We start from the raw sequence: 144,179 nt of genomic DNA on the forward strand, positions 1-144,179 counted from the left end.
CATTCCTCGTCTTGTGTTGTTCTTGACACGAATATTCTGTGAATCTGGACAACATTGCTTACGCTGATATTTACTACTCAGCACTTTCATTTGGATCGTATTGGGGTTCCCATAGTAATATAAAGCTGCTTCAGAGGTGTTATATTATTGCTTATTATAACATCTTGTGGAGGGTTACCAACGTGCACAGTCTAGCAGGAGCGCACATGTGTTCTATTGCCACATGTCCTGTGCAGGGTGCGCGTGCGCTGACTCATTGGAGCACACACCACCTCTATCTCTAGGGCCTACATGCACATGCTCATACTAGCTAGAATGCATGCCATCATCATCTCACATGCGTTCTATTGTTGCATGTCCCATGGAGGGTGCGCGTGCACTGTCTCATTGGAGCACACGCTTCTATCTCTAGGGCCTACATACACATGCTCATACTAGCTAGAACGCACACCATCATCATCATCTCACATGCCTTCCATTGTCACATGTCCTGTGGAAGGTGCGCATGCGCTGACTCATTGGAGCACACACCACCTCTATCTCTAGGGCCTACATGCACGTGCTCATACTAGCTAGAACGCACGCCATCATCATCTCACATGCATTCCAGTGCTTCATCATTTCCAAAATGAGGGGTATTGTAACAACCCTGCTGGCATCGCTGCATGGCCTCCCATCCCCCTCCTGCATTACACACAAACTCAATTACTTCTCTGGGCCATGTTGTGAGTTCTCACTGCTGCCAGCTCCATGCTGTGTGCCTCATGTCTGCTGCTTGCTCTGTGCATGCTCACTGTGTGCATAGGGGGGCGGCACCAGCAGTTCCTGTGTCTTATTGAGACTGTGTGCACCTTGCTAAGGTGTCCCCGGCCAATTGCCATGAGGCCTCCTGTATTTAAGACTTCCCCAACCATTGATGGGGGCCTGTAAGACTTTCTCCCTCAGTCAGTGCCTAGCTGCTGAGGTGCCAGGTCCTGTCTCTATTACTCCTGTGTCTGCCACCCAGTGAGGCGTTGTACCCTGGCCTGTGCCTTGAGTCTGCCACCCAGTGGGGCATTGTACCCTGGCTTGTGTCTGTGCGTTGTCCCGTTCCTGACTCCGTCTTAGTCTAGTCCTGTTCCTGTGTCCGTTTATATCCCTGTCTTGGCTTGCTCTGCACTCTGTGTCTTGCTTTGCTCTGCTCTCGGCTCTGCACTCTGTGTCTTGGCTTGCTCTGCTCTTGGCTCTGCACCCTGTGTCTTGCTTTGCTCTGCTCTCGGCTCTGCACCCTGTGTCTTGCTTTGCTTTGCTCTCGGCTCTGCACCCTGTATCTTGCTTTGCTCTGCACTTGGCTCTGCACTCTGTGTCTTGCTTTGCTCTGCACTTGGCTCTGCACTCTGTGTCTTGCTTTGCTCTGCACTTGGATCTGCACTCTGTGTCTTGCTTTGCTCTGCTCTTGGCTCTGCCTACTGTGTCTTGCTTTGCTCCGCTCTTTGCTCTGCACTCTGTGGCTTTGCCCTTCTCTTGTCTCTGCTCTCTGTGACTTTGCTCTGCTGCTCCGCTCCTTGCGGTTCTACCTTGCTCCATTTCTATGTCTCCTGCTCTTGGCTCTGCCTCCTGCGTTTCTGTACTTGGCTCTGCCTCCTGCTATTGGCTCCGCCTTTTGCATTACTGTTCTTGGCTCCTCCTCCTGCTTTTGGCTCCACCTCCTGCATTTCTGTACTTGGCTCTGCCTCCTGCTATTGGCTCCGCCTCTTGCATTTCTGTTCTTGGCTCCTCCTCCTGCTCTTTGCTCCTCCTCCTGTGCTTCTGCTTTGCTCTGCTCCTTGCGGTCTTTCTCTACCAGTTCTCCTATAGCCTCCTGTCTGAACAGGTTCCTACCTGTTCTCACATATCTGCCTGTATACCAGTCCCTACTGGTCCTGCCAGTGTACCAGTTCAGTCCTCTTGTCCTGCCAGAGCATCAACCATGCCCGCCTGCCTGCCAGTGGCACAGCCGTGCCCACCTGTCTGCCAGAGTGCCAGCCAGAGTGCCAGCCATGCCCGCTTGCCTGTCTGTTCCATTTCCCCTGGTGGGATCAGCAGCCACAGCCAGACACCACCCAGGAGTGGTACCTGGTAGCTTCCTGCCGTACAAGCCTGACCTCACCATCAGAGGCTCCAGCGAATACTAAGGAACCTACTTAGTTATGCCCCTTCCAGGGTAGTCTGGTCTGTGGCACAGTGGGTCCACAAACCCCCTGGCTAATGCCCACCAGTCAGGGCGTGAGTGTGACAGTTTGCACAGGCCATGGTTCCCGCTGAGTCCCATGTCCTTTCGCTCTCGGAGCAAGATGCACCAATCATTGTCTATGATGCTACCCATAATCTACTTCTGGCCTTCAAAAAGCAAGCTCCTGCGGATGCACCAAGGTACTGTGGGGATCCAAAACTGTGAAGTGTGTTCCTGGAGCAGTGTATGCTGAACTTTGAATGGTATACTTCTGATTTCCCCTCTGATCTTTTCAAGGTGGGATGCATAATTTCCTACCTAGCAGGAGATGCTTTGGAATGGATCAACCCCCACTTTGAAGCAGGGGATCCCATCATCACGGACTTGGAGGCCTTCCTGGTGGCCTTCCGTAAAGTCTTCAATGTGCCTACTTTTGTGTCCCCTGAAAAGTCTTTCCCTCCAAGCTCACAGAGATGGTCCAGACGAAAGAAACCTGTGGGTAAACCGTCAGTTCCATCCATGTCCATCCAAGACTCACCTGTTCCACAACCTGCTGAAGCAGCCACCCAAGCAAGATCCAAAAGGTCTAATAAGAGGGGGCTGGCAAATCTGCAGCCTGAATCTTGTACAATCTCTCCACACATCTCCAGCAACTATACCAGCAATCTGTTCCCAGGAACATCCCCGCCGCTTGGACGATTTCTTCTGGATAATGGGCAGAAGATGGTTCCTATGTGGACACCTTCAGCGTCCTTGTGGCCGGTTGGTGAAACAGAAATTTACTCACCTCAGCTTCCCTCTGACCCGTGGAGGTGACATTCCCTTCACTCAACTCCAGTGTTTTTCCTTGTGAACAGTACCCAGGAACATCTCTGTTACTTGAAATTTTTTTACTGGATAACAGGCAGAAGAGGAATCCGGTCAGAGTTCCCTCAGCTTCCATGTGGCCGGCTGGTGAAGATTTCAAAACAGAAGTTTATTCACCTTAATTTTACCCTGACCTGGTTGACGTGTTGTTCTCCACACTCATCTCCAATGACTTTTCCTGTGTTCAGTATCTAAGAACATCTCTGCTACCTGTCGGACAAAAGTTGAACCCCGTGGGAGGGTTTTCAGTTTCCAAGTGTCCGGCTGGTGAAGATGTCAAGACAGCAGCATTCAAGTCCCTGTTACCTATCTACCTGGAGGAGGTGGTCCAGCTCATTGTGGAAGCTAACCCTGTTGAGCATCAAGAGACTTTTTCTGAGATTCCTGGTGACCCGCATGCCTTATTCTACCTTGAAGATTTCATGATGGCCTGGTCTATGTGCGGACCTATTCTTCTTCTGCAAATTATCCTGGCGAGCTTAAAGAAGAGGGGCCGTAAAGAGGGAGGGGTAACTGTAACAACCCGGCTGGCATCGCTGCATGGCCTCCCATCCCCCACCTGCATTACACACAAACTCACTTACTTCTCTGGGCCATGTTGTGAGTTCTCACTGCTGCTAGCTCCATGCTGTGTGCCTCATGTCTGCTGCTTGCTCTATGCATGCTCACTGTGTGCATAGGGGGCGGCGCCGACAGTTCCTGTGTCTTATTGAGACTGTGTGCACCTTGCTAAGGTGTCCCTGGCCAATTTCCACGAGGCCTCCTGTATTTAAGACTTCCCCACTCATTGATGGGGGCCTGTGCAACTTTTTCCCTCAGTCAGTGCCTAGCTGCTGAGGTGCCAGGTCCTGTCTCTATTACTCCTGTGTCTGCCACCCAGTGAGGTGTTGTACCCTGGCCTGTGCCTTGAGTCTGCCACCCAGTGGGGCATCGTACCCTGGCTTGTGTCCTTGTCTGCCTCCCAGTGGGGCATTGTACCCTGGCTTGTGTCCTTGTGTCCGTGCGTTGTCCCGTTCCTGACTCCGTCTTAGTCTAGTCCTGTTCCTGTGTTCGTTTATATCCCTGTCTTGGTTTGCTCTGCACTCTGTGTCTTGCTTTGCTCTGCTCTTGGCTCTGCACCATGTGTCTTGCTTTGCTCTGCTCTTGGCTCTGCACTCTGTGTCTTGCTTTGCTCTGCTTTCGGCTCTGCACTCTGTGTCTTGCTTCGCTCCGCTCTTGGCTCTGCACTCTGTGTCTTGCTTTGCTCTGCTCTCGGCTCTGCACTCTGTGTCTTGGCTTGCTCTGCTCTTGTCTGTGCACTCTGTGGCGTTGCCCTGCTCTTGCCTCTGCTCTCTGTGACTTTGCTCTGTGGCTCCGCTCCTTGCGGTTCTACCTTGCTCTGTTTCTAAGTCTCCTTCTCTTGGCTCTGCCTCCTGCTTTTCTGTACTTGACTCCGCCTCCTGCTCTTGGCTCCTCCTCCTGTGCTTCTGCTTTGCTCTGCTCCTTGCGGTCCTTCTCTACCGGTTCTCATATACCCTCCTGTGTGCACAGGTTCCTACCTGTTCTCACATATCTGCCTGTGAACCGGTCCCTACCGGTCCTGCCAGAGTACTAGTTCAGTCCTCTTGTCCTGTCAGAGCATCAACCGTGCCCACTTGCCTGTCTATGTTCCGTTTCCCCCGGTGGGATCAGCAGCCACAGCCAGACACTACCCTGGAGTGGTACCTGGTAGCATCCTGCCGCACAAGCCTGACCTCACCATCAGAGGCTCCAGCGAATATACCAAGTAAGCTACTTAGTCATGCCCCTTCCAGGGTAGTCTGGTCTGTGGCACAATGGGTCCACAAACCCCTTGGCTCATGCCCACCAGTCAAGGCGTGAGTGTCACAGGTATTTCTGGGGCCATGCGGCTAATTGGAAGCACGCTATCTACAGGGACATCACTCTCACACGTGCACTGGAGCGCGTAATTACACTTTACTCATTAGACGGAGACTTGATTATTTTTTAATATTATCTCTGAGTATCTACTCCCGATGAACCTGTTTAGGAGAAACTCATTGAGTATGACATGCTGCATACTTGTGGCTAATTGATTTTGATATGCTGTATACCTATGACAAACTGGACACTGTGATGTTTCATTCCTACTGACCTATGTCCGTACTTCTCATCTATGGACGGTTATTGCTTTCTGTTCTTGTGATATATTCAATATATTTGGCAGATTTATCTGGATTAACCAAATGGAATCATGTTGCAGTAATTAGACTGTATAAAAAAAATTAATTTTGCATTGTTTGTAGTGTCATAGATGTCATTGTAAAATCTACAAAGCCATCGCTGGAGAGTCGACTTTTCACCTTCATATTAAACATATTGGATTAATTGTAACCTGGGAACTGAAAAAAAACTCACACTTCTTTCCAGTCCCTTTTGAACTAGGATCTCCTGCAGTGAACCACTAATTAAAGTGCAATGTCGGCTGAGGTGGAGAAACCAAGTCTGGCCTCAGTATATTCAATAGGCTGCCAGTATTTCACCTCTAGAGATAACATTTTTTTCCCCAAGTACCACTGGACAATTCCAGCCAGACACACTGACTCCAGTGTCCTGTATTGAATATTGTTTTTGTGTGTGGCATGCACAGGTCCTATTTAGTGTTGTAAAGAAGTGGCAAATCTAACACATTTACTTCAGATTATGCCCAAAGTAATATCAAACAGATGGTTATATATGCCGTGTTTCCTATCTATGAAAAAGTGAAGTCATGATAGGAAATAGAGCATTAATATCTCCTGCCTGGGATGTCCAGGCAGCAGGGCTGCCAAAAGGAATTTTGGGGCACCATACTGGCAAAATTTTTGGGCCCTTTTGAGACTCCACCCAGGCTCCATCCCAGCTACGCCTCCACCCTTCGAACCTTCCGCAGTCCCACTGCTCACTCTTGGAAAAACTCAACTTCTCCACCATGTTCTCACCAATCAGATATTAAGCGTTCCCATCAAACACTAGATCACATTCACAATTAGCATCTTTGTTCTGGACAAAAGATTTTTAAGCAGCCACCATTACACGGGCCCTACTCTGCTCTAACCTTTTAAATATAGATATATTTATATGTATTTTTCTTCAAGGGAATGAGTAACATCCTTTTTTTTAAATGACCATTAATACCACATACAAGGGACAATACCATTACACCATGACCAGACCACATATTACCAACCACAGAGTGACCAAATATTACCTCATACAAGGAACAAATACTACCATACTATGACCAGATCACATTTTCCCACCACATAGTGTTTGAACACTACAATACTGATTAATTTTAAAAAAACAAAAACACAATACTAAGTGACATTATACACAGGAGCTCTGTATTTACTGTCAGTGTACAGGTAATGGAGCGCCCCCAGACACAGGGCCGTGGGGTACTCGGTACCTGGCCTCTCTGTCTCGGTCCTGGGGATGTCACAGTGGCTAGACCCGGTCCGTGACCCTGCTAAGGGGCGTCCAATTAAAGGTGGTGGTGCGTGGTGCGATGAAATAACGAGGACACAGGGTTGCAGTCTCTTTACCTCTTTACTGAAGGCTTCGGGATCCGCAATCCAGAGCACTGCTAACAGGGCTGTCCGAGACCGGCCGGTCCGAAGGCACATCCAGAGTCCCCTTTGCAGGTGGAAATCAGTGCCTTCCTACTAGCGCCTGGGTGTTGTAGTACTTCCCTGCTGAGCACCACGGGATAGTCCTCACAACTGTCGTGTATGTTTCTGATGTTCTTTCTCTCTCCGTCCCCCAGATGATATGGATAGGATGCACCCGTATGACGGGGTAGGCCTGGAGTTATTTTATAGGGACCCTAGAGACGCCCCTCTCCCACAATTGCCTCCATTGTCTTCATTAGGTGAATTAGGTGAGACAGCCAACCTATAATCAACTGTCCTGCCGCTGTTTGAAGTAATGCTTAGAGCCCAATTCTTCCTCGGCGTTCCGGCCACTGGCTACGCACCTCAGTAGGATGTTGCCACGATCTTAGGGCACGACTCCTACTGGTTCTCTCGCCTTTGTGCTGTGATCTCGTTTCTCACTTCTCCACAATATTCTTCGCTTCGTATCCTCTCTTAAGATGCCGCCGCAAGGTAGTGCAGGCGCGGCTCCATAACGATCTGTCCTATTCGCTAGGCCACTGTCAGGATCCCACCCCTGACAGGGACCCCCCTGAATCTTCCCAAGCAACGCTCTTCTCTCACTAGATGTTACCTGGGCAAAACCCAGTCAGCTTCTCTCTCACTTCCTATCCAGCCCCCAGTTTTACCCAAGTGTGAGGAGTGGGCTAATACATAGAACCCTTTGCTCCCCCTTGGTGGCCGGAGTGTGAAGTGTAATGTGTGACTGTGATACCTGGTCAGGTGAACTCCTTTAGTGCAATCAGACGTACCATCACTCCCCTTAGTGGCAGGGCGACGTTACTGCAACGACCAGGTCTCTGGGGCGCTGCACTCCCCCCCGGTTAAATCCAGTACTCCCGGACTGGGAAGAAGAACAACAATACATGTTAGCAAAAGACATACAACATTTTGAAATGCAATGAACAAGTAAATTTAACAGTGCTTCCCTTTATGGGAGGTGAGGACACTTGAACGTTACAAACGGAAACATATTTACACTGTGCAAAAGACATCTCGATAACAATTATTAAATAACTAGCTATAAATAACCATCTTTACCCAGCCGGGTATTCTATCTACGAAGTGAAAATTTTGAACAATAATTTAACTTTTCCTTTAAGGGCGTATAGGCTGAACCCACTAAAGGCCTACTATAAAACTCTAAAATATAAATTAACTTTGTCTTTATTTCTCTTTACTTCGCACATGCAGGACCGACTGGCTACTCGTCCGGGCCTACTGCCTCTTTTCTTCTATAAGTTTGATTTTTATTCACAGTATAAGATCAACCATCTCTCTATGGTTCTCAGGAGGACTCACCAACCCCTACGGGTTCACTTTATTGAGATTCGACTTTCAACTTTTTCCTGTCCTCAATCTCTAGTAACATCATTAAACATTCCCTATTATTTCTTAAATAACTACACGCTATCCAGTACTATTCAACGTTCTTAAAGTAACATTATACTTAAGTGCAACATATGAACATTTCCTTTAAGAGGGAACCAAGTCTCTTTGAGGTAGTGCAGATTCTCCATCTGCAAGTCCGTTTAAGGCAAGAACTTCTGCGCTGTATTAAGGAACAGTCTCTTCAAAAAGTTCTTCTTCTTGTAAAACCAGTAGAGGGCACCTTTAAGAAGGTGCGAACTATTTACAACACAGTTTGTGAACCATTCACCGTCCATGATTCGGCAGTCTTTGTAAACGATGATGAACAAAAGCAAAAGCAAAACTAAAACAAAAGCGATAGGGATCCCGGGTAAACGAAGGGATCCCTTTAAGGATAACCCTGGTCGGGTATTGGCAGCAACACAGCAGGAAGACAAACAGTTAAATGAACTATATACATTCTCATGGCATCGAGGTTTAGTTGGACGGCTTCCAGGGCTGCACCTGGCACCTGATGCTTCAAGTTTGGATGGCAAGGAAGCTAAATAAAAAAAGAAGTGATGAATAAGAAAACCTTCTCAAACCATCAGGAGTGTGTTGGCGAATCTATCTTGGGCCCAGTCTGTTTCTGTCTCTGATGTTCCAGCAGTTAGCGTTATTGTGAAAAACAACAGCCGACAGGAGTCATTTGAGCCATCTGAAAAGAATGAAAATCTCTATGGTCCCACTGTGCTACTGAATGGTTTTCATGGCTCTAAAGTGGGCCCTGATCCCCATGCTGTTAGACCAGGCTATGGAAAATTTGAACCAGGATTCATCAATGGGAACAACTCATGGAGCTACACAGAAAGAATAGAATCGTACATTGCAGAACTTTTGACAACTTTAATCCAGTTTAGCCCTATTTCTAGCCCTGAGGCAGAAGATTCAAAAGATATTGTTCTTAACAGACAGAAGGCAGCAGAGTCTCCGTACTTTCCACAGCCTTCCAAGCACAATCTGTCATGTCGGACGCTGTTCAGACCGGGTCGTTCGACAGACAGCGGTAATTCCACTTTTGACCACTATTTGCTCATTGGCGTCGGCTAGATTCTATCTAGCTGTTCCGGGGTTAATTTACCTGATCCTCGGATTGGAAGCTGGGCCATGCCCATTGCCTTTAAATAGTTCTCCTGATCATTGGGCGTGGCCGATTATAGCTTCTGTCTTGTGCGTTGTTATCTCGGTCTGGAGCGGAGAGCTGGTTGTTGGAGATTCGTTGCTGGTGGTGTATTTTCCTTTGTCTTATTTACTCCTTCCTATATTTGTATTTATTTTGCCCTGCACATTTATAGTGTATTCCTGAGTGACTGCGGCATGGTGAATATTTTCCTTTATTCTTGTCTGTGCTAACTGTGGGTAGAGGTGTATTACCAACACTGGGTGGTGGGCAGATGTTTCAGCCTAGGGTTGAAACAGGAGACAGGGTGAGGTTCGAGGCCTGGACATGCACACATCAGTGTAAACTCCAGGTAGAGGGTCAGTCAGGATTTCCCTAGTCTGAGGGAAATTGCAGGGGCCCGGATTATTAGCTCTCGCTCACCTAGTCTCCCCGTGCCGTGACATTATAATCGGCCCAACAACAACAAAAAAAGGGGTTTCTTTTTTTTGTTTTGTCATGGATCCCATGACTTCCATAACCTGCCAGTTGAGGGCGCTGTTCCTACAGGTCACTGAGTTGAGGGGGGCAGTGCAGCAACAGGGACTAGCAGTATCTAATGTGCAAGCTGGAGCGACAGGAAGAGTTGCTGAGCCTAAATTTCCTTTGCCTGAAAAATTTGCTGGGGAACGCAGTAAATTTGTTTCTTTTCGAGAAGCTTGCAAACTATATTTCCGCATGCGCCCGATCTCCTCAGGTAATGAGGCTCAGCGTGTGAGCCTGGTGTTGTCATTGTTAAGCGGGGATCCCCAAGCATGGGCGTTTTCTTTGCCATCTGATTCTGCTGCATTTGACTCTGTGGAGAGTTTTTTTTCCTCTCTGGGAAAAATCTACGATGAACCTGACAGAATGGCTTTAGCAGAATCTAAGATACGCACTATTCGCCAGGGGGAGCGAGTTGCAGAGGATTACTGTTCTGAATTTCGTCGCTGGGCGATCGATACACAATGGAATGATCCAGCATTGCGGAGTCAGTTTATTCATGGGGTTTCTGGAAGGGTTAAAAAAGCCCTTCTGATGTACGAGACTCCTACTTCTCTAGATTCCGCTATGAGTCTGGTGGTTCGCATTGATCGCCGTCTGCGTCAGGGGGAGCATGAGACACCGCCTATGGGAGAGGGTTTAGGTTCATGTGAGGTTGCTGCAGGTGAGCCCACGGAGCCTATGCAAATCGCAGGGGTGTCACATGTGAAGCATCGAGCCCCTGAACTCAGGAAGCAGGAAGCCTGTTTTTACTGTGGTAAAACTGGTCATTTTATTAACATCTGTCCTCTGCTGTCTAAGAAAAACGCAACGGCGGAAAACTTCTAAGCTCAGAGGGTGTGGAGGAGACCAATCTGAGCTTATGTATATCCTCCATGGTGGTTTCTCAATGCATGCTTCCTGCTAAGGTTTTTATCGCTGGCAGTAAGCTGCCAATTACTGTTTTTGTGGATAGTGGTTCAGCCACAAATCTCATTGATGAGGAGTTTGCACGCACAGCAGGTTTTAGGATTGAAAAACTGTCTCATCCTATCCGCGTGGTCACCATCAATGCTGCTCCTCTCTCTCAGGGGGAGATTACTGAATTTGTGGCTGAGGTGAAACTCCACATTGGGGTTCTACATTCGGAGCGGGTTACAAGTAAGGTGCTCAGGAATCTTCCTGCTCAGGTGGTTTTGGGTTTTCCTTGGTTGTCCATGCACAACCCGGTAATTGACTGGAAAACTCAGGACATAATTCAGTGGAGCGAGTTCTGCCAGGAGAATTGCCTGGCCACATGTGTGGCTGTGGTGACTTCAAGCGTTCCTGAGTCACTTCTGGATTTTGTGGATGTGTTCTCTGAAAAGGGTTGTTCAGAATTGCCGCCACATCGTCCCTATGACTGTTCTATCAGGTTTAAACCAGGGGCCAAGTTGCCGAAAGCAAGGATGTTTAACATCTCCGGTCCAGAGAGACAAGTGTTAAAAGATTATATTGCTGAAAGCTTGAGCAAAGGGCACATCAGGCCGTCATTAGTGTTGAGCGATACCTTCCGATATCGGAAAGTATCGGTATCGGAAAGTATCGGCCGATACCGTCAAAATATCGGATCTAATTCGATACCGATACCCGATACCAATGCAAGTCAATGGGACGAAAATATCGGAATTAAAATAAACCCTTTATAAATTTGTAGGTTCATTCTACATGAAGGAAAACAACTAAGAATAATGTAGGATGTATTGGGGGACGTGGCGGAGACATTAAATGCACAGAGGTTTAGCCCAATGTAATAGAATAGCAGGATTTTTTTTTTTTTTATGACGTTCGGCGTTAGAAAGATTTTGACTATGTTAATTTTTTTTTTTTTTGTCAGATATTGATGTTTCACTACTTCCACGCCCTTCACCTTCTTTTTTACTTCTCCCACACTTTCTTCTTCATTATCCTCATCATCAGCTTCTTTGACATCAACTTCTTCACCTTATTCATCTTCTTCTTCATCTTCTACCTATTATTTTTTTGGTTACATTGTTCATATTCTTTTTATTTTACTATTATCTTCATCATATTCTACTTCTTCATCATATTCTTATTTGTGACAGGCATTCCCGTAGTTGTTATCTATAAAAGTTTGAAGATTACACCTTCCGTTCTGCCTGTCACAAAAGAGTTACATTTGTCCGCGTTCAGTTTGGCCTGCAGCATCAGGCTTTATCCAGGGGCACCACGAGGAGGAACTGACTCACCCCCATACACTGCTTAGTCTTCTTCTGCTTATAATTTAGATAATATTTTTTGCTCTGATATTTAGTGTTATGCTCAATGTTCTTCTGCTCTTTGTTCTGCAGCCTCTTGTTCTTCTGCTTCTCGGTCTTCCAGGTCGTCGTCGTCTCCAGGGTCGTCGTCTCCGGGGTCGTCGTCATCGGGGTGGTCTTCAGGGTCGTCGTCTCCAGGGTCGTCGTCATCGGGGTGGTCTTCAGGGTCATCGTCTCCAGGGTCGTCGTCATCACGGTGGTTGTCGTCTCTGGTGTCGTCGTCATCTTAGGGGTGGTCTTCCGGGTCATCGTGTTTAGTCTCTTGAACTTGGAAATGTAGCAGAAGGTACAAGAAGGCTGAGAAAATGCCGAGAACCAGCTGATGGAACTGGAACTCGGATGGCTACCCGAAGGTCCAAGAGCCAATGGAACTACCGAGGACCAGCTGACGTTACTGGAACCCGGTTACTAAGCAGGAGGTACCCGTGCCTGAAAGCACTACCAAGGACCACCTGACATTGGTGGAACTCGGATACCCAGAGGGAGGCACCTAAGCCAAAGGCTCTGCCCGGAACCAGCTGATGGTACTGGAACCAGGATAGGGAGCAGAAGGTACAAGAGCAAAAGACAGTGCCGAGAACCAGCTGACGGTGCTGGAACCCGGATGGGTAGCCGAAGGTCCAAGAGCCAATGGAACTACCGAGGACCAGCTGACGTTACTGGAACCCGGTTACTAAGCAGGAGGTACCCGTGCCTGAAAGCACTACCAAGGACCACCTGACGTTGGTGGAACTCGGATACCCAGAGGGAGGCACCTAAGCCAAAAGCTCTGCCCGGAACCAGCTGACGGTACTGGAACCAGGATGGGGAGCAGAAGGTACAAGAGTAAGTGTCTGCGTGGCTTTTGCAGGACACGATGCCGGCTGCACAGCAGGGGAACAGCTGGCGGTGCTGAACCCCACTGACACATTGGCTGGTGTTTTTCTCTGTGCAGCTAGCAGTACCGGGCCTGTTATGACCCCAATGGCGAGGGTCTCAGAGGAACGTGGAAGTCTGCAGAGTACAAAAATCCAGCTCATAGGGCAGTGGTAACTGGGTTGACCATATATCTACTCCTAACGCCAACACTAGAAGTAGCCGGGGATCATTCCTATGTTGATTCTAGATGACACGCGCCAGCCGGAGAATCTAGCTACCCCTAGTAGAGGAAAACAAAGACCTTTCTTGCCTCCAGAGAAGGGGACCCCAAAGCTGGATAGAAGCCCCCCACAAATAATGACGGTTAGGTAAGAGGAAATGACAAACACAGAAATGAACCAGGTTTAGCACAGAGAGGCCCGCTTACTGATAGCAGAATAAAGAAAGGTAACTTATATGGTCAACAAAAACCCTATCAAAATCCACACTGGAAATTCAAGAACCCCCGAACCGTCTAACGGTCCGGGGGGAGAACACCAGCCCCCCTAGAGCTTCCAGCAAAGGTCAGGATATAGATTTGGAACAAGCTGGACAAAAATACAAAACCAAAACAAATAGCAAAAAGCAAAAGGCAGACTTAGCTGATATAACTGGAACCAGGATCAGTAGACAAGAGCACAGCAGACTAGCTCTGATAACTACGTTGCCAGGCATTGAACTGAAGGTCCAGGGAGCTTATATAGCAACACCCCTAACTAACGACCCAGGTGCGGATAAAAGGAATGACAGAAAAACCAGAGTCAAAAAACTAGTAACCACTAGAGGGAGTAAAAAGCAAATTCACAACAGTACCCCCCCCTTAGTGAGGGGTCACCGAACCCTCACCACGACCACCAGGGCGATCAGGATGAGCGGCATGAAAGGCACGAACTAAATCGGCCGCATGAACATCAGAGGCGACCACCCAGGAATTATCCTCCTGACCATAGCCCTTCCACTTGACCAGGTACTGAAGCCTCCGCCTGGAGAGGCGAGAATCCAAGATCTTCTCCACCACGTACTCCAACTCGCCCTCAACCAACACCGGAGCAGGAGGCTCAGCAGAAGGAACTACAGGCACAATGTACCGCCGCAACAAGGACCTATGAAATACATTGTGAATAGCAAACGACACAGGAAGATCCAGACGAAAAGATACAGGATTAAGGATTTCCAATATCTTGTAAGGCCCAATAAAACGAGGTTTAAATTTGGGAGAGGAGACCTTCATAGGAACAAAGCGGGAAGAAAGCCATACCAAATCCCCAACGCGTAGTCGGGGACCCACACCGCGGCGGCGGTTGGCAAAGCGCTGAGCCTTCTCCTGTGACAACTTCAAGTTGTCCACCACATGATTCCAGATCTGCTGCAACCTATCCACCACAGAATCCACCCCAGGACAGTCAGAAGGCTCCACATGACCCGAAGAAAAGCGAGGATGGAAACCAGAGTTGCAGAAAAAAGGCGAAACCAAGGTGGCGGAACTAGCCCGATTATTAAGGGCAAACTCAGCCAACGGCAAGAATGTCACCCAATCGTCCTGATCAGCAGAGACAAAACACCTCAAATAAGCCTCCAAAGTCTGATTGGTTCGCTCCGTCTGTCCATTAGTCTGAGGATGGAAAGCAGACGAAAACGACAAATCAATGCCCATCCTACTACAAAAGGATCGCCAGAACCTGGAAACGAACTGGGATCCTCTGTCTGACACAATATTCTCAGGGATGCCGTGCAAACGAACCACGTTCTGGAAAAACACAGGAACCAGATCGGAAGAGGAAGGCAGCTTAGGCAAAGGAACCAAATGGACCATCTTGGAGAAGCGATCACATATCACCCAGATAACGGACATGCCCTGAGATAGCGGAAGATCAGAAATGAAATCCATGGAGATATGTGTCCAAGGTCTCTTCGGGACAGGCAAGGGCAAGAGCAAACCGCTGGCACGAGAACAGCAAGGCTTAGCTCGAGCACAAGTCCCACAGGACTGCACAAATGACCGCACATCCCTTGACAAGGAAGGCCACCAAAAGGACCTGGCCACCAGATCTCTGGTGCCAAAAATTCCCGGGTGACCTGCCAACACCGAGGAATGAACCTCGGAAATGACTCTGCTGGTCCACTTATCCGGGACAAACAGTCTGTCAGGAGGACAAGACTCAGGCCTATCAGCCTGAAATCTCTGCAACACACGTCGCAGATCCGGAGAAATAGCTGACAAGATAACTCCATCTTTAAGAATACCAACAGGATCAGCGACTCCAGGAGCATCAGGCACAAAGCTCCTAGAAAGAGCATCGGCCTTCACATTCTTTGAACCTGGTAAATACGAGACAACAAAATCAAAGCGGGAGAAAAACAATGACCAGCGGGCCTGTCTCGGATTAAGGCGTTTAGCAGACTCGAGATACATCAGATTTTTGTGATCAGTCAAGACCACCACACGATGCTTAGCACCCTCGAGCCAATGACGCCACTCCTCAAATGCCCATTTCATGGCCAACAACTCCCGATTGCCCACATCATAATTTCGCTCGGCAGGCGAAAACTTCCTAGAGAAAAAGGCACAAGGTTTCATAACAGAGCAACCAGGGCCTCTCTGCGACAAAACGGCCCCTGCCCCAATCTCCGAAGCATCCACCTCAACCTGAAAGGGAAGTGAGACGTCAGGCTGGCACAAAACAGGCGCCGAAGTAAACCGGCGTTTCAACTCCTGGAAAGCCTCCACGGCAGCAGGAGCCCAGTTAGCTACATCGGAGCCCTTCTTGGTCATATCCGTCAAAGGTTTCACAATGCTAGAAAAATTAGCGATAAAACGACGGTAGAAGTTAGCGAAGCCCAAGAACTTCTGAAGACTCTTAACTGACGAGGGCTGAGTCCAATCAAGAATAGCTCGGACCTTGACTGGGTCCATCTCCACAGCAGAAGGGGAAAAAATGAACCCCAAAAAGGGAACCTTCTGTACACCAAAGAGACACTTTGAGCCCTTGACAAACAAAGAATTTTCACGCAAAATTTTAAAGACCAACCTGACCTGCTCCACATGCGAATCCCAATTATCAGAAAAAACCAAAATATCATCCAGATAAACAATCAAAAATTTATCCAGATACTTCCGGAAAATGTCATGCATAAAGGACTGAAAAACTGAAGGCGCATTGGAGAGCCCAAAAGGCATCACCAAGTACTCAAAATGACCTTCGGGCGTATTGAATGCGGTTTTCCATTCATCACCTTGCTTAATGCGCACAAGGTTGTACGCACCACGAAGGTCTATCTTGGTGAACCACTTGGCACCCTTAATCCGGGCAAACAAGTCAGACAACAGCGGTAAAGGATACTGAAATTTGACAGTGATCTTATTTAAAAGCCGATAATCAATACAAGGTCTCAAAGATCCGTCCTTTTTTGCCACAAAAAAGAATCCCGCACCAAGAGGGGAAGAAGACGGACGAATATGTCCTTTCTCCAGAGACTCCTTGATATATGAACGCATAGCGGTATGTTCAGGTACCGACAGATTAAACAGTCTTCCCTTAGGAAATTTACTGCCTGGGATCAAATCTATAGCACAGTCACAGTCCTGTCATGATCTCAATGGCAAGAGATCATAGCATCAGCATATAAAGGAACTAGCTCTTGGAAGATGGGAACTGAGCTGACCATGAACTAAACCTAACGCACAACTAGCAGTGGCCGGGTAGCATGCCTACGTTGATTCTAGATGCCCAGCACCAGCCGGAGGACTAAATAATGCTAGCAGAGGAAAATATTAGTCCTAGCTCACCTCTAGAGAAATACCCCGAAAGGAGACAGAGGCCCCCCACATGTATTGGCGGTGAATTAAGATGAAATAACAAACGTAGTATGAAAATAGGTTTAGCAAATTTGAGGTCCACTTACTACATAGCAGAAGACAGAAAGGACACTTTCATGGTCAGCTGAAAACCCTATCAAAACACCATCCAGAAATTACTTTAAAACTCTGGCATTAACTCATAACACCAGAGTGGCAATTCCTGTTCACAAGAGCTTTCCAGACACAGTAACGAAACTACAGCTGTGAACTGGAACAAAAATGCAAAAACAAACATGGACAAGAGTCCAACTTATCTAGTAGTTGTCTAGGAGCAGGAACAAGCACAGAGAGGCTTCTGATAACATTGTTGACCGGCAAGCAACTAACAGAGCAGCAAGGTTATATAGCGACTCCCACATCTTGATGGGAACAGGTGAACAGAGAAGATGAAGACACCAGTTCAATTCCACCAGTAGCCACCGGGGGAGCCCAGAATCCAAATTCACAACAGTACCCCCCCCTCAAGGAGGGGGCACCGAACCCTCACCAGAACCACCAGGGCGATCAGGATGGGCCCTATGAAAGGCACGAACCAGATCAGAGGCATGAACATCAGATGCATTCACCCAAGAATTATCCTCCTGGCCGTATCCCTTCCACTTGACCAGATACTGGAGTCTCCGTCTGGAAACACGAGAGTCTAAGATTTTCTCCACAACGTACTCCAACTCACCCTCAACCAACACCGGAGCAGGAGGCTCAACGGAAGGCACAACCGGTACCTCATACCTGCGCAATAATGACCGATGAAAAACGTTATGAATAGAAAAGGATGCAGGGAGGTCCAAACGGAAGGAAACAGGGTTAAGAATCTCCAATATCTTATACGGGCCGATGAACCGAGGCTTAAACTTAGGAGAAGAGACCCTCATAGGGACAAAACGAGAAGACAACCACACCAAATCCCCAACACAAAGCCGAGGATCAACACGACGGTGGCGGTTGGCAAAAAGCTGAGTCTTCTCCTGGGACAACCTCAAATTGTCCACCACCTGCCCCCAGATCTGATGCAATCTCTCCACCACAGCATCCACTCCAGGACAATCCGAAGATTCCACCTGACCAGAGGAAAATCGAGGATGAAACCCCGAATTACAGAAAAACGGGGACACCAAAGTGGCAGAGCTGGCCCGATTATTGAGAGCGAACTCCGCCAATGGCAAAAAAGCAACCCAATCATCCTGGTCAGCAGACACAAAACACCTCAGATATGTCTCCAGGGTCTGATTAATCCGCTCGGTCTGGCCATTCGTCTGAGGATGGAAAGCGGACGAAAAAGATAAATCTATGCCCATCCTAGCACAGAATGCCCGCCAAAATCTAGACACGAATTGGGTCCCTCTGTCAGAAACGATATTCTCAGGAATACCATGCAAACGAACAACATTTTGAAAAAACAGAGGAACCAACTCGGAAGAAGAAGGCAACTTGGGCAGAGGAACCAAATGGACCATCTTAGAGAAACGGTCACACACCACCCAGATGACAGACATCTTCTGAGAAACAGGCAGATCTGAAATAAAATCCATCGAGATGTGCGTCCAAGGCCTCTTAGGAATAGGCAAGGGCAATAACAATCCACTAGCCCGAGAACAACAAGGCTTGGCCCGAGCACAAACGTCACAAGACTGCACAAAGCCTCGCACATCTCGTGACAGGGAAGGCCACCAGAAGGACCTTGCCACCAAATCCCTGGTACCAAAAATGCCAGGATGACCTGCCAACGCAGAAGAATGAACCTCAGAGATGACTCTACTGGTCCAATCATCAGGAACAAATAGTTTATCAGGTGGGCAACGATCAGGTCTATCCGCCTGAAACTCCTGCAAGGCCCGCCGCAGGTCTGGAGAAACGGCTGACAATACCACTCCATCCTTAAGGATACCTGTGGGCTCAGAGTTACCAGGCGAGTCAGGCTCAAAACTCCTAGAAAGGGCATCCGCCTTAACATTCTTAGAACCCGGTAGGTATGACACCACAAAATTAAACCGAGAGAAAAATAATGACCAGCGCGCCTGTCTAGGATTCAGGCGCCTGGCGGTCTCAAGATAAATCAAATTTTTGTGGTCAGTCAATACCACCACCTGATGTCTGGCCCCCTCAAGCCAATGGCGCCACTCCTCAAAAGCCCACTTCATGGCCAAAAGCTCCCGATTCCCAACATCATAATTCCGCTCAGCGGGCGAAAATTTACGGGAAAAGAAGGCACAAGGCCTCATCACGGAGCAGTCAGAACTTTTCTGCGACAACACTGCCCCAGCTCCGATCTCAGAAGCGTCGACCTCAACCTGAAAAGGTAGAGCAACATCAGGCTGACGCAACACAGGGGCAGAGGAAAAACGGCGCTTGAGCTCCCGAAAGGCCTCCACAGCATCAGGGGACCAATCGGCAACATCAGCACCCTTCTTAGTCAAATCGGTCAATGGCTTAGCAATATCCGAAAAACCAGCAATAAATCGACGATAAAAGTTAGCAAAGCCCAAAAATTTCTGAAGACTCTTAAGAGAAGAGGGCTGCGTCCAATCACAAATAGCTTGTACCTTGACAGGATCCATTTCAATGGAAGAGGGGGAAAAAATATATCCCAAAAAGGAAATCCTCTGTACCCCAAAAACACACTTAGAACCCTTCACACACAAAGAATTAGACCGCAAAACCTGAAAAACCCTCTTGACTTGCTGGACATGAGAGTCCCAGTCATCCGAAAAAATCAGAATATCATCCAGATACACAATCATAAATTTATCCAAATAATCGCGAAAAATATCATGCATAAAGGACTGGAAAACTGACGGAGCATTTGAAAGACCAAAAGGCATCACTAAATACTCAAAATGGCCCTCGGGCGTATTAAATGCGGTTTTCCACTCATCCCCCTGCCTGATTCGCACCAAATTATACGCCCCACGAAGGTCAATCTTAGAGAACCACTTGGCCCCCTTTATGCGAGCAAACAAATCAGTCAGCAACGGCAATGGGTATTGATATTTAACAGTGATTTTATTCAAAAGCCGATAATCAATACATGGTCTCAAAGAGCCGTCTTTTTTTGACACAAAGAAAAAACCGGCTCCTAAGGGAGATGACGATGGACGAATATGTCCCTTTTCCAAGGACTCCTTTATATATTCTCGCATAGCAGCATGTTCAGGCACAGACAGATTAAATAAACGACCCTTTGGGTATTTACTACCCGGGATTAAATCTATGGCACAATCGCACTCTCGGTGCGGAGGTAACGAACCAAGCTTGGATTCTTCAAAGACGTCACGATAGTCAGACAGGAACTCAGGAATTTCAGAGGGAATAGATGATGAAATGGAAACCACAGGTACATCCCCATGAGCCCCCTTACATCCCCAGCTCAACACAGACATAGCTCTCCAGTCGAGGACTGGGTTGTGAGATTGCAGCCAAGGCAATCCTAGCACCAAATCATCATGTAGATTACACAGCACCAGAAAGCGAATAATCTCCTGGTGATCCGGATTAATACGCATAGTTACTTGTGTCCAGTATTGTGGTTTATTATTAGCCAATGGGGTGGAGTCAATCCCCTTCAGAGGAATAGGAGTCTCCAAAGGCTCTAAATCATACCCACAGCGTTTGGCAAAGGACCAATCCATAAGACTCAACGCGGCGCCAGAGTCGACATAGGCGTCCGTGGTAATAGATGACAAAGAGCAAATCAGGGTCACAGATAGAATAAACTTAGACGGTAAGGTGCAAATGGAAACAGATTTACCAAGCTTTTTAGTGCGCTTAGAGCATGCTGATATAACATGAGTAGAATCACCACAATAGAAACACAACCCATTTTTCCGTCTAAAATTCTGCCGCTCGCTTCGGGACAGAATTCTATCACACTGCATACTCTCTGGCGATTTCTCAGTGGACACCGCCAGATGGTGCACTGGTTTGCGCTCCCGCAAACGCCTATCGATCTGAATAGCCATTGTCATGGACTCATTCAGACCCGCAGGCACAGGGAACCCCACCATAACATCCTTAATGGCATCAGAGAGACCCTCTCTGAAAGTCGCCGCCAGGGCGCACTCATTCCACTGAGTAAGCACAGACCATTTACGGAATCTTTGGCAGTAAATTTCCGCTTCATCTTGCCCCTGAGATAGGGACATCAAAGTTTTTTCTGCCTGAAGCTCCAAATGAGGTTCGTCATAAAGCAACCCCAAGGCCAGAAAAAACGCATCCACATTGAGCAACGCAGGATCCCCTGGTGTCAATGAAAAAGCCCAGTCTTGAGGGTCGCCCCGGAGCAAGGAAATCACAATCCTGACCTGCTGTGCAGGGTCTCCGGCAGAGCGAGATTTCAGGGACAAAAATAATTTGCAATTATTTCGAAAATTCTGAAACCCAGATCTATTCCCCGAGAAAAATTCCGGCAAAGGAATTCTCGGCTCAGATACAGGTGCATGACAAACAAAATCTTGCAAATTTTGTACCTTCGTGGCGAGATTATTCAAACCTGCAGTTACACTCTGAAGATCCATTACAAACAGGTGGACACAGAACCATTCAAAGATTAGAAGGAGAGAGAAAAAAAAAAAAAAAATTTCAGCAGACTACTTATTTCTCTCCTTTCTCAGCCAAGGATTTTAACCCTTTAGTGGGCCGGTCAAACTGTCATGATCTCAATGGCAAGAGATCATAGCATCAGCATATAAAGGAACTAGCTCTTGGAAGATGGGAACTGAGCTGACCATGAACTAAACCTAACGCACAACTAGCAGTGGCCGGGTAGCATGCCTACGTTGATTCTAGATGCCCAGCACCAGCCGGAGGACTAAATAATGCTAGCAGAGGAAAATATTAGTCCTAGCTCACCTCTAGAGAAATACCCCGAAAGGAGACAGAGGCCCCCCACATGTATTGGCGGTGAATTAAGATGAAATAACAAACGTAGTATGAAAATAGGTTTAGCAAATTTGAGGTCCACTTACTACATAGCAGAAGACAGAAAGGACACTTTCATGGTCAGCTGAAAACCCTATCAAAACACCATCCAGAAATTACTTTAAAACTCTGGCATTAACTCATAACACCAGAGTGGCAATTCCTGTTCACAAGAGCTTTCCAGACACAGTAACGAAACTACAGCTGTGAACTGGAACAAAAATGCAAAAACAAACATGGACAAGAGTCCAAGTTATCTAGTAGTTGTCTAGGAGCAGGAACAAGCACAGAGAGGCTTCTGATAACATTGTTGACCGGCAAGCAACTAACAGAGCAGCAAGGTTATATAGCGACTCCCACATCTTGATGGGAACAGGTGAACAGAGAAGATGAAGACACCAGTTCAATTCCACCAGTAGCCACCGGGGGAGCCCAGAATCCAAATTCACAACACAGTCCCTATGAGGAGGCAGTGCACTGGACTCAGACTCACTGAAGACATCCTGATAATCAGACAAATACTCCGGAACTTCCGAAGGCGTAGAAGAAGCAATAGACACAGGCAGGGAATCCCCATGAATACCACGACAGCCCCAACTTGAGACTGACATAGCCTTCCAGTCCAGGACTGGATTATGGGTCTGTAACCATGGCAGCCCCAAAACAACCAAATCATGCATTTTATGTAAAACCAGGAAACGTATCACCTCGCGGTGTTCAGGAGTCATGCACATGGTAACCTGTGTCCAATACTGCGGTTTATTTGCTGCCAATGGTGTAGCATCAATACCCCTAAGAGGAATAGGATTTTCTAATGGTTCAAGAGTAAAACCACAGCGCTTAGCAAATGAGAGATCCATGAGACTCAGGGCAGCACCTGAATCTACAAACGCCATGACAGGATAAGATGACAGTGAGCAAATCAAAGTTACAGACAGAATAAATTTAGGTTGCAAATTACCAACGGTGACAGGACTAACAACCTTAGCTATACGTTTAGAGCATGCTGAGATAACATGTATAGAATCACCACAGTAGTAGCACAAGCCATTCCGGCGTCTATGAATTTTCCGCTCATTTCTAGTCAGGATTCTATCACATTGCATTAAATCAGGTGTCTGTTCAGACAACACCATGAGGGAATTTGCGGTTTTTCTATCACATTGCACCGAATTAGGTGTCTGTTCAGACAACACCATGAGGGAATTTGCGGTTTTGCGCTCCCGCAACCGCCGGTCAATTTGAATAGCCAGTGCCATAGTATCATTCAGACCTGTGGGAATGGGAAAACCCACCATAACATTCTTAATGGCTTCAGAAAGGCCATTTCTAAAATTAGCGGCCAGTGCACACTCGTTCCAATGTGTCAGCACGGACCATTTCCGAAATTTTTGGCAATACACTTCAGCCTCGTCCTGCCCCTGAGACATAGCCAGCAAGGCCTTTTCTGCCTGAATCTCAAGATTGGGTTCCTCATAAAGTAAACCGAGCGCCAGAAAAAACGCATCAAGATCAGCCAATGCCGGATCTCCTGGCGCCAGCGAAAAAGCCCAATCCTGAGGGTCGCCCCGTAAGAACGAAATAACAATTTTTACTTGCTGAGCAGAATCTCCAGATGAACAGGGTCTCAGGGACAAAAACAATTTACAATTATTCACGAAATTCCTAAACTTAAACCTGTCTCCGGAAAACAGTTCAGGAATCGGTATTTTAGATTCTGACCTAGGATTTCTGATAACATAGTCTTGTATGCCCTGCACACGAGTAGCCAGCTGGTCCACACTTGTAATCAAGGTCTGGACATTCATGTCTGCAGCAAGCATAGCCACTCTGAGGTAAAGGGGAAGAAGAAAAAAAAAAAAAAAAAACTCAGAATCTTCTTTCTTATAATCCCTCTTCTGCAATGCATTAAACATTTAATACTGGCCTGGCAAACTGTTGTGACCCCAATGGCGAGGGTCTCAGAGGAACGTGGAAGTCTGCAGAGTACAAAAATCCAGCTCATAGGGCAGTGGTAACTGGGTTGACCATATATCTACTCCTAACGCCAACACTAGAAGTAGCCGGGGATCATTCCTACGTTGATTCTAGATGACACGCGCCAGCCGGAGAATCTAGCTACCCCTAGTAGAGGAAAACAAAGACCTTTCTTGCCTCCAGAGAAGGGGACCCCAAAGCTGGATAGAAGCCCCCCACAAATAATGACGGTTAGGTAAGAGGAAATGACAAACACAGAAATGAACCAGGTTTAGCACAGAGAGGCCCGCTTACTGATAGCAGAATAAAGAAAGGTAACTTATATGGTCAACAAAAACCCTATCAAAATCCACACTGGAAATTCAAGAACCCCCGAACCGTCTAACGGTCCGGGGGGAGAACACCAGCCCCCCTAGAGCTTCCAGCAAAGGTCAGGATATAGATTTGGAACAAGCTGGACAAAAATACAAAACCAAAACAAATAGCAAAAAGCAAAAGGCAGACTTAGCTGATATAACTGGAACCAGGATCAGTAGACAAGAGCACAGCAGACTAGCTCTGATAACTACGTCGCCAGGCATTGAACTGAAGGTCCAGGGAGCTTATATAGCAACACCCCTAACTAACGACCCAGGTGCGGATAAAAGGAATGACAGAAAAACCAGAGTCAAAAAACTAGTAACCACTAGAGGGAGTAAAAAGCAAATTCACAACACGGGCCCCAACTGGCGGTGTTAGAGCCCGGGGTCAGCAGGAGGAGGAGATGGAGCAGAGTGTAGGCCGAAGCCTGCACTGGCGGCAGCTTTGGGTCTGTTGTGCCTGCGTGGCAGTTGCAGGACACGTTGCCGGCTGCACAGCAGGGGAACAGCTGGCGGTGCTGAACCCCACTGACACATTGGCTGGTGTTTTTCTCTGTGCAGCTAGCAGTACCGGGCCCCAACTGGCGGTGTTGGAGCCCGGGCTCTGCAGGGGGAGCAGAGTGTAGGCCGAAGCCTAATTGAACCAATTTCAAAGGTAACCTTTAACCCCCCTCAGGGGTTACAAAGTAGAAGAGCCACAGCTTATGCAGCAGTAGTGCTGCACAAGTCAAAGGTTGCTCTTTTAATTTTGCTCCTTGCACACGCTGAATGAAACACGTATAACATTTAGCCCTTTATACAGTCAAACTGTGTTGCAGGCGCGAGTTCCCTTTGTAATGAGACGCAGCACAGATGTCAAGAATCCCACCTTGGTGCTGGGTGCAGCCTCCTGAGCGTTGTTATTTGCTGTACAGGAGTCTGCGCTGTCGTGTTATCCCCTGGCCTAGCGCTGTTAGCGCTGCCCATCTTCTGACATCATTTAATGTCGGCCGGTGCGGTTCGCGATGACCATGAATCCCAGCCCCGCAGTGTCTTAACATTGTTAAAACACTGCAGGGCTGGGATTCAGGGCCTGGCGCAGCACATATGTTCGCCTCTCACACTTGGGTCCTTACACCCGCTTCAGACTGTGCGGCGTCATCTGATCCCTTATCGCATGCCACGGCCATGAAGCCGCACAGTCTGAAGAAGGCGGAAGGAGATGAGGGACAGGCGAACTGATGCACTGATCATGCCCATCAATCACACCCTCGCAGTCCCAATAAATAAGACACCGAGGGGCGTTGTGTGGGTCAGGGCGGCCGCAGAGGCGCAGGCAGCCAAACAATGATGCCAGAAGAAGGGCAGCGCTACCAAGGGGGTTGCAGCGTGTCATTACAAAGGAAAGTCACACCACCGGGACGGTTAAATGGTCACACAGAGGACACATTTTAGACGTGTTTTCAGTTCCACATGTGCGAGGAGAATACGTTTATGAGCCACCTTGCACACATGCAGCATTACTGCTGTACAAGGTGGCTGTACAACGTACAAACGCCTGGGGGAGGGGGGACAGGTTCCCTTCAATTTCAGTTCTGGTGTCTGTGTGGCTTTTGCAGGACACGATGCCGGCTGCACAGCAGGGGAACAGCTGGCGGTGCTGAACCCCACTGACACATTGGCTGGTGTTTTTCTCTGTGCAGCTAGCAGTACCGGGCCCCAACTGGCGGTGTTAGAGCCCGGGGTCAGCAGGAGGAGGAGATGGAGCAGAGTGTAGGCCGAAGCCTGCACTGGCGGCAGCTTTGGGTCTGTTGTGCCTGCGTGGCAGTTGCAGGACACGTTGCCGGCTGCACAGCAGGGGAACAGCTGGCGGTGCTGAACCCCACTGACACATTGGTGAGGTGTTTGGCTCTGTGCAGCCAGCACTTCCGGACAGCAACTAACGGTGTTGGAGCCCGGGCTCTGCAGGCGGAGCAGAGTGTAGGCCGAAGCCTAATTGAACCGATTTTAAAAGTAACCTTTAACCCCCCCTCAGGGGTTACAAAGTAGATGAGCCACAGCTTATGCAGCAGAAGTGCTGCACAAGTCAAAGGTTGCTCTTTTAATTTTGCTCCTTGCACACGCTGAAAGGAACACGTACAACATTTAGGCCCTTACACAGTCAAACTGTTTTGGAGGCGTGAGTTCCCCTCGTAAGGAGACGCAGCACAGCTTGCAAAAATGCCACCTTGGTGCTTTGCGCGGCCTCCTGAGCATCGTTATTTGTTGCACAGGAGTCTGCGCTGTCGTGTTATCCCTTGGCCTTGCGATGTTAGTGCTGCCCGTCCTCTGACATCATTTGATGTCGGCCGGTGCGGTTCGCGATGCCCATGAATCCCAGCCCCGCAGTGTCTTGAAAAAATTAAAACACTGCGGGGCTGGGATTAATGGCCTGGCGCAGCACATTTGTTCGCCTCTCACACTCGGGTCCTTACACCTGCTTCAGACTATGCGGCGTCAGCTGATCCCTTATCGCATGCCACGGCCATGAAGCCGCACAGTCCGAAGAAGGCGGAAGGAGATGAGAGACAGGCGAAGAAATGCACCGTTCATGCCCGTCAATCACACCCTCGCAGTCAAAATAAATAAGACACCGAGGGGCGTTGTGTGGGGCAAGGCGGCCGCAGAGGCGCACCCAGCCAAACAATGATGCCAGAAGACGGGCAGCGTTACCAAGGAGCTTGTTGCGTGTCAATACAAAGGAAAATCACACCTGAGGGACGTTGTAATGGTCACAGAGGACACATTTTAGACGTGTTCAGTTCCACGAGTGCAAGGAGAATAAGTTTCTGAGCCACCTTGCACACATGCAGCATTACTGCTGTACAAGGTGGCTGTAAAACATAGAAACACCAGGGGGAGGGGGGACAGGTTCCCTTCAATTTCAGTTCTTGTGTCTGCGTGGCGGTCGCAGGACACGTTGCCGGCTACACAGCAGGGGAACAGCTGGCGGTGCTGAACCCCACTGACACATTGGCTGGTGTTTTTCTCTGTGCAGCTAGCACATCTGGGCCAAAACTGGCGGTGTTAGAGCCCAGGGTCAGCAGGAGGAGCAGGGGGAGCGGAGTGTAGGCCGAAGCCTGCACTGGAGCAAGTTGAAAGGAAACCATTAACCCCCCCCCCCCCAGGCATTTGTAGCTGAAAGAGCCATTGTGTACAGCACTAATGCTGGAAAAGGTAAACTTAGCTCTTTTAATTATGGTCCTTGCACATGCTGAACCTAACACTTATGAAATGTGTCCCCTCACAGCGTTAAACCGTCCGGTAGGTGGAACTTTGCTTTGTCGTGTGACGCAGCACAGCCATCATTTTTACCCCCTTGGCGCCGTGCGCCGCCTCCTCAGCGTTGTTTGAATCTGTCCCGGAGCCTGCGCTGTTAGGTTAGCCCTTGGCTATGCACACATGTTGCGCTGCCTGTCTTCTGACATCATTTGGTGTCAGGCTGGCTGCGCCTGTGCGGGTGCGCTGGCCGAGATCCCGCCTCGCAGTGTCATCTAATGTAATCCCACCGCGGGCCTGGGATCCGTGGCCATGCGCAGTGCATATCCTCGCCTCTCACTCCCCTCTCTACGGCTTCTTCAGACTGTGCGGTGTCACGGCCGTGGCATGCTATTAGGGATCAGCTGACACCGCACAGTCTGAAGAAGCCGTAGGGAGGGGAGTGAGAGGCGAGGATATGCACTGCGCATGGCCACGGATCCCAGGCCCGCGGTGGGATTACATTAGACGACACTGCGAGGCGGGATCTCGGCCAGCGCACCCGCACAGGCGCAGCCAGCCTGACACCAAATGATGTCAGAAGACGGGCAGCGCAACATGTGTGCATGGCCAAGGGCTAACCTAACAGCGCAGGCTCCGGGACAGATTCAAACAACGCTGAGGAGGCGGCGCACGGCGCCAAGGGGGTAAAAATGATGGCTGTGCTGCGTCACACGACAAAGGAAAGTTCCACCTACCGGACGGTTTAACGGTGTGTGGGGACACATTTCATAAGTGTTAGGTTCAGCATGTGCAAGGAGCACCACGAAAAGAGGCACTTTTTCCCTTTGCATCATTACTGCTGCACAAGTGGCTCCTTCAGTAACAAACGCCTGGGGGGGGGGAACAGGTTCCCTTAAATTTAACTTGTTGTGCCTGTGTGGCGGTCGCAGTACACGTTGCCGTATACACAGCAGGGGAACAGCTGGCGGTGATGAACCCCACTAACACATTGGCGAGGTGTTTGGCTCTGTGCGTACAGCACTTCTGGACGGCAACTAGCGGTGTTGGAGCCCAGGGACAGGTGGAGGAGGAGGAGGTGGAGGAGGTAGGAGGGATTGCCACACACACAGCTGGGGAACAGCTGACGTTACTGAACCCCAATAACAGAGGAGGGACTGTTGGGACTGTGCGGACAGCACTTCTGGATGGCAACTAGCGGTGTTGGAGCCCAGGGACAGGTGGAGGAGGAGGAGGTGGAGGAGGTAGGAGGGATTGCCACACACACAGCTGGGGAACAGCTGACGTTACTGAACCCCAATAACAGAGGAGGGACTGTTGGGACTGTGCGGACAGCACTTCTGGACGGCAACTAGCGGTGTTGGAGCCCAGGGACAGGTGGAGGAGGAGGAGGTGGAGGAGGTAGGAGGGATTGCCACACACACAGCTGGGGAACAGCTGACGTTACTGAACCCCAATAACAGAGGAGGGACTGTTAGGACTGTGCGGACAGCACTTCTGGACGGCAACTAGCGGTGTTGGAGCCCAGGGACAGGTGGAGGAGGAGGAGGTGGAGGAGGTAGGAGGGATTGCCACACACACAGCTGGGGAACAGCTGACATTACTGAACCCCAATAACAGAGGAGGGACTGTTGGGACTGTGCAGACAGCACTTCTGGACGGCAACTAGCGGTGTTGGAGCCCAGGGACAGGTGGAGGAGGAGGAGGTGGAGGAGGTAGGAGGGATTGCCACACACACAGCAGGGGAACAGCTGACGTTACTGAACCCCAATAACAGAGGAGGGACTGTTGGGACTGTGCGGACAGCACTTCTGGACGGCAACTAGCGGTGTTGGAGCCCAGGGACAGGTGGAGGAGGAGGAGGTGGAGGAGGTAGGAGGGATTGCCACACACACAGCTGGGGAACAGCTGACGTTACTGAACCCCAATAACAGAGGAGGGACTGTTGGGACTGTGCGGACAGCACTTCTGGACAGCAACTAGCGGTGTTGGAGCCCAGGGACAGGTGGAGGAGGAGGAGGTGGAGGAGGTAGGAGGGATTGCCACACACACAGCTGGGGAACAGCTGACGTTACTGAACCCCAATAACATAGGAGGGACTGTTGGGACTGTGCGGACAGCACTTCTGGACGGCAACTAGCGGTGTTGGAGCCCAGGGACAGGTGGAGGAGGAGGAGGTGAAGGAGGTAGGAGGGATTGCCACACACACAGCTGGGGAACAGCTGACGTTACTGAACCCCAATAACAGAGGAGCGACTGTTGGGACTGTGCGGACAGCACTTCTGGACGGCAACTAGCGGTGTTGGAGCCCAGGGACAGGTGGAAAAGCAGAGGAACACAATGTAGGCCGAAGCCTGAGAAAGTCGAAAGGGAACCTTTAACCCCCCCCCCCCAAGGCGTTTGTAGCTGAAAGAGCCAGCTTGTGCAGCACAAAAGATGCAAAAGGAAAAGGTGGATCTTTTCATCATGCTCCTTGCAAACACAGAACTAAACACTTATAAAATGTGTCCCCTGAAACCGTGAAACCGTCCCGGAGGTGGGACTTTCCTTCGTAATATGACGCAGCACAGCCGTCATTCCTACCCCCCAGGTGCCGCGCCCCGGCTCCTCAGCGTTGTTTGATTCCGTCCCGGAGCCTGCGCTGTTATGTTATCCCGTGGCCAGGCACACTTAGCGCTGCCCATCTTCTGACATCATTTGGTGTCAGGCTGGCTGCGCCTGTGCGGCCGCGCTGGCCGAGAGCCCGCCTCGCAGTGTCTTCTGATTTAATCCCACTGGGGGCCTGGGATCCATGGCCATGCGCAGTGCATATCCTCGCCTCTCACTCCCCTCCCTACGGCTTCTTAAGACTGTGCGGTGTCACGGCCGTGGCATGCTATTAGGGACCAGCTGACACCGAACAGTCTGAAGAAGCCATAGGGAGATGAGTGAGAGGTGGAGGTTCAGATATGCACTGCGCATGTCCATGGATCCCAGGCCCCCAGTGGGATTAAATCAGAAGACACTGCGAGGCGGGCTCTCGGCCAGCGCTGCCGCACAGGCGCAGCCATCCTGACACCAAATGATGCCAGAAGACGGGCAGCGCTAAGTGTGCCTGGCCACGGGATAACATAACAGCGCAGGCTCCGGGACGGAATCAAACAACGCTGAGGAGCCGGGGCACGGCGCCGGGGGGGTAGGAATGACGGCTGTGCTGCGTCATATTACGAAGGAAAGTCCCACCTCCGGGACGGTTTTACGGTATCAGTGGACACATTTTATAAGTGTTAAGTTCTGCGTGTGCAAGGAGCTAAACAAAAATAGCTACCTTTTCCTTGTGCAGCATTACTGCTGCACAAGGTGGCTCTTTCAGTAACAAACGCCTTGGGGGGGGGGACAGATTCCCTTACATTTCAGTTGTTGTGTCAGCGTGGCGGTCGCAGGACACATTGCCGGCTACACAGCTGGGGATCAGCTGACGTTACTGAAACCCAATAACACTGGGTCGTATGTTTTGACTGTGCAGACGGCACTTCTGAGCCTCAACTGGCGGTGTTGGAGCCCAGGAATTTAAGTTCAGGTGTTAGAAAGATGAACACAACAGGAGACCTGGATAACGTATACAATGACCTAATTATTTAATCAGGAAGAGGAGTGGCAAATTCCTGCGAGATCCAGGCCTTGTTCATTTTCAGGAAAGTAAGCCGGTCAACGTTATCGGAGGATAGTCGCATGCGACGGTCAGTTAGTACACCACCTGCAGCACTAAAGACACGTTCCGATAATACACTGGCCGCAGGGCAAGACAGCACCTCCAATGCATACTGGCTTAGCTCTGGCCATGTATCCAGCTTTGAGACCCAAAACTTGAAAGGGGAAGAGCCGTCTGGGAGTACAGCAAGAGGGCAAGACATGTAGTCTGTCACCATCTGACGGAACCGTTGCCTCCTGCTGACTGGAGCCGTCTGTGATGGTGTAGACTTTTGTGGGGGGCACAGAAAACTGTGCCACAGTTGGGCCATACTGGTCTTGCCTTGGGCAGAGGCATTGCTTCTGCTCCCTCTTTGTGCAGAGCCTCCACCACTGCCTGGACGCACTGAGCTGCTTTGGAATGCACTAGCAGCACTTCTCTCAGTTGGAATGGAGAAGATGATGGAATTGACCAGTGTGTCTTGGTACTCCCGCATTTTTCGCTCCCGGTTCAACGGTGTGATGAGGCTTTCTACGTTGTCCCGGTAGCGAGGATCGAGGAGGGTGAACACCCAATAATCAGACATGTTGAGAATGTGGGCGATGCGGTGGTCGTTTCTCAGGCACTGCAGCATGTAATCCACCATGTGCTGCAGACTGCCAACTGCCCAAGAAACGCTGTCCCCTGCTGGAGGCGTGATCTCTGCCCGCTCGTCATCACCCCACCCTCGCTGTACACACTGAGTACTGGACAATTGTGTAACTCCCTCCTCTGGACGGATGTCTTCCTCCTCCATTGACTCTTCCTCATCCTCCTCACAAACTGTCCCCTGCCTACGCGTTTGTGAGGAACCACGTGGCGCTGACTGTCCAGAAGATGATGGAAATGGTGAATCCTCATCCTCCACCTCTTCCACAACATCATCCCTTAGCGCTTGCAGTGATTTTTCAAGCAGGCAGATAAGGGGGACAGTCATGCTGACTAGTGCATCATCTGCACTCGCCATCCGCGTGGAATAATCAAAGGGACGCAAAACCTGGCAGACGTCATTCATAGTGGCCCACTCTGTGGTTGTGAAGTCTGTACGGCGCTGACTGCGACTTCTTTGCGCCTGAAGCAGCTGGTACTCCATTACAGCTTGCTGCTGCTCACACAACCGCTCCAACATATGTAACGTGGAATTCCACCTGGTAGGTAGGTCACATATGATGCGATGTTCCGGCAGGCGGTGTCGGCGCTGCAGAGCCGCAATGCGCGCTTTTGCCGTGCTGGAACGTCGCAAGTGAGCACACTCTAGGCGGACCTTGTGCAGCAGTGCATCAAGATCCGGATAGTCCCTCAAAAAGCTCTGCACGACCAAATTGAGCACATGTGCCAGACATGGGATGTGAGTGAGGTTGCCGAGGCCCAGAGCTGCCACCAGATTTCGGCCATTATCACACACTACCATGCCTGGCTGGAGATTCGCTGGCACAAACCACACATCGCTCTCCTGCTTGATGGCATTCCAGAGCTCCTGCGCTGTGTGGCTACGATTCCCCAAAAAAATTAATTTCAAGACGGCCTGTTGACGTTTGGCCACGGCTGTGCTCATGTCGGTCGTAACAGGTACACGTTCATCACGGGTCCATGTGGAGGTGGACTGTGACGGCTCCTGCAGCGATGATTCTGAGGAACTGGTGTAAGAGGAGGAGTCAATGCGTACAGAATGGATTCCTGCAATCCTTGGAGTGGGCAGGACACGTCCTGCGCCACTCGCACGGTCTGTACCCGGCTCAACGACATTAACCCAATGGGCAGTGAGGGAAAGGTATCACCCCTGTCCATGTTGACTGGTCCACGCATCGGTGGTGAGGTGGACCTTGCTACTGACGGCGTTCAGTAGCGCGTGTTTTATGTGTCCCTCCACATGCTTGTGCAGGGCAGGGACGGCTTGCCTGCTGAAGTAAAAGCGGCTGGGTACATTGTACTGTGGGACTGCCAATGACATCAAGTCACGGAAGCTGTCAGTCTCCACCAGCCTGAATGACAGCATTTCCAGTGACAGAAGTTTGGCAATGCCTGCAGTCAGAGCCTGTGCTCGTGGGTGGTTTGACGAGAAAGGCCGCCTTTTCTCCCATGCCTGTACTACCGATGGCTGTAGACTGGGCTGGGAGTGTGTGGATGACTGGGAAAGTGGTGCTGCGGGTGGAATTACAGCGGGTCTCTGGACAACAGGGCCAGAGGTTCTTCCACGGCGATCCTGGGAGGAAGCCGAACCAGCTGCGTGTGAGCTGGAGGAAGAGGCAACACGAGCTGAAGAGGTGGTAGCTGCCGCTGTTGGTTGGCCTAGCTCTTCAGTGTGTTTTTCTAACTCCGCCGGGTGCCTGGTGCGCACATGTTTCCACATGTTGGAGGTATTGAGGTTGCTGACATTTCGACCTCTTTTGACTTTTTGATGACACACCTTGCATCTGACATAGCAAATGTCATCTGCAACTGTGTCAAAAAAGGACCAGGCACTGCAAGTCTTGGGAGCGCCCTTTTTGGCTTTTGGAAGAGACATGCTCCTAACGGGTGCCAAAGCGGAGGCTGCAGGATCCGCAGTCTTCCCCCCCCCTCTCCCTCTTTGGGCCGTACGGGGAATCTCTTCCTCAGAGCTGCTCCCACCACCTTCCTGTCCCTCACGCCGAGATGGGTCAAGGACCTCATCATCTACACTACCCTCTGCCCCCAACTGCTCCTCCTGGGTAGTCTCAGCAGCAGAGCACGCACCAGTAAGTGGCACCTGAGTGTCATCATCAGCTGATGCGGCCTGCGATGTGGTGAACGGAGCCACTGGCCCACCCGCCTCTTCAGAGGAAGAGGGAAAAAGCTGTTGGGCATCACTGCACCCTGCCTCTTCTTCCATTTCTCCAATGCTGCTTGGCTGGCCCCCTGTTTCCAAGCCAAGAGATTCAGAGAACAGAAGTAGAGATGGCTCCTGTCCTGGGCTCTCTGTCTGCCTGGGCAATTTGGCAGGTGGTGAAGAGACAGATGGCTGCTCTCCAGTGCTCTGTGTCTGAGAGGATGTGGCACTAATTGAAGTTGATGCATTAGCTGCCATCCATCCAACAACGGCTTCAATTTGTTCTTCACGCAGCAGCGGTGTACGGCGCTCTGACACAAAGCTGCGCATGAATGACTGTTGCCTGGTGAAAGTGGGTGCTGATGAGTCACCGGTGCCCGCAGCAGGCACAGAATCCCCACGTCCCCTCCCTGCTCCGCGCCCACGCCCACGCCCACGTGCCTTACTCACTGCCTTCTTCATCTTGGTTGACTGATAAAGATAAGCAGAAAAGTACTAACGGATTTGTGTGCTTATTCCTGAGCAACTCCTCCTAACAGGTATAAGAAACACTAATTTTCTAAAGTGTGGACTAGACTTTAATATGAGCTAATGTGGCCTACACAAATGTAAAGTGGTGTAACTGGTGTGTTTGGTGAACTTTATTATTTATTTATTTTTTGGGGGCTGAACTGACAACAGATAGAGCTGCAGTCACACGGAGACCGTGCAGACAGACGTAAACGGCGCTGCAAGGCCCAAAAACCGTCCTCTACGTTATCCTATGTAGTGTTTTTCCACAAGTTAGCTGGAGACGGGTGGAAAGACACTAATAGGATTTTTTTGAAAAAATGTGCAGCAGCCTGCACTACTTAAAACAAAATGAAAATTGATTTGGCGGTATGACGCAGTGAAGAACCCTGAGCTGGAGACAACCAGGCTATGGCTGCTCACAGACTACAGGGCGAGCTGCAGTCACACGGAGACCGTGCAGACAGCCGTAAACGGCGCTGCAAGGCCCAAAAACCCTCCTCTACGTTATCCTATTTAGTGTTTTTCCACAAGTTAGCTGGAGACGGGTGGAAAGACACTAATAGGAATTTTTTGAAAAAATGTGCAGCAGCCTGCACTACTTAAAACAAAATGAAAATTGATTTGGCGGTATGACGCAGTGAAGAACCCTGAGCTGGAGACAACCAGGCTATGGCTGCTCACAGACTACAGGGCGAGCTGCAGTCACACGGAGACCGTGCAGACAGCCGTAAACGGCGCTGCAAGGCCCAAAAACCCTCCTCTACGTTATCCTATGTAGTGTTTTTCCACAAATTAGCTGGAGACGGGTGGAAAGACACTAATAGGAATTTTTTGAAAAAATGTGCAGCAGCCTGCACTACTTAAAACAAAATGAAAATTGATTTGGCGGTATGATGCAGTGAAGAACCCTGAGCTGGAGACAACCAGGCTATGGCTGCTCACAGACTACAGGGCGAGCTGCAGTCACACGGAGACCGTGCAGACAGCCGTAAACGGCGCTGCAAGGCCCAAAAACCCTCCTCTACGTTATCCTATGTAGTGTTTTTCCACAAATTAGCTGGAGACGGGTGGAAAGACACTAATAGGATTTTTTTTAATAAATTAGCAGCAGACTACACTACTTGGAAAAAAAAAAAAAAAAAGAACAGTATGAGGCAATGAACCACCCTCCCTGAACTGAATACAACCAGCTATGGATGGCCTATGGCTGCACTCAGACTAGAGAGTGGGCTGCACTCACACACACACACAGACCTTGCAGATCGCTGTGAAAACAGCGCTACAAGGCAAAAGCAAGGTGAATAGTAGGTGAACACAGCGGTTGCTAAATTAGCCTTTGGAAAGCACAAAGAAGCAAATCGCTATCTCTAAACTGTCCCTCAGTCAGCAAACAGCGTCCTGTCACTAACTGAATTCACAGCAGAGTGATCGCAAAATGGCGCCAGCGACTTTTAAACTGCATCATGACATCATTTCAGCAGCCAATCACAGCCTTGCCAGTAGTTTCATGCCCTCCATGCTAAACAGGATGTGCCTACACTTGGAATCATTCTCATTGGCTGAATTTGTGCATTTTGAATCTGGGAACTTCCGATTCCGGTATCCGATACGCGGCAAGTATCGGAATCCCGGTATCGGAATTCCGATACCGCAAGTATCGGCCGATACCCGATACTTGCGGTATCGGAATGCTCAACACTAGCCGTCATCCTCGCCGGTGGCAGCAGGGTTCTTCTTCGTGAAGAGGAAAGATGGCGGATTACGCCCGTGTTTGGATTTCAGGGAGTTGAACCAGATTACGGTTCGTGATCCATACCCGATACCACTGATACCAGATTTGTTCAACCAGGTGGCGGGTGCTAAGTGGTTTACCAAGCTTGACCTCAGGGGGGCGTACAACCTCATAAGAGTCCATCAAGGTGATGAGTGGAAGACGGCTTTTAATACCCCTGAGGGTCATTTTGAAAATTTGGTGATGCCTTTTGGGTTGCAAGCGTTAAAAGATTATATTGCTGAAAGCTTGAGCAAAGGGCACATCAGGCCGTCATCCTCGCTGGTGGCAGCAGGGTTCTTCTTCGTGAAGAGGAAAGATAGCGGATTACGCCCGTGTTTGGATTTCAGGGAGTTGAACCAGATTACGGTTCGTGATCCATACCCGATACCACTGATACCAGATTTGTTCAACCAGGTGGCGGGTGCTAAGTGGTTTACCAAGCTTGAACTCAGGGGGGCGTACAACCTCATAAGAGTCCGTCAAGGTGATGAGTGGAAGACGGCTTTTAATACCCCTGAGGGTCATTTTGAAAATTTGGTGATGCCTTTTGGGTTGACTAACGCACCTGCAGTGTTCCAACATTTCATCAATGATGTGTTCTCGCATGTTTTGGGGAAATTCGTTATCGTGTACCTAGATGACATCCTCATATATTCTTGCGACCGTGATGCTCATTTAAATCATGTCAGGCAGGTGTTACAGCTTCTCAGAGAGAATAAGCTGTATGCTAAACTTGAGAAATGTGTATTTTCTGTTCAAGAGTTGCCTTTCTTGGGTTATATTGTGTCTGCTTCTCGTTGTAAAATGGACGCCGCTAAGGTGCAAGCGGTGCTGCATTGGGAACGTCCTGATAACCTGAAAGCACTTCAGCGGTTCCTTGGGTTTTCTAACTACTATAGGAAATTTATCAAGGATTTTTCCATCATTGCTAAACCGCTAACCGACATGAATAAAAAGGGTACCAATTTCTCCGTTTGGCCTGAGGCTGCTGTGCGTGCATTTGAATTTCTTAAGAACAGTTTTGTTTCAGCCCCCATTCTTGTGCAGCCAGACGTATCAAAACCCTTTGTTGTGGAAGTCGATGCGTCTGAGGTTGGTGTGGGGGCGGTACTATCTCAAGGCTCATCTTTGAGTGGTTTGCGTCCGTGCGCCTATTTCTCCAAGAAACTGTCATCCGCTGAACGTAACTACGATATCGGCAACAGGGAGTTGTTGGCAATCAAGTTGGCCTTTGAGGAATGGCGACACTTCTTGGAGGGGTCGGTACATCAGGTTACTGTTATTACCGATCATAAGAATCTGCTGTATTTGGAGTCAGCCAAGCGTCTGTCCCCCAGGCAGGCTCGCTGGGCATTGTTTTTCACGCGGTTCAATTTTGTTGTCACTTACAGACTGGGGTCTAAAAACACTAAGGCGGATGCTCTGTCCAGGTGTTTTCCGGAGGGTGAACCTCGGGAAGATCCAGTACCCATCCTCCAAAAGGGTGTGGTGGTTTCGGCTCTCACTACCGAGGTTGAGGCTGAGATTGCCGAGGCTCAGGAGGAGGTACCATCTGAACTTCCCATCAACAAATCTTTTGTACTGCTTCATCTCCGCTTAAAGGTTTTGGCGGAGCATCATGATGCTGTCCTGGCTGGTCACCCAGGGGTTAGAGGTACTTTGGAGTTGGTGTCACGTAGGTTTTGGTGGCCCAAGATCCGACAGGACGTGGTCTCATACGTGTCAGCTTGTACCACATGCGCTAGGGCTAACATGCCCCGCTCCCGTCCTGTTGGCACATTACTTCCTCTTGAAGTTCCTAGTAAGCCGTGGACGGAAATCTCCATGGATTTCATCACTGATTTGCCCTCATCAGCTGGGAACACGGTCATCTTGGTGATTGTTGATCGGTTTTCTAAAATGTTGCACTTTGTGTCTTTGCCTTCGTTGCCTAACGCTAAGACTCTGGCTCAGGTATTTGTGCAGGAGGTGGTCAGACTTCATGGGGTTCCGTCTGACATCGTTTCTGATAGGGGGTCTCAGTTTGTGGCAAAATTTTGGAAAGCATTTTGCTCGCGGCTGGGTATCAAGTTGTCTCATTCTTCGGCGTTCCATCCTCAGTCAAATGGTCAGACTGAGCGTATGAACCAAAATTTGGAACAGTACCTACGCTGCTTTGTCTCTGATAACCAGGAGGAGTGGTCTACCTTTCTTCCTTTGGCGGAGTTTGCCATCAATAATCACCGCCAGGAGTCGTCTGGGGAGTCTCCATTTTTTTGTGTTTACGGGCTACATCCTCAATTTTGTACCCTGAGTCAGAGGGGCTCTTCCGGCATTCCAGAAGAGGATCAGTTAGGAGCACAATTGTCATCAGTCTGGAGGAGAGTTAAACAGTGCCTGTTGAGTGTGGGTGCTAGGTACAAACGTGTGGCTGACAGTAGGTGTGTGCCAGGTCCGGACCTGAGTGTGATTGACTGGGTGTGGTTATCCACAAAAAACATAAGACTCAAAATACCGTCCCTTAAATTGGGTCCACGGTTTATTGGTCCATTTAGGGTCACCGCCATCATTAACCCAGTAGCGTACCGATTGGAGCTCCCTACGGTGTATAAGATACACAACGTGTTCCACAGGTCTCTTCTAAAGAAGGTGGTGGGTTCTGTGGACGCGGCGCCTATGCCACCTCCAGTCTTAGTGGATGGTAATTTGGAGTTTGAAGTCTCCAAGGTGGTTGACTCTCGTATAGTGCGTCACACTTTACAGTACTTGGTACACTGGCGTGGTTATGGGCCTGAGGAGAGGTCCTGGGTACCAGCCTCGGATATTCATGCGGATCGGCTGGTCAGGTTTTTTCATCATCGCCATCCAGACAAGCCGGGTCCTATAAGCCGTGAGGGCCTTGGGGTCCCTCGTAGAAGGCGGGGTACTGTCATGTCGGACGCTGTTCAGACCAGGTCGTTCGACAGACAGCGGTAATTCCGCTTTTGACCACTATTTGCTCATTGGCGTCGGCTAGATTCTATCTAGCTGTTCCGGGGTTAATTTACCTGATCCTCGGATTGGAAGATGGGCCATGCCCATTGCCTTAAAATAGTTCTCCTGATCATTGGGCATCGCCGATTATAGCTTCTGTCTTGTGCGTTGTTATCTTGGTCTGGAGTGGAGAGCTGGTTGTTAGAGATTCGTTGCTGGTGGTGTATTTTCCTTTGTCTTATTTACTCCTTCCTATATTTATATTTATTTTGCCCTGCACATTTATAGTGTATTCCTGAGTGACTGCGGCGTGGTGAATATTTTCCTTTATCCTTGTCTGTGCTAACTGTGGATAGAGGTGTATTACCAACACTGGGTGGTGGGCAGAGGTTTCAGCCTAGGGTTGAAACAGGAGACAGGGTGAGGTTCGAGGCCTGGACATGCACACCATCAGTGTAAACTCCAGGTAGAGGGTCAGTCAGGATTTCCCTAGTCTGAAGGAAATTGCAGGGGCCCGGGTTATTAGCTCTCGCTCACCTAGTCTCCCCGTGACACAATCCTGAAGAAGAATGTATGGTCGATTCTCTTAGAAAGCCCTCACAACCAGAGATGAGTATGTTTGATGAACACTGTAAAAAAGAGCAGAAATCTGACTGCATGGAAGCAGAAAAGGCTAGATCTGAGCAAACCCGAGGTATTGACAAAAACAGCAGCTTGCTTGGTTTGTCTATGCCTTTTAGGGATGCTCAGGACAGGGGCAATTCTCAGGATAAAATATTTTCCGGTACACGGGACTCTTTTGGTGATTTAGCAGGTACATTAACTCTGTCTTCATCTGTGCCACCTAGGCAGCGGATTAAACCTGCTCATTCTAAATTGTCATCTTGTGTAGCTGCTTTGGTGGCCGTGCAGGCTAATAAAGTTGCTGTGGTCCCTAAAGAGGAATCTTTAAATCCTTCTAAAGACGTTGATCTTTCTTTTAAGGAGGGGTTTGGGATGAAGAAACACCAAATATATGTCCCAGAATCCAGTGGCGTAACTACAAAGCTATGGGCCCCGGTGCGAACTTCCAAATGGGAAGAACCTCACCAAGATTTATGCTTCCTAAAGGTGATGACGTTTTATGAAAATGTGGATGAAAACATCTCAAAAGCAGCTTTACAGAAGTTTTGCCAGCATTAATGGTATTTAACTGACAAAGTAGCTGTCTTGTCATTGTTTGACAATGAAGGTGACCAAGAAACAAAAGCAAAAATGGTGACAAAAGAACGAATATATGTCGGCCCATGGGAAACGATACATGCCATCGAAGGAAGAACTTTGCTGCTCATTGTGTGGTCAGTTTCTTTATTCCATTACTACTTTTATGCTAACCAGATTTTCTTTTATTTCTGAGAAAAACATTGATGATTTTATATCAATCAAAAGCAAAGATTTGTTCTCTCGTCTCAAGATTGATGATAATTTTCTTCCAGAGGATCCGTCTTTATGGGAGACTAATTCCTCACTTTCCGAGGCCAAAAATCGTGTATTATCCCTTATAGCAGTGAATGATACAGCTGAGAGGGCCGTAAAGTTAATGCAGGACTTCCATGGTCTAATTACTGCAGAGGAGGAACAGAAACTATTTTTGATACATTGTGTACAAGAACACAGAATGTTGGACCAGGACTGCAAGAAAGAAACTTTAAAAAGAAACTATCCTATTTAAATATTACGAGCGTATTAAGATATTATCTTTTTAAAGTATTTATTACTCTTTTTTAATGAAAAATAATAAATAATGAAAGACTTCAATAATTTCTTGCTTTTTTCCTTCACTACATGAAAAGTGAAATCACAGCTTAGTGACTTAATACTACAGAAGTTTCCATGTATTAACTTTGTCATCATGTGTCGAAACATGTCGTCCATAAGGGATTGAATGTATGCAATACTGTCATTGAAGAAATCTTGAACTTTTTAATGGATAAATAAAAGGTCTATTTCTCTAGTCACCTTCCACGACAGTCACCTTGGAGGATGTCTCCCCACCCTAATAGGGGACAGGAACACAAAGAGGTTAAATAACCCTCCCCTTCCTGCTAACTCCAGTGTTTTTCCTGTCCCCCAGTGGGGCATGAAGAGGTCTTTTGGGTGCTGTCGTGGCCGGTGAACGGAGCACCTGCAATCTCTTACCGCCGGGCAGCCGAGGTCAGGCGGTGATCTTCTCCTCCTCCATGTGCTGTGCTCTGTCTCCATCCTGGTGGTGGACTCGGGCCCTCCTTCCCGCCCCTCCCGCGCCTCTGTCTGGGGCAAAGCGGGGTGATGACGTGCTGCCGGGGTCCTCGCTGAGCTCCCCGGCATCCTCCCTCTCCAGCGTCTGTGTGGAGTTCTGGGTTCGCGCGGCCGGATGTGACGTCACTGTACTTCCGGTTCGCGGCCTGGGGCTCTGCAATGGAGCGCACGCTGGAATGCACGCTGTGCCTGGCGTTCCACAAGGTCGTTGGCCACCGGGGGGAATCGCCGACCGGATAGGGTCATTCAAGCCTCCCTATGGACCGAAGGGGGAGGAGCACACGATATCGCTGGGAGACCACGGTACCTATATATCCTGGTCTGAGCCTCCAGGTAAGCGCTGTCCCCCTGTCTCTCTGTGACTGTATACAGCTGACCATGGACGGCGACAAACCCTCTGCTTCATCTGCAGATCCCAGCGTTCACCCTCCTGCCGTGAGTAGCTGGGCTGGTCCTTTTACTGTTCTGACATGTTTGAAGGGTCATTTAGTATACCTCTCTCTCTTTTAGGGAGAAAAGGTGTCTGCCCCAAAGAATAAACCTAGCCGCAAGTGTGGTGTTTGTGGCTCCCTCTACCCTCCGCCTATAAGAAGACCCTATGTCAACCCTGTACGGATGACATAATACGTGCTGAACAGCCCTCCCTCCTGGACAGCATAAAAAGCCTGATTAAACAGGAGGTACAATCCTCCATGGTGGCCTTCTCCCAACCTCAAGTATCGCATCACCCCCCCCCCTAAAAAGAGGAAGATGGCCCCAGTTAATACTGATTCTGACTCGGGTGAGGTTCATTCTTCTGAGTCAGGAGATGATTGGAAGAATGAGGGCTCCACATCCACCCCTACGGCAGATGGGAAAAAATACTACTTTTCTTCGGAAGATATGGATGAGCTAGTCTCCATAGTAAGGAGCACCATGGGGGTTGAGGAAATAGAAGAAAAAGATTCCGTACAGGACATAATGTTTGGGGGTCTGAAGCCCAAGCCTACAAAAGGGTTCCCTATACACGAGAATGTTCAAAATCTCATTCTCCAACAGTGGGCTTCCCCAGAGAAAGGCCTTAGTGTCCCTTCTGATTTTAAAAACCGGTTTCCCTTGGAGGGTGATAATTCTATTTGGGAGGTTCCCAAAGTGGACGTTCAGGTCTCTAAGGTCACCAAAAAAAGTCCCTCCCTTTTGAGGACTCTTCTTAATTAAAAGATCCGATGGATCGAAAGATTGAGAGTCACCTAAAGAAATCCTGGGAGTCCTCTACGAATCTTCTCAAGGCAATATTGCTTCTACTTGTGTCGCCAGGGCTCTGGTTCTCTGGCATCACAAATTAGAGGATCATCTCTCCCAGGGTACTTCCAGAGAGGAAATCCTGGATTCCCTTCCCCTTCTACAGAAGGCTTCGGGATTCTTAGCGGATGCTTCGGGACAGTCCGTTCGTGTTGCCGCACGGTCCCTAGTCCTCTCAAATTCAGCCAGGAGAGCTCTCTGGCTGAAATCTTGGGGAGGCGATATTACCTCTAAGACAAAACTCTGCTCCATCCCCTTTCAGGGACACCATGTGTTCGGGCCAATACTGGATGATATCCTGGATAAGGCTTCTGATAGGAAGAAATCACTTCCTGAACAAAAAGTTACAAGGAAGCGGTTTTTTCGTTCCCCCCGGGACCAGTCCTCTCAGAAGGATTTCAGGGGAAAAGGAAAAATGGGTAGTTGGAGCTACCCAAAAGGGGGTAGAGGCAGGAACATCCTCGTGCCTCAGCAGCAACAGACTCAGGACAAACAGTGACTCTTCTGTCGGGGGCCGGCTCTCATGGTTTATCACCCAATGGCGGTCCATATCCACGAACCAGTGGATCCTTCACACGATACAATTTGGACTAAAATTGGAATTCGAGAGCCCCCCCCATTGCCTGAGAATTACCCCGGAACAAACCCCAGACCATGTCAACTCTTTTCTCCTTCAAATCCAGGATCTTTTGCGAGAGAAAGTGATCTCCCATGTACCCCAACAGGATTTAGGCAGAGGTCATTACTCTCGCCTTTTCCTCATAAGGAAACTCTCTGGGAAATGCAGGCTGATCATTAATCTGAAACCCTTGAACCAGGTCATCAAGAATCGGAGGTTCAAGATGGAGTCAGTCAAAACCGCAATCCCGCTAATTGGACAAGACTGGGTGATGGCAATGATAGACCTGAGGGACGCCTATTATCACATTCCAATCCATCCAGATCACAGGAAGTTCCTCAGGTTCGCAATCTCCCACAACCGCGAGATCTCTCACTACCAGTTCAACGTCCTTCCCTTCGGAGTATCCTCGGCCCCGAGAGTATTCTCAAAAATCATGAGGGAAACAGTCGTTTTCCTCGTCATCAGGGAATCTGCCTTGTCCCTTACCTAGACGATCTTCTTATCAGGCTCCTTCAACATCGCAGCTGAATCAGGACGTACTAAAAACTCTGGATATTCTCGAGTCCCTGGGCTGGATCCCGAATCTCCTAAAGTCGGACCTACAGCCTTCCACGAGGAACAAATTCCTTAGGATTCTCCTGGATTCAGAGAGAAGGATGTCCTTCCTTCCCAAAGATCATCAGCACGACCTTTGCCAAAGAATCTCAAGATTCAAGCAACAAAGATCCCCAACCCTGAGGGAATCCATGTCTACTCTAGGGTCCCTAACTTCATGCATTCAAGCAGTATCCTGGGCCCAGGCACACACTCGGACCCTCCAGACTCACGTTCTCCTACATTCTTGGAGGTATCAAAACACCCTGTCCAAGAGAATCCCTCTTCCCGGACATGTGAAAGCAGCACTGTAATGGTGGCTAAAAGGCCGGAACCTTCGGTGAGGGGTAAGCTGGGATCAGCTCCCTCTGAAAGTGCTCCACACAGATGCCAGCCGAAGAGGTTGGGGGGCTGTGGTGGATCAAACATATTTTCAGGGCCTATGGCTCACAGACATAAGTTCCAGATCCTCCAATCTGAGGGAACTAAAGGCAGTAGAAGAAGTGCTGCTAGCTGCCTCACCTCTAATCCAAGGCCATCATATTCGTGTCTACTCTGACAATGTGACGACTGTGGCCTATCTTCATCACCAGGGGGGCACAAAGTATACCAGTCTGAAACTAGTGGCAGCTCGGATATTTCTCTGGGCGGAGAAACACCTCCTTTCAATCTCCACGCTTCATCTGAAGGGTTCAGACAACACCAAAGCGGATTTCCTCAGCAGGAAAGACGTGCATCCTGGAGAATGGTGCCTGAATCAGGAGGTTTTCCTATCCTTAACCTCGAGATGGGGAACCCCGGAAATCGACTTGTTTGCGAATTCCCAAAACGCAAAGTCAGAAACATATTTCTCCCTCAGCCCTGTGCAGGGTGCTCTGGGAATGGATGCTCTCATTCATCCATGGACCTTCAACTTGGCTTACGCCTTTCCGCCAATTCCAATGTTGTCAAAGACACTGCAGAAAATCCAGTCAGACAGAGTCACAACAATCCTGATCGCCCCATTGTGGCCAGGACTGAGCTGGTACAGCACCTTGAGGGGAATGACAAAGGAAGGTCCCATTCTTCTTCCTCAAAGATCCAATCTCCTCTTCCAAGGTCCCCTCCTTTATCCGGATCTCAAAAAATTGAATCTCGCTGCCTGGCTACTGAAACCAACATTTTAAGAGCCCGAGGTCTCTCAGATAGGGTTATCCAAACTCTCCAAAAGAGTAGGAAAGCGGTGACTAACGCCATCTATAACAAAGTATGGAAGAAATTCTCTTCCTGGTGTCTACCCATTGTCCCGGATCCCTTCCACCCCAGCATCTCTCAAATCCTGGACTTCCTCCAGAAGGGTTTAGATCTTGGACTTTCCTCGAGTACTCTGAAAGTTCAGGTATCAACCCTCAGCTCCTTTTTTGACCAAGATCTGGCTGGCCACCGCTGGATCAAGCGTTTTATAACCTCAGCTAGTAGACTACGTCCTAGTCTCCCTAATCGGATCCTTCCTTGGGATCTAAATTTAGTACTCAATAGTTTAACTCAACCACCCTTTGAGCCCTTGTCTTCTCTACCCCTTAAAATCCTAACACTAAAAACGGTGTTCCTAGTTGCTATTACCACAGCTAGGCGCGTAGGAGAATTGCAGGCCTTGTCAATTCAAGAACCGTTTCTATAGATAAATTCTGACAGCATAATCCTACGTCTAGACCCAGCCTTTATTCCTAAAGTCATTTCTGATTTTCATAGGGGTCAGGATGTGGTTTTGCCCTCATTTTGTCCAAACCCTTCCAACGAGATGAGGAAAACTTCCATACCCTGGATGTCCGCAGGGTAGTTCTCCATTACCTGGAGCAGTCCAAATCCTGGAGGGTCAACCAGAATCTTTTTATCTAATTCTCAGGACAAAATAAAGGGAAGAAGGCGGCTAAAAGCACGATTGCAAGCTGGATAAAACAAGCCATCTGCCTTGCATATTCGGCTAAAGATCTCCCTCCGCCGGTCTCTCTGAAGACCCATTCTACCCGGTCGGTATCCACGTCATGAGCAGCAAGAAGAAACACCTCTTCAGAACAGATATGGAGAGCCGCCACATGGTCTTCTGTTCATACCTTCACCAGACACTACAGGCTGAATTTCGACAGGGATCTGACCTTCGGCAGACGTGTTCTACATGCTGTGGTCCCTCCCTAAAGAAATTAATGTTGGTATATCTCCAAGGTGACTGTCGTGGAAGGTGACTAGAGAAAATAGAATTAATATTACCGGTAATTCGGTTTCTAGGAACCTTCCACGACAGCACTAATTTCCCTCCCTATCTGATATTTCTCTGGATGATTCCTGCACTTTAGTGGTAACTATGGCCAGAAAAAACACTGGAGTTAGCAGGAAGGGGAGGGTTATTTAACCTCTTTGTGTTGCTGTCCCCCATTAGGGTGGAGAGACATCCTCCAAGGTGACTGTCGTGGAAGGTTCCTAGAAACCGAATTACCAGTAAGATTAATTCTATTTTTACTCTACCATTGGACTGATCGCTGGAGAAACAAAACGTTTTTTCTTAACATGTGTGGATTTATCCCAATCTGTTTTCTGTGCGAACTGTAACCACAGGTTGGATGTATTCTTGTTTCTTCAAAGTACTGAGCTGGCTTTGCCAAAAACTCTGCCACAATTCATCAGACCCTCCTGCTAAGTGCAAACAATTATAAATTACAGAATAATTGTTCTTTATATCATTTATTTAGTTGTTATTGAAACATCCGGATATATTAGTTTATACATATTTTATTCATATAACTTTAATAGTTTTCTTAATTCTTATACAAGTATCTGCACTTTCAGTACATTATGAAAAAAGGGAACATGTTTATTTTATTGTTAATTTTAACCCCTTAACGACCGCCAATGTGCATTAAACTGACGTCCTTTAAAGGGTCTTATTGCCTCATCGCTGTTTTGAGACGGGAATAAATAAAGAGCTGACCCCCTTGCAGCCAAAATTCCTGCAAATAAGAGGTGTATGTGACAGTTGACACCTAATTTTATTGACCCCGACCAGTTTACAACCGATCAAGTCCGATTAAATCCTTAAATATAGTTGTCAATCGTGACAGCGGCATTTAAGTGGTATAAAAGAGTTAAAGATTTCCTCTGACACAATCAGACCCAACGATCGTAAAAACGAGTGCCAATCGTTGTCATGATTCCCTAAGGTCATCTTATGACCCCAGGGTTCGGTGGCCTGTAAGATCCTTCTGTTAACAGGATCTAACAGGCTGAGTCAGTGAGACACAGACAGGTCTCAGGCACTGCACTACAAGAATACTGCAGTGCATGAGACCATCGATCAAGGTAAAAAAAATATTCCACAGTTGGACTAAATGAAAAATCAAAAAAGTTATATTAAATATGTAAAAAAGATTAAAAAAACACTAAATCCATACAAAAATCATGAAAAGCCGTTTTGCCACTGAAAACCCAGCCTGTGTGCTGAAACAAAAATAAAGAAAAAAGTATACATAATTGGTATCGCCGTGTCCAGAACAACCTGATTTATAATTCTGTCAAGTTATTTATTCTGTATGGTGAATACGGAAAAAAATAAATTAAAAAAATGCCAAAAATTTTGCTTTTTCATCATACTGACTCACAAAAAAGTGAAAAAAAAAGGTGATCAGAGAGTCATATATAAAAAATATGGTAGAAATGAAAACTCCAAACTGTCCATCAAAAAACAACTCATTCGGCACAAAAAATTAAAAAAGTTACAGTCTCAGAATGTGAGAGCCGCAAAGCATAAAAAATAATATAAAACTGGTCAAATCCTATGTACACAAAGAAGTGTTTTAGCTAAAATCAATACTAAATGTATAATTTTTATTGCACATCACATAATAACATAAATAACATTAAAAGGAGATGTAAAAACAGTGGAAGACTCCAAACTCAAACCCCTCAAAAGTACAGTATGTATGCCTCCAAATCCCATACATAAAAGTCATATATGGTACCAGGGTCGGACAGGCATGGCGGGGAATTGGGAAATCCCCGGTGGGCCCTTGCGGTGGACCAGGGAGATGGCGATGGGAAGGAGAGAAGAAAAAAAAGTCTGGCTTTTAGGAGCGCGGGTCATTTAAAAGCGCAGGCACAGTCTGCAGGAGCACGCACATGCAGCATTCATTAACTGAACCGCCGCGGTGCACGTCCCAATCAACACTGACTAGTGGGCGCCTGTTGTCACCGGCATATGACGTCACACCATCGGCCCCTGGTAGGTCAGCGGCCATCTTAATTCGAAAACACCGGACCTGCAGAGGAAGAGGATGCCACCCGATGCTGGGAGCACAGGCAGGTAAGAGGAATCTTTTTTTTTTTTTTTTTTTCTTCTTCTGTCCAAGCAGCCAGCATAAAAAGCCAGAATGGATATATGGGGAGAGCAGCACAAGGGATTAGGATGGATATAATGGGGGGAGCAGCACAAAAACACAGGATGGATATATGGGGGTGGCAGAACAAGGGGCCAGGATGGATATATGGGGGGCTGGCAGCACCAGGGACCAGAATGGATGTATGTGGGGAGCAGCACAAGGGGCCAGGATGGATATATGGGGGAATGGCAGCGCAAAAGACCAGAATGGATATATGGGGAGGAGCAGCACAAGGGCCCATGATTGATATATGGGGGGAGCAGCACAAGTGACCTGTTTGGATATATGGGGGGAAGCAGCACAAAAGGCCAGGATGGATATATTGGGTGGGGGTGAGCATCACATGGGCCCTTGATTGTTACATGGGGGGAGCAGCACATGGGGCCATGATTGATATATGAGGGGGAGCAGCACAAGGGACCAGGATAGATATATGGGGGGAGCAACACAAGGGACCAGGATGTATGTATGGGGGGAGCAGCACAAGGGACCAGGATGGATATATGGGGGGAGCAGCACATGGGGCCATGATTGATATATGAGGGGGAGCAGCACAAGGGACCAGGATAGATATATGGGGGGAGCAGCACAAGGGACCAGGATGGATATATGGGGGGAGCAGCACATGGGGCCATGATTGATATGTAAGCCATGACAAGGGACCATGTTGGATATATGGGGGGTCAGGATAGATATATGGGGGAGCAGGACAAGCGACATATGTGGGAGGGTATGGATAGCTGAGGAGCAGGATGGATATCTGGGGTCCAAGCTGCAGATATTGGTGCCAGGCTAGACAAGGAACATGGGGAGCCAGGATGGGGCATATTGTAAAATAAAGGGTGCCAGGCTGGGCGAGATTATTAAATAAAGAGGGCCAGGGGGAGGGACTTAATTACTGTTTGAGGGCCAGAATGAGGAACATGCTGCATTAGTTTATGGTGACAAGTGGAGAACATAATTTCTTTAGAATCTAATTAGGGATATTATTACTACCGTCATATAATTTACTTTTTAGGAAACTTTTATCCATGGAGTGAGCAAAATGGGGGTCCTGTTACTGTGCAGTGCAGCACTATGTCACTTTTTTCTTCATCTGACATAGTGTAGAAGTCGGGGAAAAAAGTGGGGAAAGTGCTCTGGAAGCAATCAGCTATTGATGACTCTGTGTTATATTTTGCAGAGACAAGCCCTGGCTGCAAGAAGTGATGGCGGTCTGTGCTGGATGAAGAAGAAAAGCGAAGACGAAGGACTTCAACTACAGATGTCACTGGTGAGTCAGTGTATTATGTGTACACACACTATACACTATATGCAGAACTCCTGTGTATAATGTCATTGGTGAACATTGTATTACCTGTACACTGACACTATACACAGAGCTTCTGTGTAATAAGGTCATTGGTGATCACTGTATTACCTGTACACTGACTCTATATACAGAGTTCCTGTGTATATTGTCTGGTGATCACTGTATTACCTGTACACTAACATTATACAGAGCTTCTGTGTATAATGTCACCTGCGATCACCGTAATAACAGTACACTATACACTATATACAGAGCTCCTGTGTATAATGTCACTGGTGATCACTATATTACATGTATGCTATACACTATATACAGAGCTCCTGTGTACAATGTCACCTGTGATCACTGTATTACCTGTAAACTATTCATTATATACAGACCTCCTGTGTATAATGTCACTGGTGATCCCTGTATTACCTATACACTATACACAGAGCTCCTGTGTACAATGTCACCTGTTATGATCCTTAGTGGTTGAGGATCACAAATTACTCCAGCTAAGTAACAAACATAGGACAAGCTCTAGGGAGGTGGCAAACTGGACTAACCGCAAATCTGAACCTATCCAAACACACTAGAAGTAGACGGTGAACGTGCCTAAAAATTCCTAGACGTCTCGAGCCAGCCTGAGGAACTAACTACCCCTAGAGAGAAAGAAAGACCTCTCTTGCCTCCAGAGAAATAATCCCCAAAGATATAGAAGCCCCCAACAAATAATAACGGTGAGGTAAGAGGAAGGCACATACACAGGGGTGAAAACAGATTCAGCAAATGAGGCCCACTAATACTAGATAGCAGAAAATAGTAAGGGGTCTGTGCGGTCAGTAAAAAACCCTAACAAAATATCCACACTGAGATTTCAAGAACCCCCGCACCAACTAACGGTGTGGGGGGAGAAACTCAGTCCCCTAGAGCAACCAGCAAGCGAGGAGATCACATCTTAGCAAGCTGGACAAGAAACATGATGAATGCTGATAATCAAAAAATGAACGGACAAAAACTTAGCTTGTCTTGGAGAGGCTGGGAGCAAGGTAATCACAAGGAATCTGAAGAGCACTGAATACATTGATAGCAGGCAAGGAACTGAGTATCCACGTGAGTTAAATAGGAAACGAACCAAGGATAACGAACCAGCTGATGCAGCCAACCTGCAGAAGACAACACTACACAGTACCGCTTGTGACCACTAGAGGGAGACTAAAAATAGAGTTCACAACAGTACCCCCCCCTTGAGGAGGGGTCACCGAACCCTCATCAAGACCCCCAGGGCGATCAGGATGAGCCGCGTGGAAGGCACGAACCAAATCGGCCGCATGAACATCAGAGGCGACAACCCAGGAATTATCCTCCTGACCATAGCCCTTCCACTTCACCAAATACTGAAGCTTCCGTCTAGAGATACGAGAATCCAAAATCTTCTCCACCACGTACTTCAATTCACCCTCGACCAGCACCGGAGCAGGAGGGTCAACAGAAGGAACCACAGGTACCACATACCTCCGCAACAAAGACCTATGGAACACATTATGAATGGCAAACGATGCTGGGAGATCCAAACGAAAAGACACCGGGTTAAGGATTTCCAAGACCTTATAAGGACCGATGAAGCGAGGCTTGAATTTAGGAGAGGAGACCTTCATAGGAACATACCGAGAAGACAGCCACACCAAATCCCCAACACGAAGTCGGGGACCCACACCGTGGCGGCGGTTGGCAAAGCGCTGAGCCTTCTCCTGTGACAACCTCAAATTGTCCACCACATGGTTCCAAATCTGCTGCAACCTATCCACCACAGAATCCACCCCAGGACAGTCGGAAGACTCAACCTGACCCGAGGAAAAACGAGGATGGAAACCAGAATTGCAGAAAAAAGGCGAAACCAAAGTAGCAGAACTAGCCCGATTATTAAGGGCAAACTCGGCCAATGGCAAAAAAGTCACCCAATCATCCTGATCAGCAGAAACAAAACATCTCAAATAAGTTTCCAACGTCTGATTAGTTCGCTCGGTTTGGCCATTAGTCTGAGGATGGAAGGCCGACGAAAAAGATAAATCAATGCCCATCTTAGCACAAAAAGTCCGCCAAAACCTGGACACAAACTGGGATCCTCTATCAGACACAATATTTTCAGGAATGCCGTGCAAGCGAACCACATTCTGATAAAATAGAGGAACCAAATCGGAGGAGGAAGGCAACTTAGGCAAGGGCACCAAATGAACCATCTTGGAAAAATGATCACACACCACCCAGATGACAGACATTTTCTGAGATACTGGAAGGTTCGAAATAAAATCCATGGAAATGTGCGTCCAAGGCGTCTTCGGGACAGGCAAAGGCAAAAGTAAACCGCTGGCACGAGAACAGCAAGGCTTAGCCCGAGCACAAATCCCACAAGACTGCACAAAGGAACGCACATCCCGCGACAAGGAAGGCCACCAGAAGGACCTAGCCACCAAATCTCTGGTACCAAAAATCCCAGGATGACCCGCCAACACTGAAGAATGAACCTCGGAAATAACTCTGCTGGTCCATCTATCTGGAACAAACAGTCTCTCTGGTGGACAACGGTCAGGTCTATCCACCTGAAATTTCTGCAGCACTCGTCGCAAATCTGGGGAAATGGCAGACAAAATCACTCCCTCTCTGAGAATACCAGCCGGCTCAGAAACTCCCGGAGAGTCAGGCACAAAACTCCTAGAAAGTGCATCAGCCTTCACGTTCTTCGAACCAGGCAGGTATGAGACCACAAAGTTGAAACGGGAGAAAAACAGCGACCAACGAGCCTGTCTAGGATTCAGGCCCTTGGCAGATTCGAGGTAAATCAGGTTTTTGTGATCAGTCAAGACCACCACATGATGTTTAGCTCCTTCGAGCCAATGTCGCCACTCCTCAAATGCCCACTTCATAGCCAACAACTCCCGATTACCAACATCATAATGCCGCTCGGCAGGCGAAAACTTTCTTGAAAAGAAAGCACATGGCTTCATCACAGAGCCATAGGAGCTTCTCTGCGACAAAACAGAAGTAGCCGGTGAACGTGCCTAAAAAATCCTAGACGTCTCGAGCCAGCCTGAGGAACTAACTACCCCTAGAGAGAAAGAAAGACCTCTCTTGCCTTCAGAGAAATAATCACCAAAGATATAGAAGCCCCCAACAAATAATAACGGTGAGGTAAGAGGAAGGCACATACACAGGGGTGAAAACAGATTCAGCAAATGAGGCCCACTAATACTAGATAGCAGAAAATAGTAAGGGGTCTGTGCGGTCAGTAAAAAACCCTAACAAAATATCCACACTGAGATTTCAAGAACCCCCGCACCAACTAACGGTGTGGGGGGAGAAACTCAGTCCCCTAGAGCAACCAGCAAGCGAGGAGATCACATCTTAGCAAGCTGGACAAGAAACATGATGAATGCTGATAATCAAAAAATGAACGGACAAAAACTTAGCTTGTCTTGGAGAGGCTGGGAGCAAGGTAATCACAAGGAATCTGAAGAGCACTGAATACATTGATAGCAGGCAAGGAACTGAGTATCCAGGTGAGTTAAATAGGAAACGAACCAAGGATAACGAACCAGCTGATGCAGCCAACCTGCAGAAGACAACACTACACAGTACCACTTGTGACCACTAGAGGGAGCCTAAAAATAGAGTTCACAACAGTCACCTGTGATCACTGTATTACCTGTAAACTATACACTATATACAGAGCTCCTGTGTATAATGTCACTGGTGCTCACTGTATTACCTGTACACTATATGCTATATGCAGAGCTTCTGTGTATGTCACTAGTGATCACCGTACTATCTGTACACTGACACTATATACAGAGCTCCTGTGTATTATGTCACTGGTGCTCACTGTATTACCTGCACACTATACACTATATGCAGACCTTCTGTGTATAATGGCACTGGTGGTAATAACAGTGTTGTTAGTATTGTGGTTTGCATTCATGATCAGTATTATAATATTCAATCACTGTGTGGTGGTAATTTGTGGTCTGGTCACGGTGTCGCAGTATTTATCCCCTGTTTGTGGTATTATTCGGTCACTATGTGGTGGTAATTTGTGGTCTGGTCACGGTGTGGCGGTATTTGTCTCTAGTATGTGGTATTATTAAGTCTCTATGAGGTGGAATATGTAGTCTAGTTATGGTGTGGCAGTATTTCTCCTTGTATGTGGTATTATTCAGTCACTAAGTGGTCTGGTCATGGTGTGATATTTCTACCCTGTATGTGGTATTATTGGTCTCTGTATAGTGGATTGTGTTGTATATGGCGATCATTTGCTCTCTCTGATATTAATTAGAAAAAGATTCTTTATTTCTATCAGAGATTAGATACTTGGAACACAGCAGCAGAAATGCACTTACAGAGGTTCTCCTGTGAAAAAAAGGACTCACCTCTCCACAGGTTAAGTCATAGCGAATTGTTTGGTGGGGTCTGACTGCTGGGACCCAATATGCAGAATGTGGAACTTTTATCCCCATTAGTCTCGAGTGGCCTGTACAACTCGACCACTGATCCATTCATTCCAAAAGGGACTGCACTTGTTTCTTTATGGAAGCCCCAAAGAGGATGAATGGAGCTGCAGTGCCAGTCAGACATCCCACCTGCCACTCCATTTTAAAATGTGGATAAGTGTCCTGTCAGGGATAAAACTTCCTATTCTTCTGATCGGCGCAGTTTTTAATGGTCAGACCTAAGCGATCACCTATCCTGTAGAGCCCATGTATTGGTGATAACTTGTTTTAACAAAATAACCCCTTTAATGTAAACTACTGTAATTGTATATCCCAGTCATAGTAGATGTGCAGGAGCCGCCTGTGTTTTACAGTCAATGCTCAACTATAACGAAGATAACGGCTTTCAGATATTTGCATATAGCTGTAGGGTGGGCCCCTAGGGTCAATTCCTCCTGTGGGCCCCAGACACCCCAGTCCGACCCTGTATGGTACTATATATAATGATTAGACTAACATCAAAAATCCATGGCAGTGATAGAGTAAATCTCATATAAAAAACATAGATTCTAGCAACTATACCTCTGTGATAAAAATATGTAGGTATGTGGTATCATAAATGTACACAAAACCACGTAAAATGTCTTAAATTTTTTTTTCTCAAAGTGAGACCATAAAGAGGACATATAGAGAGTTCCTCAAAGTATACAAGGTGTAGATGTCACATGAAGGATATAGCAGTATGATGAATCGGGTAGTAAGATACCGATAGCTCAGGGGAAATATATGGGATCAATGCACCCAATAATAAGGGCTTTAGACAAGTAGCGTACAAAAAATGGCTAGTGTCCAGTAAACATCTCTGTGAACATAAGAAAATATCCCGATGGTGTGCGCAGAACCCACATGTCTTAGGCTACGTTCACATTTGCGCCTTTGGGCATGACGCACTGAAAAGGCACACAACACGCAACATGTTTTGACGCATGCGTTGAACGCATGCGCGTTTTGTGTACATTTTTGTTGCGTTTTTTAGAAAACGCTGCGTTTTTTGGCACATGCGTTGTCAAACAATGATTCATTCTTTTACACAATTGATGGGAAAAAAAAACAATTTTGTGTCTAGACACTAGATAAGGACCACCAATGGAGGGTGGGTGTAATGGAATTTGTGTATATATACCCTGGCAGAGATTAATTCCTCCCATTTTGCTTGTGTTTACAGCATCATGATGGAGCGTTCCATGGAGAGTATCTACCTGAATATGGAGTTGGAGTTTGCCTTGGCTAATGCTTATGCTATTGCCTGTTACCATCAAGGGAAAAGAGAAAAACAGATAAGGAGTCTTCATCGGCGCTTTTGGCTACACCCTATAGTGGAAGTCCGGGAGAGCCGTGGAGCCTACCATTGCTTGTTTGGCGAGCTAAATGACATCCTTGAAAAATATTTTGAATTTACCAGGATGTCTCAAGACAGCTTCCGATATCTGCTTCGTCTTGTGGAAGGATCCATTACCAGGCAGGACACACAGCTCCGGCGATCAATTTCTGCTGAGGAACGGCTGCTGGTGACTCTACGGTACGTTATCTTGCAATGTAAAGGCCTGTCATATGTTCAGCAATGTTTCCTTTTTTTTTTTTTGTTTTATTCTATTTTTTCAATGTACTTAATTTAATTTTTAAATTTATCTTCTTGGCAGTTTCCTGGCTACCGGAGAGACCTTGAGATCCCTGCATTTCCAATTCAGGATTGGAGTCTCCACACTGTCGGGAATTATTGCCGACACATGCCGCGCTTTGTGGGACAATCTCCGGGATGAATTTTTACCCCTCCCTACAACTGAATTATGGGAGGTCAACACAAAAAAATTTGAACAACTGTGTTCTTTCCCTAACTGTATTGGAGCTGTGGATGGGAAGCACATTAGGATTACAAAGCCTGCAAGAAGTGGATCTCTGTTTTTTAATTATAAAAAATACTTTTCCACCGTGCTCATGGCAATTGCAGGTGCGGACTGCAGGTTTGTCGCCGTGGACATTGGAGCGTTTGGCCGTGCAAATGATTCACGGACATTTAAGGAGTCTGATATGGGCCGAAGATTATATCATAACAATTTCAATTTCCCCCAGCCACGACCTCTTCCCAACACCAAAGGGCCGGCAATGCCATTTGTTGTGGTTGGGGATGAGGCATTTCAAATGTGTGCCAACCTATTAAAACCCTACTCCAGTCGGGGCTTGGACCACACAAAAAGTATTTTTAATTATAGACTGTCCAGGGCCAGAAGAACTGTGGAGTGCGCCTTTGGAATCCTGGTCTCCAAATGGCGGATTTTAGGATCCGCTATAAATCTGAAAATTGAGACAGTTGATGAGGTGGTGAAGGCTTGTGTGGTTCTACCACAATTATATTATTGCTAAAGAGAGAGTCAACGTGGAACTAGATGAACCCATAGCAAACCCATTGCCCGATTACCAAGATCATCCTCTGAGGACAACTTTGGAAATTGGGCAGATGAGGGATCGATTTGCTTCCTATTTTGTTTCAGATGTTGACCGTGTGTCATGGCAAGATCAAATGGTGTAGTTAACTGTACTTTATCCTGCTTTTAACTTAAAATAAATTTATTGTGCTTAATAAAAATCTAAATACTGACATTTAAAGATTTAAACACTATTGAGTCCATAAAATTTTACCAGCCTAATGTAATGTTCTTTCAATGTTGTAATGTACCTAGATTTTCTACTGTGTTATGTTTTGAATAAACGTACTTTAGTGTGCCTTTCCGTTACAAAAAACTGCTTCCCTTTTATTTTTATCAATGTTGTTGTCAATAAAAAAATGTTAAAACAAACGCAATGTTCTATAACCAAATGTGTGTACCACAAATAATGTACTAATGTGAGCACCAGTTCCCAAATAGACTCTGCCAAACCACCCCACTTGTTCACATAGCCGTGTGGTCCATAGTTTTAAGCGAACATGATCGGCTCCCACCTTGTCAAGCAATTAAGCTTGCAGACTAGTTGCATATGGAACCTGGCTTCATGTAGCGCGCGGGCTGAAGCAGGTTTTCTGCCGCTGCATGTGCCGCGGCTGTGTGACAGGCACTACACATGCATGGCGAGGCCAACAAATAGGCCTGGGTTGTGTATGTGTTCTGCCTGTCACACAGCCTCTGAACATGCGGCTGCAGATCATAATCCGCACTCCATGAAGCCGGGGCCCATATGCTACAAGCCCGCAAGTGTTTTGCTTGCCAAGGAGGGAGCCGATCATGTTTGCTCAACTCTACTGAGTTAACACTATTGAACTCAGGATGCTGGAAAACGTCCTGAATCAAATAGTGGCGACACTTGTCCACGTGACCATTGCTACCACCTCACCTGACCCATAACCTTACAGTATGTTTGAAAATTGTTATATTTTTGAATCCTCTTTGTGTTTGTAACACCTCATAGTACAATGAGAGACACCCAAAAAAGACAGAAAACAAAATAGATAAATAGTGTCAGACATTGCAGATATGAGGTGTGAAAAACAAAAGATTAATGTATGCGGCGCACGGTGTGAGTTGCTGCAAACTTATTTTAGAACAAGAAACTCCAATTTTGTTAGCAAAATAACAATTTTAATAAGGGGGACACAAAAAGAAAAATGGGGAAAGGTTTAAGGGGTAAAAACGTCTGCAATTAATGGCGAATGATATCCCCCGGTTTGGGAGTGGGTGGAGGGGGAGGAGGAGGAACCATACTGTAAAATACTAGAAGGTATCTTGTTGTGAATTTGGTTTCTGGGCTCCCCCGGTGGTTTCTGGTGGTACTGCACTTGTGTGCTTCATCTCCTCTGTTCACCTGTTTTCCATCAGTATGTGGGAGTTTTCTATTTAGCCTTGCTCCTCAGTCATTTCTATGCCGGCCAACAATGTTACCAGAAGCCTTTCTGTTGCATGTTCCTGCTCCTAGACTACTATCAGCTAAGTTGGACTTGTTGTCCTAAGTTTGTTTTGCATTTTTGTTCCAGTTCTCTGTGATTGAATATTTCTGAGGCTGGAAGCTCTTGTAAGCTGAAATTGCCACTCTGGTGGCATGAGTTGATGTTAGAGTCTTAAAGTAATTTCAGGATGGTATTTTGAAAGGGTTTTCAGCTGACCGTGAAGTTCCCTTTTCTGTCTTCCTACTATCTAGTAAGCGGACCTCAATTTGCTAAACCTATCTTCATACTTCGTATGTCATTTTCCTCTAAAATCACCGCCAATATATGTGGGGGCTACTGTCTGCCTTTTGGGGAAAATTTCTCTAGAGGTAAGCCAGGTCTGTATTTTCCTCTGCTAGGGTCAGTCAGTTCTCCGGCTGGCGCTGGGCATCTAGGGATAAAACGTAGGCACGCTACCCGGCCACTGTTAGTTGTGCGGTAGGTTTAGCTCATGGTCAGCTCGAGTTCCCATCTTCCAAGAGCTAGTCCTTTTGTATGCTTAATTACGTTCTCTTGCCATTGAGAACCATGACAGTTTGGCCGGCCAAGGGTTAAAATAATTGGCAGAAGAAAGGAGAGAAAAGAAGTCTGCAGAGAATTTTTTTTTTTTTTCCTGAGTTTGCTCATTAGTTGATTCACTAGCATCTCTGCTTACTGCAGCCTTCGTCTCTCTCTCCTTCTAATCCTTGAATGGTTCTGATTTCACCTGATTAATATGGATCCACAGAGTTTAGCTACAGGTTTGAATAATCTCGCTATGAAGGTTCAAAGCTTACAGGATTTCGTTATTCATGCTCCTACATCTGAACCTAGAATTCCTTTTCCTGAATTTTTCTCTGGGGATAGATCTCGCTTCCAGAATTTCAAACATAATTGTAAATTATTTTTGTCTCTGAGATCTCGCTCCGCTGGAGATCCTGCACAGCAGGTCAGGATTGTAATTTCCTTGCTCCGGGGCGACCCTCAGGATTGGGCATTTGCTTTGGCACCAGGGGATCCTGCGTTGCTCAATGTGGATGCGTTTTTCCTGGCTTTGGGGTTGCTTTATGAGGAACCTCATTTAGAGATTCAGGCTGAAAAAGCCTTAATGACCCTGTCTCAAGGGCAAGATGAGGCTGAAATATACTGCCAAAAATTTCGTAAGTGGTCTGTGCTTACTCAGTGGAATGAGTGCGCCCTGGCGGCGAAATTCAGAGAGGGTCTCTCTGATGCCATTAAAGATGTTATGGTGGGGTTCCCTGTGCCTACAGGTCTGAATGAGTCCATGACAATGGCTATTCAGATTGATCGGCGTTTGCGGGAGCGCAAACCTGTGCACCATTTGGCGGTGTCTACTGAGAAGGCGCCAGAGATTATGCAATGTGATAGAATTCTGTCCAGAAGCGAACGACAGAATTTTAGGCGAAAAAATGGGTTATGCTTCTATTGTGGTGATTCAACTCATGTTATATCAGCATGCTCTAAACGTACTAAGAAAGTTGATAAGTCTGTTTCAATTGGCACTTTACAGTCTAAGTTTATTCTATCTGTGACCCTGATTTGCTCTTTATCGTCTATTACCGCGGACGCCTATGTCGACTCTGGCGCCGCTTTGAGTCTTATGGATTGGTCCTTTGCCAAACGCTGTGGGTTTGATTTAGAGCCTCTGGAAGTTCCTATACCTCTGAAGGGTATTGACTTCACGCCATTGGCTAGTAACAAACCACAATACTGGACACAAGTAACTATGCGTATTAATCCGGATCACCAGGAGATTATTCGCTTCCTTGTGTTGTATAATCTACATGATGTGTTGGTGCTTGGATTGCCATGGCTGCAATCTCATAACCCAGTCCTCGACTGGAAAGCAATGTCTGTGTTAAGCTGGGGATGTCAGGGGACTCATGGGGACGTGCCTTTGGTTTCCATTTCGTCATCTATTCCCTCTGAGATTCCGGAATTTTTATCTGATTATCGTGACGTTTTTGAGGAGCCTAAACTTGGTTCACTGCCTCCGCACAGAGATTGCGATTGTACTATAGATCTGATTCCGGGCAGTAAGTTTCCAAAGGGTCGTTTATTTAATCTATCTGTGCCTGAACATGCTGCTATGCGGGAATATATTAAGGAGTCCTTGGAAAAGGGACATATTCGTCCTTCGTCATCTCCCTTAGGAGCCGGTTTTTTCTTTGTATCTAAAAAAGATGGCTCTTTGAGGCCGTGTATTGATTATCGGCTTTTGAATAAAATCACGGTTAAATATCAGTATCCTTTGCCACTGCTTACTGATTTGTTTGCTCGAATAAAGGGGGCCAAGTGGTTCTCTAAGATTGATCTTCGTGGGGCGTATAATTTGGTGCGAATTAAGCAGGGGGATGAGTGGAAAACCGCATTTAATACGCCTGAGGGCCATTTTGAGTATTTAGTAATGCCTTTTGGTCTTTCAAATGCCCCTTCAGTCTTTCAGTCCTTTATGCATGACATTTTCCGTGATTATTTGGATAAATTTTTGATTGTGTATCTTGATGATATTTTGATTTTTTCGGATGACTGGGACTCTCATGTCCAACAGGTCAGGAGGGTTTTTCAGGTTTTGCGCTCTAATTCCTTGTGTGTAAAGGGTTCTAAGTGCGTTTTTGGGGTTCAAAAGATTTCGTTTTTGGGGTACATTTTTTCCCCCTCTTCCATTGAGATGGACCCTGTCAAGGTTCAGGCTATTTGTGATTGGACGCAACCCTCTTCTCTTAAGAGCCTTCAGAAGTTTTTGGGCTTTGCTAATTTTTATCGTCGATTTATAACTGGTTTTTCTGATGTTGCTAAACCGTTGACTGATTTGACTAAGAAGGGTGCTGATGTTGCTGATTGGTCCCCTGCTGCTGTGGAGGCCTTTCGAGAGCTTAAGCGCCGCTTTTCTTCCGCCCCTGTATTGCGTCAGCCTGATGTTACTCTTCCTTTTCAGGTTGAGGTTGACGCTTCAGAAATCGGAGCTGGGGCGGTTTTGTCGCAGAAAAGTTCCGACTGCTCCGTGATGAGACCTTGTGCGTTCTTTTCTCGTAAATTTTCGCCCGCTGAGCGAAATTATGATATTGGTAATCGGGAGCTCTTGGCTATGAAGTGGGCTTTTGAGGAGTGGCGTCATTGGCTTGAGGGGGCTAGACATCAGGTGGTGGTATTGACCGACCACAAGAATTTGATTTATCTTGAGTCTGCCAGGCGCCTGAATCCTAGACAGGCGCGCTGGTCGTTATTTTTCTCTCGGTTTAATTTTGTGGTTTCTTACCTACCAGGTTCTAAAAATGTGAAGGCGGATGCCCTTTCTAGGAGTTTTGAGCCTGATTCCCCTGGTAATTCTGAACCTACAGGTATCCTTAAGGATGGAGTGATATTATCTGCTGTTTCCCCAGACTTGCGACGGGTCTTGCAGGAGTTTCAGGCGAATAGACCTGATCGTTGCCCGCCTGGTAGAATGTTTGTTCCTGATGATTGGACCAGTAGAGTCATCTCGGAGGTCCATTCTTCTGCGTTAGCAGGTCATCCTGGAATCTTTGGTACCAGGGATTTGGTGGCTAGGTCCTTCTGGTGGCCTTCCCTGTCGCGAGATGTGCGAGGTTTTGTGCAGTCTTGTGATGTTTGTGCTCGGGCCAAGCCTTGTTGTTCTCGGGCTAGTGGATTGTTGTTATCTTTGCCTATTCCGAAGAGGCCTTGGACTCACATCTCCATGGATTTTATTTCTGATCTCCCTGTTTCTCAGAAGATGTCTGTCATCTGGGTGGTGTGTGACCGTTTCTCTAAGATGGTCCATTTGGTTCCCTTGCCCAAGTTGCCTTCCTCATCCGAGCTGGTTCCTCTGTTTTTTCAAAATGTGGTGCGCTTGCATGGTATTCCGGAGAATATCGTTTCTGACAGGGGAACCCAATTCGTGTCTAGATTTTGGCGAGCGTTCTGTGCTAGGATGGGCATTGATTTGTCTTTTTCGTCTGCTTTCCATCCTCAGACTAATGGCCAGACCGAGCGAACTAATCAGACCTTGGAGACTTATTTGAGGTGTTTTGTGTCTGCGGATCAGGATGATTGGGTTGCCTTTTTGCCCTTGGCGGAGTTTGCCCTCAATAATCGGGCTAGTTCTGCCACCTTGGTTTCTCCTTTCTTCTGTAATTCGGGGTTTCATCCTCGTTTCTCTTCCGGTCAGGTGGAGTCTTCGGATTGTCCTGGAGTGGATGCTGTGGTGGAGAGGTTGCATCAGATTTGGGGGCATGTGGTGGACAATTTGAAGTTGTCCCAGGAGAAGACTCAGCATTTTGCCAACCGCCGTCGTCGTGTTGGTCCTCGTCTTTGTGTTGGGGACTTGGTGTGGTTATCTTCTCGTTTTGTCCCTATGAAGGTTTCTTCTCCTAAGTTTAAGCCTCGGTTCATCGGCCCGTACAAGATATTGGAGATTCTTAACCCTGTGTCCTTTCGTTTGGACCTCCCTGCATCTTTTTCTATTCATAATGTCTTCCATCGGTCATTGTTGCGCAGGTATGAGGTACCGGTTGTGCCTTCCGTTGAGCCTCCTGCTCCGGTGTTGGTTGAGGGTGAGTTGGAGTACGTTGTCGAGAAGATCTTGGACTCCCGTGTTTCCAGACGGAGACTTCAGTATCTGGTCAAGTGGAAGGGCTACGGTCAGGAGGATAACTCTTGGGTGACAGCCTCTGATGTTCATGCCTCCAATTTGGTCCGTGCCTTTCATAGGGCTCATCCTGATCGCCCTGGTGGTTCTGGTGAGGGTTCAGTGCCCCCTCCTTGAGGGGGGGTACTGTTGTGAATTTGGTTTCTGGGCTCCCCCGGTGGTTTCTGGTGGTACTGCACTTGTGTGCTTCATCTCCTCTGTTCACCTGTTTTCCATCAGTATGTGGGAGTTTTCTATTTAGCCTTGCTCCTCAGTCATTTCTATGCCGGCCAACAATGTTACCAGAAGCCTTTCTGTTGCATGTTCCTGCTCCTAGACTACTATCAGCTAAGTTGGACTTGTTGTCCTAAGTTTGTTTTGCATTTTTGTTCCAGTTCTCTGTGATTGAATATTTCTGAGGCTGGAAGCTCTTGTGAGCTGAAATTGCCACTCTGGTGTCATGAGTTGATGTTAGAGTCTTAAAGTAATTTCAGGATGGTATTTTGAAAGGGTTTTCAGCTGACCGTGAAGTTCCCTTTTCTGTCTTCCTACTATCTAGTAAGCGGACCTCAATTTGCTAAACCTATCTTCATACTTCGTATGTAATTTTCCTCTAAAATCACCGCCAATATATGTGGGGGCTACTGTCTGCCTTTTGGGGAAAATTTCTCTAGAGGTAAGCCAGGTCTGTATTTTCCTCTGCTAGGGTCAGTCAGTTCTCCGGCTGGCGCTGGGCGTCTAGGGATAAAACGTAGGCACGCTACCCGGCCACTGTTAGTTGTGCGGTAGGTTTAGCTCATGGTCAGCTCGAGTTCCCATCTTCCAAGAGCTAGTCCTTTTGTATGCTTAATTACGTTCTCTTGCCATTGAGAACCATGACAGTATCTCTGACCACCCTGTGGCCGAGGGTGGCGAGATTGCCAACGCAGGAGGGGAGGGAGGAGGCACGACCAGTCTCCTAGTGACTGTTGACTGGCTCTGGCTACTCCTGCTCCGGCTAGACCCCGGCCGAGAGCTCGGTGTTGGTATTGGAGCAGCCAGAGCCGCCGTAGCTGTCCGTGTTTTTTTGCTTCTTCTCCTCTCTCCCTCTGGGTGGTGTTCTGCGTGGCGTCTTCTAGAACTGGAAGGCCTGGCAGGAGCAGGACTTGGCGGCTCGTTTCGATGGTGTCGGTGGCGGCGGCCCTCAGCACGCGGACCTCTGTGTGGTTGCTCTGCAGCAGGAGTCGGAGTCATGCTAGCCAGCGATGGTACTACGGGCATTGTAGTCGCTGACTGCATGACCCGAGCCTGCTGCAGAGCAGTCACGTAGGCATTGTTGCAGGCCTGCATCACCGAAATCTGGAGTTCCGGCGTAAGATGTTCCACCATGCCCTTCGCAATGGCACTAAAAAAATGTTTTGCCAGCCTCGAGAGCTCGGATTCCATTGTTTCAAGGCGCCGGTTGATATTGGACAGAGCAGTGTCCATTCTATCGCCCAGCGCCTTGAAACAATTCTGGAAGACCGTGCCCAAATGCAAAACTTCGAGCATTAGCGGCCTGTCCGAGGCCCGCTGACGCTGTCGGGAATACCCGAAGGAAGGAGTGCCAGTGGCCTCGGGCAGGGGAACACTTGATGGACCGGCTGCCGGTTCTCCAGATGGTGGTGCAAGCCTGCTCTCGCTGTGGGATGGCTTTGACCGGTCAGATGGCGATTCATGAAGGACCACTCCAGATGGCCGAACAGGCTCGAGGGTGCTGCTGTGTGTTCTGTGAAAACATAAGGAAAAAATTAGTATACAAAATATAACATTTCACATTCGCCACCTCCTGTGTAATAAAAAGTTAACATTGCAACACACAACAGTAAAACTATTTTAAATAATTGTAAAGGGTCAGTTCCGTCTGTCAGTCTGTCTGTCCTGCAGTACCGGTTTTCATTCGCTGATTGTTCTGGCCAGCTGCCTATCATGGCTGACGCGACCAATCAGCGACTGGCACAGTCCATAATAAAATGGCCGCTCCTTACTCCCCGCAGTGAATGCCTGTTGGCCGCATACTCCCCTCTGTCACGATGAACACTTACCAGCGGTAACCGTTTCCGCCGTTACACCATGATGTCACAAACTTTTTAATATTGACGCTGCCTATGCCGCATCAATATTTAAAAATATAAACATTTAGATTTTAAAAATTACCAGGCTATACTCAACCATGGTTGCCGTTTGTGACATCCGCCATGGTTTACGCTTATCGTCGGACCTGCCATGACGTCACGGTCATGTGACCGAGATGTCATCACAGGTCCTGCGATCAGACCAACCCTGGGAACGGATCCTGCCGTGGACTATAAGGTCTCCCGTGTAAATTTTTTTTTTACTTTTTTTTTGGAAAACTGTGACAAACCAGGATGGGCAATATACAACGCCACTATTTAAATATTGTACGTGGCTGGGAAATATACTATGTGTCTCTGTGCTGTACTACGTCACTGGCCAAAATACTAAATGGCTGGGCAATATACTACGGGGCTGGACAATATAGTACGTGAACATGCCTTTTGTACAATACCCGAAGTGTTTGAATAGGTAATAAATACTTACTCTCGGCGGGCAAGGACCGGTCTCAGGAACTGGAGAAGTCTGGTATGCTTATACGTAGATGTCCTTGCCGCAGCAGCACCACTACGAGCCTGTTCCTCCTCCTTCCGGAGGCCACGATTGAAACGGTCCTTCATGGAACGCCATCTTGTCCTCAATTTTTTGACTGTGAAAAAACAAAACCCCAAAAAATATTTTGAGAAACATTTTCATATGATAACGCAACGCTGTGCGATGCAACAAACTTGCAGGAGATGATCGCATCACACACGGTTGTGTATCCTGGCCTGATGTGTCAGAGCGGCATTTCAGCAACACTTACCAAAGTTATCTTTGTCCGCGGATGAAGCTGTGTCAAAGCCATCCCACAGCGATTGGGCAACCTCCGTCCACATACGCCTTAAAACAACCTGGTCCGCGTGCCGAGGGTCACGGCTGTCCCACAACGGGCCTCGCTCCTGGATAGAGGCGACCATTATATCTATGTCGATCTCCTCATCTTGGTTCCGTTGTTAAACCTAGAATAATTGGAAAACATTAATGTTTGCAATCTAAATAAAAATAGCTCTCTCCCCCCCACCCAAAAAAAAAAAAAAAAGAATTTGAAATTGTTAAAAAAAAAAAAAATGGTTGTTGGAAAAAATACTTACTCGCCGTCTTGCCACCACAGCTTGGCCCCGAGGTTGCTGCTCCTGCTGGCGCGCTTCCTCCTCCTCACTTGAAGAAGCCTGGAAAATAGTTTTACAACAATTGAGTGACACGTATACAAATGACAACGAATAGTAAGCAACAGTAGATCATGTGCTCACCTGACTCCCCTGCGGTGTTGTGTGGCTTGACTCGCTGGCCATGGTAACAAGATAAAAATTCTGCAAGGAAAAACAAAAAAAAAAAAATACATTAACAGAATGCACAATTATACACAGCCACATAGAGGAAAATATCAAAAAAAACATTCATAAGCATTACGAACACAACGAACAGTGCACTCATGGTACAATGCCAACTGAACAAGCACTGAGCAAACCACACCGCCATACATTGAAACTACAATGGCAGAGACGACACAATGCCAGAGTATAGCAAAAGCAGAAGAGAACAGTCCCAGAAAAGATAACAAAACAAATAAACAACAGACCCTATGTACTAATCCAAAAAATACACATAGCTTTTTTAACAGAAATAAATAGTTTTTTTTCAGAAAGGCACAAGAAAAGGCAAAAAAAAAAACAAAAAAAAAACAAAAAAAAAAAAGAAAAAGGAAAATAAAAGTCAATCCTGGATAGACCACCATAATTTACAATAAAACCAACAAGGCCGGAGACAATGAAACGCCATCATATAACGCCAGAAGTACATCACAACCAGAATAAAAAAAAAACAATGTCCATTACACAACCACAGTATAGACGGTGAAAGTGCATAACAAAAAAATACACAACTTGCTATAAATTTTAAAAAATCAAACACAAAGAAAATGCGCAGATCCATTCTATACTTACATCTCTTGAAAGCAGATGATGCAGATGAGCTTGTCTGTTCTCTGTCCTATGCAGCAGCCAAGTGACAAACAATGCAAACATTTTATTTATACTGTATATGTCGGATGTTTTTTCACTGTCTAGACACCGTCTAGACACTGTTTTGTGTTATTTTATTAAACGACGCATGCGTCGCAAAACGCAGTACGACGCACGCACTTGCGTTCATTGCGTTGTCTATTGTGTTCAATGGGGATAAAAACCCAATTATGACGCACGGGCGACGCATGCGTTTTTCCCAAAATTTTCGATGCTACAAAAATGCAACATGTAGCGTCGGCCGTGCCCCCCCAGGTGCGGCCAAACGACGCATGCGTCGTGAAACGCAGCAAAACGCATGACAACGCATGTCCATGCGTCCCCAATGTTAAAGATAGGGGCGCATGACGCATGCGTCGTTATGCGTCGACGATGCTGCGCCCAAAGGCGCAAATGTGAACGTAGCCTTACACAAGAGCAAATAACTATAAAAGTAACACATAGTCGGAAGAAGCTTTGAAAAAGCTGAAAAGCAAAACGCCCGTCCTGGGTGCTTCTTGGATGGACGTCCACACTGATTTGCCTCTTGAATTTCATTATTGTGTTCTCTGTGTCATGCTTTTCTTATTTATTACCTTTTTATTTTATGGCATCACTGTGTTCAGGAGAAATTGTGCAATAAATTGTGGAGTCCAGTTTCACCTATTAACCCTTGTGTAGCTGACAAATTTGCAGCAAATTAAAAATACATTTTTACCACTAAAATGTTATATTTCCAGGCTCCAATGATAGAAAATTCTGTGAGGCATCGGTGGGTTCAAAATACTCACTATATCCCTAAATGAATTCCTTAAGCAGTGAATTTTCCAATATGGGGTCACTTGGGGCAGAGGAAGGGGTGATGACATAGTGTCATCCTGGCCACTGGTGTGGGGAGTGAATTATTCTTAATTATGTCAGATATATTGTTTCTTTGTTCAGTAGCTCAAGGTACATGAGCCATTGTTTCATTTGAGTCTGTACATTGACTCTTGTATGTTTATATATGAAATACCTGATGATTACATATTGTATCTGCCCCCAGCGGTTTACTAACCTACACACCTTGGAGGACAAATATGCAGGTTAATTGAGCAATCAAACAATGAGGCTTTACCTCCCACTCTTCCCCCAGTCCTGTTGGAGAATGCTTTGAATGAAAGGTGTGGGTATAAAAGGGGCTTGTCTCTCCAGTGAGAGTCTACAGGATCAGACCAAGGGACCATGACTCCAGCTGGTGGAATACAGATCTGCCCCACTACTTATCACTGAACTCACGAAGGCCTTTGGAAAACCCAGTTTTGGGACAATCAAGTATCCTGGCCACATCTTCACTGTGCTCAGTCAGCTTCCTAAGCTTGCCGCTACCTCCTCTATGTGGAACTAAAAAAACTGGACATGTTCGGTATCAAAATAATCGTGCTGATGAGAAGAATTGCAACGTATTTTATTCCACACAATGTACACCGTAAAAAGAATTCCCAGAAAAACAATGTTAGAATTGCATTTTTTTTGCAATTTCTCCTCACTTGGAATTTTTTTCTGTTTTACAATACATTGTGTCATTCAATAGTACAACTCGTCCTGCAAAATAAAAGCCCTCATAAGTCTATATGGACAGAATGATAAAGTTATGGCTCTGGTAAGAAAGTGAGGGAAAAACAAAAAAGCAGCTATGGAAATTGATCCCATTGTGAAGGGGTTAAACATGTCTTTCATGGCCCATAAAGTCATATGTGGTGAGCAGTGATGATTTACAGCCACAAGTGGGTGAGCTGGTGGCTGGTGGCACCTCTACTCCAGGCAGCACTTATGCTTCTCCTCCACGTCCTCCTCAGCAACAGAGCAGATAGTTGTATCATGTCACACCGGATGCCTCCATGTCACCTACATGTAATGCCAGATATATTGTGGCGGCCATGTGCAGGGCGCAATCCTCAATGGGATCAGGCTACATTTTTTAATTAATAAATAAATAAATAAAAAATTATATATATATTATATATTTCTACAATGAATACAGGATGTCATGGTCTTAAATGTTGTAATTATTTTTGGTGCAATCCTTCTTGAGCCTAGTGCCTCTTTTTTATTATATTTATAATATATATTTTTACACACAACAAAAGAACACTCATTTCTCTTTTAATATATATTTTTTTATTTTTAGTATATTTGAATAAAGTTGTTTTTATTACATCTCCTTTTGATTTAACATGAATCCATAGGGTTGGTGGCGTGTCCGAAGATGACGTGTGGCTGGGTGAGTCCACTCTTGAGAAGGGTTGTTTTTTGTCTGTGGGTTCTCGTCCCCTTGTGCATAATTTTTTTTCTTTTTTTTTTCTCGGCGGCATTTCTTTGTTCTTTTGGTTTCTTCCTGATTTTTCCTATTCCTACAAAAGATGTAATAAAGATTATGTTAGAAGTGGACCATTTGTAAGTAAATAAGTCTGTATGATATTGGACTTTTTTTTTTTAACTTTGACATGTCATGTGATGCTATTGGCCCCATTTTTTTGAATTTGGGACTTATTTAAGAACTGTCAAACATGTGCCTATATATATACTTTTGAGGTTTCCTGATGAAGGAGTCATAGTTCTCTGAAACGCGTTGAATAAAGCCACTTTTTCATTTGACTATCTGTTATGGTTTCCAATGGCAAGGAAACATCAGAAGCATAGAATAAACGGACAAGCTCTCGGGTGATGGAAACTAGAGCTGACCGCGATGCTAAACCTACACACCACACTAGAAGTAGCCAGGGGGCATTCCTGCGTTGTCTCTAGATGCCGCGCGCCAGCCGGAGAACTAACTACCCCTGGTAGAAGAAAACACAGTCCTGGCTTGCCTCCAGAGAATGTCCCCACAGGAGATAGCAGCCCCCCACAAATAACAACGGTGAGAGCAGATGAAAAGACACACGTAGTATGAAAGCAGATTTAGCACAGAGAGGCCCGCTAACTAAATAGCAGAAAGATACAACAGAGGACTTCGCGGTCAGCTGCAAAACCCTTCAAAACACCATCCTGAAATTACCTTAACTCATGTGACAACTCATGCCACTGGAGTGGTAATTTCAGCCCAACAAGAGCTTCCAGCTGCAGAGATTCACATAAGTGCAAACTGGACAAAACATACAAAAATAGACTTAAGGACTAAAGTGTCCAACTTAGCTGAGCAGAAAACTGGGAGCAGGAACATGCAACAGAATCACTCTGGATACATTGATGGCCAGCATTAGAATGACTGAGGAGCAAGGTTAAATAGGATACTCCCACATCCTGATAGGAACAGGTGAACTGAAGGCAAAGCTTGCAGGACACCAGTACCACAAGAGACCACCGGGGGAGCCCACGAACCGAATCACAACAGTACCCCCCCCTTAAGGAGGGGGCACCGAACCCTCACAAGAACCACCAGGGCGATCTGGATGAGCCCTATGAAAGGCACGGACCAAATCAGAAGCATGAACATCAGAAGCTGTAACCCAAGAATTATCCTCTTGACCGTAGCCCTTCCATTTCACCAGATATTGAAGTCTCCGTCTGGAAACACAGGAGTCCAAGATTTTCTCCACCACGTACTCCAATTCACCCTCAACCAGCACAGGAGCAGGAGGCTCAACAGAAGGCACAAGTGGTACCTCATACCTCCGCAATAATGACCGATGGAAGACATTATGGATAGCAAAGGATGCTGGGAGGTCCAAACGAAAAGACACAGGGTTAAGAATTTCCAAAATCTTATAAGGACCGATGAACCGAGGCTTAAACTTAGGAGAAGAGACCCTCATAGGGACAAAACGGGAGGACAACCACACCAAGTCCCCAACACGAAGACGAGGACCAACACGACGATGGCGATTAGCAAAACGTTGAGTCTTCTCCTGGGACAACTCCAAATTGTCCACCACCTGCCCCCAAATACGATGCAACCTATCCACCATGGTATCCACTCCAGGACAATCCGAAGACTCCACCTGACCAGATGAAAAACGAGGATGGAACCCTGAATTGCAAAAGAAAGGGGAGACCAAAGTGGCAGAACTGGCCCGATTATTAAGGGCAAACTCAGCCAACGGCAAAAAGGAGACCCAGTCATCCTGATCAGCAGACACGAAACACCTCAAATAAGTCTCCAAGGTCTGATTAGTACGTTCTGTCTGGCCATTTGTCTGGGGATGAAATGCAGACGAAAAAGACAAATCAATGCCCATCCTGGCACAAAACGCCCGCCAAAATCTGGACACAAACTGGGATCCCCTGTCGGAAACGATATTCTCCGGAATACCATGCAGCCGAACCACATTCTGAAAAAACAGGGGCACCAACTCAGATGAGGAAGGCAGCTTGGGCAAGGGCACCAAATGAACCATCTTAGAAAAGCGGTCACACACCACCCAAATGACGGACATCTTCTGAGAAACAGGGAGATCAGAAATAAAATCCATAGAGATGTGTGTCCAAGGCCTCTTAGGAACAGGCAAGGGCAACAACAACCCACTAGCCCGAGAACAACAAGGCTTGGCCCGAGCACAAACATCGCAAGACTGCACAAAAGTACGCACGTCCCGAGACAGGGAAGGCCACCAGAAGGACCTAGCCACCAAATCTCTGGTACCAAAAATTCCCGGATGACCTGCCAACGCAGAAGAATGAACCTCCGAGATGACTCTATTGGTCCACTCATCCGGCACAAACAATCTACCAGGCGGACAACGATCAGGCCGATCCACCTGAAACTCTTGTAAAGCACGTCGCAGGTCTGGGAAGACAGCAGACAATATCACCCCATCCTTAAGTATACCCGTAGGTTTAGAATCACCAGGGGAATCAGGTTCAAAACTCCTAGAAAGGGCATCCGCCTTCACATTCTTAGTACCTGGCAGATACGAAACCACAAAATTAAACCGGGAGAAAAACAACGACCAGCGCGCCTGTCTAGGATTCAGACGTCTGGCCGACTCAAGATAAATCAAATTTTTGTGATCAGTCAAGACCACCACCTGATGTTTAGCACCCTCAAGCCAATGACGCCACTCCTCGAATGCCCACTTCATCGCCAAAAGCTCCCGATTACCGACGTCATAATTTCGCTCGGCGGGCGAAAATTTTCGAGAAAAGAACGCACAAGGTCTCATCACTGAACAATCTGAACTTTTCTGCGACAAAACCGCCCCCGCTCCGATCTCGGAAGCATCAACTTCCACCTGAAAAGGAAGAGAAACATCAGGCTGGCACAACACCGGAGCAGAAGAAAAACGGCGCTTAAGCTCCCGAAAGGCCTCCACAGCAGCAGGAGACCAATCTGCAACATCAGCACCCTTTTTAGTCAAATCAGTCAAAGGCCTGACAACGCTAGAAAAACCAGTTATGAATCGACGATAAAAGTTAGCAAAGCCCAAAAATTTCTGAAGGCCCTTAAGAGAAGTCGGTTGCGTCCAGTCACAAATAGCCCGAACCTTCACAGTATCCATCTCAATAGAAGAGGGGGAAAAAATGTACCCCAAAAAAGAAATCTTCTGAACCCCAAAAACACACTTTGAACCTTTAACAAACAGAGAATTGGTCCGCAAAACCTGAAAAACCCTCCTAACTTGTTGAACATGAGATTCCCAGTCATCAGAAAAAATCAAGATATCGTCCAAATACACAATCATAAATTTATCCAGATATTCACGGAAAATATTGTGCATAAAAGACTGAAAGACCGAAGGGGCATTTGACAGACCAAAAGGCATCACCAAATACTCAAAATGGCCCTCGGGCGTATTAAATGCGGTTTTCCACTCATCCCCCTGCTTAATTCGCACCAAATTATACGCACCGCGAAGATCAATCTTAGAGAACCACTTCGCCCCCTCAATGCGAGCAAATAAATCTGTCAGCAATGGCAAAGGATATTGATACTTGACTGTGATCTTATTCAAGAGTCTATAATCAATACAAGGTCTCAAAGAACCATCACTTTTAGCTACGAAAAAGAACCCCGCTCCAAGAGGAGACGAAGAAGGACGAATATGTCCCTTTTCCAAGGACTCCCTAATATACTCTCGCATGGCAGCATGTTCAGGTACAGACAGATTGAATAGACGACCCTTAGGAAATTTACTGCCAGGGATCAAATCTATGGCGCAATCGCAATCTCTGTGAGGAGGAAGAGAATTAAGAGTAGATTCCTCAAAAACCTCACGATAATCAGACAAAAACTCAGGAATTTCAGAGGGAATAGATGAAGCAATGGAGACCAAAGGTGTGTCCCCATGATTTCCCTGACATCCCCAGCTTAGTACAGACATTGTTTTCCAGTCAAGGACTGGGTTATGAGTTTGCAACCATGGCAATCCCAGCACCAACACATCATGTAGATTATACAGTACAAGGAAGCGAATCACCTCTTGATGGTCTGGAGTCATACGCATAGTCACTTGTGTCCAGTATTGTGGTTTATTACTAGCCAATGGTGTAGAATCAATACCCTTTAAAGGTATAGGAACTTCCAGAGGCTCTAGATCAAACCCACAGCGCCTGGCAAAGGACCAATCCATAAGACTCAAAGCGGCGCCAGAATCCACATACGCATCCGCAACAATAGAAGACAACGAACAAATTAGAGTTACAGACAAGATAAACTTGGACTGCAAAGTGCCAATAGCAGAGGATTTATCAACTTTCTTTGTTCGTTTAGAGCAGAGGTCCCCAACCGCCGGTCCGCGGACCAGGACCGGGCCGTTGGGGTTTTTCAGCCGGTCCGCGGCGCCCCTGTTCAGCGGTCACGTGGGACCGCTCATTAGAGAAATTAATAGGCTGCTCCACCTCCCATAGGGGCGGAGCCGCATAATTCATTTCTCTAATCAGCGGTGCCGGTGACCGCTGATAGAGGAAGAGGCTGCGGCACCGAAGACCCGCTGTCCGGGGGAAGGAGCGGGACGCCGGGAGCAGGTAAGTATGACATATTCACCTATCCTCGTTCCACACGCCGAGCGCTGTCTCCATCTTCCCGGCGTCTCTCCGCACTGACTGCAGGCAGAGGGCGCGATGACGCCTATAGTGTGCGCGCCGCCCTCTGCCTGATCAGTCAGTGCAGAGAGACGCCGGGAAGATGGCGCCGAGGAGCTGCAAGCAAGACAGGTGAGTATGTGTTTTATTATTTTTATTGCAGCAGCAGCACAGCTATGGGGCAATAATGGACGGTGCAGAGCACTATATGGCACAGCTATGGGGCAATGGTGCAGAGCACTATATGGCACAGCTATGGGGCAATAATGGTGCAGAGCACTGTATGGCACAGCTATGGGGCAATTATGAACGGTGCAGAGCACTATATGGCACAGCTATGGGGCAATTATGAACGGTGCAGAGCACTGTATGGCACAGCTATGGGGCAATTATGAACAGTGCAGAGCACTGTATGGCACAGCTATGGGGCAATAATAAACAGTGCAGAGCACTGTATGGCACAGCTATGGGGCAATAATAAACGGTGCAGAGCACTGTATGGCACAGCTATGGGGCAATAATAAACAGTGCAGAGCACTGTATGGCACAGCTATGGGGCAATAATAAACGGTGCAGAGCACTGTATGGCACAGCTATGGGGCAATAATGGTGCAGAGCACTATATGGCACAGCTATGGGGCAATAATGGTGCAGAGCACCAGGGAAACAAGCATGGTGCTCCCACTCATTCTGAACCTATGGTAAGTTGAATCACATTCTCATTATAAATGTCATAATTATATAAGTATGCACTAAGCTCCATCCCTCCATAACCCCACCCCCATATGACCAAAGCCCCGCCCCTGCCCCACCCCCACCGGGCCATGGAAAACTGGTCTTGCTTCAAGCCGGTCCCTGGTGCAAAAAAGGTTGGGGACCTCTGGTTTAGAGCATGCTGATATAACATGAGTAGAATTTCCACAATAGAAGCACAAATGATTTTTGCGCCTGTAAATCTGTCGATCGCTTCTGGACAGAAAGCTATCACATTGCATACTCTGTGGTGCCTCTTCAGAAGACACCGCCAACTGGTGCACAGGTTTGCGTTCCCGTAAACGCCGATCAATCTGAATTGCCATTGTCATGGACTCATTCAGACCAGTAGGCGCAGGAAACCCCACCATGACGTCTTTTACAGCATCAGAGAGACCTTCTCTGAAAATTGCCGCCAGAGCGCACTCATTCCACTGAGTAAGCACAGACCATTTTCGAAATTTTTGGCAATATATTTCGGCTTCATCTTGCCCCTGAGAGAGGGCTATTAGGGCTTTCTCAGCCTGAATCTCCAAATTTGGTTCCTCATAAAGCAACCCCAAAGCCAGAAAAAACGCATCCACATTGAGCAACGCAGGATCCCCTGGTGCCAATGAAAATGCCCAATTTTGGGGGTCACCCCGCAGTAAAGAAATAACAATTTTTACTTGCTGGGCAGGATCTCCAGCAGAATGAGATCTCAGCGAAAGAAACAATTTACAATTGTATTTAAAATTTAGAAAACAAGATCGATCTCCAGAAAAAAACTCCGGTATAGGAATTTTAGGTTCAGACCGAGGAGCATGTAACAAAAAATCTTGTATATTCTGAACTTTAGAGGCAAGATTATTCAAATTGGTAGCCAGACTCTGGGGATCCATATTTCAACAGATAAAGTCTGAGCCATTCAGGGGTTAAGAGGAGACGAAAACAGGAGACTGCAATTAGAGCTGGAGTGCAACTTCAGAGGAAGGAAAAAAAAAAAGGTTTCACACAGTTCCTTTTCTCTCCTGCTTCAGCCTATAGATTAAACATTTTGGCTGGCCATACTGTTATGGTTTCCAATGGCAAGGAAACATCAGAAGCATAGAATAAACGGACAAGCTCTCGGGTGATGGAAACTAGAGCTGACCGCGATGCTAAACCTACACACCACACTAGAAGTAGCCAGGGGGCATTCCTGCGTTGTCTCTAGATGCCGCGCGCCAGCCGGAGAACTAACTACCCCTGGTAGAAGAAAACACAGTCCTGGCTTGCCTCCAGAGAATGTCCCCACAGGAGATAGCAGCCCCCCACATATAACAACGGTGAGAGCAGATGAAAAGACACACGTAGTATGAAAGCAGATTTAGCACAGAGAGGCCCGCTAACTAAATAGCAGAAAGATACAACAGAGGACTTCGCGGTCAGCTGCAAAACCCTTCAAAACACGATCCTGAAATTACCTTAACTCATGTGACAACTCATGCCACTGGAGTGGTAATTTCAGCCCAACAAGAGCTTCCAGCTGCAGAGATTCACATAAGTGCAAACTGGACAAAACATACAAAAATAGACTTAAGGACTAAAGTGTCCAACTTAGCTGAGCAGAAAACTGGGAGCAGGAACATGCAACGGAATCACTCTGGATACATTGATGGCCAGCATTAGAATGACTGAGGAGCAAGGTTAAATAGGATACTCCCACATCCTGATAGGAACAGGTGAACTGAAGGCAAAGCTTGCAGGACACCAGTACCACAAGAGACCACCGGGGGAGCCCACGAACCGAATCACAACAACTATCCATTTGGACTTCTATCTTTCAAGCAGCGCGGAGTTATTCCACCTTTTTATCCCATTTTATTTTTTTACACATTTTTTAATTAAACATTTTCAGCAGAGAAACTTGAGCTATTGTTACCTGTAGATTCGCCATTGGCAAGTGATAAGGACGCATCGCTTACTGAGGTCCTTCAGAAAGGCTATGACATGTATTATTAGGGACAACTATGATATCAGCGATGTCACTGAGGATTAATTATGGGGTAAAAATACTCACTAAGATGCAAAAGAATAAAACAACTTCCAAACTTCTCCTGCTGCCATTGGTCTGTTGGCGTCTTGGTGCCTTCAATTGCTTTTTCATAGACTGTAGTGTATGCGCCTAGCCCTGCTGTTTACCAATCATTTGTAAAGTTCATTCATTTTTTTCTTGCTTCTTTTTATTGGCTGTGATAGGCAAGACATAGCCACCCGCCACCATTTTTCTGAAATGTGAAAAGCCAAAATGTAAAAGAAAAATCATAAAGCTCCAATAAAGTACATTTAAGTTTGTGGATGTAAAATATGGAAAGGTTAATGGGGTATGAATACGTTTTCAAGGTGATGTAAATCTCTGTAAAGCGCTGTGGAATATGATGGCGCCATATAAGTATGCATAATAATAATAATAATAAGGGAGTGTATGTAAACTGGAGACTGTGGCGTTTCATGCCTACTGACCGATCTGCATACTCCTTATCTATGGACGGTGGTTTTTCAATAAAACATGAAATTTTGAAAAATTTTGGATAGTGTCTGCCACCAATTTGTCAGGGAGCCAAAACGCAGATGCTACCACCAATTTGTCAGGTTCAACACTCCGCTGCCTTTAATCATAAGTACAATTATGCAATTGACTGACGAGTGATGGACGAGGCCACTTCTGTTTTGACTACCTGGATAGTTATTGGGGAACTCACAGTGAGCGTATAGCATATACACATCCGATTCCAATGCATGGAATATATGAACAGTCAGAGAGGAAGAAGAAAATCCATAATACATCTCCAGCTAAGGTAGAATAGCTGACAATTCAAACTCCCTTTGAAATAGGCCTTCACAAGGAACATATGGGAAAGAGGGAAAATTACTTCTAGCTAGGGAGATAGGAACTAATTAAAAGAGGGGAAATACAGAGAGAGCGCACTCCTCATCTCCTGTGAAGCAGTGACTCCCTGCAGGGTCCAGGTAATTAAACAGGAAAAATCTTTTTCTGGGAACCAGATACCAAAATGAGGTTTGTTTATACAGAGGTAACTTTTGTTCTCATCAAAGTGTGACGCCCGTGAGACTGAGGTACCCAGCACCAGATCAATGAGGTCTGTCTCTTGAGGGGGATGTCACTAGTGGCTTGACCCGGTGCTGTGGCCTCAGGCGATGCACAATGTAAGGGATATCATGAAGGAACAGACACTTACTTGATCAGCAGCAGGTCCTCTCAGCTGTGATGACCCCGATCCTGGATCGATGGCTATTGTCCAAATGAAAGACTGAGGCGCTGAAACGTTTAACCAGTTTACTTCAACAAAAAGGGATTTGCAACCAATACTGTCACCGGAGTCTGTTTAAGAACTCTGAATTACTTTGACCCTGTCAGGATTTCCACCTCTTATTATGCGCAGTTTCTGTATGGCCCTGCTGCTGTTTGTGAACTGGCTGCCGACCCAATCTGTCTCTTCTGTGCTCTGGTTCGATGGACAACCCGAGTCCTTTTTTTTGTCGGCTTACCCCCTCTGGGAGTACCACTGAACTCTGTGTCTGTTGCTGCGTCTTACCCTGGTGAAGCTGATATCACCTCACTTCCTTCCGGTTGCTGTATTATATGTAATGAATATAGCCACGGATCCGGTATCCGTCTCTGCGCCTATTCTGGGTAGAGGTTATTGCTACCCAGTTCTCACAATGTCCTTTTTCTCTATTTCTCTTTTCCTACTATGGGTATCACGGGCCTATAATCCGTCAAAGGGCTGTTAGGAGTTCAGTTATACGACCTCTCACTTTCAACTCCTCAACCCAACTGCCAGTCCTTTTCTCAGACCAGAATAGATCAAGAGGAGTCTCTGGAGCTCCCCCTTCTGGCCGGAGATGGTAGTGCAGTCTTGCTATTTTAATATTTGTATTTGGTGTCAATAACTATTTTTGTGGCAAATACCCCTAGGGGCGCCACATTCCCCCTTAGTTAAGAACAGTACTCCGGGACTGTGGGATGATAACATTTTGAAATAACAATTGATATGTACAGAGTCTTAAAAATGAAAAGTTACAAAAACCACTCAAAGAAACAAAAAAAAAATGGAATTCTGTAAAAAGTCACTTCAAATAGCGTCCATTAATACAGTTCTATCCTTGAAGGTACTAGGAAGAAAAGTTCACAAAGCAGTCTTTCCGGAGCTTTGATTTAGTGTTTCCGGGCTGATAAAAAGTTCAAGAATATGCAAAAAGTTCATACAGGTAAGTCTCTGTAGGTACTGGGCTTAAACGTTACAGAACGATAACAATGACTATAGTCTTATAGTTGGTAATCCGCATACCTGGCCGGTAATTGACCCTGGGTACTACGCTGGGATCTACGTAATAGCGGTGTCTCTTTATGTGGTGTACTTCTGTCTACTGCGGATGTAGTATCTGCCCTCTCTGCTAAAGATAATTCCACCACTAAGGGGTTGGCAAGTCCACCGTGAATGGGATCACTCTGATCAGGAATCTGTTCTTCCAGACCTGGAACCTCTTGTAGTACGGGGTCAACCTCTTCCTGTCTTGGGACTTCTAATATTGGATTCGGTGTTGGATAAAAGGCCACCATGGGAACCACTACTGCACCATGGTATGTTAGTAGGGTTTTGGGAAAGTCTCCTATACAGGTGTGATACATTTCCTCCTCTTTTTCCTTTACTGGTTGAACCTGTATAGGTTGAATAACTTCTGATTCTGGCTGGACAACTTCTGGCTCTTTCAGCGTTTCCGGACATAATTTAAGATTGTCTCTTGACACTAGTACAGATGTTAAACCTCCGTTTTTGCTAATGAGACACATTTTAGGATTATCCATTCTTGTTGGTAAAACTGTGTAGGGTACGGCTTCCCATTGATTATCCAGTTTATTGGTTCGACGATTCCTCTTGAGTACTTGGTCACCAGGTCTTAATGGAGTTGCTAGAGCATTCTGGTTGAAAGTTCGCTCTTGTCTTTCTCTGGTTTGCTGGAGGCTTCTTTCCACACTCTCTTGCACTTGGCGATACTGCTTTTGCCGTACGACATCCCAATTGGAGTCTTGAATTTCTGCGTCTGGTTTCAGAATTCCCATTTCTAGATCGATTGGCAATTGGCCGGGTCTTGCATGCATAAGATAAGCTGGGGTGCAGTTGGTAGAGCTCACCGGGACATGATTATACAGATCCACCAAGTCAGGCAATTTCTCTGGCCATTGATTCCTTTCCATTTCAGGTAAAGTCTTTAGTAGGTCTATCACAATATGGTTCATCTTCTCACATAAGCCGTTTGTTTGCGGATGATAGGCCGTCGTGCGGATCTTTTTGCAAACAAAAATATTACAGAATTCTCTGACGATCTCTGATTCAAAGGCTGTACCCTGGTCAGTGAGAACCTGTTCCGGATATCCATGGGGTCTACAAAAGTACATTTGGAACGCTTTGGCTGCTGTTTTTGCAGTCAGATCTTTTACAGGTACTACTACCAAGAAGCGCGAATAATGATCCACGATGGTCAAGGCATAGACGTAACCGGACTGGCTCGGTGTCAACTTCACGTGGTCCATGGCTACCAGTTCAAGTGGTTGTTTGGTGATTATGGGCTGCAGTGGTGCTCTTTGGCTCTTTTGATCGTTCCTTCTGAGGTTGCACGGGCCACAGTTTCTACACCACTGTTCGATTGATTTTCTCATCCCGACCCAATAAAATCTTTCTCTCAGAAGTACTTCTAGCTTTTTCCAACCAAAGTGACCAGCACCATTGTGGTAAGCCTCGAGGACCATCCTCACATCTTGTTTAGGCACGATAATCTGCCAAACCAATTCATGTGTTTTCGGATTGGTATATCTTCTACAGAGTTTCCCTTGATACAGGAACATTTTGCCTCTCTCTTTCCAGAGTTGATGCGTCTCTTCTGGGGCATCCTCATCGGGATATGCACTTTGCTCAGTCAATAGTTCCTTCACTAGCTTCACAGCCGGATTGCTATCTTGGGTGTCAGCCCATCTATGGTGTGCTAACGGATTAAAATTCACTTCTTGTTGTTTCTGATAGGTATTTGACTGACGATGTTTTACCTTGGGCTGATGAAAGGCTGGTAGTTCAATTTCTTCAAGCTCCCCCGTTTCTTCTTCTACATCTCTCAAGTGTGGCATCCGGGATAGCGCATTGGCATTTCCATTCTTGCGACCTGCTCGATACTTGATCACGAAGTTGTAATTAGATAACCGGGCTATCCATCGCTGTTCTAACGCACCTAGTTTAGCCGTGTCTAGGTGGGTCAATGGATTGTTGTCAGTATAGACAATAAATTCTGCACCGGTCAAATAGTGTTTGAAATGTTCAGTCACAGCCCAAACTACTGCCAGTAGCTCCAATTTAAAGGAGCTATAATTTTCAGAATTTCTTTCAGTAGGCCGGAGTTTTCTACTTGCAAAGGCGACAACTTTCTCCCGACCTTCTTGCTTTTGTGACAGCACCGCTCCCAATCCCACATTACTGGCATCGGTGTAGAGGATGAAAGGTTGATGGTAATCCGGGTACGCCAGAACTTCTTCTCCGGTTAGTGCCTTCTTTAGTTGTTCAAAAGAGTCTTCTCTTTCGTCGTTCCACTGAAAAGGAGGGTTTCGGTTTGAAGGTTTTTTCGTCTGCCCTATCAAAGCATCTTGCAAGGGCGCTGCCAATTTGGTAAATCCTTTTATAAATCTACAATAGTAACCCACTAATCCCAAGAATTGCCTCACTTCTTTTGCGTTGGTAGGTCTTGGCCAATCCCTTATGGCAGTTATTTTCTCGGGATCCGGTGCTACTCCCTCCGAACTCACGATGTGCCCTAAGTATTGTACCTTTGGCTTGAGAAGGTGACATTTGGATGGTTTGATTTTCATACCATACTTGGATAAGGCTTCGAACACCTCTGCCAGGTCTGTTAAGTGCTGTTCGTAAGTCTTTGAGTAGACGATCACATCATCTAGGTACAGGAGGACGGTCTCGAAGTTCTTGTGTCCGAGGCAACATTCCATCAGTCGCTGGAAAGTACCGGATGCATTGCAGAGTCCGAACGGCATGCGATTAAATTCGCTTAGACCCATTGGTGTGGTGAATGCCGTTTTTTCTTTATCTCTCTCAGCCACAGGGACTTGCCAATACCCGCTTGTTAAGTCTAAGGTGGAAAAATAATTAGCAGATTTCAAAGCAGTCAAGGACTCTTCTATCCTAGGCAAGGGATAGGCGTCTTTATGGGTGATGTTATTAATCCGCCGATAGTCTACGCACATTCTCATGGTTCCGTCCTTTTTTTTTGACAATCACCAGAGGGGCCGCCCAAGGGCTACAACTATCTCTTATTACCCCAGCCTGTTTCATCTCTCTCAGCATGTCCTTCACGCATTGATAGTGAGCGGGCGGTATGGGTCTATATCTTTCTTTTATCGGGGGATGGTCACCGGTGGGGATTGTATGTTCCACCCCTTCTATCCGTCCGAAGTCCAATGGGTGTTTACTGAAGACCTGTTCATATTCCGTCACTAATCTATACACCCCTTGTCTTTGATGGGTAGGTGTTGAATCTACACCTACGTCTAGCTGTTGGCACCAATCCTCCAATTTTCCATCTGAGCCATTATTTTCCACCTGACAGGTCGATTCTAGGGGCTCAACGGTTGTAATGGCATTGTTGTCAACAGTATATAACTTTGCCACTGTAGCGTACCTTGGCAAAGTGACCTCTTCCTCTCCACAGTTCAAAAGTCGTACCGGCACCCGTCCCCGGTGTACCTCGACCACCCCTCGTGCCGTGAGTATAGTGGGTCTGCTGTCGGTGTACGCTGGTTCTATTAAGGCTTGATAGTCTCGTCCTTTAGTACCAATGGCCGCTCTACACCATACCAGCATTTCTGTTTTTGGTGGGATTACAATAGACGTTGGATCACTCACCCTCACACTGCCGATTTCTCCACCTGCAACTTCTATCTGTTGCCTTAACATTAATACTTTTATTTCCCTCCGGAGAACTCTGCTGGCAGGATCAGGCAGTTTCAGCAATTTGTTGTAAGACAGAAATAACTTAGGAAAAGCAGTTCTCTAACATATTCATTCCTATCAATACAGTTGGTTCACAGTTCTGACGGTCAACATCAACGACAATTATACCCTGTTTCTTCAATTCTGCTTTACCAATCTTTATGGTCATCTCCCTGAATCCTAGTTTCGGTACCAACTTACCATTACTGGCCCATATATCTAGTTCAACATCAGAGGGTCCTTTATCAATATCTACCTCAGCCCAGTACCTCTTATAAAGGATATATGGTATAGATGAAATCTGGGAACCTGTATCCAGCAAAGCATTGAGGGGAATTCCATCCAGCACGATAGGGATGATGGGTCGTCCTCCGATGTACCTGTCGTGCCAGGGTGTTGGGCCTTGAAAATTTTTAAAGTTTAAATCACAATTTCGTGCAAAGTGGCCTGGCTGCTGGCAACGGCGGCAAATGGGCTGTCCATCCGGTTGGTAGCGGTCACGGGGTCGTCCTCTCCATGTCGGGTATCTCCGGGACCTCATCCATGGAACATCCTCTCTACGGTTTGCCAACTCCATCTTGGGTTCTCTCATCTTCTGCATGGTTTTAGCCATTGAAGCAACAACATCAGTTAAAGAGTCAAGCTCTTGCTGAAGAGCCTCATTAGTAATGGGCCCCAGGGACTTAGCACTGGCACCGGACGTAGCTGATGTCACTGGCATTCCCCGTTGCTGAAGTGCATTTGCCATGGGTTGTGTGAGATCCTGATCCCGAGGTGCCTCTGCCAGCTGGAGACGTATAGCACTCTCCTTTAATTGGGCAAATGTCAATTCAGGGTTCTTAAAAACAAGCATTCTCACATGCCCCCGGTGAGAAGGGGTGTAGAGTCCCTCAATAAATTGATCTTTTAGCAGTTTATCGGCTACTGTGTTAAAAATGGGTTCAGCCAGTATAAGTGATTTAAGGGCTTCCTGCAGGTTTAAGGCAAAATCTCTCACACCCTCATTAGCTTTTTGTTTGCAATTAAAGAATCGTACTTTAGCTTTGCTGCTGGCAGTGGTTTCAAATGTAGCTTTTAATCCAGCAAATATGCGTTCAACAGTACCTTTTAGATCAGTTGCCCATGCCGTGACTTCTCGCTTAGCATGGCCACTTAACTGCATCATCAGGAGACTAACACGCTGAGCCTGACTCCCCTGGTGATTCTGAGCCTACGGGTATCCTTAAGGATGGGGTGATATTGTCTGCTGTCTCTCCAGACTTGCGACGTGCTTTGCAGGAGTTTCAGGCGGATAGGCCTGATCGTTGTCCGCCTGGGAAACTGTTTGTTCCAGATGAGTGGACCAGTAGAGTCATCTTGGAAGTTCATTCTTCTGTGTTGGCAGGTCACCCTGGAATCTTTGGTACCAGAGATTTGGTGGCCAGGTCCTTCTGGTGGCCTTCCCTGTCTCGGGATGTGCGTACTTTTGTACAGTCTTGTGATGTTTGTGCTCGGGCCAAGCCTTGCTGTTCTCGGGCTAGTGGATTGTTGTTGCCTTTGCCTATTCCGAAGAGGCCTTGGACGCACATCTCTATGGACTTTATTTCGGATCTCCCGGTTACTCAGAGAATGACCGTCATCTGGGTGGTGTGTGACCGTTTTTCTAAAATGGTTCATTTGGTACCCTTGCCCAAGTTGCCTTCTTCATCTGAGTTGGTTCCTCTGTTTTTTCAGAATGTGGTTCGTTTACATGGTATCCCAGAAAACATCGTTTCTGACAGGGGATCCCAATTTGTGTCTAGATTTTGGCGGCGTTCTGTGCCAGGATGGGCATTGATTTGTCTTTTTCATCTGCATTCCACCCTCAGACGAATGGCCAGACAGAGCGAACTAATCAGACCTTGGAGACTTATTTGAGGTGTTTTGTGTCTGCTGATCAGGATGACTGGGTCGCCTTTTTGCCGTTGGCAGAGTTTGCCCTCAATAATCGGGCTAGTTCTGCCACTCTGGTTTCTCCTTTCTTTTGCAATTCGGGGTTTCACCCTCGTTTTTCATCTGGCCAGGTGGAATCTTCGGATTGCCCTGGAGTGGATACGATGGTGGATAGACTGCACCGGATTTGGAGTCATGTGGTGGACAACTTGAAGTTGTCCCAGGAGAAGACTCAGCAGTTTGCTAATCGTCGTCGTCGTGCTGGTCACCGTCTTCGTGTCGGGGACTTGGTGTGGTTGTCTTCTCGCTTTGTCCCTATGAAGGTCTCTTCTCCTAAGTTTAAACCTCGGTTCATAGGTCCTTATAAGATTTTGGAGATTCTTAATCCTGTGTCGTTTCGTTTGGACCTACCAGCATCTTTCACTATTCATAATGTCTTCCATCGGTCGTTGTTGCGGAGGTACGAGGTACCGGTTGTTCCTTCTGTTGAGCCTCCTGCTCCTGTGTTGGTGCAGGGTGAATTGGAGTATGTTGTGGAGAAGATTTTGGACTCTCGCGTTTCCAGACGGAGACTTCAATATTTGGTTAAATGGAAGGGATACGGTCAGGAAGATAATTCTTGGGTGACTGCCTCTGATGTTCATGCCTCTGATTTGGTTCGCGCCTTTCATAGGGCTCATCCAGATCGCCCTGGTGGTTCTCATGAGGGTTCGGTGCCCCCTCCTCAAGGGGGGGGTACTGTTGTGAATTCTGTTTGTGGGCTCCCTCTGGTGGCTACTGGTGGTACTGGTTGACTTTTGTCTTTTATCTCCAGTGCACCTGTTCCCATCAGTAGTTGGGAGTTTCCTATATAGTCTGGCTTCCCAGTCATTTACTTGCCGGCTATCAATGTTACCAGAGCTTCTCTGTTACTTGTTACCTGCTCCAAAGTCTGCTGATTCAGATACGTTGGATCATCTGTACCTTTGTGAATTTTTGTCCAGCGTTCATTTGGATCATTTGTATTTTTGTCCAGCGTGCTTTTATGTAATCTTGCTGCTGGAAGCTCTAGCGAACTGAAATGACCACTCCGGTGTCATGAGTTGATACCGGAGTTTAAAGTCATTTCAGGATGGTATTTTGTAGGGTTTTGAGTTGACCGCGATAGTCCACTTTTGTATTTTCTGCTATCTAGTTAGTGGGCCTCTCTTTGCTGAACCTGTATTCATACTACGTTTGTGTTTTCTTCTTAACTAACCGTCATTATATGTTGGGGGCTACTATCACTTTGGGGTCTTCTCTGGAGGCAAGCCAGGTCTGTGTTTCCTCTACTAGGGGTAGCTAGATCTCCGGCTGGTGCGAGACGTCTAGGGATAAAACGCAGGTACGTTCCCCGGCTACTGGTAGTTGTGCGTGAGGTTCAGCATCGCGGTCAGCTTAGTTTCCTTCTTCCTAGAGCTGGTCTTGTTTTTGTCTATGTCCCTGCCATTGGGAACCATGACAGAGAATATCCTCGTAAAGCAAATACTGTAGATGAAGCTGCGACTCAAGGAGAAGTCATTATTATGGGGGGACTTCAACTACCCTGAAATAGATTGGGGAACAGAAACCTGCAGCTCCAGTAAAGGTAATCGGTTTTTGACAACTATGAGAGACAATTACCTTTCACAACTGTTTCAGGACCCAACAAGAAGGGGGGCACTGCTAGACCTAATATTAACCAACAGGCCAGACCGCATATCAAATATAAGGGTTGGGGGTCACTTGGGGAATAGTGATCACAAAATAATAAGTTTTCATGTCTCCTTTAATAAGATGTGTAGTAGAGGGGTGACAAGGACACTAAACTTCAGGAGGGCAAATTTCCAACGGATGAGAGAGGATCTTGGTGCAATTAACTGGGACGATATCCTGAGACATAAAAGTACACAAAGAAAATGGGAGACGTTTATTAGCATCCTGGATAGGACCTGTGCACAGTATATACCGTATGGGAATAAACATACTAGAAATAGGAGGAAACCAATATGGCTAAATAGAGCTGTAAGGGGCGCAATAAGGGACAAAAAGAAAGCATTTAGAGAATTAAAGGAAGTAGGTAGTGAGGAGGCATTAAATAAATACAGAAAATTAAATAAATTCTGTAAAAAGCAAATCAAGACAGCAAAGATTGAGACAGAGAGACTCATTGCCAGAGAGAGCAAAAATAATCCCAAAATATTCTTTAACTACATAAATAGTAAGAAACTAAAAAATGATAGTGTTGGCCCCCTTAAAAATAGTCTGGGTGAAATGGTCGATGAGGATGAGGAAAAAGCCAATATGCTAAATTACTTTTTTTCATCAGTATTTACAAAAGAAAATCCCATGGCAGACAAAATTACTAGTGATAAAAATTCCCAATTAACCCCTTCACCCCCAAGGGTGGTTTGCACGTTCATGACCGGGCCAATTTTTACAATTCTGACCACTGTCCCTTTATGAAGTTATAACTCCGAAACGCTCCAACGGATCTTAGCGATTCTGAGATTGTTTTCTTGTAACATATTGTACTTCATGATAGTGGTAAAATTTCTTCGATATTACTTGCGTTTATTTGTGAAAAAAAAGGAAAATTGGCGAAAATTTTGAAAATTTGGTAATTTTCCAACTTTTAATTTTTATTCTGTTAAACCAGAGAGTTATGTGACACAAAATAGTTAATAAATAACATTTCCCACATGTTTACTTTACATCAGCGCAATTTTGGAAACAAAATTTTTTTTTTTAGGAAGTTATAAGGGTTAAAATTTGAACAGCAATTTCTCATTTTTACAACATAATTTACAAAACCATTTTTTTTAGGGACCACCTCACATTTGAAGTCATTTTGAGGGGTCTATATGGCAGAAAATACCAAAAAGTGACACCATTCTGAAAACTGCACCCCTCAAGCTGCTCAAAACCACATTCAAGAAGTTTATTAACCCTTCAGGTGTTTCACAGCAGCAGAAGCAACATGGAAGGAAAAAATTAACATTTTACTTTTTAGTCACAAAAATGATCTTTCAGCAATAATTTTTTTAATTTCCCAAGAGTAAAAATAGAAAATGGACCTTAAAAGTTGTTGCCCAATTTGTCCTGAGTACGCTGATACCCCACATGTGAGGGAGAACCACTTTTTGGGCGCACGGCAGAGCTCAGAAGGAAAGGAGCGTCGTTTGACATTTTCAAGCTAAAATTGGCTGCAATTGAAATCGGACGCCATGTCGTGTTTGGCCAGCCCCTGATGTGCCTAAACAGTGGAAACCCCCCATAAGTGACCCCATTTTGGAAACTAGACCCCCTAAGGAACTTATCTAGATGCGTCGTGAGCACTTTTATCCCCCAAGTGCTTCACGAAAGTTTATAACGCCCGGGTGTGAAAATAAAAAATCCCATTTTTTCTACAAACATGATCGTTTAGTCCTCAATTTTTTATTTTCTCAAGGGTAGCAGGAAAAATTGGACCCCAAAAGTTGTTGTCCAATTTGTCCTGAGTAGGCTGATACCCCATATGTGGGGGGGAACCACTGTTTGGGCGCATGGCAGGGCTCAGAAGGAAAGGAGCGCCCTTTGACATTTTCAAGCTAAAATTGGCTGGAATTGAGATCGGATGTCATGTCGTGTTTGGCGAGCCCCTGATGTGCCTAAACAGTGGAAACCCCCCATAAGTGACCCCATTTTGGAAACTAGACCCCCTAAGGAATTTATCTAGATGTGTCGTGAGCACTTTTATCCCCCAAGTGCTTCACGAAAGTTTATAACGCCCGGGTGTGAAAATAAAAAATCCCATTTTTTCTACAAACATGATCGTTTAGTCCTCAATTTTTTATTTTCTCAAGGGTAGCAGGAAAAATTGGACCCCAAAAGTTGTTGTCCAATTTGTCCTGAGTACACTGATACCCCATATGTGGGGGGGAACCACTGTTTGGGCGCATGGCAGGGCTCAGAAGGAAAGGGGCGCCCTTTCACATTTTCAAGCTAAAATTGGCTGGAATTGAGATCGGATGTCATGTCGTGTTTGGCGAGCCCCTGATGTGCCTAAACAGTGGAAACCCCCCATAAGTGACCCCATTTTGGAAACTAGACCCCCTAAGGAACTTATCTAGATGTGTCGTGAGCACTTTTATCCCCCAAGTGCTTCACGAAAGTCTATAACGCCCGGGTGTGAAAATAAAAAATCCCATTTTTTCTACAAACATGATCGTTTAGTCCTCAATTTTTTATTTTCTCAAGGGTAGCAGGAAAAATTGGACCCCAAAAGTTGTTGTCCAATTTGTCCTGAGTACACTGATACCCCATATGTGGGGGGGAACCACTGTTTGGGCGCATGGCAGGGCTCAGAAGGAAAGGGGCGCCCTTTCACATTTTCAAGCTAAAATTGGCTGGAATTGAGATCGGATGTCATGTCGTGTTTGGCGAGCCCCTGATGTGCCTAAACAGTGGAAACCCCCCATAAGTGACCCCATTTTGGAAACTAGACCCCCTAAGGAACTTATCTAGATGTGTCGTGAGCACTTTTATCCCCCAAGTGCTTCACGAAAGTTTATAACGCCCGGGTGTGAAAATAAAAAATCCCATTTTTTCTACAAACATGATCGTTTAGTCCTCAATTTTTTATTTTCTCAAGGGTAGCAGGAAAAATTGGACCCCAAAAGTTGTTGTCCAATTTGTCCTGAGTACACTGATACCCCATATGTGGGGGGGAACCACTGTTTGGGCGCATGGCAGGGCTCAGAAGGAAAGGGGCGCCCTTTCACATTTTCAAGCTAAAATTGGCTGGAATTGAGATCGGATGTCATGTCGTGTTTGGCGAGCCCCTGATGTGCCTAAACAGTGGAAACCCCCCATAAGTGACCCCATTTTGGAAACTAGACCCCCTAAGGAACTTATCTAGATGTGTCGTGAGCACTTTTATCCCCCAAGTGCTTCACGAAAGTCTATAACGCCCGGGTGTGAAAATAAAAAATCCCATTTTTTCTACAAACATGATCGTTTAGTCCTCAATTTTTTATTTTCTCAAGGGTAGCAGGAAAAATTGGACCCCAAAAGTTGTTGTCCAATTTGTCCTGAGTACACTGATACCCCATATGTGGGGGGGAACCACTGTTTGGGCGCATGGCAGGGCTCAGAAGGAAAGGGGCGCCCTTTCACATTTTCAAGCTAAAATTGGCTGGAATTGAGATCGGATGTCATGTCGTGTTTGGCGAGCCCCTGATGTGCCTAAACAGTGGAAACCCCCCATAAGTGACCCCATTTTGGAAACTAGACCCCCTAAGGAACTTATCTAGATGTGTCGTGAGCACTTTTATCCCCCAAGTGCTTCACGAAAGTCTATAACGCCCGGGTGTGAAAATAAAAAATCCCATTTTTTCTACAAACATGATCGTTTAGTCCTCAATTTTTTATTTTCTCAAGGGTAGCAGGAAAAATTGGACCCCAAAAGTTGTTGTCCAATTTGTCCTGAGTAGGCTGATACCCCATATGTGGGGGGGAACCACTGTTTGGGCGCATGGCAGGGCTCAGAAGGCAAGGAGCGCCCTTTGACATTTTCAAGCTAAAATTGGCTGGAATTGAGATCGGATGTCATGTCGTGTTTGGCGAGCCCCTGATGTGCCTAAACAGTGGAAACCCCCCATAAGTGACCCCATTTTGGAAACTAGACCCCCTAAGGAACTTATCTAGATGTGTCGTGAGCACTTTTATCCCCCAAGTGCTTCACGAAAGTCTATAACGCCCGGGTGTGAAAATAAAAAATCCCATTTTTTCTACAAACATGATCGTTTAGTCCTCAATTTTTTATTTTCTCAAGGGTAGCAGGAAAAATTGGACCCCAAAAGTTGTTGTCCAATTTGTCCTGAGTAGGCTGATACCCCATATGTGGGGGGGAACCACTGTTTGGGCGCATGGCAGGGCTCAGAAGGCAAGGAGCGCCCTTTGACATTTTCAAGCTAAAATTGGCTGGAATTGAGATCGGATGTCATGTCGTGTTTGGCGAGCCCCTGATGTGCCTAAACAGTGGAAACCCCCCATAAGTGACCCCATTTTGGAAACTAGACCCCCTAAGGAACTTATCTAGATGTGTCGTGAGCACTTTTATCCCCCAAGTGCTTCACGAAAGTCTATAACGCCCGGGTGTGAAAATAAAAAATCCAATTTTTTCTACAAACATGATCGTTTAGTCCTCAATTTTTTATTTTCTCAAGGGTAGCAGGAAAAATTGGACCCCAAAAGTTGTTGTCCAATTTGTCCTGAGTAGGCTGATACCCCATATGTGGGGGGGAACCACTGTTTGGGCGCATGGCAGGGCTCAGAAGGAAAGGAGTGCCCTTTGACATTTTCAAGCTAAAATTGGCTGGAATTGAGATCGGATGTCATGTCGTGTTTGGCGAGCCCCTGATGTGCCTAAACAGTGGAAACCCCCCATAAGTGACCCCATTTTGGAAACTAGACCCCCTAAGGAACTTATCTAGATGTGTCGTGAGCACTTTTATCCCCCAAGTGCTTCACGAAAGTTTATAACGCCCGGGCGTGAAAATAAAAAATCCTATTTTTTCCCCACAAAAATGATCTTTCAGTCCCCAATTTTTTATTTTCCCAAGGGTAACAGGAGAAATTGGACCCCAAAAGTTGTTGTCCAATTTGTCCTGGGTACGCTGGTACCACATATGTGGGAGAAAACTACTGTTTGGGCACACTTCGGGGCTCGGAAGGGAAGTAGTGACGTTTTTGGAATGCAGACTTTGATGGAATTGTCTGCGGGCATCATGTTCCATTTGGTGAGCCCCTGATGTGCCTAAACAGTAGAAACCCCCCATAAGTGACCCCATTTTGGAAACTAGACCCCCTAAGGAACTTATCTAGATGTGTCGTGAGCACTTTTATCCCCCAAGTGCCTCACGAAAGTTTATAACGCCCGGGCGTGAAAATAAAAAATCCTATTTTTTCCCCACAAAAATGATCTTTCAGTCCCCAATTTTTTATTTTCCCAAGGGTAACAAGAGAAATTGGACCCCAAAAGTTGCTGTCCATTTTGTTCTGAGTACGCTGGTACCCCATATGTGGGAAAAAACTGTTTTGGCACTTCGGGACTCAGAAGGGAAGCAGTGACGATTTGGAATGCAGACTTTGATGGACTGGTTCTGAGGGCGTCATGTTCCGTTTGCAGAGCCCCTGATGTGCCTAAACAGTAAAAAAAACCCACAAGTGACATCATTTTGGAACCTAGACCCCCATGGAACTTACTTAGATGTGCCCCCTCTTTGGAACTAATCTACTGGTTCCTAATTAGTAGTGCATGGAGGTGTGGTACAATTTGAAGCAGTCCTTCATACACAGGCCAGGTTTGTCGGGGCAGGTGTCGCATTGATAGATGGTGTCCTTGCGTACTCCTCGTTTGTAGCACACTCGGCACCTTTTTTGCGGCTTACCTTTTCTACCAGTTGGCGGGACCACCCCCGGAAAATGCTGACCTGGTACAATACGAGCACCTTCAGTTCCGGAAGTACTGGGGCCCGCTCCTTCCCTCGTGCCAAACATCAGGGCCTTAACCACTACCTCCTGGAACTGAAGGTACGTCGTATCGGTGTGGCGTGCACATCGTGACAGCAGGAAAGCGTTAAGCATTGCCATTTGTACGATGTACACCGACAGCTTTTTGTACCACACCTTGGCCTTCCTCAAAGCACTGTACGGTTGGAGGAGTTGATCGGAGAGATCAACGCCCCCCATGTTTTTGTTGTACCCCAGTACACAGTCCGGTTTGCAGACCTGTGTAGAGGTACCTCGTACAGTGCTGAGGGTGCTGCCATCACCGTGTATGGTGGTCAACAGAAGGACATCCCTCTTGTCCTTGTACTTGACCACCAGCAGGTGGTCGCTACATTGGGCTTTGCTCTCACCTTTTCTGAGCATCTGCCCAAGTAGCGTCTTCGGGAGGCCTCTCTGATTTTTGCGGACAGTACCGCAGGCTGCGGTACCTCGCGCAGAGAGGGATTTGTAGAGTGGGATGCTGGAATAAAAGTTATCGGTGTAGAGGTGATAACCTTTATCCAGCAGTGGGTGCACCAAATCCCACACTATTTTCCCACTCACTCCCAAGACAGGGGGACACTCAGGCGGTTCAATCCTGCTGTCCTTCCCTTCGTAAACTCTAAAGCTGTGGGTGTACCCTGAGGTACTCTCACACAGCTTGTAGAGTTTGATTCCATACCTGGCCCTTTTGCTGGGCAGGTATTGACGGAATCTGAGCCGCCCCTTAAAATGAACCAAGGACTCATCCACACAGATGTCCCTTTTGGGCACGTACACTTCAGCAAACTTTTTGCTGAAGTGTTCGATGACCGGCCGAACTTTGAACAGACGGTCAAAATTGGGGTCATCTCGTGCGGGACACTGTGCATTATCGGAATAATGCAGGAATTTGTGGATGGCCTCAAAACGCGTCCGAGCCATGACCATTCGGCACACTGGAGTGTTATATAAAATATCCACACTCCAATATTGCCGAAGTTCTGGCTTCTTCACGATCCCCATGTGGAGGACCAGGCCCCAAAACTGCATCATTTCAACTGCGTCTACAGGAGACCAGTTAGAAAATGATGAAACGGGGTTTTGCTCCAAAAATTGCCAAGCATATAAATTAGTTTGCTCCACCATGAGGTTAACAAAATCCTCAGAGAAAAAGACTTTGAAAAAGTCTATTTCTGTGAGGCCGGTGGTGTCAAACCTGATTCCTGATTCTGCCACAAAATCAGGAATCAGTGGCTCGTAATTTTCGGGGGGGGAGGTCCATATGGGGTCCGAAGAAGGGCGCGCTGGTTCATCTTCAGGAGTGGGTGCTGCGTCATCTTCTCTCCTGGGGCGTCTGCGAGGCGGTTCCGCAGGACCCGAGGAGGAAGATGAGGAGGAGGAGGAGGAGGAAGAGGATGAAGAATCTGAAGAGTAAAGGAATGTGGGATCCTCTCCCTCGCTATCAGTGTCGGAGGCAAGAAAAGAATATGCCTCCTCTGCTGAATAGCGCTGCTGGGACGAACGGGACGAACGGGACATTTTTTGTGTGAATATGGTGCTTGGGTGCAATTTATTGGAACTATGTGTACGTGTGTGGGGGGGTAGTGTTTGGTGCAAACTTCTGAAAAGTAAAAGCTAAAAGAAAAAAAGCAAATAGGGAAAAAAAATACCTGTGAAAGGAAAAGTCTAAAACAGCAGGCCCTAGCTCTGATAAGTGAACTGCGTCACTTATCAAAGTTCGGCGCCTGCTGGGTGTGTGAATGGGGATGTGGAAAAAACGCCAGGCACGAGAGCTCTGAAGTGAACCGAGTCACTTATCAAAGTTCGGCGGCGGCGGCTGGGTGCGCGGACGGGGATGTGGAAAAAAAAAAAAGAAACGAAAGGCACGGGTTCAGACGCAGCGGCGGGGTGCGTGCAAGGGGATGTGGGAAAAAAAAAAAAGAAACGAAAGGCACGGGTTCAGACGCAGCGGCGGGGTGCGCGCAAGGAGATGTGGGAAAAAAAAAAAGAAACGAAAGGCACGGGTTCAGACGCAGCGGCGGGGTGCGTGCAAGGGGATGTGGGAAAAAAAAAAAAAGAAACGAAAGGCACGGGTTCAGACGCAGCGGCGGGGTGCGCGCAAGGGGATGTGGGAAAAAAAAAAAGAAACGAAAGGCACGGGTTCAGACGCAGCGGCGGGGTGCACGCAAGGGGATGTGGAAAAAAAAAAAAAGAAACGAAAGGCACGGGTTCAGACGCAGCGGCGGGGTGCGCGCAAGGGGATGTGGGAAAAAAAAAAAAGAAACGAAAGGCACGGGTTCAGACGCAGCGGCGGGGTGCGTGCAAGGGGATGTGGGAAAAAAAAAAAAGAAACGAAAGGCACGGGTTCAGACGCAGCGGCGGGGTGCGCGCAAGGGGATGTGGGAAAAAAAAAAAGAAACGAAAGGCACGGGTTCAGACGCAGCGGCGGGGTGCGCGCAAGGGGATGTGGGAAAAAAAAAAAAGAAACGAAAGGCACGGGTTCAGACGCAGCGGCGGGGTGCGTGCAAGGGGATGTGGGAAAAAAAAAAAAGAAACGAAAGGCACGGGTTCAGACGCAGCGGCGGGGTGTGCGCAAGGGGATGTGGAGGAGAAAAGTGAGCACGAGTGTTGATCGGTGAAATGCGTCACCAATCAACGCTCGGCGGCACTAAGGGGGGTGAAAAAGAAAAGAGAGCACGAGTGTTGATCGGTGAACTGCGTCACCAATCAACGCTCGGCGGCTGCTAAATTTGGGCACGGACGGACGCGGCGCAAAGTGGGGGTGGAGGGGGGATGGGGGGGTAAGGGGGGATGGGGGGGGGTAAGGGGGGATGGGGGGGTAAGGGGGGATGGGGGGGTAAGAAAGATCGGGCCGGGATCGGGGTATCAACACTTACGGTTGTAGTCTCTCTTCTTTCTTCTGTCTTCTTTCTTCTGTCTTCTTTCTTTTGTTTTTTTTAGCGAGAATTATGGTGTCACAGGCTACTGTGGCACCACAAGTCTCAGCACAGGAGGGGGATCTGACAGCGTGACCGCTCTGCAGGAACCCTCACCAAGTGTGAGGATTCCTGAAGAGCGGTCAGACAGGTCAGGGACAGGTGGACACAGGTCACAGAGCGGTCACACCGCTGCTGTGACCTGTGATTGGTGGGATCGATGATCACATCGATCCCACCAATCAGGGGAGGCCCTGGTGACGCCGGTGTTGCTAGGCACCAGCCTATGATCGGAGCTCACAGCTCCGATCATAGGCAGGTCACCGGCAGGTCACCAGTAGGTGACCGGCAGGTGACCGGTAGGTCACCCCCAGGACACCATCAGGGCACAGCGCGGGCACACCGCTGCTGTGCCCTCTGATTGCCAGAGGATCCGGAGATGAGGCAGGGCTGTGGCTGCATTTATATTCAAGCAGGGCACAGCGCGGTAACATCGCCGCTGTGCCCCGCCATTGGCGCGATCGATGTGATCGTCGATCGCGCCAATGCGGCGGGTCTGTGCCCTGATTGACGCGATCGACGATCACATCGATCGCGCCAATCAGCTGCAGGATCCGGACACAAGAGGACGCAGGGCAGGGCAGAGGGGGCGCCGGTCCAGGCAGGGCACAGCGCGGTAATACCGCCGCTGTGCCCTGCGATTGGCGCGATCGATGTGATCGTCGATCGCGCCAATCCGGGGGGTTTTGGCCGGTGCCTGGCGTTGCCAGGCACCGGCCCCAGGATCGAGTACATCGGTACTCGATCCTAGCCTGGGACCTCACTGTTTCAGCCAATCTGATTGGCTGAAACAGTGAGAAAGGCTGTGATTCGCTGTTCAGAATTGAACAGCCAATCACAGCGATTGGGAGGCCGGGGGGGCGGCGCCATACCCCGAAATGCCGAGGCCATCTTCCCCCAGGTGAGATGGCGTCGGAATTTTAATGCGATCACCGCGACTTAAGTCGCGGTGTCGCATTAAAGGGCATGACGTACTATCCCGTCGGCGGTCATACGGGCCCACCCCACCTCGACGGGATAGTACGTCGGATGTCAGGAAGGGGTTAAATGTTACCTGCTTAACCCAGCAGGAAGTACGGCGGCGTCTAAAAATCACAAAAATTGAGAAATCTCCGGGCCCGGATGGGATACACCCCCGAGTACTGCAGGAATTAAGCACAGTCATTGATAGACCATTATTTTTAATCTTTAAAGAGTCCATAATAACAGGGTCTGTACCACAGGACTGGCGTATAGCAAATGTGGTGCCAATATTCAAAAAGGGGACAAAAACTGAACTCGGAAATTATAGGCCAGTAAGTTTAACCTCTACTGTGGGTAAAATCCTGGAAGGCATTCTAAGGGATGCTATACTGGAGTATCTGAAGAGGAATAACCTCATGACCCAGTATCAGCACGGGTTTACTAGGGACCGCTCATGTCAGACTAATTTGATCAGCTTCTATGAAGAGGTAAGTTCCGGACTGGACCAAGGGAGCCCAGTGGATATAGTGTATATGGACTTTTCAAAAGCTTTTGATACGGTGCCACACAAAAGGTTGTTACATAAAATGAGAATAATGGGGATAGGGGAAAATATGTGTAAGTGGATTGAGAGCTGGCTCAGGGATAGGAAACAAAGGGTGGTTATTAATGGAGCACACTCGGACTGGGTCGCGGTTAGCAGTGGGGTACCACAGGGGTCAGTATTGGGCCCTCTTCTTTTTAACATATTTATTAATGACCTTGTAGGGGGCATTCAGAGTAGAATTTCAATATTTGCAGATGACACTAAACTCTGCAGGGTAATCAATACAGAGGAGGACAATTTTATATTACAGGATGATTTATGTAAACTAGAAGCTTGGGCTGATAAATGGCAAAGGAGCTTTAATGGGGATAAATGTAAGGTCATGCACTTGGGTAGAAGTAATAAGATGTATAACTATGTGCTTAATTCTAAATCTCTGGGCAAAACCGTCAATGAAAAAGACCTGGGTGTATGGGTGGATGACAAACTCATGTTCAGTGGCCAGTGTCAGGCAGCTGCTACAAAGGCAAATAAAATAATGGGATGCATTAAAAGAGGCATAGATTCTCATGAGGAGAACATAATTTTACCTCTATACAAGTCACTAGTTCGACCACACTTAGAATCCTGTGCACAGTTCTGGTCTCCGGTGTATACGAAAGACGTAGCTGAACTGGAGCGGGTGCAGAGAAGAGCGACCAAGGTTATTAGAGGACTGGGGGATCTGCAATACCAAGATAGGTTATTACACTTGGGGCTATTTAGTTTGGAAAAACGAAGGCTAAGCGGTGATCTTATGTTAATGTATAAATATATGAGGGGACAGTACAAAGACCTTTCTGATGATCTTTTTAATCATAGACCGGTGACAGGTACAAGGGGGCATCCTCTACGTCTGGAGGAAAGAAGGTTTAAGCATAATAACAGACGCGGATTCTTTACTGTAAGAGCAGTGAGACTATGGAACTCTCTGCCGTATGATGTTGTAATGAGTGATTCATTACTTAAATTTAAGAGGGGACTGGATACCTTTCTGGAAAAGTATAATGTTACAGCGTATATATATTAGATTCCTTGATAGGGCGTTGATCCAGGGAACTAGTCTGATTGCCGTATGTGGGGTCGGGAAGGAATTTTTTTCCCCATGGTGGAGCTTATTCTTACCACATGGGGTTTTTTTGCCTTCCCCTGGATCAACATGTTAGGGCATGTTAGGCTATGGGTTGAACTAGATGGACTTAAAGTCTTCCTTCAACCTTAATAACTATGTAACTATGTAACTATACACTAGACCACACGGGACACATCCTCTATATACTGCACAGGACACATCCTCTATATACTGCACAGCACAGGACACATCCTCTATATACTGCACAGCACAGGACACATCCTCTATATACTGCACAGCACAGGACACATCCTCTATATACTGCACAGCACAGGACACATCCTCTATATACTGCACAGCACAGGACACATTTTCTATATACTGCACAGCACAGGACACATCTTCTATATACTGCACAGCACAGGAGGTCCTCTATATCCCACTGGCCATATTCCACTGCGTATTCCGTCTGTGTGTGTGTATACAGTATATATATACACACAGCCCTCCAGACTCAGGCTTATAACTCTCCTTGATTCCAATTACCAGTACAGAACCCAACACTGTGGAATGGAATGTCATTTTACAGCACTGGCTCCAGTAGGGATATGGAAATAAAGAAGACAGAGCAGGACACAAGACTAATGCAGAGTTAGGCCTCTTTCACACTTTCTTATTTTTGTCATCACCATTCAGCACTGGGATTTGTAAGACAAAACTCAGAGCTGAACCCACACAGAATATAATAGAAAGATTCACATTTATTCTTCAAATTACTGACGAAAACATGTCAGTGCAGATGAAGCCTAATAAGCAGCTCACCGCACAGACCAGGAACTATATTTTATGGGTTCGCTCACACGAGCGTATGACATAGCCGAGAGCTATGTGATGTTGTATCGGATAGCACTAGGCCCAGTGTTCTACTATGGGATAGTGCAGATGTGCAATTATGGCAGCAAGGTGCAAGTGTATCTGATATTCGGATGACACGTACCCATACAAGTCTATAGGTGCATGCAGTAGTGTAACTAACGATAGGGGTCAGGGTGTGCTGTTGGCCTGGGCCCACCTGGAGCTACACTACATTTAACTATCGGTGTGCACAGCGGGCCATTACAGTTAAACTCTGAGACAGAGCGGGGAGAGTTTGAGTCGGACCAATTCTTTTGTAAGACAGAATTGATGGCCGTGTGAATGAACCCTAAACCTCACATGATTGAAGATGTAGAGAACCCTGTTCCTAAATGTGAATATCAAGAAAACAATGACATCCCATCTATAAAAACATGAATGATCATTCTTAATAATGGAAACAGGGGCACTACTCACAATTCCGAGGCTGAGATCTCAAAATTGAACTCACCCGTTAGATTGTCTTGTGTCGGCTCACTATAGCAAAAAAAAGATAGAAGTGAGCGGAAAACAAAATACAGGTTAAGCTCCTGACATAATGACATTAGGCTTCCTATACAGGGTGGGCCATTTATATGGATACACATAAATAAAATGGGAATGGTTGGTGATATCAACTTCCTGTTCGTGGCACATTAGTATATGGGAGGGGGAGAACTTTTCTCCCACTCTTGACACACTGGTAGCAACACCGCAGAGGAAATGCTAGCACAGGCATTCCAGTATCCGTTGTTTCAGATGCTGCCCCTCTCGTATCTTCACAGCATAGACAATTGCCTTTAGATGACCCCAAAGATAAAAGTCTAAGGGGATCAGCCAGGTCTGGAGTCCTTGGTGGCAATTCAACTGGCCCATGACAACCAATCCATTTTCCAGGACACTGTTCATGTAGGAATGCTCGGACCTGACACCCATAATGGGGTGGTGCAACATCTTGCTGGAAAAACTCAGGGAACGTGCCATCTAAAGTGCATAACGAGGGCAACATATCAATAGGTAGCAATTTCAGATATCCAGTGACATTTAGGTTTCCATTGATGAAGAATGGCCCCACTATCTTTGTTGTACCATCTCATATACCTCCCCATACAAAGATAGTGGGGCCATTCTTCATCCTCTTCTATGTTGGTGGAAAAACCTTTTCTCCTCCAGACGCAGAGAATGCCCCCTTGTGACCGTCACCGTCACCGTCCTTGGTATAAACAGATCCTCGGACAGATATTTGTATTTTCCCCTTATATACTTATACATGGTTAATAGATCGCCCCTCAGTCGTCTTTTTTCTAGACTAAATAATCCTAATTTTGCTAATCTCTCTGGGTATTGTAGTTCCTCCATCCCCTTTATTATAGTGCTTTGGAACAAAGCACTATACTGTTATTCCACCGTGGATAACTTCTTCTTCTTCTTATTCTTATTCTTATTATTATTCAGTCCGCACGTAATGCGGCCCGAACCGCTTCACTCACAGACTCCAGTGAGGTGTCATTTCGAAGCCAGCGTCCCCAAGAGGTTTGCTAAGTATTTTTCGTGTCGATCGGATTTGTAGTTTTGGCGCAATTTGCGTTTGAAAATGTTTTTTCCCCTCATTGTAATGCTTTTCAATAGGGAAATTTTCCCATAGGTTATAATGGCCGGGTTTCTGAGGCAATTTGAAATGTACCTGCCACCTGCCACCTGGCTGATTAGCTCATTGATATGCTCAGTCAGGCCCAGTTACTATGCCAACGCCTGCGAACTGTACATGACCCTAGCAGGACAGTTTTGGCAGATAATATCAGCTCTTAAAGTGATAGCACAGCACAATTTCAAAGCACTATCTATAGTCTTATTATAATTATTGCCCCGCTCACCAAATCGGACCCAGCCCGCCAAATCGGACCCAGAGTGGCGCCGCCCGCCAAATCGGACCCAGAGTGGCGCCGCCCGCCAAATCGGACCCAGAGTGGCGCCGCCCGCCAAATCGGACCCAGAGTGGTGCCGCCCGCCAAATCGGACCCAGAGTGGCGCCGCCCGCCAAATCGGACCCAGAGTGGCGCCGCCCGCCAAATCGGACCCAGAGTGGCACCGCCAGCCAAATCGGACCCAGAGTGGCGCCGCCCGCCAAATCGGACCCAGAGTGGCGCCGCCCGCCAAATCGGACCCAGAGTGGCGCCGCCCGCCAAATCGGACCCAGAGTGGCGCCGCCCGCCAAATCGGACCCAGAGTGGCGCCGCCCGCCAAATCGGACCCAGAGTGGCGCCGCCCGCCAAATCGGACCCAGAGTGGCGCCGTTCGGCCAAATCGGACCCAGAGTGGCGCCGCCCACCAAATCGGACCCAGAGTGGCGCCGCCCGCCAAATCGGACCCAGAGTGGCGCCGCCCGCCAAATCGGACCCAGAGTGGCGCCGCCCGCCAAATCGGACCCAGAGTGGCGCCGCCCGCCAAATCGGACCCAGAGTGGCGCCGCCCGCCAAATCGGACCCAGAGTGGCGCCGCCCGCCAAATCGGACCCAGAGTGGCGCCGCCCGCCAAATCGGACCCAGAGTGGCGCCGCCCGCCAAATCGGACCCAGAGTGGCGCCGCCCGCCAAATCGGACCCAGAGTGGCGCCGCCCGCCAAATCGGACCCAGAGTGGCGCCGCCCGCCAAATCGGACCCAGAGTGGCGCCGCCCGCCAAATCGGACCCAGAGTGGCGCCGCCCGCCAAATCGGTCCCAGAGTGGCGCCGCCCGCCAAATCGGTCCCAGAGTGGCGCCGCCCGCCAAATCGGTCCCAGAGTGGCGCCGCCCGCCAAATCGGTCCCAGAGTGACCCCGCCCGCCAAATCGGTCCCAGAGTGACCCCGCCCACCAAATCGGTCCCAGAGTGGCCTCACCCCTTTAGGGGCTACAACTACCAAGCCAGCGCCTGAGGGGCACCCAAGTGTGAAAGTCTTGCAGGGGCAGCCCGGGCACCATTCCAAAGCACTATCTGTAGTTCCTTCAGGAAATACCCATCTAGTTAATCTTGTTAACCCTTTCACGATGGGGACATTTTCCAGCTTTGAGCTCTAGTTTTGTGCTTCCTTTTTTTTTCCAAGAGCCATCATTTTTATTTTTATGTCCATATAGACCAGGGGTGGGCAATTAATTTTCCCAAGGGGCCACATGAGACCGTGGCTGCTGCGGAGGGCCGAACCAATAGGCCAAAATTAATTCTGCTCAACTGTAATATCAATATATTATAATTATTATACTATTGATCATCTTATTAATATTAATTGTATCACCTAATATTGAGCAGAATTAAGTATGTTGACATCCCCCTATATATCATTTGAACCTGAGCGCAGCCCCTTCTGTACTTCTGTATATCATATGAGCCTCCCATAGCCTCCCCATATACACTGAATGTCGCCCCCATATCCTCCCCATGTGCAGCATGTCGCCCCCATAACCTCCCCATGTGCAGCATGTCGCCTCCAAAGGCAGCACCATGTGCAGCATGTCACCCCCTTATGCAGCACCATGTCACACCCCCATAGCCTCCCCATGCCCACCCAAATAGCCCATACACATGAGAAAAAAAAATGAACACAACATACTCACCTCGGTCCCTTTCCCTGGTGCTCTGTTTCTCTCCCTGCCTCCAGTGCGCTGACTCTTCGGGGTACACAGCTGACGCAATGAAGTGACGTCATCGCATCAGCTGTTTCACATGCTGATTGTTGGATGAATTGGCAGGAGGCTCCTCATCCACCAAAGGAGTCAGCTGCGCAGCGCAGAGCCACAGATGGAGAGACAGCGAGCGGGCGGGCACTGTGTGGCCCATGGATCTCTGATTTCCAGCCCCACGGCTGTCTTGGTCCATGGAACGGACTGAGACAGCCAGAGGGCCAGATGTGGCCCGCGGGCCACACTTTGCCCAGGTCTGATATTAGACATATGAGGGCTTGTTTTTTGCAGGGCGAGTTGGACTTTTGAATGACACCATTGATTTTTACACATAGTGTACTTGAAAAAGGGAAACATGTTCCAAGTTCAGTGAAATTGTGAAAACAAAAAAAGGATTTTTTGTTTTTAATTGAGCATTTTGTGATAAAAATGACCTTGCAATATCATTCGACTCATCAGTATGATGACGGCAATACCAAACGTCCATTTTTTTTAATTATTTGAGTAGTGAAAAACAAAACATTGAACATTGAGAAAAAAAACCTTATGAGACCAGTTACGTTTTTATTTTTCGGATGATGGAGCCGTGTGATAGCTTATTCTCTGCAGGGCTAGATAACGTTTTATTAGTACTACTAGATGGTGGCCCGATTCTAACGCATCGGGTATTCTAGAATATGCATGTCCACGTAGTATATTGCCCAGCCACGTAATATATTGCCCAGCCACGTAGTATATTGCCCAGTGACGTAGTATATTGCCCAGTGACATAGTATATTGCCCTGTGATGTAGTATATTGCCCAGCCACGTAGTATATTGCGCAGCCACGTAGTATATTGCCCAGTCACGTAGTATATTGCCCAGTCACGTAGTATATTGCCCAGTCACGTAGTATATTGCCCAGCTACATAGTATATTGCACAGCCACGTAGTATATTGCCCAGTGATGTAGTATATTGCCCAGTGACGTAGTATATTGCCCAGCTACGTAGTATATTGCGCAGCCACGTAGTATATTGCCCAGTGACATAGTATATTGGCCAGCCACATAGTATATTGCACAGCGACGTTGTATACAGCACAGAGCCACATAGTATATTGCCAAGTCACGTAGTATGTTGCCGTTGCCCAGTGACGTAGTATATTGCCCAGTGACGTAGTATATTGCCCAGTCACGTAGTATACAGCACAGAGCCTCGTAGTATATTGCCCAGTGATGTAGTATATTGCCCAGCCACGTAGTATATTGCCCAGTGATATAGTATACAGCACAGAGCCACGTAGTATATTGCCCAGTGATGTAGTATATTGCCCAGCGACTGTTATGACCTGGTGGTTAGGGAACAACACTGAAATGACCTGGTGGTTAAAAGGACACATGGACAAGCTCTGAGGAGGTGGTAACTTTTCTGACCGCAAACCCTACTCCTAACGCCAACACTAGAAATAGCCGTAGGATGTTCCTGTCTCTCCCTAGATGCCTCGTCACGGCCTAAGAACTAACTACCCCTAAAGATGGAAATAGAAAACTATCTTGCCTCAGAGAAATTCCCAAAAGGAAAGATAGCCCCCCACATATATTGACTGTGAGTGGAGGGGGAAATAACATACACAGAGATGAAAACAGATTTTAGCAAAGGAGGCCAAATTCTAATCTAAATAGACAGAAATAGGAAAGGATACTGTGCGGTCAGAATTTAAAACTAAAAATCCATGCAGAGTTCACAAAAATGACCTCCACACCGACTCACGGTGTGGAGGGGCAAATCTGCTTCTCCAGAGCTTCCAGCTAGCCTGATTATATCATAATGACGAGCTGGACAAAAAAAACCTAACAAAAACTGAGAAATAAGGTCCACGCAAATGGACTAACAAGAACTAGCAAGAACTTATCTTTTGCTGAAATGAACAGGCCATGAGAAATATCCAAGGAGAAAACTAAATCCAATCTTGAAACATTGACAGCTGGCATGAACTAAAGCCCAGAGCAGGTTTAAATAACAAACCCAGGCAAGACGATTAGTGAAGGCAGCTGCTACAGATACCTAAAGGAGCAGCAGTTCCACTCGAAACCACCAGAGGGAGGCCAAGGGCAGAACTCACAAAAATACCATTAGCAACCACAGGAGGGAGCTCCAGAACGAAATTCACAACAGTCCCCCCCCTTGAGGAGGGGTCACCGAACCCTCACCAGAGCTCCCAGGCCGATCAGGACGAGCCAAATGGAAAGCACGAACCAAATCGGCAGCATGAACATCGGAGGCAACAACCCAAGAATTATCCTCCTGGCCATAACCCTTCCACTTGACCAGATACTGAAGCTTCCGCCTCGAAAAACGAGAATCCAAAATCTTCTCCACCACATATTCCAATTCCCCCTCAACCAACACCGGAGCAGGAGGATCAACGGAGGGAACCATAGGTACCACATATCTCTGCAACAAAGATCTATGGAACACATTATGAATGGAAAAAGAAGCTGGAAGGGCCAAACGAAAAGACACCGGATTGATAATTTCAGAAATCTTATAAGGCCCAATAACAATAAAGCGAGGCTTGAACTTAGGGGAAGAAACCTTCATAGGAACATGATGAGAAGACAACCAGACCAAATCCCCAACACGAAGCCGGGGACCACACCGACGACGGTTAGCAAAACGCTGAGCCTTTTCCTGAGACAACGTCAAATTGTCCACCACATGAGTCCAAATTTGCTGCAACCTGTCCACCACAGAATCCACACCAGGACAGTGAGAAGGCTCAAGCTGCCCCGAAGAAAAACGAGGATGAAAACCAAAGTTACAAAAGAAAGGCGAAACCAAGGTAGCCGAACTAGCCCGATTATTAAGGGCAAACTCGGCCAACGGCAAAAAGGTCACCCAATCATCCTGATCAGCAGACACGAAGCATCTCAAGTAGGTTTCCAAGGTCTGATTGGTTCGCTCAGATTGGCCATTTGTCTGAGGATGGAACGCCGAAGAAAATGACAAATCAATGCCCATTCTAGCACAAAAGGACCGCCAAAACCTAGAAACAAACTGGGAACCTCTGTCAGACACAATATTCTCCGGAATACCATGCAAACAAACCACATGCTGAAAAAATAATGGAACCAAATCAGAGGAGGAAGGCAACTTAGGCAAGGGTACCAAATGGGCCATCTTAGAAAACCGGTCACAAACCACCCAGATGACAGACATCTTCTGAGATACAGGAAGATCAGAAATAAAATCCATGGAAATATGTGTCCAGCGCCTCTCAGGAATAGGCAAAGGCAAAAGCAACCCACTAGCACGGGAACAGCAAGGCTTAGCCCGAGCACAAGTCCCACAGGACTGCACAAAAGAATGCACATCCCGCGACAAGGAAGGCCACCAAAAGGACCTAGCCACCAAATCTCTGGTACCAAAAATCCCAGGATGACCAGCCAACACCGAAAAATGAACCTCAGAAATTACCCTGCTAGTCCATCTATCAGGAACAAACAGTTTCCCCACTGGACAGCGGTCAGGTTTATCAGCCTGAAACTCCTGAAGTACCCGCTGCAAATCAGGGGAGATGGCAGAAAGAATCACCCCCTCCTTGAGAATCCCAGCCGGCTCGAGAACTCCCGGAGAATCAGGCAAAAAACTCCTAGAAAGGGCATCAGCCTTCACATTCTTAGATCCCGGAATATACGAGACCACAAAATCAAAATGGGAGAAAAACAGAGACCACCGAGCTTGTCTAGGATTCAACCGCTTAGCAGACTCGAGGTAAATCAGATTCTTATGATCAGTCAAGACCACCACGCGATGCTTGGCTCCCTCAAGCCAATGACGCCACTCCTCAAATGCCCACTTCATAGCCAACAACTCCCGATTGCCGACATCATAATTACGCTCAGCAGGCGAAAACTTTCTGGAGAAGAAAGCACACGGTTTCATCAAAGAGCCATCAGAACTTCTCTGAGACAAAACGGCCCCTGCCCCAATCTCAGAAGCGTCAACCTCAACCTGAAAAGGGAGAGAAACATCTGGCTGATGCAACACAGGGGCAGACGTAAAACAACGTTTAAGCTCCTGAAAGGCCTCAACAGCCACAGAGGACCAATTCATCACATCAGCGCCTTTCTTCGTCAAATCGGTCAGAGGCTTCACCACACTAGAAAAATTAGCAATAAAGCGGCGATAAAAATTAGCAAAGCCCAAAAATTTCTGAAGGCTCTTTACAGATGTGGGTTGAGTCCAATCATGAATGGCCTGGACTTTAACAGGGTCCATTTCAATAGCCGAGGGAGAAAAAATGAAACCCAAAAAAGAAACCTTCTGAACTCCAAAGAGGCACTTAGACCCCTTCATAAACAACGCATTAGCACGAAGGACCTGAAATACCATCCTAACCTGCTTCACATGAGACTCCCAATCATCGGAAAAAAACAAAATATCATCCAAATATACAATCATGAATTTATCCAGATAATTCCGGAAGATATCATGCATAAAGGACTGAAATACCGATGGAGCATTAGAGAGCCCGAATGGCATCACAAGGTATTCAAAATGGCCTTCGGGCGTATTAAATGCTGTTTTCCATTCATCACCCTGTTTAATATGAACAAGATTATACGCCCCTCGAAGGTCGATCTTAGTAAACCAACTAGCACCCTTAATCCGAGCAAACAAATCAGAAAGTAAAGGTAAAGGGTACTGGAATTTGACCGTGATCTTATTGAGAAGGTGATAATCTATACAGGGCCTCAAGGAGCCATCCTTCTTGGCAACAAAAAAGAATCCTGCTCCCAACGGTGGCGAAGACGGCCGAATATGCCCCTTCTCCAAGGACTCCTTTACATAACTCCGCATAGCGGTATGCTCTGGCACAGACAGATTGAAAAGTCAGCCCTTAGGGAACTTACAGCCAGGAATCAAATTAATAGCACAATCACAGTCCCTATGAGGAGGCAGGGAACTGGACTTGGGCTCATTAAATATATCCTGGAAATCCGACAAAAACTCAGGAACTTCAGAAGAAGGGGACGAGGAAATTGACATCAAAGGAATATCACTATGTATCCCTTGACAACCCCAACCAGTCACAGACATAGATTTCCAATCCAGCACTGGATTATGTACCTGTAACCATGGAAAACCCAGCACAACAACATCATGCAAATTATGCAACACCAAAAAGCGAATATTTTCCTGATGTGCTGGAGCCATGTACATGGTAACTGTGTCCAGTACTGAGGTTTATTCTTGGCCAATGGCGTAGCATCAATCTCCCTTAAGGGAATAGGGCTCTGCAAAGGCTCCAAGGAAAAACCACAGTGCTTGGCAAATTCTAAGTCCATTAAGTTCAGGGCAGCGCCAGAATCCACAAATGCCATAACAGAAAAGGACGACAATGAGCAAATCAGGGTAACAGACAAGAGAAATTTAGGCTGTACAGTACTAATGGTAACAGACCTAGCGACCCTCTTAGTACGCTTCGGACAATCAGAAATAGCATGAGTAGGAGTCACCACAGTAAAAGCACAGCCCATTCTGACGTCTGAATTTCTGCCTTTCTGCTCTAGTCAAAATCCCATCACATTGCATAGGCTCAGGACTCTGCTCAGAGGACACTGCCATATGGTGCACCACCTTGCACTCGCGCAGGCGCCGATCAATCTGAATGGTAAAAGACATTGACTCATTCAGACCAGTAGGCGTGGGAAACCCCACCATAACATCTTTAAGGGCTTCAGAAAGACCCTTTCTGAAAATTGCTGCCAGGGCATACTCATTCCATTTTGTGAGCACAGACCACTTTCTAAATTTCTGGCAGTATACTTCTGCTGCTTCCTGACCCTGACACAGAGCCAACCAAGTTTTTTCTGCCTGATCCACAGAATTAGGCTCGTCATTAGTGTTGAGCATTCCGATACCGCAAGTATCGGGTATCGGCCGATACTTAGCGGTATCGGAATTCCGATACCGAGATCCGATACTTGCCGCGTATCGGATACCGGAATCGGAAGTTCCCAGGTTTCAAACTGCACAAATTTGTACTAAATCATCCAATGAGAATGATTCCAAGTGTGGGCACATCCTGTTTAGCATGGAGGGCATGAAACTACTGGCAAGGCTGTGATTGGCTGCTGAAATGATGTCATGATGCAGTTTAAAAGTCGCTGGCGCCATTTTGCGCTCACTCTGCTGTGAATTCAGTTAGTGACAGGACGCTGTTTGCTGACTGAGGGCCAGTTTTGAGATAGCGATTTGCTTAATTGTTCTTTTCCAAGTCTAATTTAGCAACCGCTGTGTTCACCTGCTAATCACCTTGCTTTTGCCTTGTAGCGCTGTTTTCACAGCGATCTGCAAGGTCTCTGTGTGTGTGTGTGTGTGTGTGTGTGTGAGTGCAGCCCACTCTCTAGTCTGAGTGCAGCCATAGGCCATCCATAGCTGGTTGTATTCAGTTCAGGGAGGGTGGTTCATTGCCTCATACTGTTCTTTGTTTTTTTTTTGTTTGTTTTTTTGAAGTAGTGCAGGCTGCTGCACATTTTTTCAAATAATTCCTATTAGTGACTTTCCACCCGTCTCCAGCTAACTTGTGGAAAAACACTACATAGGATAACGTAGAGGAGGGTTTTTGGGCTTTGCAGCGCCGTTTACGGCTGTCTGCACGGTCTCCATGTGACTGCAGCTCGCCCTGTAGTCTGTGAGCAGCCATAGCCTGGTTGTCTCCAGCTCAGGGTTCTTCACTGCGTCATACCGTAAAATCAATTTTCCTTTTGTTTTAAGTAGTGCAGGCTGCTGCACATTTTTTCAAATAATTCCTATTAGTGACTTTCCACCCGTCTCCAGCTAACTTGTGGAAAAACACTACATAGGATAACGTAGAGGAGGGTTTTTGGGCCTTGCAGCGCCATTTACGGCTGTCTGCACGGTCTCCGTGTGACTGCAGCTCTTTCTGTTGTCAGTTCAACCCCCCAAAAATAAATAAATAATAAAGTTCACCAAACACACCAGTGACACCACTTTACATTTGTGTAGGCCACATTAGCCCATATTAAAGTCTAGTCCACACTTTAGAAAATTAGTGTTTCTTATACCTGTTAGGAGCTCTTCAGGAATAAGCACACAAAGTCGTTAGTACTTTTCTGCTTATCTTTATCAGTCAACCAAGATGAAGAAGGCAGTGAGTAAGGCACGTGGGCGTGGGCGCGGAGCAGGGAGAGGACGTGGGGATTCTGTGCCTGCTGCGGGCACCGGTTACTCATCAGCACCCACTTTCACCAGGGAACAGTCGTTCATGCGCAGCTTTGTCACAGAGCACTGTACACCGCTGCTGCGTGAAGACCAAATTGAATCCGTTGTCGGATGGATGGCAGCTAATGCATCGACTTCAATTAGTGCCACATCCTCTCAGACACAGAGCACTGGAGAGCAGCCATCTGTCTCTTCACCACCTGCCAAATTGCCCAGGCAGACAGAGATCCCAGGACAGGAGCCGTCTCTACTTCTGTTCTCTGAATCATCTCTTGGCTTGGAAACAGGGGGCCAGCCAAGCAGCATTGGAGAAATGGAAGAAGAGGCAGGGTGCAGTGATGCCCAACAGCTTTTTCTCTCTTCCTCTGAAGAGGCGGGTGTGCCAGTGCCTCTGGTCACATCGCAGGCCGCATCCGCTGATGACACTCAGGTGCCACTTTCTGGTGCGTGCTCTGCTGCTGAGACTACCCAGGAGGAGCAGTTGGGGGCAGAGGGTAGTGTAGATGATGAGGTCCTTGACCCATCTTGGCGTGAGGGACAGGAAGGTGGTGGGAGCAGCTCTGAGGAAGAGATTCCCCGTACGGCCCAAAGAGGGAGAGGGAGGGGGAAGACTGCGGATCCTGCAGCCTCCGCTTTGGCACCAGTTAGGAGCATGTCTCTTCCAAAAGCCAAAAAGGGCGCTCCCAAGACTTGCAGTGCCTGGTCCTTTTTTGACACAGTTGCAGATGACATTTGCTATGTCAAATGCAAGGTGTGTCATCACAAAGTCAAAAGAGGTCGAAATGTCAGCAACCTCAATACCTCCAACATGTGGAAACATGTGCGCACCAGGCACGCGGCGGAGTTAGAAAAACACACTGAAGAGCTAGGCCAACCAACAGCGGCAGCTACCACCTCTTCAGCTCGTGTTGCCTCTTCCTCCAGCTCACACGCAGCTGGTTCGGCTTCCTCCCAGGATCGCCGTGGAAGAACCTCTGCCCCTGTTGTCCAGAGACCCGCTGTAATTCCACCCGCAGCACCACTTTCCCAGTCATCCACACACTCCCAGCCCAGTCTACAGCCATCGGCAGTACAGGCATGGGAGAAAAGGTGGCCTTTCTCGTCAAACCACCCACGAGCACAGGCTCTGACTGCAGGCATTGCCAAACTTCTGTCACTGGAAATGCTGTCATTCAGGCTGGTGGAGACTGACAGCTTCCGTGACTTGATGTCATTGGCAGTCCCCCAGTACAATGTGCCCAGCCGCTTTTACTTCAGCAGGCAAGCCGTCCCTGCCCTGCACAAGCATGTGGAGGGACACATAAAACACGCGCTACTGAACGCCGTCAGTAGCAAGGTCCACATCACCACCGATGCGTGGACCAGTCAACATGGACAGGGGCGATACCTTTCCCTCACTGCCCATTGGGTTAATGTCGTTGAGCCGGGTACAGTTCGTGCGAGTGGCGCAGGACGTGTCCTGCCCACTCCAAGGATTGCAGGAATCCATTCTGTACGCATTGACTCCTCCTCTTACACCAGTTCCTCAGAATCATCGCTGCAGGAGCCGTCACAGTCCACCTCCACATGGACCCGTGATGAACGTTTACCTGTTACGACCGACATGAGCACAGCCGTGGCCAAACATCAACAGGCCGTCTTGAAATTAATTTCTTTGGGGAATCGAAGCCACACAGCGCAGGAGCTCTGGAATGCCATCAAGCATGAGAGCGATGTGTGGTTTGTGCCAGCGAATCTCCAAACAGGCATGGTAGTGTGTGATAATGGCCGAAATCTGGTGGCAGCTCTGGGCCTCGGCAACCTCACTCACATCCCATGTCTGGCACATGTGCTCAATTTGGTCGTGCAGAGTTTTTTGAGGGACTATCCGGATCTTGATGCGCTGCTGCACAAGGTCCGCCTAGAGTGTGCTCACTTGCGGCGTTCCAGCACGGCAAAAGCGCGCATTGCGGCTCTGCAGCGCCGACACCACCTGCCGGAACATCGCATCATATGTGACCTACCTACCAGGTGGAATTCCACGTTACATATGTTGGAGCGGTTGTGTGAGCAGCAGCAAGCTGTAATGGAGTACCAGCTGTATCAGGCGCAAAGAAGTCGCACTCCGCGCCGTACAGACTTCACAACCACAGAGTGGACCACTATGAATGACGTCTGCCAGGTTTTGCGTCCCTTTGATTATTCCACGCGGATGGCGAGTGCAGATGATGCACTAGTCAGCATGACTGTCCCCCTTATCTGCCTGCTTGAAAAATCACTGCAAGCGCTAAGGCATGATGTTGTGGAAGAGGTGGAGGATGAGGATTCATCATTTCCATCATCTTCTGGACAGTCAGCGCCACGTGGTTCCTCACAAACGCGTAGGCAGGGGACAGTTTGTGAGGAGGATGAGGAGGAGTCAATGGAGGAGGAAGACATCCGTCCAGAGGAGGGAGTTACACAATTGTCCAGTACTCAGTGTGTACAGCGAGGGTGGGGTGATGACGAGCGGGCAGAGATCACGCCTCCAGCAGGGGACAGCGTTTCTTCGGCAGTTGGCAGTCTGCAGCACATGGTGGATTACATGCTGCAGTGCCTGAGAAACGACAGCCGCATCGCCCACATTCTCAACATGTCTGATTATTGGGTGTTCACCCTCCTCGATCCTCGCTACCGGGACAACGTAGAAAGCCTCATCACACCGTTGAACCGGGAGCGAAAAAAGCGGGAGTACCAAGACACACTGGTGAATTCCATCATCTTCTCCATTCCAACTGAGAGAAGTGCTGCTAGTGCATTACAAAGCAGCTCAGTGCGTCCAGGCAGTGGTGGAGGCTCTGCACAAAGAGGGAGCAGAAGCAGTGCCTCTGCCCAAGGCAAGACCAGTATGGCCCAACTGTGGCACAGTTTTCTGTGCCCGCCACAAAAGTCTACACCATCACAGACGGCTCCAGTCAGCAGGAGGCAACGGTTCCGTCAGATGGTGACAGACTACATGTCTTGCCCTCTTGCTGTACTCCCAGACGGCTCTTCACCTTTCAAGTTTTGGGTCTCAAAGCTGGATACATGGCCAGAGCTAAGCCAGTATGCATTGGAGGTGCTGGCTTGCCCTGCGGCTAGTGTATTATCGGAACGCGTCTTTAGTGCTGCAGGTGGTGTACTAACTGACCGTCGCATGCGACTATCCTCCGATAACGTTGACCGGCTTACTTTCCTGAAAATGAACAAGGCCTGGATCTCGAAGGAATTTGCCACTCCTCTTCCTGATTAAATAATTAGGTGACTGTCTACGTTATCCAGGTCTCCTGTTGTGTTCATCTTTCTACCACATGAACTTAAATTCCTGGGCTCCAACACCGCCAGTTGAGGCTCAGAAGTGCCGTCTGCACAGTCAAAACATACGACCCAGTGTTATTGGGTTTCAGTAACGTCAGCTGATCCCCAGCTGTGTAGCCGGCAATGTGTCCTGCGACCGCCACGCTGACACAACAACTGAAATGTAAGGGAACCTGTCCCCCCCCCCCAAGGCGTTTGTTACTGAAAGAGCCACCTTGTGCAGCAGTAATGCTGCACAAGGAAAAGGTAGCTATTTTCATTATGCTCCTTGCACACGCAGAACTTAACACTGATAAAATGTGTCCCCTGAAACCGTAAAACCGTACCGGAGGTGGGACTTTCCTTCGTAATATGACGCAGCACAGCTGTCATTCCTACCCCCTCGGCGCCGTGCCCCGGCTCCTCAGCGTTGTTTGATTCCGTCCCGGAGCCTGCGCTGTTATGTTATCCCTTGGCCAGGCACACTTAGCGCTGCCCATCTTCTGACATCATTTGGTGTCAGGCTGGCTGCGCCTGTGCGGCCGCGCTGGCCGAGAGCCCGCCTCGCAGTGTCTTCTGATTTAATCCCACTGCGGGCCTGAGATCCATGGACATGCGCAGTGCATATCTCAACCTCCACCTCTCACTCATCTCCCTATGCCTTCTTCAGACTGTGCGCCGTCAGCTGATCCCTAATAGCATGCCACGGCCGTGACGCCGCACGGTCTGAAGAAGCCGTAGGGAGGGGAGTGAGAGGCGAGGATATGCACTGCGCATGGCCACGGATCCCAGGCCCGCGGTGGGATTACATTAGACGACACTGCGAGGCGGGCTCTCGGCCAGCGCAGCCGCACAGGCGCAGCCAGCCTGACACCAAATGATGTCAGAAGATGGGCAGCACTAAGTGTGCCTGGCCAAGGGATAACATAACAGCGCAGGCTCCGGGACGGAATCAAACAACGCTGAGGAGCCGGGGCACAGCGCCAAGGGGGTAGGAATGACAGCTGTGCTGCGTCATATTACGAAGGAAAGTCCCACCTCCGGGACGGTCTCACGGTTTCAGGGGACACATTTTATAAGTGTTTAGTTCTGTGTTTGCAAGGAGCATAATGAAAAGAGCCACCTTTTCCTTTTGCATCTTTTGTGCTGCACAAGCTGGCTCTTTCAGCTACAAACGCCTTGGGGTGGGGGTTAAAGGTTCCCTTTTGACTTTCTCCAATCAGGCTTCGGCCTACATTGTGTTCCTCTGCTTCTCCTTCTGTCCCTGGGCTCCAACACCGCTAGTTGCTGTCCAGAAGTGCTGTACGCACAGAGCCAAACACCTCGCCAATGTGTTAGTGGGGTTCAGTAACGCCTGCTGCTCCCCTGCTGTGTGTGTGGCAATCCCTCCTATCTCCTCCACCTCCTCCTGTCCCTGGGCTCCAACACCGCTAGTTGTTGCCTGGTAGTGCTGTACGCACAGTCAACAGTCGCTCCTCTGTTATTGGGGTTCAGTAACGTCAGCTGTTCCCCAGCTGTGTGTGTGGCAATCCCTCCTATCTCCTCCACCTCCTCCTCCTCCTGTCCCTGGGCTCCAACACCGCTAGTTGCTGTCCAGAAGTGCTGTCCGCACAGTCCCAACACTCGCTCCTCTGTTATTGGGGTTCAGTAACGTCAGCTGTTCCCCAGCTGTGTGTGTGGCAATCCCTCCTATCTCCTCCACCTCCTCCTCCTCCTGTCCCTGGGCTCCAACACCGCTAGTTGTTGCCTGGTAGTGCTGTACGCATAGTCAACAGTCGCTCCTCTGTTATTGGGGTTCAGTAACGTCAGCTGTTCCCCAGCTGTGTGTGTGGCAATCCCTCCTATCTCCTCCACCTCCTCCTCCTCCTGTCCCTGGGCTCCAACACCGCTAGTTGTTGCCTGGTAGTGCTGTACGCACAGTCCCAACACTCGCTCCTCTGTTATTGGGGTTCAGTAACGTCAGCTGTTCCCCAGCTGTGTGTGTGGCAATCCCTCCTATCTCCTCCACCTCCTCCTCCTCCTGTCCCTGGGCTCCAACACCGCTAGTTGTTGCCTGGTAGTGCTGTACGCACAGTCCCAACACTCGCTCCTCTGTTATTGGGGTTCAGTAACGTCAGCTGTTCCCCAGCTGTGTGTGTGGCAATCCCTCCTATCTCCTCCACCTCCTCCTCCTCCTGTCCCTGGGCTCCAACACCGCTAGTTGTTGCCTGGTAGTGCTGTACGCACAGTCCCAACACTCGCTCCTCTGTTATTGGGGTTCAGTAACGTCAGCTGTTCCCCAGCTGTGTGTGTGGCAATCCCTCCTATATCCTCCACCTCCTCCTCCTCCTGTCCCTGGGCTCCAACACCGCTAGTTGTTGCCTGGTAGTGCTGTGCGCACAGTCCCAACACTCGCTCCTCTGTTATTGGGGTTCAGTAACGTCAGCTGTTCCCCAGCTGTGTGTGTGGCAATCCCTCCTATCTCCTCCACCTCCTCCTCCTCCTGTCCCTGGGCTCCAACACCGCTAGTTGTTGCCTGGTAGTGATGTACGCACAGTCCCAACACTTGCTCCTCTGTTATTGGGGTTCAGTAACGTCAGCTGTTCCCCAGCTGTGTGTGTGGCAATCCCTCCTATCTCCTCCACCTCCTCCTCCTCCTGTCCCTGGGCTCCAACACCGCTAGTTGCTGTCCAGAAGTGCTGTCCGCACAGTCCCAACACTCGCTCCTCTGTTATTGGGGTTCAGTAACGTCAGCTGTTCCCCAGCTGTGTGTGTGGCAATCCCTCCTATCTCCTCCACCTCCTCCTCCTCCTGTCCCTGGGCTCCAACACCGCTAGTTGTTGCCTGGTAGTGCTGTACGCACAGTCAACAGTCGCTCCTCTGTTATTGGGGTTCAGTAACGTCAGCTGTTCCCCAGCTGTGTGTGTGGCAATCCCTCCTATCTCCTCCACCTCCTCCTCCTCCTGTCCCTTGGCTCCAACACCGCTAGTTGCTGTCCAGAAGTGCTGTCCGCACAGTCCCAACACTCGCTCCTCTGTTATTGGAGTTCAGTAACGTCAGCTGTTCCCCAGCTGTGTGTGTGGCAATCCCTCCTATCTCCTCCACCTCCTCCTCCTCCTGTCCCTGGGCTCCAACACCGCTAGTTGTTGCCTGGTAGTGCTGTACGCACAGTCAACAGTCGCTCCTCTGTTATTGGGGTTCAGTAACGTCAGCTGTTCCCCAGCTGTGTGTGTGGCAATCCCTCCTATCTCCTCCACCTCCTCCTCCTCCTGTCCCTGGGCTCCAACACCGCTAGTTGCTGTCCAGAAGTGCTGTACGCACAGAGCCAAACACCTCGCCAATGTGTTAGTGGGGTTCAGTAATGCCTGCTGTTCCCCTGCTGTGTATACGGCAACGTGTACTGCGACCGCCACGCAGGCACAACAAGTTAAATTTAAGGGAACCTGTCCCCCCCCCCCAGGCGTTTGTTACTGAAGGAGCCACCTTGTGCAGCAGTAATGATGCAAAGGGAAAAAGTGCCTCTTTTCGTGGTGCTCCTTGCACATGCTGAACCTAACACTTATGAAATGTGTCCACTCACACCGTTAAACCGTCCGGTAGGTGGAACTTTCCTTTGTCATGTGACGCAGCACAGCCGTCATACTTACCCCCTTGGCGCCGTGCGCCGCCTCCTCAGCGTTGTTTGAATCTGTCCCGGAGCCTGCGCTGTTAGGTTACCCCTTGGCCATGCACACATTTTGCGCTGCCCGTCTTCTGACATCATTTGGTGTCAGGCTGGCTGCGCCTGTGCGGCCGCGCTGGCCGAGAGCCCGCCTCACGGTGTCTTCTGATTTAATCCCACTGGGGGCCTGAGATCCATGGACATGCGCAGTGCATATCTGAACCTCCGCCTCTCACTCATCTCCCTACGGCTTCTTCAGACTGTGCGGTGTCAGCTGATCCCTAATAGCATGCCACGGCCGTGACACCGCACAGTCTGAAGAAGCCGTAGGGAGGGCAGTGAGAGGCGAGGATATGCACTGCGCATGGCCACGGATCCCAGGCCCACGGTGGGATTACATTAGACGACACTGCGAGGCGGGCTCTCGGCCAGCGCGGCCGCACAGGCGCAGCCAGCCTGACACCAAATGATGTCAGAAGACGGGCAGCGCAAAATGTGTGCATGGCCAAGGGCTAACCTAACAGCGCAGGCTCCGGCACAGATTCAAACAACGCTGAGGAGGCGGCGCACGGCGCCAAGGGGGTAAGAATGATGGCTGTGCTGCGTCACATGACAAAGGAAAGTTCCACCTACCGGACGGTTTAACGGTGTGAGGGGACACATTTCATAAGTGTTAGGTTCAGCATGTGCAAGGACCATAATTAAAAGAGCTAAGTTTACCTTTTCCAGCATTAGTACTGTACACGATGGCTCTTTCAGCTACAAACGCCTGGGGGGGGGGTTAAAGGTTCCCTTTCAACTTGCTCCAGTGCAGGCTTCGGCCTACACTCCGTTCCCCCTGCTCCTCCTGCTGACCCTGGGCTCTAACACCGCCAGTTGGGGCCCAGATGTGCTAGCTGCACAGAGCCAAACACCTCGCCAATGTGTCAGTGGGGTTCAGCACCACCAGCTGTTCCCCTGCTGTGTAGCCGGCAACGTGTCCTGCGACCGCCACGCAGACACAACAGACCCAAAGCTGCCGCCAGTGCAGGCTTCGGCCTACACTCCCCTCCCCCTGCTCCTCCTCCTGCTCCTCCTCCTGCTGACCCTGGGCTCTAACACCGCCAGTTGGGGCCCAGATGTGCTAGCTGCACAGAGAAAAACACCAGCCAATGTGTCAGTGGGGTCCAGCACCGCCAGCTGTTCCCCTACTGTGTAGCCGGCAACGTGTCCTGCGACAGCCACGCAGACACAAGAACTGAAATTGAAGGGAACCTGTCCCCCCTCCCCCAGGTGTTTCTATGTTTTACAGCCACCTTGTACAGCAGTAATGCTGCATGTGTGCAAGGTGGCTCAGAAACTTATTCTCCTTGCCCATGGGGAACTGAACACGTCTAAAATGTGTCCTCTGTGACCATTTAACCGTCCCGGAGGTGTGACTTTCCTTTGTAATGACACGCTGCAACCCCCTTGGTAGCGCTGCCCGTCTTCTGGCATCATTGTTTGGCTGGCTGCACCTCTGCGGCCGCCCTGACCCACACAACGCCCCTCGGTGTCTTATTTATTTGGACTGCGAGGGTGTGATTGATGGGCATGAGCAGTGCCTATGTTCGCCTGTCCCTCATCTCCTTCCGCCTTCTTCAGACTGTGCGGCTTCATGGTCGTGGCATGCGATAAGGGATCAGCTGACGCCGCACAGTCTGAAGCGGGTGTAAGGACCCGAGTGTGAGAGGCGAACATATGTACTGCGCCAGGCCACGAATCCCAGCCCCGCAGTGTTTTAACTATGTAAAGACACTGCGGGGCTGGGATTCATGGTCATCACAAAGCGCAACGGCCGACATTAAATGATGTCAGAAGATGGGCAGCGCTAACAGCGCAAGGCCAAGGGATAACACGACAGCGCAGACTCCTGTACAGCAAATAACAACGCTCAGGAGGCTGCGCTCAGCACCAAGGTGGGATTCTTGACATCTGTGCTGCGTCTCATTACGAAGGGAACTCTCGCCTCCAACACAGTTTGACTGTATAAAGGGCTAAATGTTATACGTGTTTCATTCAGCGTGTGCAAGGAGAAAAATTAAAAGAGCAACCTTTGACTTGTGCAGCACTACTGCTGCATAAGCTGTGGCTCTTCTAGTTTGTAACCCCTGAGGGGGGGTTAAAGGTTACTTTTAAAATCGGTTCAATTAGGCTTCGGCCTACACTCTGCTCCACCTGCAGAGCCCGGGCTCCAACACCGCTAGTTGCTGTCCGGAAGTGCTGGCTGCACAGAGCCAAACACCTTGCCAATTTGTCAGTGGGGTTCAGCACCGCCAGCTGTTCCCCTGCTGTGTAGCCGGCAACATGTCCTGCGACCGCCACGCAGACACAACAGACCCAAAGCTGCCGCCAGTGCAGGCTTCGGCCTACACTCCCCTCCCCCTCTCCTCCTCCTGCTCCTCCTCCTGCTGACCCTGGGCTCTAACACCGCCAGTTGGGGCCCAGATGTGCTAGCTGCACAGAGAAAAACACCAGTCAATGTGTCAGTGGGGTCCAGCACCGCCAGCTGTTCCCCTGCTGTGTAGCCGGCAACGTGTCCTGCGACAGCCACGCAGACACAAGAACTGAAATTGAAGGGAACCTGTCCCCCCTCCCCCAGGTGTTTCTATGTTTTACAGCCACCTTGTACAGCAGTAATGCTGCATGTGTGCAAGGTGGCTCAGAAACTTATTCTCCTTGCCCATGGGGAACTGAACACGTCTAAAATGTGTCCTCTGTGACCATTTAACCGTCCCGGAGGTGTGACTTTCCTTTGTAATGACACGCTGCAACCCCCTTGGTAGCGCTGCCCGTCTTCTGGCATCATTGTTTGGCTGGCTGCGCCTCTGCGGCTGCCCTGACCCACACAACGCCCCTCGGTGTCTTATTTATTTGGACTGCGAGGGTGTGATTGATGGGCATGAGCAGTGCCTATGTTCGCCTGTCCCTCATCTCCTTCCGCCTTCTTCAGACTGTGCGGCTTCATGGCCGTGGCATGCGATAAGGGATCAGCTGACGCCGCACAGTCTGAAGCGGGTGTAAGGACCCGAGTGTGAGAGGCGAACATATGTACTGCGAAAGGCCATGAATCCCAGCCCCGCAGTGTTTTAACTATGTAAAGACACTGCGGGGCTGGGATTCATGGTCATCGCAAAGCGCAACGGCCGACATTAAATGATGTCAGAAGATGGGCAGCGCTAACAGCGCAAGGCCAAGGGATAACACGACAGCGCAGACTCCTGTACAGCAAATAACAACGCTCAGGAGGCTGCGCTCAGCACCAAGGTGGGATTCTTGACATCTGTGCTGCGTCTCATTACGAGGGGAACTCTCGCCTCCAACACAGTTTGACTGTATAAAGGGCTAAATGTTATACGTGTTTCATTCAGCGTGTGCAAGGAGAAAAATTAAAAGAGCAACCTTTGACTTGTGCAGCACTACTGCTGCATAAGCTGTGGCTCTTCTAGTTTGTAACCCCTGAGGGGGGGTTAAAGGTTACTTTTAAAATCGGTTCAATTAGGCTTCGGCCTACACTCTGCTCCACCTGCAGAGCCCGGGCTCCAACACCGCTAGTTGCTGTCCGGAAGTGCTGGCTGCACAGAGCCAAACACCTCGCCAATTTGTCAGTGGGGTTCAGCACCGCCAGCTGTTCCCCTGCTGTGTAGCCGGCAACGTGTCCTGCGACCGCCACGCAGACACAACAGACCCAAAGCTGAGGCCAGTGCAGGCTTCGGCCTACACTCCCCTCCCTCTCCTCCTCCTGCTGACCCTGGGCTCTAACACCGCCAGTTGGGGCTCTAGGAAGACAAGCTTGAATAGGTCCCCATCCTGGTTCCAGTACCGTCAGCTGGTTCCGGGCAGAGCCTTTGGCTTAGGTGCCTCCCTCTGGGTATCCGAGTTCCACCAACGTCAGGTGGTCCTTGGTAGTGCTTTCAGGCACGGGTACCTCCTGCTTAGTAACCGGGTTCCAGTAACGTCAGCTGGTCCTCGGTAGTTCCATTGGCTCTTGGACCTTTGGCTACTCATCCGGGTTCCAGTACCGTCAGCTGGTTCTCGGCAGTGTCTTTTGCTCTTGTACCTTCTGCTCCCCATCCTGGTTCCAGTACCGTCAGCTGGTTCCGGGCAGAGCCTTTGGCTTAGGTGCCTCCCTCTGGGTATCCGAGTTCCACCAACGTCAGGTGGTCCTTGGTAGTGCTTTCAGGCACGGGTACCTCCTGCTTAGTAACTGGGTTCCAGTAACGTCAGCTGGTCCACGGTAGTTCCATTGGCTCTTGGACCTTCGGGTAGCCATCCGAGTTCCAGTTCCATCAGCTGTTTCTCGGCATTTTCTCAGCCTTCTTGTACCTTCTGCTACATTTCCAAGTTGAGACAACAACCCAGACACCTATATATGGATAACCAGAGAGCACCAGAACAAGGGACTATGTTTAAAAATAATCTTTTATTCAATATATTCTGACAATAACAGATTAAAATAATATATTAGTTAAAATCAATATTTTAATACAGGACAAAAAATAATAGCATATATTATGCCGGCCAATTACACTTGTACTCCCTAAATCTCACTGCTTATATGTGAAAGAGAAACTAAAGTGCAAAATGTGCTGAAAAATTCATATATAAAATGCCAAATGAAACACCCTAAAATATCAAATAGAGTGGGGTTGCTTATAGCAAAAAGTGCAATAGTGCTCACAATTCTGTGCCAAAGAAATAGCATACAAAAAGTGCATAGTGTTACGGCCACAAATCAGCCAATATAATGCAGCCTAATGTGCAAAAAAAGCAAGGAACGCTATCGCATAATGTGCAAAGAAAACCTGGGAGGGCTATCAAGATTGCAGGTTAATACCTGGTAAATGGCCGTGTCCTGCATACACGCACCCCAACGCGCGTTTCGGATTCCTTCCTTCGTCAGGGGGTCCAGCAGTTAGTCTTAACAATCCTTTTTATATGTGCAGCACATCCCCTATCCCTTACACCCCTGGCTACGCCGGCGCATGCGCAGTCAGGAGGACCCGGAAGTCCGAGACCCCGCCCCACGTGACCGGACGTACAGGACAGCGTCCCGACGTTGCCTAGGTCACCCGGCACAGAATCCCAGGCCCCGGATCACTAACCGCGCATGCGCACCACCAGGAGGAAGTATAGGAGGCCCCATACATTGATCCCGCAGGGACAAACTAAAGTATGCTCAGGTGAATAATGAATGCGGATCACTTTGGCCGCTAATTATATATTCTCACACTAAGATAATAGCTGAAATATATCCGTACCTACTTTACAATCTCCTACCATATTATACATAATTTGATCACTAATTGATCACACTGGCACAGACATATTAAATGCAAATCAGGCAGCTATACATGTTGTAATTACAATACAATATACATCAATGTAAATCAGAAACCAATTTAATCAGAATATATATACGCAATATCATATATACACCAGACAGGAAATACTTCCTCAATATATATATACATAAGTGGCAGAATATTACTTCGTATATTCTTCATTATTTTATATCTTTTATTGTATTCCTTCTAGTGTCCACATCACCGCCAGCTGCATCACTACACCACAGTGTCTCCGTCTGTCCGGAAAAATCAGGTATGTATGGAACTAAGATAATAATAATAATTTTATTAAGATATTTAATTAAAACAGCACGTTAAGAACAAACCACAAACATACCAAAACACATAAATTTAAAAGAATAAAACATATACACAGTTATTAAAAGAGGTTTTAACAAATTACCACAATTATATCATAACATATAAGCTAAAAAAATATATAAAATTAGAAGAGGTTTAAACCAATTTCTACACATGGTGAGGAAACTTTTTTGAAAATTATTATATATCACATTATAGGAAAGGGGCAAAGCTTATATTTTCATTTAGTCCCTTTGGTGAGACCGTATCTAGAACCCATATCCACTTCGTTTCCATTTTGGCCAGTGGTATAGTCACTGGTCCACCACGTTCACCAGTCACAACCATGTCAATGCCAAGCACTTTAAATCCCATAGGGTCACTATTATGACAGAGTTTGAAATGCTTAGGGATTGTTTTCAAGGATGAAATATCCTGCACCTCTTTGGCGGCTTCTATCCCAAGCACATGTTCCCGGACCCTTACCTTGAGCTGCCTAGTGGTCATGCCCACGTATATTAGGGAGCACGGGCATGTGGCATAATAGACCACTGCCTTTGTTGTGCAAGTTATATTATGCTTAATTTGGAAGGTTTTAGTACCATTGGACGTACCAAATGTGTGCTCCCTCACTATATTTGGGCATGCCACACATTTTCCACAAGGGCGGCATCCCAAGGTTGGTCTATATCTATCCAAAAAGGAGGGAACAACCGAATTATGCATGTAGTGACTTTCCACTAAGTGGTCCCTGAGATTTCTAGACCTCCTATATGTTATACTTGGCCTTTCACCTATATAGTTGGACAGTACAGGATCCGTTTTTAGAATCCCCCAAAATTTGTTAAGCTGAGTTCTCACCATATCACTTTGTCCGTGATAGCGTGTTCAAGACCCTAAAGACGATGACCCGGAAGACCACCCCTAAGATGATGACGACACCAGAGACGACAACCACCGAGATGACGACGACCCTGGAGACGATGACCCTGAAGACGACCCCGATGACGACGACCCCGGAGATGACGACCCTGGAGACGACGACGACAACCTGGAAGACCAAGAAGCAGAAGAACAAGAGGCTGCAGAACAAAGAGCAGAAGAACATTAAGCATAAGTCTAAATATCAGAGCAAAAGATATTATCTAAATTATAAGCAGAAGAAGACTAAGCAGTGTATGGGGGTGAGTCCGTTCCTCCTTGTGGTGCCCCTGGATAAAGCCTGATGCTGCAGGCCAAACTGAACGCGGACAAATGTAACTCTTTTGTGACAGGCAGAACGGAAGGTGTAATCTTCAAACTTTTATAGATAACAACTACGGGAATGCCTGTCACAAATAAGAATATGATGAAGAAGTTGAATATGAAGAAGATAATAGTTAAATAAAAAGAATATGAACAATGTAACAAAAAAAAAAAAAATAGGTAGAAGATGAAGAAGAAGATGAATAAGGTGAAGAAGTTGATGTCAAAGAAGCTGATGATGAGGATAATGAAGAAGAAAGTGTCGGAGAAGTAAAAAAGAAGGTGAAGGGCGTGGAAGTAGTGAAACATCAATATCTGACAAAATAAGTAAAAAATTAACATAGTCAAAATCTTTCTAACGCCGAACGTCATAAAAAAAAATAAAAATCCTGCTATTCTATTTGATTGGGCTAAACCTCTGTGCCTTTAATGTCTCCGCCACCTCCCCCAATACATCCTACATTATTCTTAGTTGTTTTCCTTCATGTAGAATTAACCTACAAGGAAATAAAGGGTTTAGTTTAATTCCGATATTTTCGTCCCATTGACTTGCATTGGGATCGGGTATCGGTATCGGATTAGATCCGATACTTTGACGGTATCGGCCGATACTTTCCGATACCGATACTTTCTGATACTGGAAGGTATCGCTCAACACTACTCGTCATACAGCAATCCGAGCGCTTGAAAAAATGCGTCAATATTGAGCAATGCAGGATTTCCTGGCTCAAGGGAGAATGCCCAGTCCTGCGGGTCGCCACGCAGCAAAGAAATAACAATCTTCACCTGCTGAATGGGGTCACCAGAGGAACGGGGTCTCAGAGCAAAAAACAATCTGCAATTATTTTTAAAGTTCAAAAATTTAGATCTATCCCCAGAAAACAAATCAGGAATAGGAATTCTAGGCTCTAAAACTGGAGTCTGGACAACATAATCTTGGATACTCTGTACCCTTGCAGCGAGTTGATCCACACGCAAGGACAGACCCTGAATCTCCATATCAGCACCAGAATCCCGAACCACCCAGAGATCAAGGGGAAAAAAAAGTCAAAACAAGCTACAAAGGAAAAAAAAATGACTCAGAACTTTCTTTTCCCTCTTTTGAGATGCATTTAACACATTGTTGGCCAGCTGTACTGTTATGACCTGGTGGTTAGGGAACAACACTGAAATGACCTGGTGGTTAAAAGGACACATGGACAAGCTTTGAGGAGGTGGTAACTTTTCTGACCGCAAACCCTACTCCTAACGCCAACACTAGAAATAGCCATGGGACGTTCCTGTCTCTCCCTAGACGCCTCGTCACGGCCTAAGAACTAATTACCCCTAAAGATGGAAATAGAAAACTATCTTACCTCAGAGAAATTCCCAAAAGGAAAGATAGCCCCCCACATATATTGACTGTGAGTGGAGAGGGAAATAACATACACAGAGATGAAAACAGATTTTAGCAAAGGAGGCCAAATTCTAATCTAAATAGACCAAAATAGGAAAGGATACTGTGCGGTCAGAATTAAAAACTAAAAATCCACGCAGAGTTCAAAAAATGACCTGCACACCGACTCACGGTGTGGAGGGGCAAATCTGCTTCCCCAGAGCTTCCAGCTAGCCTGAATATATCATAATGACGAGCTGGACAAAAAAGACCTAACAAAAACTGAGAAATAAGGTCCAAGCAAATGGACTAACAAGAACTGAAATGCTGAAATGAACAGGCCATGAGAAATATCCAAGGAGAAAACTAAATCCAATCTTGAAACATTGACAGCTGGCATGAACTAAAGCCCAGAGCAGGTTTAAATAACAAACCCAGGCAAGACGATTAGTGAAGGCAGCTGCTACAGCTACCTAAAGGAGCAGCAGTTCCACTCGAAACCACCAGAGGGAGCCCAAGGGCAGAACTCACAAAAATACCATTAGCAACCACAGGAGGGAGCTCCAGAACGGAATTCACAACAGCGACGTAGTATATTGCCCAGTGACGTAGTATACAGCACAGAGCCACGTAGTATATTGCCCAGTGACGTAGTGTACAGCACAGAGCCACGTATTATATTGCCCAACCACGTAGTATACAGCACAGAGCCTCGTAGTATATTGCCCAGTGAGGTAGTATATTGCCCAGTGAGGTAGTATATTGCCCAGTGATGTAGTATACAGCACAGAGCCACGTAGTATATTGCCTTCCTCACTGTGTCACGTCACCTGATTTCCTGAGGACCCCTTCTCCACTGTGTCACCTAATTTCTTGAGGGCCCCCTGTGTGCCCCTTTGGGGCCCTTCCCCAGAGGTGAAATGGTGGGAGAGGTGACCGGGCCCCACAGTAAATTAGGAGACAGTGGGGAAGGGGGAACACAGGAAATTAGAAATTTTCTATGGTGGCCCGGACCCCCACCTTGTGTCACCTTTAGATTGCAGGGGGGCCTCCCATAACTGTCTCAGTGGCTGTCTAGAACTATGCTGCAGGCTGCTGCAGGCAGATTTTACTTACACATTAGTACATTACATTACAATACTGACTCAGTAATCAGGAAATGTCCGGACCATCAGCTACAGCCTCTCCGACTCCGAGTATATGATATTGCAGTGCGCCTGTGCTGCTTGGGCAGGACAGCCGAGCCGACCCGACCAATCACAGCACAGCTCATTGTCTGAGGTGTGCTGTGAGGTCACACAAAGAAAACTAATGCTAATTGGCTGCATGTCAGCCAATCAGCATTAGAAAACTGTAGTCCACAGAACTAGAAGAGGAGGCGGAGTCTAGAGCATGAAGCAATGGTATGTGACTGGTGGTGATGGGTCTGCTGAGCGGCGAGCCTGAGCCTGTTGTGTGCAGTCAGTGCGTGCGTCCGTGTCCCCATGTGTGTCTCTCTGTCTCCTCTCTCAGCTCAGCCTCACACAGTCAGTCAGCTGTTCCTCTGACTGTGCTGGCTGGCTGAGAGGTCGGCATGCTGCATGCACACACTCGCAAGTCGCACCGCACGCTGCGCACGGGCCGCTCTCAATAGCATAGCAGCCAGTAGCCAGTACTGCAGGCAGGCACTGAGCGGTGATGAATCATGTGATGTCATGTGAAGAAGGAGCTGCCGCGCAGCTGCACTTCTTCACATGATCACATCATTTCTTCCGTACAGCAGCCTGTGCGCCGAGCCCCGGCCATTCAATAAATTGTTCAACTTGTTGTGTGCACCGCTTGGTGCACAGTCAGCACTCGGCACACTACGCATGCAGCCTGGGCAGGGACAAATGAAGGAGGCAGGCAGGGCGTGGGGGCGGGGCCCACCGGAGGATTCTCCGGTGTCCCGGTGCCCCAGTCCGACACTGTACAGGGCTGACTGTTTACTGTATCCTCACTTTAGTATTCTTGAATCTTCCTTTCTTTACATTCCTATTTCTTTACATTTTTCTTCTGGAATCCTTTTGTATCTTGACTTTCCTATTCATGCCATTTCTCAGCCTCTGTTTTCTTTCTTTTCCTTATGTTAATTGACCCAACATTAATGTCTTTATTTAATTTTTAGGTTCCCGAACGGGATGAAGACCTCATAGAAAATGACCTCCTCATCTCCCTGGTCCATGAGCGAGTCCCGTTGTGGGACACCCGGGATCCACCGCACTCAAACAACGTGACGATCCGGCGCCAATGGAATGAGGTGGCCAAAGCGATGTGGGATGGCTGGGACAACGCTCCGACTCGGGTCCGAAGTGCATTTGGTAAGTATTGCAATGCAGTGTGAAGCAGCAGAGACCTTGGCCGTGCTCACACAACTCTGTGTGATGAAAGAAACTCTCAGGAGTTTCTCTCATCACACACAGTTGTGTGAGCACGGCCAAAAGTCCATTTTCTGACCATAATGGTTTTTTTTAACAGTGGCCAAAGTCAAAACACGTTGGCGTTTGATGAAGGACCGCTTCAACAAGGACCTGTGTCAAGAGAGCCGTGTTCCCAGTGGTTCAGGAGCAAGGATCACAAAATACAAATACCATTGCGTTCTGGCATTTTTAAGACCAGTCCTTGCCCAGAGAACGTAAGTATTTTTCCCTTGCATTAGGTTGTATTGTATTGCCATAATTTGTATATTTCTATTCCACAGGATTTTGCGTCTGGTTAATTTTTGATATTAATTTTCATTTTCCTTTTTTCACAGCACATGGAGCACTACTGTTGGCCCAGGTTCTGGAGCGGTCCTTCATCAGACAGCCACGGACCCGTCCCAGCCATCCAGCAGCGCTGCAGCAAGTGGCCCTGCCACACTAACTGGAGACCAGGAAGCTGGTCCATCAGGTGTTCCCCTTTCCCAGTCCTCTGCCACTGCCCCTTTTTTTGGGGCTCCTCCCGGCAACGGCAGAGGGCATTGGATAGGTCCCTCATGCCCAAGTTTTTGCACTTGAGCTCGGTTTTTCACAAAGGACTCAAGGCTTTGGGTGACCGAATGGATATTTCACTTAAACATATGAATACATGTATCCAGGAGGTCACCAAAAGCCTTGACCAAGTAAAAGCCGACCTCCAGAGGCCAGCACATAATTTTTTTAACCAAATTGAGCAGGGCATGTCGGAACACCTAACTCCTGATCTCCAGCTGAGTACTGCTTAAGTGCAGGCTATGCAGCAGAGTCGGTATTTTCAGCAGACAGTGGGGGCATATCCACCTGTGCCTTCACTGTCATGATTAACCTCAATGCCAACCTCTGCTGCATACCACTGCACGGCCACCTCTATTCCTAGCACTGCCGGACACCAGTACAGCACCACCACCATAACGAGTGCTGTTGGACAGCCCACCGCCACGACCATGACAACCGCTGCTCCTGCTTGGACCTCCACTGACACCACAATGCAGCAGGACCCTGGCATGGCCTTCCGTACCGCCACCACCACGATACAGCAGGACCCTGGCATGGCTGCACGCTCTACGAGCGCTATGGATTCTGGCATGGCTGCACACTCTACGAGCACTATGGACTCTTGCATGGCTGCACGCTCTATGAGCACTATGGACTCTGGCATGGCTGCACGCTCTACGAGCACTATGGACTCTGGCATGGCTGCACGCTCTACGAGCACTATGGACTCTTGCATGGTTGCACGCTCTATGAGCACTATGGACTCCGGCATGGCTGCACGTTCTACGAGCACTATGGACTCTGGCATGGCTGCACGCTCTACAAGCACTATAGACTGTGACACAGTGCAGCCGGACCCTGACAAGTCACCCACCACGACCATGCCACGACATATGAGCCCACCGAGGCTTCCCAGAACCCGGCAATCACAAAAAAACAACAAAAAAAACAAACAGTGGACTCTTAGTATTCCTCCCCCTTCACCTCCCAGTGTGTCTGTAATGTCAGGTTTGTCTCACCCTTCCAGTGCGTCTCAAGCCTCTCATGAGTCAAACTGCAGCGCCCCAGAGTTCTGGTCGTTGCAGTACTGTTGCTCCGCCACTATGGGGGGCTATGGTACGTCTGATGGCACTGAAGGGATTCATCTGACCAGGTATCACATACACCAATACATTTCACAGTCTGGCCTCCAGGGGGAGCTAAGGGTACTATTCATTAGGCCACTCCTCACACTTTGGTAAAACTGGGGGTTAGGCAGGAAGTTAGGGAGAAAGCTGACTGGGTTGGAACCAGGCAACACCTTGTGGCAGAGGGTGTTGTGGGGGAAGATTCGGTAGGGTCCCTGTCAGGGGTGGGATCCTGACAGAGGCCTGGCAACCAGATAGAACGTTACGGGACCGTGCCTGCACGACATTGCGGCGGTGCCCCAAGAAAGGATAAGAAGCGAGATTTATTGTGCTGAGTGAGAAACGAGATCAAAGCAAGAAGGAGAAATTCCAGTAGGAGTCGTGCTGTTAGACCGAGGCAACATCCTACTGAGGCGCAATTTACCAGTGGCCGGAACGCCGAGGAAGTATAGAACTCTAAGCATTACTTCAAACCTACGGCAGGGCAGTCAGCCATAGGCGGGCTGTCTCACTTACATCACCTACGAAGACATAGGGGGGCACACTAGGAGAGGGGCGACTCTAGGGTCCCGGAAGAGCTCTGAGCCTACCCGTCATACGGGTGCGTCCTAACCAGACCATCAGGGAGGGACGGAGGAGAAGAACATCATCCGATCGAGTTGTGAGGGAACACGAGAAACAGACACAACAGTTGTGGGGACTATCCCGTAAGCACAGCAGGGGAGGACCGCAACACACAAGCGCTAGCAGGTAGAAACTGATTTCCACCTGCAAAGGGAATTCTGGAAGTGCCATTGGACCGGCCGGACTTGCGCAGCCCGGTTAACCATATTCCGGATTGAGGACTTTGAGATCTTCAGTAAAGAGGTAAAGAGACTGCACCCCTGTGTCCTTGTGATTGATTGCGTCCTGCACCACACACCGAACTGTCACCCTTTTATTGGGCGCCCCTCAGCAGCAGGGTCACGGATCGGGCCTAGCCACCGTGACAACCCCAGAACAGAGACTCAGAGGCCCGGTACCGGGTGCTCCTCGGCCCTGCGGCAGTAGGGGCGCTGCAAACTCCCATCCCCGAACTTCCAGACCCCACTAGTTTCATTGCCCCTTCTCCTGCCACCTCTGCGTCGTCCACGGTTAGCCAGGCCTCAGTGCTTCACACCCCCCGTTTACATCACTCTACCCCAAGCCGGCGCAGTTAAATAAATATTTTTGTTGTTAAAAAATAAATACAAGTTTTTTTGCCCCAATTATGCTTGGTTTATTGTGTCTTCTGCCGCCGGCAACACACACTGTGCGCCAAATAAGAAACTTCGCCACACACTTTATTTTTTGGCCACATCATATCTCCACTAGTTAGCAAATAAAAGACTGCAGCTTTGTGTGTCTTTAGTATAGAGATGTGAGGTGGGCCAAAAAATTAATGTATTATCTCCATAATCTCTTCCTTCTGCTTAGTCTGTGATTAGTGTTGCAGTCTGAAGAGAAAATGTTGGAAATATAATGCAGAACTCTACTGAACAGGTCAGGTGTCAAAAAACTCATTAGTTAGGACACCTGACCTGGTGAGTAGAGAACTGCCTTGTATAACCACCATTTTCTCTTCTTTATACATAATCTATTACACACAAATTGAAGGGACGATGGTGATCACACACGGCATATCTATGCTCACCTGCACAGGTGTCAGAAATAGTGAATTCATGAAGCTGTTATATGTGCATCATGAATTCATTATTTCTGACACCTGACTTGATGAGTATAGATCTCTTTAGTGTGACAGTCATTGTCTCTTCAGTCTGTGTCCAATGGATACTGCAGAACAGAATCAGGACGCAATGACGTCAACAAGCTTACCACTAAAGCAAAATGGCTGCCGTCACACTAGCAGTATGTGGTCAGTGTTTTATATCAGTATTTGTAAGCCAAAACAAGGAGTGGAACAATTAGAGGTAAATTATGATATTAACATAATAACTAGCACCTCTGCCTTTATCACCCACTCCTGGTTTTGGATTACAAAAACTGATATTAAATACAGATCAAATACTGCTAGTTTTAGGACAGCCTTGGTTTGTAGAGGAAATACATAGGAGACACGGTCAACACAACCAAAAATAAAGTTTATTGATGAGAAATAGTATTAACATTTAAGAAAATTACTGGTACAGATAAAATTACAACAGTACATTTACACAACATTGTCCTGCCATGACACACGTCCAATATCAGAATCAAAAAAGGCAGCAAATTGGTCCCGCATGTGACCAACTTCAGCAGTGGCCGCAGCGGGTGATGCTGGTAATCGAGCAGTGGGTGTGCAACTGGTTCATCCAGTTCAATGTTGGGTTGCTCCTTTGTCATTATATAATTGTGCAGAACCACACAGGCTTTGACCACCTCGTTGACTGTTTCCACTTTTAGATTTATGGCTGATGCAAGAATGCGCCATTTTGAGACTAGAATGCCAAAGGTACACTCTACAGTTCTTCGGGCCCTGGTCAGTCTGTAGTTAAAGGTCCTTCTAGTGTGGTTCAAGTCCCGACTGGAATAGGGCTTCAGTAGGTTTTCACACATCTGAAAGGCCTCATCCCCAACCATAACAAATGGCATCAATGGACCTTGACTGTTGGGGAGCGGTTGTGGCCATGGAAAATTAAAATTTTTGCCATACAAACGGCGGCCCATATCAGAGTTCTTAAAAGTTTGGGAATCGTTGCCATGGCCAAAAGCTCCAATGTCCACGGCGATGAAGCGACAGTCCTCATCGGCTATTGCCATGAGCACAACAGAAAAATATTTTTTGTAATTGTAGTACTCCGATCCTGTTCTGGCTGGTTTGATAATGTGAATGTGCTTTCCATCAACCGCTCCCAAACAGTTTGGGAAATCACACACACTCCAGAATTTTTCAATTCAATTTACAATAACCGTGGGGCTACACGGTTCCAGTTGACACCGTACCCACATGGGTAAGCACCTATAGTAATGTCTATGCTGAGCACGCTTTCTACACTTTTTTATGCCTTTTGAATATCATGACTTTGAATAGGCACGGTTGCACCTTCTACTTGTTAGAGGCTCTGGCTATATAGATAATACATAGATTATACACAGATAATACACAGTTGTCTGCAGTATATATATTTTTGTGGGGTGTATACATATTAGATATCCCTCAGGTGCTATGTAGTGCTGCTTTTTGGCATTTCTGGTGTCACTGGTCCTGATTTTTTGTGTCATCACCATCTCCGGTCATTTTTACTAGTTATATGTCTTTTTTGTATGTATTTTAATATTTAATAAAGATTTTTTCTGGTTACATTAGTTATTGTACTTTCTTATCATTCAGGGGCATTATACTCCAGTTCTCTATAGGTTTCTAGTTAGCATGGGAGTTGCTCAACTGTCCATAATTATACTTCGCACCTCCACCCTGGGTGGGTGGCAGTAGGTATTACCAATCATGTCGGTGTTTGTTCAAACAGTATAGAACATAACATACTTTCATTTTAAGAGCACCGAGCCACCTTTATATGGCTCCAAAAAGGACTCACTAACTAACCCCTACGGGCTCACTTTCTGTCCTTTGTAACACATTATTAACTCTTTTCCTAGAATAACTAACTTCCTATGGAGGACTCAGGGTTTACCTTCTATCCCCATTTCCTTATCAACATTATCAACTATCTCCTTATAACATCAACCTTCATTACTACTTTCTTACTACCGACTATGCAGGACACTGTGCCTACCCTACGGGCCTACTGCATCTTTCTTCTATCTCTCATTCTTTCTTCTAAAGGACATTATCAACATTTCTTTGTCTTACAACTAACTAGTTCAATACAAGTAACTTCAACATATAAGCATTATCATTTTCTTCCAAGCATTATCATCGCATTACTGTTCTAAAACAGTATCACTCATAAGTACACAGTTGAGCATCCCCTTTAAGAGAGGATCAAGTCTTTCTGAGGTAGTACGTCTTCTCAGACTACCAGTCCATACTCAGCAAAGGCTCCGGTGCGGTATCTTCGCAAAGAGTCTTTAAGTAAAACCAGTAGGAAGCGCCTTTAAGAAGGTGCAAACTATTTACAAAAAGTTTTTATCATGCACTGTCCATGATTACAGCAGTTCTTCGTAACAGAAGCAAAAAGTAGAAAAAGGTAAATAAACCAAACAATAGGGATCCCGGGTAAACAAAGGGATCCCTTTAAAAGTTAACCCTGAACGGGTATAGCAGCAGTGGAACAGTAACTATTTACATTCTCGTGGTATCGAGGTTTATTCTCGCTCAGGTGGCCTGGGCTCCGGGCCCCCGACTGCTGTGGCACGGATACCGGCGGCAGGCCCCGCAGGGACCACCAGGTCACCCGGTGTCTGGATTTGAAGACTGACCCTGCTGGCAAGTTCAGTAGTCGCTGCTAGGCGGACAGTGGTGACGGTCACCAGATTGGGCCAATCTGATTCGGTCGAGATCGAAGCAGCGGGTGACACTTTCTCAGGCTCACATCGCTGAACATTCCGGGCACGCCATCCCTGTGCGTTCCAGCGGCGGGTGTACGTCACCTGATCCCCCTCTCGTAATGGTTCGCCATCCCGGTCACAGCAGGGAGTTTCCACGTCGTAACTAGCAACGAAGACGTCAGTCGTTAGACCCGGTTCCTGTATAGAGCCCCATCCTTTCCTTGGGTGGAAGGCTGACACCATCCCCCGCCTTACCACGTCCTTCCCACCATGTACAAACTTCTTGCGTTGCGTCTCCCGTTGTTCAACTTCATCTCGCTGTTTCCAGTGCTGGAGCACGCATTGATTGTACTGGTCCCAGGTAAGTATCGCGATGGTGAGACCATCCACCGGGACCCCATCCTGCTCAACCCAGGGGGTGTCCCACCGGAACATCACTCCGTCCGGGCCCACATCTATGGGCTCCCCCCACTTGGTTGGTAGTGGCGGTAATAACTTCCCCATTGCACTGGGGGCGAGGACCACTCGCTCGATTGTGAACGAAGGATTACTGTTGCGGGGAGGATCGGTCGCGGGAGCGGGATCGAGCGTGGAGGCAGGGGTGTCTTCCGTACCTGCACCTGATGTGATTCCACCGATGTCGATCTGGTCCGCTGACAAGAACGCTGGAGTCAGCTGCAGCTCGGACCGCGGCTCCTCCTCCTCTGGCTCTGAGGTCGGAGTTGGTGGACTCAGCTCCGCTATCTGTTCCAAGGGCTTCGGATCCTGTTCGTGACGCCAAGTTGGAGCGCCCCCCACACCGCCGCAGGGCCGAGGGGTACCCGAAGCCGGGCCTCTAGGTCTCAGTCCTGGGGTCATCACGGTGGCTAGACCCGGTCCGTGGCCCTGTCTGTCAGTGGGGGACGTCCGTTGTAATAAGTGGTGATGATGGTGCAGTTGTGGGGTGCAAGTCGCAGTCAATAATGAGGACACCAAGTTGCAGTCTCTTTACTGAAGATCTCCGGGTCCTCAGTCCAGAGTCCAGATCACCAGGCTGCGCAAGTCCGGCCGGTCCAATGGCACCTCCAGAGTTCTCCTTACAGGTGGAAATCTGTGCCTTCCTTCTAGCGCTAAGTGTTGCGGTCCTTCCCTGCTGTGCTTACGGAAAGTCCCCACAACTGTTGTGTCTGTTTCTTAAGTTCCCTCACAACAACTCGATTAACTGATCTTCTGCTAATCCTCCGTCCCTCCCTGTTGTTACGGTTAGGACGGCACCCGTTTGACGGGTAGGCTCGGAGCTCTTCCGGGACCCTAGAGTCGCCCCTCTCCACAAGTTGCCCCCCAAGACTGCATAGGTGATTTAGGTGAGACAGCCCGCCTTAGACTGACTGTCCTGCCGCTGTTTAGAGTATTGCTTGAAGCTGTCTATTGAAATACTCCCTCGGCGTTCCGGCCACCGGTAGTGCGCCTCAGTAGGATGTTGCCCCCTTCTCACAGCATCACCCCTACTGGTATTCTCCTTTTGCGTTGATCTCGTTTCTCACTCAGCACAATCTATCTCTCTTCTGTTCCTTCCTTAGGGCACCGCTGCTTCTCTGTGCAGGCACGGTCCCGTTACATTCTTTCCTGTAGCCAGGTCTCCATCAGGGTCCCAAACCTGACAGAGACCCTACCAAATCTTCTCCCGCAACACCTTCTGCCACAAGGTGTTGCTCGGTTCCGACCCAGTCAGCTCTCTCTCTAACTTCCTGCCTGACCCCCAGTTTTACCTGTATCTGTGAGGAGTGGCCTAGTAAATAGAACCTTTTGCTCCCCCTGCAGGCCCGGCGGTGAAATATATTGGTGTCTGTGATACCTGATCAGAGGAACTCCTTCAGTGCCATCGGACGTACCATAGCTCCCCTTAGTGGCGGAGCCACAGTACTGCAGCGACCAGGACTCTGGGGCGCTGCAGGTCTCCTATCATGTTATTGCGTATGCAGTGAGTGGCAGGGCTACCCAAAATTTGGATGCACCCCAAAACCCCTTTTGACGAGACTTACAGGATGGCCACCTGAAAGCAATGCCCCCATTATTATGAAGTTGGTACTCCCATACTGTTTGCTTATGCAGTGAATGCAAGGTCTGCCCCAAATTTAGATGCACCCTAATACCACTTAGAACAGCCACCCCAATAACTCTTTGAGGAGCTGTACAGGATGGCCACCTGAAAGCAATGTTCCCATTATTATGAAGTTAGTACTCCCATACTGTTTGCCTATGCAGTGAATGCAAGGCCTACCCCAAATGTAGATGCAACCCAATATCCCTTAGAACAGCCACCCCAATACCCCTTTGAAGAGCTGTACAGGATGGCCACCTGAAAGCAATTTTCCCATTATTAGGAAGTTGGTATTCCCATACTGTTTGCTTATGCATTGCATGCAAGGCCTGCCTTGTATCAAATTTAGGCGAACCCCAATATCTCTTTGAAGAGACATTCTGGATAGCCACCTGAAAGCATTGTTCCCATTATTAGAAATTTAGTACTCCCATACTGTTTGGCAATACAGTGAATTGTTGAGCTAGAAGAATCCACATTGAAGAATGTCAGTGTTGAGAATGAAGACCCGGCATTGGGGCATTGCAGTGTTGAGGCTAAACACCCGGCAGTGTAGTATTTCAGTGGTGAGCATGAAGAACATGCATTGGAGAATTGCAGATTTGAGGATGAAGACCCTGCAGAGGAGAATGTCCGTGTTGAGGCTGGAAAACCTGCAGTGGAGAATTTCAGTGTTGAGACAGAAGAATCTGCAGTGGAGAATTGCAGTGTTGAGGCTAAACACCCGGCAGTGTAGTATTTCAGTGGTGAACATGAAGAACATGCACTGGAGAATTACAGTGTTGAGGCTGGAAAACCTGCACTGGAGAATTTCAGTGTTGAGTCAGAAGAAACTGCATTGGAGAATTGCAGTGTTGAGGCTGAACACCCAGCAGTGGAGAATTGCAGTGTCGAGTGTTGTGAAATTGGATTCTGGGCTCCCCCGGTGGCCACTTGTGGAATTGAACTTGTGTGCATCATCCCCTCTGTTCACCTGCTCCTATCAGGATGTGGGAGTCGCTATATAACCTTGCTCCTCTGTCAGTTTTGACTTGCCGGTCAACAATGTAATCAGAAGCCTTCTGTGCTTGTTCCTGCTACTAGACAACTCCCAGCTAAGTTGGACTTTTGTCCTTGTGTGTTTTTGCATTTTGTTCCTGTTCACAGCTGCTGTTTCGTTACTGTGTCTGGAAAGCTCTTGTGATCGGAAATTGCCACTCTGGTGTTATGAGTTAATGCTAGAGTCTTAAAGGAATTTCTGGATGGTGTTTTGATAGGGTTTTCTGCTGACCATGAAAGTGTCCTTTCTGTCTTCCTGCTATCTAGAAAGCGGACCTCGATTTTGCTAAACCTATTTTCATACTACGTTTGTCATTTCATCTAAAATCACCGCCAATATATGTGGGGGCCTCTGTCTGCCTTTTGGGAAAATTTCTCTAGAGGTGAGCCAGGACTGTCTTTTCCTCTGCTAGGATTAGGTAGTTCTCCGGCTGGCGCTGGGCATCTAGGGTTAAAAAACGTAGGCATGCTACCCGGCCACTTCTAGTTGTGCGGCAGGTTTAGTTCATGGTCAGTATAGTTTCCATCTTCCAAGAGCTAGTTCTCATATATGCTGGGCTATGTTCTCTCGCCATTGAGAATCATGACAGTTTGACCGGCCCAAAAAAGGGTTAAATTACTGGCTGAGAAAGGAGAGAAAAAAGAAGTCTGCTACAATTTTTTTTTTTTTTCCTCTAGTTCTGAGTGTGCTCTTAATTGAATCACTTGCTAGTCTGCCTATACTGCAGCCTTCCTCTCTTTCTCTCCTTCTAATCCTTGAATGGCTCTGTGTTCACCTGTTTCAAATGGATCTTCAGAGTGTAGCTACAGGTTTGAATAATCTCGCCACAAAGGTACAAAATTTGCAAGATTTTGTTGTTCATGCACCTATGTCTGAGCCTAGAATTCCTTTGCCTGAATTCTTCTCGGGGAATAGATCTCACTTTCAAAATTTTAAAAATAATTGCAAATTGTTTTTGTCCCTGAAGTCTCGCTCTGCCGGAGACCCTGCACAGCAGGTCAGGATTGTAATTTCCTTGCTCCGGGGCGACCCTCAAGACTGGGCTTTTGCATTGGCACCAGGGGATCCTGCGTTGCTCAATGTGGATGCGTTTTTTCTGGCCTTGGGGTTGCTTTATGAGGAACCTCATTTAGAGCTTCAGGCGGAAAAGGCCTTGATGTCCTTGTCTCAGGGGCAAGATGAAGCTGAAATATACTGCCAAAAATTCCGCAAATGGTCTGTGCTTACTCAGTGGAATGAGTGCGCCCTGGCGGCGATTTTCAGAGAAGGTCTCTCTGATGCCATTAAGGATGTTATGGTGGGGTTCCCTGTGCCTGCGAGTCTGAATGAGTCCATGACGATGGCTATTCAGATCGATAGGCGTCTGCGGGAGCGCAAACCTGTGCACCATTTGGCGGTGTCTACTGAGAAAACGCCAGAAAATATGCAATGTGATAGAATTCTGTCCAGAAGCGAGCGGCAGAATTTTAGACGAAAAAATGGGTTGTGCTTCTATTGTGGTGATTCAACTCATGTTATATCAGCATGCTTTAAGCGTACTAAGAAGCCTGACAAGTCTGTTTCAATTAGCACTTTACAGTCTAAGTTTATTCTATCTGTGACCCTGATTTGTTCTTTGTCATCTATTACCGCGGACGCCTATGTCGACTCTGGCGCTGCTTTGAGTCTTATGGATTGGTCCTTTGCCAAACGCTGTGGGTATGATTTGGAGCCACTGGAGGCTCCGATACCTCTGAAAGGGATTGACTCCACCCCATTGGCTAGTAATAAACCACAATACTGGACACAAGTGACTATGCGTGTTAATCCGGATCACCAGGAGGTTATTCGCTTTCTGGTGCTGTATAATCTACATGATGTTTTGGTGCTGGGATTGCCATGGCTGCAATCTCATAACCCAGTCCTCGACTGGAGAGCTATGTCTGTGTTAAGCTGGGGATGTAAAGGAACTCATGGGGACGTACCTTTGGTTTCCATTTCATCATCTATTCCCTCTGAGATTCCTGAATTCTTGTCTGACTTTCGTGACGTTTTTGAAGAACCCAAGGTTGGTTCACTACCTCCGCACCGGGAGTGCGATTGTGCCATAGACTTGATTCCGGGTAGTAAATACCCTAAGGGTCGTTTATTTAATCTGTCTGTGCCTGAACACGCTGCTATGCGAGAATATATAAAGGAGTCCTTGGAAAAGGGACATATTCGTCCTTCGTCATCTCCCTTAGGAGCCGGTTTTTTCTTTGTGTCTAAGAAAGACGGCTCTTTGAGGCCGTGTATTGATTATCGACTTTTGAATAAAATCACGGTTAAATATCAATATCCGTTACCACTGCTTACTGATTTGTTTGCTCGTATAAAGGGGGCCAAGTGGTTCTCTAAGATTGATCTCCGTGGGGCGTATAATTTGGTGCGAATCAAGCAGGGGGATGAGTGGAAAACCGCATTTAATACGCCCGAGGGCCATTTTGAGTATTTGGTGATGCCTTTTGGTCTTTCAAATGCCCCTTCAGTCTTCCAGTCCTTTATGCATGACATTTTCCGCGATTATTTGGATAAATTTATGATTGTGTATCTGGATGATATTCTGATTTTTTCGGATGACTGGGACTCTCATGTCCAGCAGGTCAGGAGGGTTTTTCAGGTTTTGCGGTCTAATTCCTTGTGTGTGAAGGGTTCTAAGTGCGTTTTTGGGGTTCAAAAGATTTCCTTCTTGGGATACATTTTTTCCCCCTCTTCCATCGAGATGGATCCTGTCAAGGTTCAGGCTATTGGTGATTGGACGCAACCCTCTTCTCTTAAGAGTCTTCAGAAATTTTTGGGCTTTGCTAACTTTTATCGTCGATTTATTGCTGGTTTTTCTGATGTTGTAAAACCATTGACTGATTTGACTAAGAAGGGTGCTGATGTTGCTGATTGGTCCCCTGATGCTGTGGAGGCCTTTCGGGAGCTCAAGCGCCGCTTTTCTTCCGCCCCAGTGTTGCGTCAGCCTGATGTTGCTCTTCCTTTTCAGGTTGAGGTCGACGCTTCTGAAATCGGAGCTGGGGCGGTGTTGTCGCAGAGAAGTTCCGACTGCTCCGTGATGAGACCTTGTGCTTTTTTTTCCCGTAAATTTTCGCCCGCCGAGCGGAATTATGATATTGGGAATCGGGAGCTTTTGGCCATGAAGTGGGCTTTTGAGGAGTGGCGTCACTGGCTTGAGGGGGCCAGACATCAGGTGGTGGTATTGACTGACCACAAAAATTTAATTTACCTTGAGTCTGCCAGGCGCCTGAATCCTAGACAGGCGCGCTGGTCGTTGTTTTTCTCTCGGTTTAATTTTGTGGTGTCGTACCTACCGGGTTCTAAGAATGTTAAGGCGGATGCCCTTTCTAGGAGTTTTGAGCCTGACTCCCCTGGTAATTCTGAGCCCACAGGTATCCTTAAAGATGGAGTGATATTGTCTGCCGTTTCTCCAGACCTGCGGCGGGCCTTGCAGGAGTTTCAGGCGGATAGACCTGATCGTTGCCCACCTGGTAGACTGTTTGTTCCTGATGATTGGACCAGTAGAGTCATCTCTGAGGTTCATTCTTCTGCGTTGGCAGGTCATCCTGGAATCTTTGGTACCAGGGATTTGGTGGCAAGGTCCTTCTGGTGGCCTTCCCTGTCACGAGATGTGCGAGGCTTTGTGCAGTCTTGTGACGTTTGTGCTCGGGCCAAGCCTTGTTGTTCTCGGGCTAGTGGATTGTTGTTGCCCTTGCCTATCCCGAAGAGGCCTTGGACGCACATCTCGATGGATTTTATTTCGGATCTGCCTGTTTCTCAGAAGATGTCTGTCATCTGGGTGGTGTGTGACCGTTTCTCTAAGATGGTCCATCTGGTTCCCTTGCCTAAGTTGCCTTCTTCTTCCGAGTTGGTTCCTCTGTTTTTTCAAAATGTTGTTCGTTTGCATGGTATTCCTGAGAATATCGTTTCTGACAGAGGGACCCAATTCGTGTCTAGATTTTGGCGGGCATTCTGTGCTAGGATGGGCATAGATTTGTCTTTTTCGTCTGCTTTCCATCCTCAGACTAATGGCCAGACCGAGCGGACTAATCAGACCTTGGAGACATATTTGAGGTGTTTTGTGTCTGCGGATCAGGATGATTGGGTTGCTTTTTTGCCTTTGGCGGAGTTCGCCCTCAATAATCGGGCCAGCTCTGCCACCTTGGTGTCCCCGTTTTTCTGTAATTTGGGGTTTCATCCTCGATTTTCCTCCGGTCAAGTGGAATCTTCGGATTGTCCTGGAGTGGATGCTGTGGTGGAGAGGTTGCATCAGATTTGGGGGCAGGTGGTGGACAATTTGAAGTTGTCCCAGGAGAAGACTCAGCTTTTTGCCAACCGCCGTCGTCGTGTTGGTCCTCGGCTTTGTGTTGGGGACTTGGTGTGGTTGTCTTCTCGTTTTGTCCCTATGAGGGTTTCTTCTCCTAAGTTTAAACCTCGGTTCATCGGCCCGTACAAGATATTGGAGATTCTTAACCCTGTGTCCTTCCGTTTGGACCTCCCTGCATCCTTTTCGATTCATAATGTTTTTCATCGGTCATTGTTGCGCAGGTATGAGGTACCGGTTGTGCCTTCCGTTGAGCCTCCTGCTCCGGTGTTGGTTGAGGGTGAGTTGGAGTACGTTGTGGAAAAGATCTTAGACTCTCGTGTTTCCAGACGGAGACTCCAGTATCTGGTCAAATGGAAGGGATACGGTCAGGAGGATAATTCTTGGGTCACTGCCTCTGATGTTCATGCCTCCGATCTTGTCCGTGCCTTTCATAGGGCTCATCCTGATCGCCCTGGTGGTTCTGGTGAGGGTTCGGTGCCCCCTCCTTGAGGGGGGGGTACTGTTGTGAAATTGGATTCTGGGCTCCCCCGGTGGCCACTTGTGGAATTGAACTTGTGTGCATCATCCCCTCTGTTCACCTGCTCCTATCAGGATGTGGGAGTCGCTATATAACCTTGCTCCTCTGTCAGTTTCTTGCCGGTCAACAATGTAATCAGAAGCCTTCTGTGCTTGTTCCTGCTACTAGACAACTCCCAGCTAAGTTGGACTTTTGTCCTTGTGTGTTTTTGCATTTTGTTCCTGTTCACAGCTGCTGTTTCGTTACTGTGTCTGGAAAGCTCTTGTGATCGGAAATTGCCACTCTGGTGTTATGAGTTAATGCTAGAGTCTTAAAGGAATTTCTGGATGGTGTTTTGATAGGGTTTTCTGCTGACCATGAAAGTGTCCTTTCTGTCTTCCTGCTATCTAGAAAGCGGACCTCGATTTTGCTAAACCTATTTTCATACTACGTTTGTCATTTCATCTAAAATCACCGCCAATATATGTGGGGGCCTCTGTCTGCCTTTTGGGAAAATTTCTCTAGAGGTGAGCCAGGACTGTCTTTTCCTCTGCTAGGATTAGGTAGTTCTCCGGCTGGCGCTGGGCATCTAGGGTTAAAAAACGTAGGCATGCTACCCGGCCACTTCTAGTTGTGCGGCAGGTTTAGTTCATGGTCAGTATAGTTTCCATCTTCCAAGAGCTAGTTCTCATATATGCTGGGCTATGTTCTCTCGCCATTGAGAATCATGACAGCGGCCGCAGCCAAGTCAAAGGTTGCTCTTTTAATTTTGTTCCTTGCACACGCTGAATGAAACACGTACAACATTTAGGCCCTTATACAGTCAAACTGTCTTGGATGCGGGAGTTCCCTTCGTAATGAGACGCAGCACAGCTGTTAAAAATCCCACTTTGGTGCTAGGCAAAGCCTCCTGAGCGTCGTTATTTGCTGTACAGGAGTCTGCACTGTCGTGTTATCCCTTGGCCATGCGCTGTTAGCGCTGCCCGTCTTCTGACATCATTTCATGTCGGCCGGTGCGGTTTGCGATGCCCATGAATCCCAGCCCCACAGTGTCTTTTCATTAATTCACACTGTGGGGCTGGGATTCATGGCCTTGCGCAGTCAATATGTTCGCCTCTCACTCGTGTCCTTACACCTGCTTCAGACTGTGTGGCATCAGCTGATCTCTTATCGCATGCCACGGCCATGAAGCCGCACAGTCTGAAGAAGGCGGAAGGAGATGAGTGACAGGCAAAGATATGCACTGCTCATGCCCATCAATCACACCCTAGCAGTCAAAATAAATTAGACACCGAGGGGCGTTGTGTCGGGCAGGGCGGCCGCAGAGGCGCAGCCAGCCAACCAATGATGTCAGAAGATGGGCAGCACTACCAAGGGGGTTGCAGCGTGTCATTACAAAGGAAAGTCACACCTCAGGGATGGCTTAATGGTCTAAGGGGACTCATTTAATACGTGTTGAGTTCAACGTGTGCAAGGACAAAAACTGAATGAGCCACCTTGTACAAATGCAGCATTACTGCTGTACAAGGTGGCTGTTATACATACAAACGCCTGGGGGGGACAGATTCCCTTCAATTTCAGTTGTTGTGTCTGCGTGGTGTTTGCAGGACACGATGCCTGTTGTGAATTTGCTTTTTGCTCCCTCTAGTGGTTGCTAGTTTTTTGACTCTGGTTTTTCTGTCATTCCTTTTATCCGCACCTGGGTCGTTAGTTAGGGGTGTTGCTATATAAGCTCCCTGGACCTTCAGTTCAATGCCTGGCAACGTAGTTATCAGAGCTAGTCTGCTGTGCTCTTGTCTACTGATCCTGGTTCCAGTTATATCAGCTAAGTCTGCCTTTTGCTTTTTGCTATTTGTTTTGGTTTTGTATTTTTGTCCAGCTTGTTCCAAATCTATATCCTGACCTTTGCTGGAAGCTCTAGGGGGGCTGGTGTTCTCCCCCCGGACCGTTAGACGGTTCGGGGGTTCTTGAATTTCCAGTGTGGATTTTGATAGGGTTTTTGTTGACCATATAAGTTACCTTTCTTTATTCTGCTATCAGTTAGCGGGCCTCTCTGTGCTAAACCTGGTTCATTTCTGTGTTTGTCATTTCCTCTTACCTAACCGTCATTATTTGTGGGGGGCTTCTATCCAGCTTTGGGGTCCCCTTCTCTGGAGGCAAGAAAGGTCTTTGTTTTCCTCTACTAGGGGTAGCTAGATTCTCCGGCTGGCGCGTGTCATCTAGAATCAACGTAGGAATGATCCCCGGCTACTTCTAGTGTTGGCGTTAGGAGTAGATATATGGTCAACCCAGTTACCACTGCCCTATGAGCTGGATTTTTGTACTCTGCAGACTACCACGTTCCTCTGAGACCCTCGCTATTGGGGTCATAACAGTTTGCCAGGCCAGTATTAAATGTTTAATGCATTGCAGAAGAGGGATTATAAGAAAGAAGATTCTGAGTTTTTTTTTTCTTTTTCCCCTTTACCTCAGAGTGGCTATGCTTGCTGCAGACATGAATGTCCAGACCTTGATTACAAGTGTGGACCAGCTGGCTACTCGTGTGCAGGGCATACAAGACTATGTTATCAGAAATCCTAGGTCAGAACCTAAAATACCGATTCCTGAACTGTTTTCCGGAGACAGGTTTAAGTTTAGGAATTTCGTGAATAATTGTAAATTGTTTTTGTCCCTGAGACCCTGTTCATCTGGAGATTCTGCTCAGCAAGTAAAAATTGTTATTTCGTTCTTACGGGGCGACCCTCAGGATTGGGCTTTTTCGCTGGCGCCAGGAGATCCGGCATTGGCTGATCTTGATGCGTTTTTTCTGGCGCTCGGTTTACTTTATGAGGAACCCAATCTTGAGATTCAGGCAGAAAAAGCCTTGCTGGCTATGTCTCAGGGGCAGGACGAGGCTGAAGTGTATTGCCAAAAATTTCGGAAATGGTCCGTGCTGACACATTGGAACGAGTGTGCACTGGCCGCTAATTTTAGAAATGGCCTTTCTGAAGCCATTAAGAATGTTATGGTGGGTTTTCCCATTCCCACAGGTCTGAATGATACTATGGCACTGGCTATTCAAATTGAC

This window comes from Ranitomeya variabilis, chromosome 4, assembly GCF_051348905.1.
Source record: "Ranitomeya variabilis isolate aRanVar5 chromosome 4, aRanVar5.hap1, whole genome shotgun sequence".
Classification (NCBI taxonomy): Eukaryota; Metazoa; Chordata; class Amphibia; order Anura; family Dendrobatidae; genus Ranitomeya; species Ranitomeya variabilis.